Consider the following 142,896-nt stretch of genomic DNA (forward strand, 5'->3'; position numbering starts at 1 on the left):
GTAAAGATATCCATTTGGTTTTCAAACTGAGATCCAGGTCACGATGCAAGGAGGCACCCCCCCCCCCTTGTGCCTTCTCACTGACAGAGGGGAGATCTGCTCTATCCCATGTGTGTACATTTTATACACACGGACCTAAATCAGCTGGCTCCATGAGACGGATACCTTTAGCAGACGTGTAATGTTCCAGGATTCCTGGTTACTGCTGGCTACTTCCTGGTTATTCTTGAAAATGCTGATGTATGTCTGACCTCTAACAGGCCAGCTCTATGTCTGTCACCATTAGAGTTTCCCTGCTCCTTCCCACCCCACCTGACCTCAACAGCACCCCCATACCCAGTGGTCTGGCTCCAGGCCCCTCCATTCAGCTGCTGTTATAGCAGAATAACATGCACCATTCATTAAGGAGAAGGAAATTAAATGCAATGCTACAAGGCAAATCTGAAGACTGAACACTATTCGTTTTGGTACTGCAGTCCACAATGAAGTACAAACAGTACCACTTTGGCAGTGATTTTCATTAGCATGAAAACATGAACATTTCTGCATGGACAGCTGCTTGAAAGCAACCGAAAAGCACAGGTAGACTAAAAGCTAGCAAGTTTACATTTCATCAAAACGTAGTATATAGGGACAGGGCATTGGTTCTCAAACTCGGTCCTGGAGGCCCCTGAGTATGCTGGTTTTCGTTCCAACCACAATTGCAATCCCAGAATTTTAACAAGCTGTTAATTTTTCTTAACTGGCTGCATTTCATGCTTTAGAGGGATTATTTACTCTCTTAAACCGCATTATACCAGAAATAGCTGTGCGTGTCATGAAGAATAAAATTCCCATCTTCATATTGTGCTATATTGAGCTATATTGCAAACAATTACATAAAAACTGGGATTTTTTCATCAAATGAAAGAGGTCATTGATAGGTTCCTAATTTGGTAGTTGAACTCATGTTTAATTTCTTTAAAATTTCCCTAAACTTGCAGTGCAGGTTTGGCACGTCATTATTTGCTTTGTCTTTGAATTCTTCATTGTTTTCCAGATGGTTCTTTTTAGAGGTCAGGTGTCCACTTTCACCAATTAGGAGCCTCAGTCTTTAATTTTTACAACAAAGTATACCTATTTAAGCGTGCAGGTTGCAGCAATTTGCAGGTTTGTGTTGTAATTGTTCGTAATATAGCTCTGTATAGCAGAAATGCTGAGGGCAGACTCACCGATAGCCTTTGTGTAGTAGTTTAATGCTTCAGCGTAGTCCTTCTTTATGTAAAAGGCGTTCCCTTGTTCTTTGAAGCCTTCTGCTTCCCTGGGTGGACAGACGGACATAATGACACACAGACAGGCACAGACAGAAACTAAAGAGATGAGAGTTGGCATTTAGAAAGAAACAAGGTCATTGGATTTAGGGTAAATTAGCCCCAGCACTAAAGTCAGAGCAACAAAGAAGCCCACAGATGAACAAGATGTTGAAAATGATCAATAAAAAGGCCAAACATGTGAATGCAGAATCTGAAAATGAACGCAAGCAATCAGTGCCTGAAGACATTAGCAGCTGACTTTCCTGCATCATTCGAATATGACACACATTTAAGAGCACAGCATTTGGACAGCAGTGTACAGGGATGGAAACCAGAATTTGTTAATCAATGTCGTGTCCTTATTGGTGCAAGCTACTGCACAGACCTTGGACCACTGTGAAGGAGTAGCCTTCACTGCAGAGGCAGGATGTTGTTTTCTCCAGATGTTTAAATTGAAAAATGTCTGTCTAATATATAATCACCATATTCATGAACTGGTGTCTAGCAGGTAACTAACTGACTGGTTTCCATGTGTGTCTAATTGTGGGCCAATTTAAGATCAGCTGTGTGGATTAATAGGGGGTGATCTTTTGTAACCAATTTTGGGCAGTATGCTAGTAAAGCTTTTGCCAATTTTTTTCTAAAGTATCCAAATAATTTATATGTAAATGTCCTACAATGATAGAGTCTCAGTGCCTGCATTTCTGGCTTGTGTGTAAATAAAAGGTTTTATATATTTTGGAGCTCTGGTAATTTTAAAAACCTTCGGTTGTCAGAGGAATCGGTCGGCTTTATGACAACTGCTCACAGTCAAATTGTTGATGTTAGAACGGGCTTCTGCGTGGACCCTTCACTTCCTGATACGCACGTTTGGGTTTGCTGTGCTGAGGAAAGCCATAGACACAAGCCTCATCTCTTCTGCACTGGAGACACGGTCTCCGTTTCCACTTTTGGAGGCCGATCTAAAGGGAGCACACCTTTCAGCGATCACCTTTGCGAGCGGGGGAGGGGCCTGCTTTCTCTGCCCCCCCTCGTCTATACATAGAAAGCGCAGAGACAGCAGGAGCTGCCGACAGCTGGCCCCGTCCAATCAGAGCGGAGGAGGAGGGGACCGCGGTGGCTGGACGGGGCACACGCGGCCACATGGGGCCGAACAGGCACACGGAGCAGCGGCTGCCTCTCCGTCCCGCGCAGGTCCACCGGCCTCAGCCATTTTGCTAAATGTAGGTCAGCTTTTTTTTTTAGTCCTTGTTCTGCACTGATAAAAGTGCTACCCTGTACCCGATGCATGACACACATCCAGCAATTACCTTTGACCACAACAGATCCCTGAATAAAAATACAGCCTGGCATATTGTGCATTTCCATAACAGAAGCTCCCATCCAAGGTGACTTCCAAAGCTGTGACTGTTTAAGTCGAACCATTCACAGAGTACGATTACTGAAACAATTCATACCAAAAATCCATCTCACAGGTGAAGTTGCCCCAGGATTCAAATTTGCGTATCTGCACTAACTAAAGTAGAGGCATAACGATTATCCTCTTCCCAGAATCCACTACCTGGAAGATAACTGACATACAACCACCATTTACGGAGTGTGCGCAAACGAATTCCAAAACATCAAATTCCACCACTGCGGATAGACCGTGACGTCATTTCACATACGTTTAGAAAAGCAGCTGTGGCTGCGTTTGGAAGCATGAACCAAGCCACGTGTGTTACCGCTACTATATTTAGAGTACACCCGACCAAATAGAAAGCTGGTTAATTTGACACTGCAGGTCATTCTGACAGCTCCAGACCAGGACTGGCACAAATTATATAGTAAATAACTCATTTTTATTACTTTTCGAAGATACCCAATGAAAACAAGGCTGTGACTCAACCAATAAGAGTTTTATTATACACAAATACAATTTATGTAAACTTAGAAGTTACTTCCCCAATCTTCAGTGCGCATTCCGTTCTGTGGTTTTTTGAGGTGTTGGGGCATGCTGTTGGTGTGGTAGTCTTGTGTTATTTATTTCTTTAAGGGCAACTGAGTTGAGTAGTAGACACTGGTACTCTCATTTCATTTTTGCAGAAAAACATCTGCAATCTCCTAACAGACAGCTGTCTACACTTCGAAGACCAACATTTAACAGTTCAATCAAAACTGACTCATTCCGTTAGATTTTTTAATTAAAATTCATTTTAGTGGGTCTAAACGATGTTTCAGACCGAAATAAATATTACTTTCATTTTGACCGTACATGCCGCATCGCATCTAGCTTCTTGTTTTAGCTGTTAGCTTATCTCGTTCGTCAATGAAACACCACAGCCATGATCGTGTCTTTTTCAAGATAGTATATGAATCAGCTCGCTGTAGAAAAATTCACGTGTATGATCATAATGTGTTTCCAGGGTGCGATGACAGGACAGGCAATACGCTGTATTGTTCTTGACAGTAATAAACTTCCCGAACGCTTAGCTACCTATTTCTAGACTATTCCTATTCCGCTGTGAGAAGATGAATATATACCTGCAAGTAGGTTCGCTTACAATGAAAACGTCATATGAAACACGACCACAAAACACAACAAACAGAGGTAGCCAGTAGCTATACTAACGTTTAAAACTATGAACATTTAGTTATCTAAGTCAGCTAGCGTACCTTACCCAAGTCACCCAAGATTTTTCTAGCAAGCCATAGAAATTTCCTAGCGAGCTGAAAAATACACACTGACAGACTAGGCAGTTAGCTAACTTTGTTGAATAGTAGGTTGCTAGCTTGTAAATGTGATCTACCAGTAGTTATAAAGCAAATGCTAACCAATTGCATGTCGTAGATATTTTGTTAGAAATTTTCGTTAGTTAACAGCACACCACTAGCAAGCCAAGAACGAACAGAAAAATTGGGATGCATGTTAGGCTAACTTGGCTAACACTGAAGTAGCTTGCTAACAAGACTGAAAATGACAATTCATCTTCTCACAGCAACGCTGCCGCAAGCCGTAAACGCGTAGAAGCTTATGTGACAGTTAATACAATGGCAAACCCAGGACATCAGCAGTGAAAAGCCACCGAGAGGACAGCAGGCCATGTCATGTACCCACACTGTCCAGGAACGTATAGCCAGCTAGTCAGCTACCTGCGGCAACTGCCGACTGACCAAATTGGATATGCAGCGGGTGGAAGACAGGTTGCCTAATGCTAACCAACCTTACATTATGTAGTAACAATTAATTTAACATGTGAACTGCTAGCTAAGTCCCCAGTAAAGGTCACAGATCTATTGTGCTGAAGTTACCTTTCCAACTCTTCGTCACTCATTTCCAGCTCCGGTTCCATGGGTACATCACCGTCTATAGTCGCCATTTTGCTGCCGGGAGGCGGTAGGGGAAAGCGCAGAAGACGCACTGCCGCTGACTCGGTCAAGCTCCGCGTTGCTTCTGTTATTACGCATGAATCACGTTGACTATTTTTGCGCAGACCCGGCACTGAGCGAATGAATATAGGCTATGCTATGTGTACATTTTATTTTTTAAACTTTTGCAATATAATTTGACTCGGCTGTTTTGTCACCTAAACTTACGTATTTTCTCTAATTCTGTGTAAAATATGAAAATCATAATCATAAGAATTTGGGGAGACCATGGATGAACTGCCCGGAAACGTTGGATTTAGCCTACATTCTTCGCTCTGATCTCTATCTCTTTTCTCTTTTTTCAGTGACCCACTCAAAACTATCTTTCTTCTTTTTTTCCCAACAAGGCTCCAATGTACACTGGATGACACACTGTGACCCTGTTGATTTACCCAATAAGTTCATGAAAGCTGAGTTCTTAAGTTTACTGGCGTTTCTCCCATCTACACGTGCAGTGCTGCTACTGTGATTGTTTTACTTGGTCACAACATAATATTAGTGCTTGGCATTGAATTGTATCTAATTTCTTTAGCCAACTGTTAGCTACATAGCCTACTACACGCCCGTATTCAAAAACGAATCGGAAAATATAACCTAAATATATAGTAGTAACGTTGTCCTTTCTGCACACCCTTCACCTAGTAAACACCTTATCACATTTAATACCTTTTTAAATTTATTGACTATCTTCTGTATGCGTACTGCCCATATTAATCTCTCCTCAGACCATAAACCTAAAAATGTACTGTATGTATTATGTAGGAATTAAATGCTCCACAATGTAATTCCTTGAATAACAATTTCCTACTTTAACATGAATTGCTCTATGAAAAAAAAAAAAACATTTTATCCACCTCTATATTCTTCCTCAAATTCTTAATGTAACTTTATTATAATTATCTAAATAATTCTTCTTTCCACAACATGTCAGGGCTATAGGTCTGTAATTAAAGGGGAATTTCACTTTATAACACTTCTGGGCTCATTTTCACACCTACCCGAGCTTTTGTGTGCACCCCAGACAGTTTTTAGGTTGCTTGCTTCAATATTTAGATATTTGTAGATATCTGATACTCGTGTAAACACACATTCCTGCTTCTCATGACTAATATTTCAGAATTAAATTCTGAAAATGATCAGTCCTTGTCATGAGTCTAAAAGCTTTATTTAAACGTGTCACTGCCTCAGCACACTCAAAGCCCCTTCCCCCATTCTTGAATTCTTATACCAGAGGAACTGGATTTTCTATTGGAAGTTTTCATATTTGAATTTCAGGTGAGCTTCTGCTGCTGTAAGATTTAGCAAGATGTTTAATTTGAATACTTTCCATATTTTTCCTGCAGTTGTAAATTGTGAGCTAAAGTGAGTACAGATCCATGTGGTTTATTTGTGTAAAATCATCGAAACTTCTAGGGTAACTTTTGCCAGGAGCATCTTGTTAATGCTGAAATAGGGGCAAGAGAAGAAGTTCTGATAGACTAAACTTAATTGGGAATATTATGACAAACACACTTCTAGAAACATATTAGTTACGGATTACAGAGCCTCCAGGTGATTTGGTCATTTTGAAGATTTGGAGTTATTGGCTCAAAAAGTGTGGCTGTTATGACTTAGGCCAGTGGTGTCAAACTCGTTGCCATGGAGGGCCGTGTGTATGCAGGTTTTCATTCCAGCCTCAGATCTTGATCATATAATTAGTTAAATTATTTGCTGAATTAGGGATGCAGGTTTGTGCACAATGGTGACCCGACGTCTATGGTGACCCGCATTGTCTAAATAAAAATTTTCTTATATTCTGTGCTTCAATGCAGTTAAACGCATATGGCTGAATGAGTAATTGGACTCAATTAAGGCAGCATTAATTGGTTGGAATGAAAACCTGCATACACACGGCCCTCCATGGCAACGAGTTTGACACCACTGACTTAGGCAGTCAATGAACTGCATAAAGAAATGTTGTGACTGTCTAGTTTGTGCCGGCTCTCTCTCCCTGATGCAGCCCAACAGTCGGTAGTGTTTCTCAGCAGTTCCATAGAACGTGTGATGTGTAATGACTGCCATTGACCTGCAGGGGGCAGTGCCTGTTTAGCTTCTCTCTCCATAGAGTATAAAGGACCGCAAATTGCCGACTAAAGGCTTTGATTCTGGGGACCCTGTCATGGGAATTGCTTAATTCAGGGTAACCTTTAATCTGTTCTCTGTGACAATTCACCAAAGCTGCCGGCTGCTCTCCTGTGTCTCCAATCAGAGGAGGAAGAGACGTGAGACTGGAGGCAGCTGTGCTTGCTGGGAAGCAGGAACTGAAGTTGAATAAGTTCCATGGCATGGATAAAAACCTTTTATTGCTGTGTTCAATTGGACAAGGGAAAACATACGACTCATTGGAAATCAGTGATTTCTTATGCAGATACAGGCCCCCTATGTTTGTTGGTTTTCATTCCAACCACAATTGCAATTACAGAATTTTAACAAGCTGTTAATTTGTTTAAATTGTGTGCTTTTCGTGTTTGGATTGATTATTTACTCTCTTAAACCTCATTATGCTAGAAATAGCTATGCAGGCCATGAAGAATAAAATATAATGCTACAAGCGTTGAATAAGCGTTAAATTTTTTCAGAATTTTTTCTTACACTTATTAGCACAATGCACGTTTGGCATGTTATCATTTGCTTTGTCTTTGAATTTTTCATTATCTTTCCAGATGGTTAGTTTTAGTGGCCAGGTGTCCACAATGTCACCAATTAGAAGCCTATTGATTGATTCACCTCAGTCATTAATTTGATCAGTTAATAATAATGCATCTCTTTTTGTGAAATTTTTTGCATCTAGCACAATAAGCACAATATGAACATGGGAATTTTATTGTTCATGGCATGCATATCTATTTCTGACATATTGTGGCATAAGAGGCTAAATAATCCCTCTGAACACAAAAAGCACCTAATTGAGAAACAGTTTGTTATGATTTTGTGATTGTAGTTGTGGTTGTAATGAAAACCAGCATACACAAGGGGGCGCCAGGACCATGTTTGGGAACCACTGTTCTGTTTGATGAGGAAGTGTCATCTAGCAAGCTGCAGTATTGGGGAACCAGACTGGAAGATTGGCTAAAGGTGCGTCCCATTGCTTTTAACTACTCACCTCCTTTCCTCCACTCACACTACCTCTTGCCCCTTACCCAGAAGTATGTACAGGAGAGGAGGGGAGGAGGGGAGTGGAGGGAAGGAGAGAATGAGGAGACATGATGAAAATTGGGTGAAAACAGCTGATCTGGTAAATGGTAAATGGACTGCATTTATATAGCGCTTTTATCCATAGCGCTTTACAATTGATGCCTCTCATTCGCCAGAGCAGTTAGGGGTTAGGTGTCTTGCTCAAGGACACTTCGACATGCCCAGGGCGGGGTTTGAACCGGCAACCCTCCGACTGCCAGACAATCGGTCTTACCTCCTGAGCTATGTCGCCCCTGATCTGCTTCTCCGTAATCAAAGCCAATGTTGACTATTGATGAAATAGCCCCATCATAATCGCTATGTTTTTGCCGAGCCCACACACAATCTCATAGCCAATCACAGATCTTACATGCGGTCAGTCCATTTAAAGCTGAAAAATAGCATGTAACTTTCAAGTATAAGAAGTTGCATGTACAGTAGCCTGTACAAAAATGACACTGGCATTGCTGTTCAAGTCAAGACACTAGCTGATATATAATCAGCAACATTAGATCACAGTAAACATCTTACTGTATACACAAACATTTTACTGTTCCATTACCCTAATGTGCCCAGTGTTCACAGAGCACTAATTCACCTCATATCCTGTAGTTATAATGTGAAAGCCTACATTCTGTTGCCCATTCATTGCACCTCACATAAGCTAAATCAGCAATATTTCCATAGATTAGTGAAACAAATCATCACTTCATATTATCTGAGCTATGGTTATTACAGTGGGAAATAATAAACAATTAATAATTAGTATTAATTACTAACATCTTAAATCTAATTTATTGGTAATAAATACATCCTTTGGAAACTGTTAAATAAATAGATTAATTCACTCTGTTCACATACTAAAATAATGGTAGCTTCCATTCTTATTTATGTTTAGTTATGTTCATCTACAACAGGGAAGCAGGTTTTTTATTTGCTTGTATACATGTTGCTTAAATGAACAAATTTGTCTGTTGGTTTAGAGCCACAAAACTAACTGACATTTTGTTATTCGTTGTATATCTAACCTTCTGGCATGTGTGATAACCTATTGAACCACACACAAATTTGGCTAAATATCTTGCATAATTGGTGAAATTCAGGTTCTCCACCATCTCTGCTTTCTAAAGTTTGGCTGGTCTCTCAATTTTTTTGAGCTAATTAAAAATGTCTTACATTATCCGTCCTTGTTTCCTTGGTCCTCGCCTGACCTGGAAATCGATTGAGGTCAGCCATCCAGAACATTCCGACCCGTTAAATGCTCCTTGAAGGAACTAAGAGTGCGGAGCTAGGAGGCTCCCGAAGGATGCTTAAGCAAGGAAAGACAAGTGCATTCTTTGCAGAAGTTTTTGTTTTGGAATGCGTGACGTATAAATTATTGACCTGTGGATCTACCTCTCCCCATCTGCCAGGTCTGTAATTGATGTGTCTTCAAATGAATGCTTGACTGAACAAGGACGTTCCATTTGCCTAATACACTTTTACTCGATTCCTCTGTCCTCGCGTCCTTTCCTCGCTTCCTTTCTTTGCGTCCTCCAATGGGTGGAACTAAGAAGTGTGGAAGCCGCGTTGCGCGTCTCCTCCGATAAATGGGAAATAAGAGGGAGGGAGGAAGGACACAAAGATCCATTTCTGGGACACAGAGGAGACCAGGTGGTATTTCTGTGACAAACATAAACATTATTGGGAAAATGTGTAGAAGTTTAAATTCATTCATTCATCCCTATCCCTATACAGATACCCTTGTGGTAAACTAGAAAATTTCCTTATTATTATTCCTGATTTATTAATTGTGACAAGATAGATGTGTATCTATGATTTAGGGATTTCATTTAGGGTCTCGTTTCTCCAAAACACTTTCCTGTCATGAAGAAAAATACTGGGATTATAGTATCTGCCTGAGATGTCTGCTCCACAGTGAGGCAGTGATTTACCATACAATTGGATTAGGGAGTGAACCACCATACAGTTGGAATAGGGAGTGAGCTACCATACAGTTAGAAAAGGGAATGAACTACTATACAGTTGGAATAGGGAATGAACTACCATACAGTTGGAATAGTCCCCAGCTCCTTGGTTTGAAAGGTAAAGCTCCCAAACCTTGAGGCCATAGAGTCTGTGTATACTAATATATTCATTTGATTTTCATCTCATTTTAAGTAAAATGTAACCATTCAATTTTAAAAACCGTCTTTGTACTCAATGTTCTGTTAGCTGTGCCTGTATTAAAACAGCATATGGAGGGGTAATAACTAGGTTTTGTTTAGATTCCGAGAAATCACTTGTGCTATGCTAAAGCTGTCTGCTCTCCATTGACTCTGACAGAAGCCCTCTAAAAGTTTTAGGGGCACTTCAAAATTAAAGGCTGTGATTTAAAGGCTATTAACTGAGCAGTGCTTTGCATTGCATCACTTGAACAGTTTGAACACAAGGACCTGTATTCCTTAAAATACCTACAAGACCTCCCTACTTCGTGAGCTCTCAATCATGGTTGATGGCACCATAGTGACTGCCTCTCACTCTGCAAAGAGCCTGGGGGTGGTGCTGGACAACCAGTAGGACCTCAAGGAGCACATCAAGGCAACATCACAGTCCTGCAAATTCCTCCTGCACAACATCAGGAGGATTCAACCATACCTGACTATGCACTCCACCCAGCTAATACTTGTCCAGGCTATGGTGACCTCCCATCTTCACTATTGCAACTCCCTCCTTGCAAGCCTGCCAGCTTGGACAATAAAGCCACTACAAATGATTCAAAATGCTGCTGCCTGACTTGTCTTCAACCTTCCCAAGTTCTCCCACGTCACTCCTCTGCTGAGGTCGGTGCCAGGATCAGGTTCAAAGTCCGGACCCTCGCCTGCACTGCAGCCAACAGGACAGCCCCCGTCTACTTACAGGACATGATTCAATTCTATATGCTTGCACAACCACTCTGCTCTGCGGCATCCGGGTAAAGGGTTCTTGCTCGTCTCTACCACGGAGCTTCTCCACCCTAGCTCCCCCAACGAATGAACTCCCTTTCCCTCAACAAACCACTCCCTCACTTCCGTCATGGTCTGAGGACGCATCTCTACAGACTATACCAGGACTAAGTAACTATCACCAATCTGTGATCATTTTTATCACTTAAATTTCCCTCTTTCCTGTGCCACTCATGTTACATGTAATGCCATCCGGCACTTATTGTGCCTTGTATCACTGTCTAGATGTTGTAGCCTGTAATGCCTCCTAGTTTGACTTAGCATAGGTTAGGTCAGAGTAATGTTCACTGTGTGAACTGGACTTAACGTGTTCATGGCTATGAATAACTGAACAAAATGAATATTGTACCCTATCGGACCTGTGTTTCGTCATTGGAACAATGACCTTTTGATATGCGCTTATTGTACGTCGCTTTGGACAAAAGCGTCTGCCAAATAAATGTAATGTAATGTAAAATAAAGTACACTTAGTCTGAGTAGTTACACAGTGTACATTATTTACAGATTATTTACACTGTGTAGATTCTTAGTTCTGCACAGAGAGAAATACAGGACATGAAGGAGTCTCTGTGCTACCTAATGCTCTCTGAAGGAAACATTTAGTAGCTCAGAAACAGACATTTTGATCCCTTGTGTGAACTTACAAGGATTAGAATGTTATTTGTCTTTTGTGTTTATGAAGTTAGCGTTTGTGAGCATTATAATTGTGTGCTGCTTATTCTTATCACCTCAGAATAGCATTGATGAACCAACTCATGGTGCATCTGAGACTTACTTCACACAACACTTCTTAGATCACAAACTCAGCTTATTCACTGGGCTTTGAAACTATTTTACAATGAAAGATATTTAAATTATGCAAAATGTCTGCGCTCGTACACCCGAGAATTTCTCAGCGACTGAGAATTATAAAATAAACTGAAGAAAATGACCTCCATCTTTTGAATTCATTTAGGCCATGTGTGGGTACATACTGTATGCATACCAGCACAAGCACATTAAAAGGGCTTCAGGCAAACAGTGACAGTAACCTCAGAATTTGGGGTGAATGAGTGTTTTATAAGTGACCCGTTACACAGGAACACTCTACCTATGATGCTGTTCGCCCCACAGCTATTTTGTATTGTCATATATGTGTGGGGCATGTATGTTTGGTATTGTTTGTTATATCATGTGTGGGGCATGTGTAGTTTTATCTTTTGAAATACAGCAGCATTCATGTCCACTGAGACTAATTTCCTTTTGGGGAAAATAAGCTTTAGCTTGTCTCGGTTTAAACTTGGTTAAATTCCCTGGAGTCTTTCTGCAGGTTTTGCATTCTCTCTGTTTGAACAGGCTCACTGATCAAACTGGTTGCTAGCTGTACCTTATTAAGTACCATGAATATATTTATCCATAATTACTTTCTGGACAGGGCGTATAATTGCATATTTGGCAGAATAATTAATGGAGCAATGTAAATTAAGTGCTTTCAGTGTTTTAATGAGTGCCAGGGAGCTGCCTCACACCTTGGTCCAGTACTGGAAAATCCAGGTCCAGAAGGTAAAAGTCCACCCCAATATTTTGTTCCAGTCACCTGGAAGTCTCTGAGCCCCTTGTCACAGTAGGTAAAAAAACCTCTAATGCAATAGACATGTTTCTTAGGCAACAAGTAATGGGATTAGGGCCAACGGTGTGTTTTACAGTACTTTTACCTGCACTGGAGCTAGGAACAGATGACTTGTGTATTGAGCATTTCCAGTTACCATTTCCTGATAGTAAACTGGTGCAGGCTTTGTCTGACAAGGTTTAATTATGCAGGCCTTGAGCCATGTACCTCAATGGCAGCACTGAGTTTATTGTAACTTTCCTACCTATAGTGCTTGCTTGAGCTAAAAGCACTAGCAGGCAGGCACACACAGACTGTTTGACTGTATTAATTTTAGCTTCCTGCTTCACCAATGGTGTTTTGTCCTCTGATTTTCTGCTGCCCAATGATTTACTCACACTTAAAGACATTAATTAGCGGTGTGTGAATGTGCTGTATATTGCTGCTTGCACTCAGATGCTAATTCCATTTATGGAAATACCATAATCAAGATTAAGCAAGGGCCTCTCATGATGAGCTCTTGGCCTTGTGGGTGAGTCCCTTCATTACAGTGCTACAGCAGGGCTCTGTGATGCTGGTCCTGCACAGCTGTAGCATCTGCTGCTAATTCATTGCTATGCAGCATGTAATCACACAGTTAGCTGCACAATTAACTTACCTGACCTTGGGCCAGAATTGGTGGCACAGCTGGTCATAGTGTCACACAGGTAGGAAGCAGTTTAAGCCAGTAGGGTGTTCTTCAACTGATCACACAATACTGACCCCTCTGGTCAATAGGGTGCATGCAGTCTGTCTGCGCTGTCTGCATAAAAACTGCGCAGTGCTCTAGTGCAGTGACTGCGCAGCTCAGCAGTCTGTCTGTGCTATCTGCATAAAAACTGCGCAGTGCTCTAGTTCAGTGACTGCGCAGCTCAGCTGGTGAATTGCAGAATAAAAATAAATAGCTTCTGGAGGCATGAGTAATTTGCAGTGATGAGGCAGATCTGAAATTATGAATTTCCATTCCAAACCGGCAGAAAATATAATCTAGGAGATAACCTGCGTTATTAACAAAAGGACCCCTTCTTGAGCAGCCATTGCTTGTGACAGGTATGGGAGATAGCAAATTCCTCTGAAAAACTAAACAGAACGAGAACCAAAGTAACTTTTGTTGCCAAGGGAGAAGAAAACTGTGGCGATGAATGTGCATTTGAGCTGAGAGGATAAAAAATGTCCCCTTCTTTCAATCACAGATACAGGCCCATCAATCACCCTGCCCCCCTCCCAATTAATGGCAGCCGGTTGTAAGATGACTGATTGTAATTGTGGCTCTGGTTAGCAGCAGACCAAGTTTCCTGCAGGAATGGATAGAAACAGTAAGCTCCTTTTAAAAGCCATGTCGCATGTTCTCCAGTAAAAACTGATAGGTGTTCACCGATATCTTGCTTTGATATTGGATGTTCACTGTATCAACAGGGCTATCAGTCTCCAGGAGATTTCCAAAGAGAAAGTACTATGGGTTTATTTACACACACACACACACGCACACACACGCATGCACACACACACACACACACATACATACACACGCACACACAAACACACACGCACACACAGAGTCAGTGATGAACGCCAACACTGCTTCTTATCCTTCCCAACTCAATGGGTGATCATCCAATCCAGGTCCCGGACATGTAATCACAAGCACCAACAACAAATAATCCACGATTTTTGCAATGTAACAGCTAGCTTGCTATCCCTCTGAGACTGTCAGTTAGATTTTTCCACACACAAAAATGTGAGCTGGAGCTATTTTTTATTGTCTTTAACTCGAGCAGTTCACTCAACGGCTCCGTGCGGCTGGAAAGCTGTCGACCCATCACACAGAGAGACAGACGGCTGTCCTCACAGAACTGCACACAGGCACACAATGTATTCTTCAAGGAAAATGATCCCATACCATTATGAGGGTGACCGTCCAGTTCACTTCACTGAACAAGTTGATTTTACAATTAAATTGTTTTTTGATTAATCAGTGTTCCTTCTGCTCCATCTGCGAGAGAGGCACAGCTCCACAGACTCCCAATGTAAAATCAGCAATGAACACTATAACTTTTTGTGATAAGCCACACCCACAGAAAATTAATTGGATCGTCATTCAGCCATATTTTTCCATAAACACTCCAAACAGTGAGTTCCATCATGTTTTGGACAAAGACATATTTTATTTGATATGGCTCTGTACTCCAGAATTTTCGTTTGGAAATCAAACAATGCATATGTGGTTAAAGTGCAGATCCTCAGCTTTTATTAGTATTTTATCACATTTTTGTTTCACCATATAGAAATAACAGCACTTTTTATACATAGACCCCCCCCCCCTCATTTCAGGGCACCATAATGTTTGGGACAAATGGCTCCACAAGGTGTTTCTGGATAGCTGGGTGTGTTCGACTGCTTCCTTGGTGCAAGCATAAGAGTTTTCAGTGTATAGTCTTGAATCTAGGCTTTTTATTGCCTTTGAAGTCTGTTATTGGTGTTTGTAAAAATGAGGTCCAGAGTTACACCCGTGAAAGTCAAGGAAGCCATCATGAGGCTGAGAAATAAGGAAAAACAGCCAGCGACTTACCTAAATCAACCGTTTGGAACATCATTAAGCGGAAAGAGAGCACTGGTGAGCTCAGTAATCACAAAGGGCCAGGTAGGCTAAGGAATAGCTCTACAGTTTATGACTGAAGAATTGTTGATGTAAATGTCAATGCACATGTAAAGTTTTAAAACTTTATGTGAAATGGTTTAAGAATTATTTGCAGTTTTGTGATAAGCCAAGCTCAATGAAAAAACATGGGATCATCATTTTGCGAAATTTTGACATAACAACATAAAGGTATGTGAAATACCAAATTTTTGTAGGTGAAGTATTTTAGGTGTTTTCGAAAACATTCAAAATGGAAGAAAATCCAATATGGCAGAGTTTAGGGGTCCTTGAGACAAATTTGTTCCTCATGAGGAAAGAGATTTGTGCACTAAATTTGACTCCAATGGATCACACATCTCCAGTGGATCACACATCTCCAGTGGATCACACATCTCCAATGGATCACACATCTCCAGTGGATCACACATCTCCAGGGGATCACACATCTCCAGGGGATCACACATCTCCAGGGGATCACACATCTCCAGTGGATCACACATCTCCAGTGGATCACACATCTCCAATGGATCACACATCTCCAATGGATCACACATCTCCAGTGGATCACACATCTCCAGTGGATCACACATCTCCAGTGGACCATGTCCTTCCTTGATGTGGCCCTTCCCTCTCGGAGGAGCCCTTCTGTTCTGGGAATGGAGTCCTGTGCACCACTGCACCCAGATAGACACGCATCTGTCTGTGCTGAAGGCCTGGTACTGTAACTGCAGGCTGTCTGGCCAGGTGCTGTAATGGCTGGCTGTCCTCGTGAAAGGATGACAGCCGTACTGTATCTGGGCCCAACAGAGCAGAAGGTGTTTCTGTAACCAGCTGGATGTTGACCCGTGAGGCTCACTGAACGCTGGAGGATAATGGTATACACATGAATGGAGGTTTACTATAGAGCACTGGTGCAGGACTCAAAAGGCCAAAGACACTGCATGTATAAATGAAACACCCACGCACATTGCTGTCATCACATTGGTCCTTTTAAAGTGTCTATCCTTCTTTTTTCAATTAGGCGGATTTGACAACATCTATGGTGAGTGGTGGTAGTTTTCCCACTCCAAGAGTTCCATTCAAAACAAACCTATTCCTAGGAGCACATTCAGTGCTTATTTTTCTTAGAAGATAATCCAGCAGTAGCATGTTCTGGAGACTGCCTAGAGACAACCAACCATGCAATCTGACATGGTAATATTGAGCAACTTATCAAACCTAGTTTTAACGTTACCTTCTGGATTTTGGGTGCACACTCAGCATTTTGCATTCAGCATGCAAGTTCCTGTGCTTACATCATCACATCTGAATACTTGGCAAGATGGCTGCACCTGATGCCACCAGTGGAAAATGACATATAAGAGGAGTAATTACAGAATGAAAACACATTGAATCAAGCGTACAAGATGCCATTCAAAAAGGTATCAAAAGTGGCATTTCTCAACACAAAAAATTAAAATGTAAACTTTAAAAATGTAAAATGAGGAAAACAAAACAGAAAAAAGAAAGAAAAACCTTACATTTACTCTATACCGTCATATTTACTCTTACAGTACATATGTGTATGTGTGTGTTTAAGCGAACAAATGAATAAAACTAAACATAAAACAGTGGAAAATTGATTGGGATTCAAATTAATTGACCTGGCTTGATTTTTAAACACCTGCTGGGGGAAAAAAGGAGCATTGCGTGACAGTACAGTTTCTGGAGTAAGGTCTGCAATGTGACAACCTGACCTACAGGTGGCACTGTTGTTTCTTCTCAGGATAGACTGGACCTGGGCCATTGGCTTTTAAAGGAAACATCTGCAGGATTAGACACACGGCTTTTCATGTCCATTTATGGCTCCTGTCCTCCTTCTCTCCCCACTGTGAAAGGGAAACAATTGCTTTTTAACAATTAAAATTCACTCCTTGGGCTAAAGTTCAACAAGGATTATAATAATTTGCGTGTGTAGCCAGTGACACATTATGAAATGTGATTTAGGTAGGGAATCCCACACCTTTCCTGGAGCACAGAGGAATGACGGGTGGCTGACTGCAGAGTCCGGCTCCTCCTGAATGGGACAGTGCCAGCCCAGGCCCTAAGGGGGCTAACTGCTCCATTATTACACAAGCTAGCATTCTCTCTTCACTGTCCAATTTTACCGTTTTGAAAAAAATGACAAGATGGCAGTTTCCCCAGATAAAAGATTCAGTAATGGCTGATATCCATGGTGTTTGTCTAAATCACGCTCACACACACAGGCACACTACTCATGGATCCCTAATGATCCCTCCATGTTCTCTTTTCCCTGTTTCTGCCTGGTAAACTAAAAGCTCCCACTGCTATTTTTACACTGAAAGACCGAAGTGATGATGGCTGCATGTTTAAATAATAATAATTCACCATTCATGAAACCTTTCAAGTGTTGAGTCCATAATCAGCCATTGAAACATTCTGGGTTATGTTCAGCTGTCAGATACATTAGCAAAAAAAAAAAAAAAAAGAAGCAATTTCTGCATGAACAGCGTTAGAGATCTCAAAGTCTGATGACCATAGAAGCTGACAGGTGACATTTTAACTTATTTTCTTTTTTAATATTACACATATTGCTTTCATTTTCCGGAAATGAGGTAATTGAATTCAGTCCTGTTGATTAGTAGTTAGCAGACAGAACACAAGGTGCAGTCATGAATATTGCATTGAAAAATGAAAAAAGAAAGAAAATTATTATTGGAACCTGAGTTGAGAGAACTTGACAGTATGACCTTTCAGAGACTGTAATGAGCGCTTAATCAATTCCTGTGGAGATTCTGGGTGAAGATTAATTTCCGTGTAGTTCTGTTCCGAAGCTCATAATTCTCTAGCATAACACAGAAATAAATCATATTCATGTTCTCAATACTCCATGTTGAATGCAGAATTTGGAGAAGGTTTTGTGCTGCAGAATATCCAATGGTCTATCCAAAGGTCCCGTGCTCAGCTGGCAGGTCATGGCTAAGGGGCACCAGTTTACCACGTTCCCCAGCATCCCTGGAAACTGCACAGTGCCTTCTGCCAAACTCATCTGCAGACTGTATACCTCCAGATACAACATCACAGCTGTAAGGTGGCGAGAGGCACACACATTCTTTACTAAGGGGGGTTATAGACCCATCACTGTTTTTCCCCATAATGCCCACAATGCAACTCTGACCTTGAATGCAACACACGCACCAATCAGAACCAGGAGCATGACATTCACAACTGTTCGGACACACCCACGCTGAAAATGTGCTCCAGGTGTCAAGTAATGTGATCTTATTGACTGTGGAGCAATGCTAAATATACTGCTATACTTCTCAAATGTTTTCTACCGTCTCCTAATAAATATAAAAAATGTTAAATTGATCTTTCTTCTGTAATTTTGTCTTCGCAGACGATGGGGAAATGGGCACTGGTTTGAGAAGAAAGTGCACGGTGGATCCAGCTTCACACCGGGGATCCTGTGCAGTGCGGACCCATCTGACCAAGGGGCAGGTCTGCCTGCGATATTCCCCACTCCCTGGTCCCAGTGCGCTCTCTGGTGTGGGCTGGGGGGTTGGGTTAGCAGGGGGTGTGGGCTGGGGGGTTGGGTTAGTAGGGGGTGTGGGCTAGGGGGTTGGGTTAGTAGGGGGTGTGGGCTGGGGGGTTTGGTTAGTAGGAGGTTTGGGCTGGGGGGTTGAGTTAGTAGGGGGAGAGGATGAGGGGGGTGTGTGGGGCCCTCATGGGGCCTGAGGGGGGCCGGAAGGTGGCAGGGCCCAGCAGTGGGGCCTGGATAAAGGTGGCGGTGCCCGGGGGGTGACACAGGGTGAGGGGGCCGGTCGCCATGGTGCAGAGGGTGGCTGCTCTCAGCGGGCGGGGCAGGAAAGCTGACGCTAGGCACCTGCTCAGCTGCTTCTGCAGGGCCAGTCTGGCCTGAAAGAGAAGAAGGCCCACTTCCTATAGCATTCATATTCATAGGGCCATTTCCTACAGCATTCAAATTCATAGGCCTGCCTCCTATAGCATTCATATTCATAGCCTCACTTCCTGTAGCATTCAAATTCATAGGCCCGCTTCCTATAGCATTCATATTCATAGGCCCGCCTCCTATAGCATTCATATTCATAGGCCCACTTCCTATAGCATTCATATTCATAGGCCCACTTCCTATAGCATTCATATTCATAGGGCCGCCTCCTATAGCATTCATATTCATAGGCCTGCTTCCTATAGCATTCATATTCATAGACCTGCCTCCTATAGCATTCATATTCATAGGCCTGCTTCCTATAGCATTCATATTCATAGGCCCACTTCCTATAGCATTCATATTCATAGGGCCGCCTCCTATAGCATTCATATTCATAGGCCCACCTCCTGTAGCATTCATATTTACCTTATAATGACTAGGCTAACATCACAGATATGTTGTACGCATCACGCCAGTACAAGCTCCCACCCACATCCGCACATGTGTACATTAGAACATACCTCTTTATTAATAAGAATAAAAGGCCCGCTTTTCTTTAAAGAATGACCCACTCCATGCACCTGTCCCACTCTCTCTACACATGCGCTGTAACTCAGTCAATTGAACATACGCTTCTTGTTGAATTTTTTTTTAATGATTCAAAACTTTATAACGATTAGTGCCTTTAAAATTCCACAGTATTATGCTCAGTTGGGTTGCCCTATATGTAACGTAAGGAACTTTTGGCACAGTCAATGGCACGGTGTAGGGGCGCACTGGGCATGGCTCCTGAATGTTGGTATTTTTGTGGCTAGAGGCATACTGCCAATGTCTGTGGTCTATTACTGTCAACCTCATATTCATTATGTATTGTTATAGCTAATAGATGTATACTGTCGCTGTAATAATGCATTTGTTTCACAAAGTAATGTCTAAAATTGCAAACTAACCTTGTATTGTAGCAAGTGCTTAATCAGTTCACATTAACCTATACCTAATAATATTGCCTGCAACTGTTGTCCATAATTTTAAAAAGTAAATCCAACATTTTGAGGATGTGGTAGGATATTATAATGAAACAAAATCCACACATACTGAAAAAGCAGATACAAAAACTAGTTTATTTGTATATTTAAATTACCAAATAGGCAACCGCTAATAAAAGATTTCACCTAGTAAAATTGATATGCATTGCATTGATTGATGTGCAAAGCATTGCCTACCATTAATAGTTTTGTAGCCTAAAGTGAATAGTCTACATGTTTCCATGTGATGAAACGAGCAACGCTTTCATTCCTAAGTTACTTCAAACTAATAAATGATTCTTGTTTTAACATTTGTTTGCAGCTATATTTGAGAGTAAATACTCTGAAATAAGCCTCCGTTCCATATAGGTCTATGATTAGAGAGATTAATAGAGTTCACTCCCAAAAAGGTGATGCATTTCATAATCTTTGATGACAAGTAGATCAAGCAGAGAAGTGCCTATTACATTGCCCACTGGCACTGAAACATTAGATTAGATACAGTATTGTAACTGTCTCTGTCCCAGTAGTTACGTTACACCATCAATAACTAATTAGCTAACATGTACAATAAGAGTGAATGCCAGCCCAGCATGGTACAATGTGATGCCAATTCAAGCAAAATATTACAGATTGTCCAAAATAGCTAGCTAGCTAGAGCAGACGTCAATCTAATTGAGTTAGTAGTTTTGAATGATTGCATGTTTCTTGGGAAAATGTCCCCATGGGGATAATGAAGTATTCTTATGTACTGTATGTATGTATGCATGTACAGTATCTTTAAAAAATATATATATATATATATATATATATATAAAGAACTCGTATATTTTGTAAAATTAACATGGTAGTCAAGTATCATATCAAACATATCGTTTCTAGTGTGTAAGTATTTATCAGTTGCTTAAACAATCATTTAAAAAATGTCTTCTTCCACAAGGCAATTTTTGATATTTGACACTTCGATGTCGCACTTAAAGTTTGAATGATCACATTCTCTTCAGATGGTCAGATGAAAAAACACCAGACCAAGTTATTTGAAATAATTTAGGAAACATTGGGTAGCATTGCTTTGGAATAGAGCTTGTTTAATTTGTGTGAGCTAAGATACAGTAGCCAATATTGTTTCTTGTTACTTGGCCTAATTTTGAAAATAATACTTTTAACGGAAGGACTAGATTCCACAGGCTTGAATTAATAACTTAAGGACAGTGCTTTTAATGTATGAGTAACTTTAATGTATGAGTAACTTGGCATTTCTGTACATTCAAAATGTGTTTCTCTTCAGATATTTTTCTTCAGACCAAAAATGTATGAATTTCAAAAAATCTAAAATATGTGCCTGCTGTATATGTTCGTATGGCAGATTTTCTACATAGAAAGATGGGCTGCATCCTCTAAATAAAGCCTATACTCTGACGATTTGTTAAAATGAGCTCACTTTGTGGGTCTTTGTGAGGCTCCTTAAGGAAGTTATGTTGTGGAATCCTTCCCAGACAGGCTTGAAACAGCCTGGTTCCCCAGCAGCTGCGTAAACAAAGCCTCTGTGGATTCCACTGATTATGTGTCTGAACACTTTTTATGCTCTACATGATAAATAAGCCAGTAATGGTTATTTTTATACCGTCTGAAAGAGGACAATGGCCAAACCTGCCACGCTCTCCCTGTGGTTGGTGATGTTGATGACTGGTTTTTGCTTTGCGTATGAGAAGGCAGACAGAGGAGCTGCACACCTGTCCTTTTGTGACTGCTACCTCCCCCTGACACTCACCTGAGAGGAGAGACAGGTGAGGCTGCAGCTGTTGAACACCTTCTTCATGGCAGAGATAGTTCCCCCTGCGTGCCCGTTCCATCTCACACTCTGCAGAGACACAGAGACAGGGGGACACAAGAGATGGGGGGACAGAGAGACGGGGACACAGAGAAAGGGGGACACATGAGATGGGGGACAGAGAGACAGAGGGACACAGAGAAAGGGGGACACATGAGATGGGGGACAGAGAGACAGAGGGACACAGAGAAAGGGGGACACATGAGATGGGGGACAGAGAGACAGAGGGACACAGAGAAATTATACCAGCAAGCAGCTGAGCTGACTCGGGCTGTGTGTCAGTACTAAGTAACTAGACTCACCTGTATGCAACTGAGCTTGGCTGTGTATCAGTACTAAGTGACTAAACTCACTGGTAAACAGCTGTGCTGACTCTGGCTATGTGCCAGTACTAAGTGACTAGACTCACTGGTAAGTAGCTGCGCTGGCTGTGTGCCAGTAGTAAGTGAGTAGACTCATCAGTAAGCGACTGAGCTTGGCTGTGTGCCGGTACTAAGTCACTAGAGTCACTGGTAAACAGCTGTGCTGACTCTGGCTGTGTGTCAGTACTAAGTGAATAGACTCGCCGGTAAGCAGCTGAGCTTGGCTGTGTGTCAGTACTAAGTGACAAGACTCACCAGTAAGCAGCTGAGCTTGGCTGTGTGTCAGTACTAAGTGAATAGTGAATAGACTTACCGGTAAGACGGTGCTCTGCTGACTCTTGCTGTGAGGGCTGAATTTGGGCTTAGGGGGCTTGCCTGCTAGCCGGTCCTTGTGCCTCCTGCTGTTCATGTGCTGCAACAACAACAACAACAGAGAACCATCATCATCATCTTCATTATCATTGTCACATAATTATCACATCATCATATCGTCATAATTCTCATTGTCAGTGTCACACCATCATTACATTACATTACATTACAGGCATTTGGCAGACGCTCTTATCCAGAGCGACGTACAACAAAGTGTATAACCATAACCAGGAACAAGTATGACGAAACCCCTAGAGAGAAGTACCGGTCCAAGTACAGGGAAGAACCGCATAGTTCAACTTGGACCCTGGTGGTTAAACTGATTAACACTAACAACGAGAACGGCAACAACGCAATCTATGGAAAAATAAAAATAAATAAAAATACAAGTAGTCGTTAAGACTGGCGCATCAACTAAGTCACCTATTAAACAGCTGCCTAGTTACACCCCTAAGTTTAGTCATTTACAGGGGGGGAAGGGAGGGATGGGGAGAGGTGCAGCCTGAAGAGGTGGGTCTTCAGTCGTCGTTTGAAATTGTTCACAGTCTCAGCTGTTCTGACCTCCACAGGGAGGTCATTCCACCATCGTGGGGCCAGAACAGACAGGAGACGTGTTCTGGAAGTGCAGGTGCGAAGAGGGGGAGGTGCTAGGCGTCCTGAGGTAGCAGAACGGAGGGATCTGGCTGGCATGTAGGGTTTGAAAATCTTGTGAAGGTATGCTGGGGCTGATCCCTTGACTGCCTGGTATGCTAGAACCAATGTTTTGAATTTGATGCGAGCTATAACAGGCAGCCAGTGGAGGGTAGTGAGCAGGGGAGTTACGTGGGAGTGTCTGGGGAGGTTGAAGACCAGACGAGCCGCAGCATTCTGGATGAGCTGCAGGGGTCTGGTGGCAGATGCCGGTAGTCCAGCCAGAAGAGAGTTGCAGTAGTCCAGGCGGGATAGAACCATTGCTTGGACCAGGAGCTGGGTTGAGTAGGTGGTGAGAAAGGGGCGGATTCTGCGGATGTTATATAGGAAAAATCTGCATGCCCGGGTTACTGCTGCAATGTTGTTGGAGAGGGACAGCCTGTTGTCCATCATCACTCCGAGATTCTTGGCGCAGGGTGATGATGTCACTACGGTGTCCCCTAAGGAAATGGAAAAGTCGAGGAGGGGAGAGGATAGAGCAGGAATAAAGATTAGCTCCGTCTTTCCCGGGTTGAGCTTCAGGTGGTGATTGTCCATCCAGCTCTGTATGTCCCTCAGGCAAGCGGAGATGCGGGCAGGGACCTGTGTGTCCGATGGGGAGAAGGAGAGAAAGAGTTGCGTGTCGTCGGCATAGGAATGATAGGACAGGCCATGGGCAGATATTACAGGGCCAAGGGATCTGGTGTACATGGAGAAGAGAAGGGGACCAAGGACTGAGCCCTGGGGAACTCCGGTAGTGAGGGGACGGGGTGGTGATACCTTACCCGCCCAGGCAACCTGGAAGGAGCGGTCAGAGAGGTAGGACTCAATCCAGTCAAGGACTGTGCCGCGGATCCCTGATGCTGCCAGGGAGGACAGGAGGGTAGAGTGGTCCACAGTGTCAAATGCAGCGGAGAGGTCTAGAAGAATCAGGACAGAGGAGAGGGAGGCTGCTCGTGCGGCATGGAGTGACTCACTGACCGAGAGGAGTGCAGTCTCAGTCGAGTGGCCAGGCCTGAAGCCAGACTGGTGGGGATCAAGCAGGTTGTTCTCAGAGAAGAAAGCAGAGAGCTGGTTAGATGCAGCACGTTCGAGTGTTTTGGATAGGAAAGGGAGGAGAGATACCGGGCGGTAGTTCTGAATGACTGAAGGATCTAGTGTGGGTTTCTTCAGCAGCGGGGTGATGTGGGCCTTCTTGAAGGATGAGGGGAAACATCCAGAAGATAGGGATGAGTTCACGAGGGAGGCGACAAAAGGGAGGATGTCTGGTGTGATTGTTTGAAGGAGAGATGAGGGGATAGGGTCGAGGGCGCAGGTGGTAGGGCGGTGGGTGAGCAGAAGCTGGGAGACTTCAGTGTCTGAGAGGAGAGAAAATGTGGAGAAACAGGGGGCGGAGGACGCAGAGGGGGCGGAGGACGCAGAGGGGGCGGAGGACGCAGAGGGGGCAAAGGAGCTGCGGATGTCTGCAATCTTTTCGTCAAAGAATGCTGCAAAGTCATCTGCAGTGAAGGAAGACTGGGGTGGGGGAGGTGGCACGCTGAGGAGAGAAGAGAAAATAGAGAAAAGTTGACGAGGGTTAGAAATGGAGTTATGAATTTTGGTTTGGTAGAATTTTGCCTTAGCGGCAGTGACAGAAGAAGAGAACTCTTTCAGGAGAGCCTGATAGGCTGAGAGGTCAGATGGGTCCCTGGATTTGGCCCACTTCCTCTCAGCAGCGCGGAGGGTGGCCCTGGAGGTGCGCAGGATGTCAGACATCCATGGACTGGGAGGGGATGAACGTGCTGGCCTAGGGACGAAGGGGCATAGGGAGTCGAGTGCTGAGGAGAGAGATGATGTCAGGGTGGAGGATGCAGAGTTAGTGGGGAGCTTGGAAAATGATTGAAGAGTGGGGAGGGAAGCAGTCACTCTGTGAGCAAGAGAAGAGGGTGATAGGGAGCGGAGGTTACGGCTGACAGTGACAGTGGGGATGGGAGGGGGGGAGGGAGGGTGTGGAGAGAGGGGGAGGGAGAAGGAGATGAAATGATGGTCAGACGTATGCAGGGGGGTAACCGTAAGATTGGAGCTGGAGCAGGTCCTCAGGAAGATCAGGTCTAGGAGGTTGCCTGCCTTGTGGGTTGGAGGAGAGTGTTGTAGGGAGAGGTCAAAGGAGTGAAGTAGTGGTAGAAAGGCAACAGACTGGGAGGCTTCTAGGTGGATGTTAAAATCTCCAAGGAGGATCAGCGGGGTGCCGTCCTCAGGGAAGGAGCTGAGCAGGGTGTCTAGCTCATCCAGGAAGCTTCCCAGGGGCCCCGGGGGGCGATAAATAACAATAATATAAAGGTTAGCAGGGTAGGTGATAGAGACAGAATGAAATTCAAAAGTGGATATGGACAGGTCAGGGAGGGGGAGAACAGAGAATTTCCAGGTGGGGGAGATCAGTAGACCAGTACCACCACCACGGCCAGATCGCCGGGGGGTGTGGGAGAAGGAGTAGGAGGATGAGAGGGCAGCAGGAGTGGCAGAGTTGTCTGGTGTGATCCAGGTCTCTGTGAGGGCAAGGAACTGCAGGGATTGGAGGGAGGCATAGGCGGAAATGAAGTCTGCCTTGCGCGTAGCAGACTGGCAGTTCCATAGTCCCCCTGTGACCGTGAAGTTCTCACAGGGGGTCAGCGGGGGGTAGCAGAGGTTAGAGGGGTTCCGTTGTCGAGGGGGGCCACGTCGCTGGAAGCGCCTTCTGAGGGGGAGAGCACAGACTGGAATGGGGAACTGGCTCATAAACTAGGAGGGAGCGACGCAAGCGTCGCTCCGAGTGTACCTAATTAGCAGCTGAAAAGCTGAGTCGAATAACGCACTGATTACAGAGGTTAACAGTTTGTGATAGTGCAATAATCGCAATCTATCAATTCTAAGAATCAAACAACCCAAAACCAAAGACACCTAACGCAACCCGAAAACAAAGACCAGTTTCCACACAGGGAAAAGTTTAAAATCTAACGCGGTATGTAATTAGTATCATCATCCTCATAATCACATAATCATGACCACCTCATTATCCACGAAAAACCAATGAGAATACAAACCCATAAAAAATGTGTATGTATCATTACAGTAGTAATATGGTAAGATACATATGGCAATGTAGGGAATAACATAGAATTGAATTCATACTTGATATTTAATTCTGTTATTATAAAAGGCATACTGTTATGTTTATTATATGTGACTTCAATATATATTAATATATTTAAGTCACTGTCCACTCAAAGGGTGTCTTAATGTTCTGATCAAGAGTGTTAATAGGATGTTCTCTCTCTGACTTGAATTCCTCCAAGCCTTCTCCTGCAGCAGGTTATACCTCAATTATTAGTGAAAATCCTGAGGATAACAGGAGAATCAGAGACCACCCAGCAGGCCTCTGGGAAGTATGACTGACAGTCTGCGTCAAGCTGACCTTAACCTTGTCTTCTCTCTTTCCATGGGGCTCCGCCCCTTACCTCGCCCTGAGTTCAGAGAATGCTCCAGCCTGTTTCCTCGGCCTGAATCCCCAGGATCGCTCCAGTCCTGTCCTTCGCTCTATGGTCATGGACTGGTTTAGCCCTGTTCCTCCCCTGCCCATGCCTTGATGCTGTCTGGAGCTATAGATCCATCATCCGGATCCTCTAAACTGCATTATTCTGAACTACACCATTTGGTCTTCTATTATTCCAGTTAGCTTTCACCTCAGCTGTAACCTGCTTAACCCATTTTATTTGTTGTCTGCTACTTTACACCAAGCTGGCCAGTGGAGGAGGGGCTCCCCCTCTATAGCCGGGTTCCTCTTGAGATTTCTTCCCATTGGGAAGTTTTTTCTCGCTGCCGTTTGAGGGTTTTCTCCCCACTGGGATTTTTTACCTCATGTACTTGCTATTTGGGGGTTCAGGCCTGGTGTTTGCTGTGTTTGCTCTTTTTGCTATGTTTCTTACCTTGCTACTCTGTAAAGCGTCTTTTTTTAAGATAAAATAATTACCTAATGGTTTTTCCTTTTGGGCATAAACATATTTGCATATAGAATGAGACCAAGCCATCCAACTCATGGCTTATTAAGGATTTTGGTTATTATTTGTGCTACCTTAAACACTCTATAATGCCAAAGCCAAAAATCTTTTCAAACTACTGGAAAAATATATGTTTATGAAATTGGCATATTTTTATGTTTTCCTAATTGCAATGTTGTATCACAGTGTTGTGACTGTGCCATGTTTAATGCCCCTAGTGTAGTGTATTTTTCTAATGCTCGTTTTTGAATGTATGAATGCAAAAAAATAAATGCATAATACATACAAGAACATGAACAATCTGTCAACTGAATGGCTCGGTCTTTCATTGACTGTGACATATCCCAGCTTTTTGAATGTTCAACAAAACTTGCATTGGGTGAGTGAACATTCCATTTTTAATGATACAGCTTAGTTACATAAGTACTGATTATGAAGTGTAAAAATTATAATATAAGGACCCCATTATTAAAAGCTATTGAAATTGCTAAGTTTAAAGTGGATGCGCAGGGGTCCTGTTACTGCCAAACGGCTTTGGCTGAATAAATGTCGGCTTGGTTAGTACTTGAATGGGAGACCTGGGAAAACAAAGTCGCTGCTGGAAGTGGCATTAATAGGCCAGTGGGGGCGCACTACTCTCTAAAATCCAATGCAGCAGAACAATCATGGGGTCCCTGTGCTGTAGTCAAGTGTCTCAGATGAGATATTAAATCAAGGTCCTGACTCAAAGTGTTAAATAAAGGCTTCCTGATGTCCTGACAGCTTTCATCCCTTCACTGTGAAGTGCTTTGTGGCTAAGGCCTAATTCATAGTAATTCTGTGACCCAGGCATTAGCACAACAGTGGTGCAGTGTAAATAAATAATAAATGAACTGTGGGTGTGGTGTGGGTTTGGTCTCTTTAGAAACAGTGCATCAGTGCCAGAGCTAACATGTGATTTCCAATCACCTGTTAGAATGTGAGAAAGGGGGATATGTCCAATCACCTGTTAGAATGTGAGAAAGAGGGATATGTCCAATCACCTGTTAGAATGTGAGGGAAGGACACGCCCCCTCACCTGTTTGAATGTGAGAAAGGGGGATATGTCCAATCACCTGTTTGAGTGTGAGGGAAGGACACGCCCCCTCACCTGTTTGAATGTGAGAAAGGGGGATATGTCCAATCACCTGTTTGAGTGTGAGGGAAGGACACGCCCCCTCACCTGTTTGAATGTGAGAAAGAGGGATATGTCCAATCACCTGTTTGAGTGTGAGAAAACGACACACCCCTCACCTGTTGGAGCTGTGTTTCTGAGTTGACATGGATCTCACACATGGGGCAGTGGTAGGCCTTGCTGACCACGCCCACACTACCCTTGACCCTGAGCCGCTTGGTCCTGCAGGCAGAACGAGACGACCCCGCCATGCTCCTCCTCCGCGGCAACACACTCTGACCCCCCAGCATGAGCTTGTGCTTAGATCCTGGGAGGGAGACAGAGGGAGAGGGAGAGGGAGAGAAAAAGAGAGAGGGAGAGAGAGGGAGAAGGAAAGAGGAAGAGAGGGAGTGAGGGAGAAAGAGAAAGCAAGAGGAAGTGAGGGAGAGGGTTACTGAAGCTATTATCATTAGTTGCAGAGTCAGTTTAAACTGTGATGGGGCTGCATGGAGCTGCAGAGTCAGTTTAAACTGCGATGGGGCTGCATGGAGCTGCAGAGTCAGTTTAAACTGCGATGGGGCTGCATTGGGTTCCCCTGCATACCGCTGTGGTGGGCCGCAAGCTGAGACGAGGAGTTGACAGTGACTTTGCAGACAGGACAGTGGAGGTGCTGCTTGTTTATTGGGGGGTCCCCATCCCTCTCGGTCTGAAGCTGGGGCCCCTGGCACTGGGGGGACTCCTGGCAGGGGGGGGTTTCTGCAGTGCTGCTCTCCGACATGCTCTCTGACAGCCCAGAGGACGGGGACGGCTGGGGGGAGCTCAGACCAGCCAGGTCCAGGGAGGAGGCCTCTGACACGGGGGTCAGCACCACCAAGCTCCCTGGGGAGTCCTCCAGCTTTAACACACCCGGCTCTGACAAGAGACCTGCAGGGACAGAGTGCGCCATCACTCAACACAGTGCGCCATCACTCAACACAGTGCACCATCACTAAACACAGTGCACCATCACTCAGCACAGTGCGCCATCACTCAACACAGTGCGCCATCACTCAACACAATGCGCCATCACTCAGCACAGTGCACCATCACTCAACACAGTGCGCCATCACTCAACACAGTGCGCCATCACTAAACACAGTGCGTCATCACTCAACACAATGCGCCATCACTCAACACAGAGCTCCATCACTCAACACAGTGCGCCATCACTCAACACAATGCGCCATCACTCAACACAGTGCGCCATCACTCAACACAGAGCGCCATCACTCAACACAGTGCGCCATCACTCAACACAATGCGCCATCACTCAACACAGAGCACCATCACTCAACGCAGTGCGCCATCACTCAACACAGTGCGTCATCACTTAACACAGTGCACCATCACTCAGCACATTGTTCAGACACACTCACAGTGTTTCATCACTCAACACAGTATGCAATCACTCAACACAGTGTTCAGGCACACTCATACAGTGCTCCATCACTCAACACAGTGCACCATCACTCAACACAGTGCTTCATCACTCAACACAGTGTGCTATTACTCAACACAGTGTGCTATTACTCAACACAGTCCTCAGACACACTCACACAGTGCGCCATCACTCAACACAATTCTCAAACAGTCTCACACAATGCTCCTCACTCAACACAGTGTTCAGACACAATCACACAGTGTGCCATCACTCAACACAGTGCGCCATCACTAAACACAGTGCGCCATCACTCAGCACAGTGCACCATCACTCAACACAGTGCGCCATCACTCAACACAGAGCGCCATCACTCAACACAGAGTGCCATCACTCAAGACAGAGCGCCATCACTCAACACAGTGCGCCATCACTCAACACAATGCGCCATCACTCAACACAGAGCGCCATCACTCAACACAGAGCGCCATCACTCAACACAGTGCGCCATCACTCAACACAGAGCGCCATCACTCAACACAGTGCGCCATCACTCAACACAATGCGCCATCAGTCAACACAGTGCACCATCACTCAGCACATTGTTCAGACACACTCACAGTGTTTCATCACTCAACACAGTGCACCATCACTCAGCACATTGTTCAGACACACTCACAGTGTTTCATCACTCAACACAGTATGCAATCACTCAACACAGTGTTCAGGCACACTCATACAGTGCTCCATCACTCAACACAGTGCACCATCACTCAACACAGTGCTTCATCACTCAACACAGTGTGCTATTACTCAACACAGTCCTCAGACACACTCACACAGTGCGCCATCACTCAACACAGTGTTCAGCACACTCACACAGTGCGCCATCACTCAACACAATTCTCAGACAGTCTCACACAATGCTCCTCACTCAACACAGTGTTCAGACACAATCACACAGTGTGCCATCACTCAACACAGTGTTCAGCACACTCACACAGTGCGCCATCACTCAACACAGTGTTCAGCACACTCACACAGTGCGCCATCACTCAACACAATTCTCAGACAGTCTCACACAATGCTCCTCACTCAACACAGTGTTCAGACACACTCACACAGTGTGCTATCACTCAACACGGTGTTCAGAAGCACTGACACAGTGTGCCATCACTCAACACAGTGATCAGATACACTCACACAGTGCGCCATCACTCAACACAGTGCGGCATCACCCACCACAGTGCGGCATCACTCAACACAGTGTTCAGAAGCACTGACACAGTGCACCATCACTTAACACAGTGTTAAGACACACTCGCACAGTGCACCACCACTCAACACAGTGCGCCATCACTCAACATGGTGTTCAGAAGCACTGACACAGTGCGCTATCACTCAACACAATGCTCCATCACTCAACACAATGCTCCATCACTCAACACAGTGCGCTATCACTCATCACAGTGTTCAGACACTCTCACACAATGCTCCATCACTCAAGTGTTCAGACACACACAATGCTCCATCACTCAACACAGTGCGCCATCACTCAACACAGAGCGCCATCACTCAACACAGAGCGCCATCACTCAACACAGTGCGCCATCACTCAACACAGAGCGCCATCACTCAACACAGTGCGCCATCACTCAACACAATGCGCCATCAGTCAACACAGTGCACCATCACTCAGCACATTGTTCAGACACACTCACAGTGTTTCATCACTCAACACAGTGCACCATCACTCAGCACATTGTTCAGACACACTCACAGTGTTTCATCACTCAACACAGTATGCAATCACTCAACACAGTGTTCAGGCACACTCATACAGTGCTCCATCACTCAACACAGTGCACCATCACTCAACACAGTGCTTCATCACTCAACACAGTGTGCTATTACTCAACACAGTCCTCAGACACACTCACACAGTGCGCCATCACTCAACACAGTGTTCAGCACACTCACACAGTGCGCCATCACTCAACACAATTCTCAGACAGTCTCACACAATGCTCCTCACTCAACACAGTGTTCAGACACAATCACACAGTGTGCCATCACTCAACACAGTGTTCAGCACACTCACACAGTGCGCTATCACTCAACACGGTGTTCAGAAGCACTGACACAGTGTGCCATCACTCAACACAGTGTTCAGCACACTCACACAGTGCGCCATCACTCAACACAATTCTCAGACAGTCTCACACAATGCTCCTCACTCAACACAGTGTTCAGACACACTCACACAGTGTGCTATCACTCAACACGGTGTTCAGAAGCACTGACACAGTGTGCCATCACTCAACACAGTGATCAGATACACTCACACAGTGCGCCATCACTCAACACAGTGCGGCATCACCCACCACAGTGCGGCATCACTCAACACAGTGTTCAGAAGCACTGACACAGTGCACCATCACTTAACACAGTGTTAAGACACACTCGCACAGTGCACCACCACTCAACACAGTGCGCCATCACTCAACATGGTGTTCAGAAGCACTGACACAGTGCGCTATCACTCAACACAATGCTCCATCACTCAACACAATGCTCCATCACTCAACACAGTGCGCTATCACTCATCACAGTGTTCAGACACTCTCACACAATGCTCCATCACTCAAGTGTTCAGACACACACAATGCTCCATCACTCAACACAGTGTTCAGACACACTCACACAATACTCAATCGCTCAACATAGTGTTCAGAAGCACTCACACAATCCTTAATTACTCAACACAGCATTCAGTAACAGTTATATCAGTGAACCAAGACTGGAATATTTCCATGTGATTGTAAATATCTAATGCATATCAATAACTCTGATAATATGTGCATGATTAAACAAATATATTTAGAAATGGCTGTTTTTCTCAATGGTTTACACAATAAAACTGGTGCTATGACTGTAATGAGCAAAACTTTTAAGTTCACATGAAAAACAAAAAATGATATCCTTAAAACACATATGGCTTGTAAGCACATATGGCTTGTTTTCACAAAGATTTCTGCTTCATTTAACACTTTCCCAAAAACACCTCAGACAATTCTCCTCTTTAGGCACAATTTTCACAATGTAAATCTGTTGTGTTCACATGGAAAACATTGCCATTAAAAATGATAAACTGCTATTATCAATTGAACACGCCCACTCAAGGTTACAGGTTGAACACTAGTTGCTTTCATTATTCAATCAGCTGTTGGAGCTTGACCTCTCCTGTGTTGGAGAGCAATGGCTGATGCTGTTGCCAGAGGTAGAGGAGGGAGAGTGAGGGAGGAAGAGCACAATGAGGAGGAGGAAGAGGAGGAAGAACAAGGAGGACAAATATCACAGATGAGATTCGGGTGGACGGACCTTAAGGGAAGCTGGGCAGTGTTCAGTAGAATCTCAGCCACGTCACCATTGCCTCTATCACACAGACATTTAGAAATGAGAATAGGTAAGTCTGCTCAATTGATATTTACTGTAACAGATCAATACTCAGTGATTTATACTACTACGTAAAAAATTGAAGTTGTGTTTATATGTTCCCAATACTGTATTTATTAATTTGGCAGAGTTGAAAGATGACCATATGCTGGTGGTAGACAATGACTATTCACAGCAGAACAGGAAACTGCCATCTTCGAAATGGTCTGGACAAATAAAGCAATTTGAGTGTGAGGGACCCAGAGTTTCAGTATTGAGGACAATATCATGTTTCCAGGCATTGACAATGTGGGTCTGTCAACAATTGCCTACTTACTAAAAAAAACCCCATTGGGACAAAGCAGGACTTCTGGGTGCCTTCTGAGAGGAATTCAGAAAGGGTGAAAGAACTGCGCTAGCAGTATATACAGGTATGTAGGCTACTGTACTGTAATTCCCATGGTTTGAACTGTAGTTCTCACAAACAAATAATAGCAATGGTACTGTAAGAACCTGCCAGGTCACAGATCATGCAAGGCTTATTGGAACAGTAGTTTGTGCAGTTACTTGAGCGTTTGATCCACTAAAGTTATACCAACAGCAGTCTTTTTGTCATTGTTCTTCACTGTCTTGAGTGATTGAGATCTCTTTCTGAAACTGCTATTTTCTTTTTCAGAGAGTATTTGAAATGGAAGGCAGCCCTATTCCACATCAATATATTTTAATTGGTGAAGCCAGGTTCAATTTAACCAAGCAGCAGAGACGAAGGATTATTATAGGCCCAATTTGCCCGTTGTCCCTGGCCAGCGTGGGAGAAATGTAACTCTCTGTGCTGATATCAGCATCCAGGAGTCCTCCATCGCCTTGCCTATTTTTGTCCATACAGTCTTGCACATTTCCCTTTTCCAATTTCCGCAATCTTCCAATCCCACTTAATCCCAGAACCAGAGTAGCTCACACACATGGTCATATCTAATCCAGAGGACTAGATTAACCAGAGTAGCTCACACACATGGCCATATCTAATCCAGAGGACTAGATTAACCAGAGTAGCTCACGCACATGGTCATATCTAATCCCAGGACTAGATGAGCCAGAGTAGCTCACACACATGGTCATATCTAATCCAGAGGACTAGATTAACCAGAGTAGCTCACACACATGGCCATATCTAATCCAGAGGACTAGATTAACCAGAGTAGCTCACACACATGGCCATATCTAATCCAGAGGACTAGATTAACCAGAGTAGCTCACACACATGGCCATATCTAATCCAGAGGACTAGATGAACCAGAGTAGCTCACACACATGGCCATATCTAATCCAGAGGACTAGATTAACCAGAGCAGCTCACACACATGGTCATATCTAATCCAGAGGACTAGATTAACCAGAGTAGCTCACACACATGGTCATATCTAATCCAGAGGACTAGATGAACCAGAGTAGCTCACAAAGCAGCAGACATTTCGCCTGCTCACATTTTATATTGTGAACTCCCTATATGTAATTTGGAGAAAATAAATTTACAAAATCTATCTCATTGTTCCTTTTTACATTTGAGCTGGCTGGTATATTCAAACAATGAGATCCTGTCTGTAAATTGACAGTACAAAAATAAAAAAGCAAAAGCACACTGATGCATAAAGAAATTCATAATAGTGCCTTTATTTATAATTTACCAGTATGTAATTGGTATTCATAAGGTTCATTTGGTGACTTGTGTTTACAATAAGCAAAATGTCATTTTCGGGGAGTACACATGATTTTGAACACACATTTAATTTTGACAGATATTTTAAAAGTTTTGCAGAAACAGTTCTGGTTTTGTGTATATATTTTTCAGAAATTAGTTTCAGGAAATGTGTGTAAACAATCTAAAAGAAAATAAAACCATTTCATCACATTGCCTTGTAAATGTAAATACAGTATTTTTGGAATGAGATTTTATCCACGCTCATTGAGTTTTTACCTTCTCAATGAGCGTAATGTATAATCATTGATTAATTTAGTCATTTTCGACATATTACCACCTGGACTCCATATAATCATATAGTTGAAAGAGGAAGCAACAATTTCGCATTGATCTCAAACAGATCAATCCAAGAGCCTTCCAATAACCAATAAACCTTTATCAAGTTAAGTATTCTGCTTCAGATTGCATATCGAATGCCTTAAAACAGTTTATTTTTGCTTTTCGCACAACAGTCAGTTATAAAATATCTGGAGCACAGGACAACATCATTTTATAAAAGTGCGCAGCCATCCATCAACTTTGCTGTAGTTCCCAAGCACAGTAAAATTAACACACTGACAGCAATCCACAGCTGATTAATCAACGCAGCTCCCCGACACACCTTCCCAAAGGAATCCCAGCCTGAGAAGCACAACACACCTTCCCAAAGGAATTCCAGCCTGAGAAGCACTGACACACCTTCCCAAAGGAATCCCAGCCTGAGAAGCACTGACACACCTTCCCAAAGGAATCCCAGCCTGAGAAGCACTGACACACCTTCCCAAAGGAATCCCAGCCTGAGAAGCACTGACACACCTTCCCAAAGGAATCCCAGCCTGAGAAGCACTGACAAACCTTCCCAAAGGAATCCCAGCCTGAGAAGCACCGACACTCCTTCCCAAAGGAATCCCAGACTGAGAAGTATCTGGACACCCCACAAACCGTGCATTTCATTTGCTTTAAAAAAAACAAGAATGACAGGTCAACCTTTTTGTCTCAACATCTACAGAATCAGTCAACTGATTTTTCCTTAGAACAAAATCATTACATTAGATAAGTCTCCTTTATTCAAAGTGGAGGAGAATGGAGGCAGACAAGACCAAAGATTCCTGGGAATGCTGAGATGGTGGCAGACAGGACCAAATATTCCTGTTGGTTACTCTGTAAGACAGTTCTGGCCTCCAGTGAATAGACAGGTTTTAGCTCTAGTATCTCTCATGAATAGAAATATCTCAGTAATTAAATGTGATAAAGAGAACCCTTTGGATCACAATACATTTTTTTGCATAATAGAAGCTGTCATTTAAAAAAGTCCTTTCTGGTGTAGGAAGATTTTTGTCACAACAAAATTTCTATATTTATTAAGAAATAGCAGCCTTACAGGGAAAGAAATAATGATAAATTGAAGATATTCTCGATCTCAACAGTTCAAAAGAATACTCAATGACTGATTAAATTATGTTCTTATTCATTCATCTTCGCTTCCAAATGAGTCATTCAGTCCCTTCCATGAGGCTGCCGGTGAATACCTAACCTTATGTCTGTAAAAGGCTGTTTCTGCTGCAGATGTGCGAGGAGCACAGCTCCGCCACGGCATTGATATTGGGATCAATGTCTCATTTTAAGCCATTTGTTTCAGCATGAAACAGCTTTTCATCAAAGGCCTGAAGCGGTTCAATTACGCTAACGAGTTTTAGCCCCCCAGGTAACCAGGATCAATGGGACAACATCACAGAGGAGCACCAAAGGATGCTTTTTTGTTTTAATATACTAGGGGGGGGGCACTTTGGGGGAAATGTCTTTGGTGGTACAGAGATTCCCATGTATCTGAGCAGTCATGATCCCAGCCTGGTAGTAATCGGCTCACAGTGGACAGTTCTCTGAGTAACATTAACTGCCCATTAACTCCACACTGGCTGTGACAATTACACAGGTGACTCATCAACTGCCACATAATCCTATCACATCCTAACACACGCTCCATTCTTCAGCTTGCCCAGCCAGAAATAGTGCACTCTCCATAGATCACCTCAATTCTTGTACTAACCCAGCCGTATCGCCCAAGAAGATGAGGGGATTATGGGTTACTGAAAGCAGCCCGTGAAGCTGGCCCACTGATTGGCTCCTGGTGCAGGGTTAATGACATGCACAGGTAATAGGCTGCTAAGTCAGCCATTACTCTATTAGAGAGCGCCATTTTGACTTCTTGTGGATGGACCGTTCTGACGCATTTCAATTTCACACAATCTTACAATTGAGTTTATTAAGAATCGGTCCCGGTTGCAAAATTAGCTTGAATCGGTAAAATTATTCACGGCAAAAAGCCAGCCAGTGCCTATGTACTCTCGCTTTCTCCTCTCACTGTTCATTGTCATTTTCTCTCCATTTCCCTCCTTTTGTATCGTTACAGTCCCTTTCACATACTTTTGACAAAAGAATATGAAATGGGATTTTATGGAAAAAGTTATTTTTTGACTCGATAACAGGCTTGAGGGCTCCAGCGGGGTGCAGATGGCCTAATTTTCATCCTGTTCTTAACCTCTCCAGTGCTTTTGGCAGCTTGCACATTAATGCTGCATTTCAGATCTCACAGAGAAAGGGCAGAGCACAATGGATTTAATTCCCTCTGCATGCTTATCGCCATCATTTATATAACTGTTATTGTTACTTATTCCTTTATTAACCTTTTTAAAAAAAAAAAGAAAAGAAAACTGGGGAAAATGCTTTCTGCGCTGTTCTGGTCAGGATTTGAACCCTCAGTTCATGAACTCAAAGATGCAATTATAACATCCATATATCCGTACCACCTACACTGCACTTCATATAAATGAGTAAAGGAACACAAAGAAAGGGTTAGAAATCCACACTTTGCTGAATACATAAATAAAATCCATGCTGTGCTATTTAGCTTAATCATGCCTTTCTTCACCCCATATTTTCTCATTTTCCTTCATTCCTTCCTGTGAGGCAGCTAATCTGCTGTTGCTCCTGCCACTGAGACACACAAAGGGAGAGAAGAGGAGAGACGAAGAGGAGAGATGCTCCAGAGACAGATGAGGGGAGAGAAGAGGAGAGAGAAAGAGGAGAGATGCTCCAGAGACAGACGGGGAGAGTGGAGAGGAGAGATGAAGAGGAGGGACACTCCTGTGGATGTGCCCCTGAGCTCATACCCAGGAGAACACCTCCCTCATCTGCACCTGATAAGAGGATGTGGAGAGAGAGATGACCAGATGAACAATAAGACTGAGCAGACAGGGAAAGATCACAAATAATGCACAGCTGGAAAAAAAGAGTTGCCACAGGGATGAGAGGAACAGAAAGAGGCAGAAGATGAGAGGGGAAGAGGTAAGGGAGTGTGATTGGTGGGATCATGTTCAGAGTTCACTGGTTGAAGAACAGGGCAGTCAGAATGAAGAAAAGTGCCCAGGGCTGTCTGCTCCATCCCTCTATCCCTCCATCCCTCTGTGGGATTACTCACGCATTCTTTCCATCACAGCGGCGTCCATTAGAGCAGGGGGCACCTCCAAGGCGCTTGTCGTCTCCCTGTCCGTCTCCCTCTCCTTTCCTCCGCTGGCCCCGCCCCTTTCTCCCAGGTGTTGTCGCCGAGTCTTGTGCGCCTGCACGGCCTTCAGCTTGCGAGTGTGTTTGTGGCCTTGATAGTGCGCTTCTGCCTGCTTCTGCAAGAGAGCCAGAGAGAGGAGCAACCGTATGAACACAGTGTATGTGCTTACGCATCCATACTTGTGCCCTGATAGTGAGCACAGAGTACGTGCTTAAGCATCCATACTTGTGCCCTCATAGTGAGCTTCTGTAAGAGAGCCAGAGAGAGGAACAAGGGTATGATCACAGTGTACATGCTTACGCATCCATACTTGTGCCCTTATAGTGAGCACAGAGTATGTGCTTACGTATCCATACTTGTGCCCTCATAGTGAGCTTCTGTAAGAGAGCCAGAGAGAGGAACAAGGGTATGATCACAGTGTACATGCTTACGCATCCATACTTGTGCCCTTATAGTGAGCACAGAGTACGTGCTTAAGCATCCATACTTGTGCCCTTACAGTAAGCACTGAGTATGTGGTTATGCATCCATACTTGTGCCCTCATAGTGAGCACAGAGTACGTGCTTACACATCCATACTTGTGCCCTGATAATACGCTTCTGCCTGCTTCTGCAAGAAAGCCAGAGAGAGGAACAAGCATATGATCACAGTGTGCGTGCTTACGCACGCGCACACACACAAGCAAACATATGCATGCACACACACATGCGCGCACAAACGTAAACACAGGCCCGCACTCAAACACCCTGTAATACTGCAAAGCAAGGCTAAATGTCAGCATTGAGCTTTGACCAGGGTGAAATTTTCATTACTTAAAATACACATTTATTTCTGTCTTGTTTTGTCATTTATTTTAGCCTTGAGTTTAAGACAAAAGAATTCTAAAAAGGCATGCATATCAGTATTATTCACTGTTGGTAATCTGGTGAAGGGGTTTCTTGTAAAGTCTTCTAAGATGACATGTCTTTCAAAGAAAAATTGACAGCACTTAAATGTTAAATGTTATTACTTATTGTTATAGTGGTAGTAATCTAAAAAAAATAGCAAAATAGCTTGTTTCATTTTCTAGAATTATAAATTAACGAGTTTATTTAAAAAAACCTGTCATTCTCAGCCTTCTAAATTTGGATTGTAATTTAAATTCTATCAATTATTTCAACAACATCATAAACAATCACTTAAACATTAAACTATTGGAAACAGAGCCAGCAGTAAGTCAGAACGATCCATGTATACTTGCTATAAAGATACAAACCCAAACAGTTAAATATAATTGCTTTTAATATCCTGAAGATAACTAAGTAGCTGAGAGCATTAATGTTGATTTTGCCGGTATTCCTGGCATTACACACGAGCAGAGCCATCAGGAGTAATGTTTCTAAAGCTGAGCATAGTTCATGTACACTGCCTGACCAAAAAAAAAGTCGCCGCTTGGATTTTTTTGGACAGTGCCCACTGTACAACCCTCTGGAGGCAATGTTATGATCTGGAGTTGCTTCAGTTGGTCAGGTCTAGGCTCAGCAACGTTATGCGGCAATAAAATAAAGTCAGTTGAGTACCCGAATGTACTGAATGACCAGGTTATCCCATCAATGGATTTTTTCTTCCCTGACGGCAGGACGACAATGCCAAGATTCATTGGGCTCAAAATGTGAAAGAGTGGTTCTGGGAGCATGAGGAATCATTTTCACACATGAATTGGCCACCACAGAGTCCTGACCTTAACCCCATTGAAAGTTTTTGGGATGTGCTGGAGAAGACTTTACAGTGTTTCGACTCTCCGGTCGTTAATACAAGATAATGCAATTCTGGATGGAAATAAATGTTATGAGAACTTGTGACGTTGCATAAGGTTGTCGAAACAACGCCATGACGAATGTGTGCCGTAATCAAAGCTAAAGGCGGTCCAACGAAATATCAGAGTGTGCAACTTTTTTTTTTTGGCCAGGCAGTGTATGATGCTCACACGCACACACACACACGCACAGACACACACACACACGCACACTCTCCAGGATGAGCGGAGTCTGCTCGCACCTGACTGCTCTGGCACTACGATCTTTACTTCACTCTCGTGTGTTTTTCTGCACCTCTGCACCTTGAACCAATGCACTTGTTGTACGTCGCTCTGGATAAGAGCGTCTGCTAAATGCCTGTAATGTAATGTAATAATGTAATGATCATCCACCATAAACATGCTCACATCCACAATAAACATGCTTACATCCACAATAAACATGCTCACATCCACAATAAACATGCTCACCGTCACTCACATACACATATCCGCCATTATACCTACACCACAATCGCTACCAAACTTAGAATCTGACATACACTTGCACACACACAGGAATCACACACCTACACCCAACAAACATACACTCATTCAGACCCCTCCCAGCATTCTCTAATCTATCACTTCCCTCAGAGCAGTTCTGCACTGTAAACACCCCGTTAAACATGCAGTGTGAGAGCTCAAAGTGTGACAACGGCTTCCGCTGGCCGCCATCAGACACACGCTCACTACTCACAGAATGACACGCATGGGCAGGTCACATGCACACCTCCCGAGCCAGCTGAGGCCCCCAGACGCCAGCAAGAGGCTGGAGTCAACAGGAACCAAGTGGGAATCAGCTCTGGAGAGCTCCTCCATTAGAGGGGCAATAGCTGGGACTTTTACTGGCTCATGCTAGGTTGCTAGTGCAGAAGCATCACTAGCACCCTGGTTTTGGGTGGGAGCTATTTGTCCCTGCTCCCTAGAGAGGGAAATGAAAACGGCCCCTCTTAATTGCGGCTTGTTTAGCGTGACCTGCAGCGGAGCTGCCGAGCTGTCATGGCAGCAGTAGTCACAGGAGTTGCCCGGCTACGGCGAAGTCGCAGCAAACATATTTGGGTTTTCTCTGGGAGCACCATTCAGTGAAACCAATCACAGGCTCCGAAGCAGGGCTGAAGTTAGAGGAATGCTAATATGTACTCGCCAAACACAAGTGGGTACACACTGCAGACAGCCGGTGAGCTTCCCATAGCAGCATACCTGTATTTCATGTGGAGTCATGGAGCCTGGTGAGATAGCACACACTCACTATATAACACATGGAGCCTGGTGAGATAGTACACACTCACTATATAACACATGGAGCCTGGTGAGATACACACTCACTATATAACACATGGAGCCTGGTGAGATAGTACACACTCACTATATAACACATGGAGCCTGGTGAGATACACACTCACGATATAACACATGGAGCCTGGTGAGATACACACTCACTATATAACACATGGAGCCTGGTGAGATACACACTCACTATATAACACATGGAGCCTGGTGAGATACACACTCACTATATAACACATGGAGCCTGGTGAGATACACACTCACGATATAACACATGGAGCCTGGTCAGATAGTACATACTCATTATATAACACATGGAGCCTGGTCAGATACACACTCACTATATAACACATGGAGCCTGGTCAGATACACACTCACTATATAACACATGGAGCCTGGTGAGATAGTACACACTCACTATATAACACATGGAGCCTGGTGAGATAGTACATACTCATTATATAACACATGGAGCCTGGTCAGATAGTACACACTCACTATATAACACATGGAGCCTGGTGAGATACACACTCACTATATAACACATGGAGCCTGGTGAGATACACACTCACTATGTAACACATGGAGCCTGGTGAGATAGTACATACTCATTATATAACACATGGAGCCTGGTCAGATAGTACACACTCACTATATAACACATGGAGCCTGGTGAGATACACACTCACTATATAACACATGGAGCCTGGTGAGATAGTACACACTCACTATATAACACATGGAGCCAGGTCAGATAGTACACACTCACTATATAACACATGGAGCCTGGTCAGATAGTACACACTCACTATATAACACATGGAGCCTGGTGAGATACACACTCACTATGTAACACATGGAGCCTGGTCAGATAGTACATACTCATTATATAACACATGGAGCCTGGTCAGATACACACTCACTATATAACACGTGGAGCCTGGTCAGATACACACTCACTATGTAACACATGGAGCCTGGTGAGATAGTACATACTCATTATATAACACATGGAGCCTGGTCAGATACACACTCACTATATAACACGTGGAGCCTGGTCAGATACACACTCACTATATAACACATCTCCATGTGTTAACATATATATAACACAGCCTTCCAAGCACGCTGACCGGTGTGCTGTGCATGCTGAATGTATACTGTAAGCTTATTATGGAAGTAATAAAGCAATAGTTGAAATAATCAACAATGAATACTTCCTCAAAGAACTTCATCCAGAAGTGAAGGAGAGTCAAACTTTAAAAAAAAAAGTTCAACGATTAAAATACTGCTCTCATAGCAATAAAAATAATAAAGTAAGTCCAGATCAGAGACCGTGAGCAGGAGTAAAGGTGGGGAGAGGGTGTTGGTGAATCCTGATAGGCCGAGGGGGAGCAGACAGGAGTATGAATGGACGGGGGTGCTGAAAAGGGGGGGGGGGGGGGGGGGTGTGGTTTAAAAGCCCCACCGGCTGCAGTGCCGTTAGCGGGAGCCTGTGGGACAGTAACTGGGGGGATGCACGGTGGATTAGTCAGGGTCTGAAGGTTTATGCTTGTCCAGCAGCTTCTGTGTGTTTTGTGTGATCGATCGATCCAAGCCTGTTTAACAGAGACATGACAAAGTAGCTGGCTGCGGTCTACCAAGATGCTCGGATTTGGTTGTGTGTGTGTGTGTGTGTGTGGCGGGGGGAGGGGGGGGGGGACGTAGGTGGTTGATTTTATGTGTTGTACATCAGTAATTTTTACAGGTGTACACCTGAGTGCTTGATTAAACATGTTTAACAGCATATTTGTATAAGCATGAACACCAGTGTGTTTAAGCGTGTGTATCAGTGTATTTATTTCAGCATATACCTTAACATGTACACTGTTTGTTTAAGAGCAAACACTAGCATGTTTCCTTAAGTTTTTATACCAATATGTTTTAATAAGCACATACATTAGAATGTTTGTTTATGCATGAACACTAGGAACCCTGTAGGGGGTCTGGGGGATGCCCCCCTCCATGCACACTTAAAGGACACAGCTGAAGTGTGGATTCTTAAAGATGCACACTTAAAGGACACAGCTGAAGTGTGGATTCTTAAAGATGCACACTTAAAGGACACAGCTGAAGTGTGGATTCTTAAAGATGCACACTTAAAGGATACAGCTGAAGTGTGGATTCTCAAACATGCACACTTAAAGGACACAGCTGAAGTGTGGATTCTTAAAGATGCACACTTAAAGGACACAGCTGAAGTGTGGATTCTTAAAGATGCACACTTAAAGGATACAGCTGAAGTGTGGATTCTCAAACATGCACACTTAAAGGACACAGCTGAAGCCTGGATTCACACACTTGTGCCAGACTGTCTGCCCTATCTGCCCAATCCACTATAAGGGGTGGGGGGGTCACAGTTAAGGACATTTACTTTTTAAAATAGGGCTCATTTTTAGATGCTGAGAGCATAGCCATTATTCAGTGTGCTGAACCCACCTGTGATAAAAATGTCCACGCCGCATTCAAAGGATCGCCTCATTAGAATTCTGCAAATTTCGCTCATTTCCATATAAATGTAAATAAGTTATACAATAACTCAAGATGCAAGCACAGCTTAAATTAATTGAAGTCGAGCGGGAGAGATAGGAATGCCAATTGAAAATGGGTTTCTTTGCTAGACAGAAAGCATGAATGAACTGGTTCCAGTAATAATGAGTTTGCTTAGCTTCTATAGGACATTTCATTTCAAATTTTGTCTCACAAATGTGTCTTTGAGGACATTTGTTAAACTGTCCAAAATGGCAGGTTCCTGAGCACATGCAAGCATTGATTATAAAACTCTGTGACACCTAACGGCCTCTTCCAATTACAGAAAAGAAACTAGAAATGCTGAGCAAATCTGAAAAGCATTTTTTGAACACGTGCTTAGTGGGTTGGGGTAGATTTATAAAAATGCATTGAGCAGCTTTTCAACTTATCTTAACAATACTGCCTTCAGAATAAAATGTAAATAAAGCACCCTTCTCTAAATCTTGGCCAAATATCAGTGCTATTGCTAATGTGTATACTACACATGGTGGGATTAGCACAACCTGCTCACATTTATTCTGCATCTGGTAAATGAGCAATGCCACCACTTTCCAGTCGCGGCTCACGTCCGTTTCAGCAGTACTGACTGACAGGTTTATAAGGCGAGTCACAGCCAAGCTGGAGAAAATGCCAGAACTGCACTGAAATGTTTTCCCTCAAAGGGGCTGCATGTTGCGCAAACAGAGACTTCAAGCCTTGTCACTACTAGCATAAAAACACTATTATTATTGCCAAAAAGAATTCAATTCAGATTCAATTGAGAAAAAGGAAGCAGAGACCACTTAAGAGGAAGAAATGGTGGACAAGACTTTTAAAAATAATTAAGACATGTGTGATGTTGAAGGGCTGAATACACACTGCAGTTCTTTAAAAGTGGAAAGGATTTGAATTCCTTTCACATACACACACACACAGGAAGGCACAAAAATACACAAAAACAAACACCTACCCACCCACCCACCCACATACTCTCTCCAACTACAAATGGACTATGCTTTTCCTTCTATCCTCAGGATTTTCACCGATTGTCATGACTAATCTGCAGGTGCTAAAAAAAATGCTTAGAGAAATTAAAGAGAGAGAGGAAGTGAGAGTGAGTGAGTGAGAGAAGGAGTGAGAGAGAGAAAGGTTGACTAAGAGACAGGAGCAAAGACAGAAATCGGGGCGTGTGGGAGGGACTTGTGCAGATGTGCAGGATTGGCTCATGCAGGCGTGTGAGATGGACTTGTGCAGATAAGCAGTATAAACGCACAAGGTGAGCTCATGCAGGTGTGTGGGGCAGGGTGAGCTCATGCAGGTGTGCGGGAGGGATGGGCTCATGCAGGTGTGTGGGGGCAGGGTGAGCTCATGCAGGTGTGTGGGGCAGGGTGAACTCATGCAGGTGTGTGGGAGAGATGGGCTCATGCAGGTGTGTGGGGAGGCAGGCTCATGCAGGTGCGTGGGGCAGGGCGCGCTCATGCAGGTGTGTGGGGCAGGGCGAGCTCATGCAGGTGTGTGGGAGGGATGGGCTCATACAGGTGTGTGGGGCAGGGTGAGCTCATGCAGGTGTGTGGGAAGGCAGGCTGAGCTCATGCAGGAGTGTGGGGGCAGGGTGAGCTCATGCAGGTGTGTGGGAAGGCAGGCTGAGCTCATGCAGGTGTGTGGGGGCAGGGTGAGCTCATGCAGGTGTGTGGGAAGGCAGGCTGCGCTCATGCAGGTGTGTGGGGGCAGGGTGAGCTCATGCAGGTGTGTGGGGGCAGGGTGAGCTCATGCAGGTGTGTGGGAAGGCAGGCTGCGCTCATGCAGGTGTGTGGGGGCAGGGTGAGCTCATGCAGGTGTGTGGGAAGGCAGGCTGAGCTCATGCAGGTGTGTGGGGGCAGGGTGAGCTCATGCAGGTGTGTGGGGGCAGGGTGAGCTCATGCAGGTGTGTGGGGGCAGGGTGAGCTCATGCAGGTGTGTGGGGGCAGGGTGAGCTCATGCAGGTGTGTGGGGCAGGGTGAGCTCATGCAGGTGTGTGGGAGGGCGGGCTCACTCACCATAGAGTTGAACCTCAGGTGGCAGATGTTGCAGGAAATTATCTGCTTCTTCCTGAGAGGCTGGGGGACCCCAAACGTGTGGTTGATCACCGCTCTCTGGACTGGGTCCATCTATGAGAGCCAGGAAACACATTAATAAACACACAGCACGAGGTTCCAGGCTCATACACTGCCTCTCTGCAGAGAGAAGGGCACAGTGCTGTACAGGATACAGAGAGAAGAGCACAGTGCTGTACAGGATACAGAGAGAAGAGCACAGTGCTGTACAGGATACAGAGAGAAGGGGACAGTGCTGTACAGGATACAGAGAGAAGGGCACAGTGCTGTACAGGATACAGAGAGAAGGGGACAGTGCTGTACAGGATACAGAGAGAAGGGCACAGTGCTGTACAGGATACAGTGAGAAGGGGACACTGCTGTACAGGATACAGAGAGTAGGGGACAGTGCTGTACAGGATACAGAGAGAAGGGCACAGTGCTGTACAGGATACAGAGAGAAGGGGACAGTGCTGTACAGGATACAGAGAGAAGGGGGCAGTACAGGATACAGAGAGTAGGGCACAGTGCTGTACAGGATACAGAGAGAAGGGGACAGTGCTGTACAGGATACAGAGAGTAGGGCACAGTGCTGTACAGGATACAGAGAGAAGGGGACAGTGCTGTACAGGATACAGAGAGAAGGGCACAGTGCTGTACAGGATACAGAGAGAAGGGGACAGTGCTGTACAGGATACAGAGAGAAGGGGGCAGTACAGGATACAGAGAGTAGGGCACAGTGCTGTACAGGATACAGAGAGAAGGGGACAGTGCTGTACAGGATACAGAGAGAAGGGGACAGTGCTGTACAGGATACAGAGAGAAGGGGACAGTGCTGTACAGGATACAGTGAGAAGGGCACAGTGCTGTACAGGATACAGAATGAACGAGGGAGGGGGAGGGAAGGGGGGGGGGGGGCACTCTCCTGCTGGAAGTCCAGGACATTTAAAGCCTTCTAGACATTATGGCTGGCAAAAATAATAGAACTAAAAAGATAAAAATAAATATTCATAGGCTAGAACCTAAATCATGGCCCTTCACATGAAGGGTTTAGAGTATGGGCCTGGGCACTGCGGGTGGTGTTTAGGGTGGGGCCTGGGTAATGTGGGTGGGGTTTAGAGTATGGGCCTGGGTATTATGGGTGGAGTTTAGGGTAGGGATCTGGGTATTGTGGGTGGGGTTTAGAGTATGGGCCTGGGTATTGTGGGTGGGGTTTAGGGTGGGGCCTGGGCATTGTGGGTGGGGTTTACAGTGTAGGCCTGGGCATTGTGGGTGGGGTTTAGGGTGGGGCCTGGGCATTGTGGGTGGGGTTTACAGTGTGGGCCTGGGTATTGTGGGTGGGGTTTAGGGTGGGACCTGGGTAATGTGGGTGGGGTTTAGGGTATGGGCCTGGGTATTGTGGGTGGTGTTTAGAGTGTGGGCCTGGGCATTGTGGGTGGGGTTTAGGGTAGGGGCCCTACTATAAACTGGTGTGTCTCATCTTATCTTTATATTTTATTGATTTCCCGTTGTGCACAAATGTACAAGAGCAAAGAGTAAACCTGAGTTAATGTGGCTGTGAGGCACTCTGTCCTGTATGACGGCTTCTTGCCTGATGATCTGCACATTTCACACCCCAATTTTATTTCATTTCATTAATTGTGATTAAACTTAGAGAACCTGATGCGCCTGCTCAGTGAGGGGATATCAATTATCGCCTTAAAGTTAATGATTAACACCTGTGCTGCTTTTATATTCAGTCACACCCAGAAATTCCTTACACACTAAAGAAGGCATTTCTTGGAAATGTCTGTGTACTTTGTTACCCTGCTGCTATAAATGAATGTGAGTGATATTTTGGAGCCTTATTGTTGTGTGCACTATTTATTTGGACTCCTATAATCATTGGTTTTACACACCACACTGAAGTGGTTGAGCACGATGGTATCAGTTTTCTATAGACTGCTGTACGCAGATGACTACACCTATAACATGCAAGGCAACGTGGTGCAGTCTATCAGGCAGAAAACTGTCAACCCTCCCCACCCCCCACCCCCCCACCCCCCCCGACAGCCTCCTTGTGCGGCTGGGGCTCGGATTTCCCACGTTGGCCTTCTCTTCCTCTTCCTATTGGATGCTTATTCCTAAAGAAAGATCAGCTACCTATGGGAGTTGAGTGGGTCTTATCTGATGATACCCTCTTCCTCTGCCGGGTGGCAGTGAGAGACCAGATTGGGGGGGGGGGGGGGGGGGGGAGGGGGGAGGGCAAGGGGAGGAGCCAAGGAGTGGGAGGACCCAGTAAATGGGAGGAGACTGAGGGGCAGAAGAGCCACTCAGGCAGATTCACTGTCAGAGGAGATGATGCACTTAAAGGATTTTGGGAGGATTTCCTTTTCCCCACTCACTCTCGGCTAGTTAGCTCTAAACAGAGGCTTTCTAAGAGCACGTTCTGAGTGATTTCTAGAGCCAGAATGGCCAACTGAGTAGGGAACACACAGAGAGGCTTTCTAAAAGCCTGTTCTGAGTGATTTCCAGAGCCAGAATGGCCGACTGAGTAGGGAACACACAGAGGCTTTCAAAGGAAATGTACTCACTCACACAAACCCCCCAAAAATCTCCTTAAACGCTTTAGTGCATCAGCTCCGGATACGACTGTGTCCCACTTATTTCCACTTCCTGGATTTTCTTTCCCAGACCTCCTTTAAGGCAGGGGGAGAGGATCTGGAGAAGGCTAAACGCGCTTTTACTTAAAATGGAGGCAGAAGAATGCCTAAGAAAAAGCCAGTCAGAGGTAAAAACAAAACCGACAAAGGGAACCAAAAAGAGAGTGTGGGTGTAAAAGAATGAAACACAGATTGCCTTTGTCTTACTGAAAGCCAGATAATTACAACAGCTCAAGATGTACGGGCAAGATATACCACACGGGTACAGACAATCAGAAAAAGAAAGACATGGAGAATTTCTTCAGGGAAATAGTGCTTGAATCTACCACAGTTGTTTAAAACAATGTTTGCCAGGTTTCTGAGAACAGCGTGCAGCTCAAGAGGCGTATTGTTGGGGCTGTTGTCATGGACAGCTCCTGCCACAGAAAAATATACATTTAAATGGGCAGTCAGCGAATGAGAATGAAGAGGAGGCGTGTCCATGAGAGAGGCTGGCAGAGCTGGGAATATAAGGGGGGGTTAGGCTCTGTTCATGCTGATAGACGATGATCATTTAAGAATGGCACAATCATGCTGAAATCTGTGTGGGCCCCCACCTCTCTACTCTCTAACTTCGGACCTGCTGCCAGTGGCAGAACTGGTTCCTGGGTTGGTTCAAGATGTGAAACCTTTTGCTAAATTTGACTAGGGCAGCGTTTCCCAACCTTTTTCTTTCGGTGGTACACTTTCCAAATTTACATAATCTCATGGCACACCACGAGCGACGTACTGACGTTGATGTGATGTGCCAACAGTAAGCCTAAATGTTCTTTTGGGGTTTTAATTAAGCAATATGCATTTGACATTTATTTTGGCTTTTGTGAATGGGATTTGTTCTTTTAAGATCTTTTAATTAATTTGAAAATTATATATTTTTTTTTGAATTTTTTTTTCACACGGCACACCAGAGTGCCGTGACAGCACTCTGAAACCAGACGTTCAGTATAGCACTCTAAAACCAGATGTTCAGTACAGCACTCTGAAACCAGACGTTCAGTAACAGCACTCTGAAACCAGATGTTCAGTATAGCACTCTGAAACCAGACGTTCAGAAACAGCAGTCTGAAACCAGACATTCAGTACAGTATTCTGAAACCAGACGTTCAGTAACAGCACTCTGAAACCAGACGTTCAGTAACAGCACTCTGAAACCAGATGTTCAGTAACAGCACTCTGAAACCAGATGTTCAGTAACAGCACTCTGAAACCAGACGTTCAGTATAGCACTCTGAAACCAGACGTGCAGTAACATCACTCTGAAACCAGACGTTCAGTAACAGCACTCTGAAACCAGACGTTCAGTATAGCACTCTGAAACCGGACATTCAATATAGCACTCTGAAACCAGACGTTCAGTATAGCACTCTGAAACCGGGCGTTCAGTAACAGCACTCTGAAACCAGACGTTCAGTACAGCACTCTGAAACCAGACGTTCAGTACAGCACTCTGAAACCGGACGTTCAGTACAGCACTCTGAAACCGGACGTTCAGTATAGCACTCTGAAACCAGATGTTCAGTATAGCACTCTGAAACCAGACGTTCAGAAACAGCACTCTGAAACCAGACATTCAGTACAGTATTCTGAAACCAGACGTTCAGTATAGCACTCTGAAACCAGATGTTCAGTACAGCACTCTGAAACCAGACGTTCAGTATAGCACTCTGAAACCAGATGTTCAGTACAGCACTCTGAAACCAGACATTCAGTACAGCACTCTGAAACCATACATTCAGTAACAGCACTCTGCAACCAAGTGTTCAGTACAGCACTCTGAAACCAGACATTCAGTACAGTATTCTGAAACCAGACGTTCAGTATAGCAGTATAGCACTCTGAAACCAGACGTTCAGTAACAGCACTCTGAAACCAGACATTCAGTACAGTATTCTGAAACCAGACGTTCAGTATAGCAGTATAGCACTCTGAAACCAGACGTTCAGTAACAGCACTCTGAAACCAGACGTTCAGTAACAGCACTCTGAAACCAGACGTTCAGTAACAGCACTCTGAAACCAGATGTTCAGTAACAGCACTCTGAAACCAGACGTTCAGTAACAGCACTCTGAAACCAGACGTTCAGTATAGCACTCTGAAACCAGATGTTCAGTAACAGCACTCTGAAACCAGACGTTCAGTAACAGCACTCTTAAACCAGACGTTCAGTACAGTACTCTGAAACCAGACGTTCAGTAACAGCACTCTGAAACCAGACGTTCAGTACAGCACTCTGAAACCAGGCGTTCAGTAACAGCACTCTGAAACCAGACATTCAGTACAGTATTCTGAAACCAGACGTTCAGTATAGCAGTATAGCACTCTGAAACCAGACGTTCAGTAACAGCACTCTGAAACCAGATGTTCAGTAACAGCACTCTGAAACCAGACGTTCAGTAACAGCACTCTGAAACCAGACGTTCAGTATAGCACTCTGAAACCAGATGTTCAGTAACAGCACTCTGAAACCAGACGTTCAGTAACAGCACTCTTAAACCAGACGTTCAGTACAGTACTCTGAAACCAGACGTTCAGAAACAGCACTCTGAAACCAGACATTCAGTACAGTATTCTGAAACCAGACGTTCAGTATAGCACTCTGAAACCAGACGTTCAGTACAGCACTCTGAAACCAGACGTTCAGTACAGCACTCTGAAACCATACATTCAGTAACAGCACTCTGCAACCAGGTGTTCAGTACAGCACTCTGAAACCAGACGTTCAGTAACAGCACTCTGAAACCAGACATTCAGTACAGCACTCTGAAACCAGACGTTCAGTAACAGCACTCTGAAACCAGATATTCAGTACAGTATTCTGAAACCAGACGTTCAGTATAGCACTCTGAAACCAGACGTTCAGTAACAGCACTCTGAAACCAGATGTTCAGTAACAGCACTCTGAAACCAGACGTTCAGTAACAGCACTCTGAAACCAGACGTTCAGTAACAGCACTCTGAAACCAGACGTTCAGTATAGCACTCTGAAACCAGATGTTCAGTAACAGCACTCTGAAACCAGACGTTCAGTAACAGCACTCTTAAACCAGACGTTCAGTACAGTACTCTGCAACCAGACGTTCAGTAACAGCACTCTGAAACCAGACGTTCAGTACAGCACTCTGAAACCAGACGTTCAGTAACAGCACTCTGAAACCAGACATTCAGTACAGTATTCTGAAACCAGACGTTCAGTATAGCAGTATAGCACTCTGAAATCAGACGTTCAGTAACAGCACTCTGAAACCAGATGTTCAGTAACAGCACTCTGAAACCAGACGTTCAGTAACAGCACTCTGAAACCAGACGTTCAGTATAGCACTCTGAAACCAGATGTTCAGTAACAGCACTCTGAAACCAGACGTTCAGTACAGTACTCTGAAACCAGACGTTCAGTAACAGCACTCTGAAACCAGACGTTCAGTACAGCACTCTGAAACCAGACGTTCAGTACAGCACTCTGAAACCGGACGTTCAGTATAGCACTCTGAAACCAGACGTTCAGAAACAGCAGTCTGAAACCAGATGTTCAGTAACAGCAGTCTGAAACCAGATGTTCAGTAACAGCACTCTGAAACCAGACGTTCAGTAACAGCACTCTGAAACCAGATGTTCAGTAACAGCACTCTGAAACCAGATGTTCAGTAACAGCACTCTGAAACCAGATGTTCAGTAACAGCACTCTGAAACAAGATGTTCAGTGAGAGCAGTCTGAAACCAGACGTTCAGTAACAGCACTGTTTCAGTGTATGAAACCACTGCTATAGGTTTCCCATCTTGAATGGAGCCCTGAATCTGATCATTGTGGGCGGGTCCTGTGGTGGCCAGAAAGGGCGGAACTCACCGTGTTGAAATTTGGGAAGAGGCTGAGTGGGGAGGAGGCGCTGAGGTGAAAGGGAAGGAAGTGCTTGATGTCCAGCTGGGGTTGGAGAGGGGGGCGTCCCGGGACAGGCAGAGGCGGCAGGAGGGGGCTGCTCTGGGTGGGGCTGCCTTCGCAGGAGAAAAAACACAACATTTCCGTTAGGATGCAGAGACGACGCAAGAGGCACACTTTAAATGACCCAAAATTGGTTTGCAGAAGGATAAGCAGTCTCAAAACTTGTAGCACATTTTTTTTATTTTACTCATGTTATTTTTTATGTTATGAATGTCAGTGAAGTGGGTTTATAGAGCGTATATGCATCACATACAGCCGCCATTACTGCCCGCACGTGCTGGGAGGCTGGGAGAACATGTCATGGCTCATTGGCATTCTCTGTGTACATCTGGCATGTTCATACCGCACCACCACCCTGCTGCATCAGCTGCTTACTGCAGGGGTGTCCAGTCATATCTGCAAAGGGCTAGAGTGGGAGCAGCTTTCAGCCCAGAGCTAAAACAAGGATGCACATGCAGACCCCCTCACATACACAGAGGCACACACACACACACAGGCGCACACACACACACACACACACACACACACACACAGGCGCACACACACACACACACAAGCACACACACACCATACAAGCATCCACATCCATACACAGACACACACACACACACTAACACACACACCATACAGGCATCCACATCCATACACAGACACACACACACACACTAACACAGCGTTTCCCAACCTTTTTCCTTCCGCGGCACACTTATCAAATTTACAGAATCTCATGGCACACCACGCCGACAGAAAAAACCCGCGAGCGACGTACTGACGTTGATGTGACGTGCCAACAGTAAGCCTAAATGTTCTTTTGCCGTTTTAATTAAGTGATATGACATTTTAATGACATTTATTTAGGCTTTTGTGAATGGGATTTGTTCATTTAAGTTTTTTAAATTCATTTGACCATTAACATTTTTTTAAAGGATTTTTCACACGGCACACCAGAGTGCCGCAGCACACCGGTTGGGAAACGCTGCACTAACACACACACACACCATACAGGCATCCACATCCATACACAGACACACACACACACCATACAGGCATCCACATCCATACACAGACACACACACACACACCATACAGGCCTCCACATCCACACACAGACACACAGAAACACACACAGAGGCATCCACATCCATACACAGACACACACACACACCATACAGGCATCCACATCCATACACAGACACACACACACACACAGAGGCATCCACATCCATACACAGACACACACGCACACGCACACACACACACACACCATACAGTCATCCACATCCATACACAGACACACACACACACCATACAGCCATCCACATCCATACACAGACACACACACACACCATACAGGCATCCACATCCATACACAGACACACACACACACCATACAGGCATCCACATCCATACACAGACACACATACACACCATACAGGCATCCACATCCATACACAGACACACACACACACACACACACAGACACACACACAAGCACACACACACCATACAAGCACCCACATCCATACACAGACACAGACACACACACCATACAGGCATCCACATCCATACACAGACACACACACACACACACACCATACAGGCATCCACATCCATACACAGACACACACACACACACCATACAGGCATACACATCCATACACAGACACACAGAAACACACACAGAGGCATCCACATCCATACACAGACACACACAAACACACACAGAGGCATCCACATCCATACACAGACACACACACACACCATACAGGCATCCACATCCATACACAGACACACACACACCATACAGGCATCCACATCCATATACAGACACACACACACACACCATACAGGCATCCACATCCATATACAGACACACACACACACACACACGCGCACAGAGGCATCCACATCCATACACAGACACCCACACTCACATCATACAGGCATCCACATCCATATACAGACACACACGCACACCATACAGGCATCCACATCCATATACAGACACACACACACACACACACACAGAGGCATCCACATCCATACACAGACACACACGCACACACACCATACAGGCATCCACATTCATACACAGACACACACAAACACACAAGCAGAGGCATGCACACACACAGGCACTCACATGCACACACACACACACAGCCCAGAGCTAAAACAAGGATGCACATGCAGACCCCCTCACACACACACACACCATACAGGCATCCACATCCATACACAGACAAACACGCACACCATACAGGCATCCACATCCATACACACACACATACACACACAAGCACACACACACCATACAAGCACCCACATCCATACACAGACACACACACACACACACCATACAGGCATCCACATCCATACACAGACACACACACACACCATACAAGCATCCACATCCATACACAGACACACACACACACACACACCATACAGGCATCCACATCCATACACAGACACACACACACCATACAGGCATCCACATCCATACACAGACACACACACACACCATACAGGCATCCACATCCATATACAGACACACACACACACACACAGAGGCATCCACATTCATACACAGACACATACACACACCATACAGGCATCCACATCCATACACAGACACACACACACCATACAGGCATCCACATCCATACACAGACACACACACACACCACACAGGCATCCACATCCATACACAGACACACACACACACACACCATACAGGCATACACATCCATAGACAGACACACACAAACACACACAGAAGCATCCACATCCATACACAGACACACATACACACCATACAGGCATCCACATCCATACACAGACACACACACACACACACACACAGACACACACACAAGCACACACACACCATACAAGCACCCACATCCATACACAGACACAGACACACACACCATACAGGCATCCACATCCATACACAGACACACACACACACACACACCATACAGGCATCCACATCCATACAAAGACACACACACACACACCATACAGGCATACACATCCATACACAGACACACAGAAACACACACAGAGGCATCCACATCCATACACAGACACACACAGAGGCATCCACATCCATACACAGACACACACACACACCATACAGGCATCCACATCCATACACAGACACACACACACCATACAGGCATCCACATCCATATACAGACACACACACACACACCATACAGGCATCCACATCCATATACAGACACACACACACACCATACAGGCATCCACATCCATACACAGACACACACACACACACCATACAGGCCTCCACATCCACACACAGACACACAGAAACACACACAGAGGCATCCACATCCATACACAGACACACACACACACCATACAGGCATCCACATCCATACACAGACACACACACACACACAGAGGCATCCACATCCATACACAGACACACACGCACACGCACACACACACACACACCATACAGTCATCCACATCCATACACAGACACACACACACACCATACAGCCATCCACATCCATACACAGACACACACACACACCATACAGGCATCCACATCCATACACAGACACACACGCACACACACACACCATACAGGCATCCACATCCATACACAGACACACATACACACCATACAGGCATCCACATCCATACACAGACACACACACACACACACACACACAGACACACACACAAGCACACACACACCATACAAGCACCCACATCCATACACAGACACAGACACACACACCATACAGGCATCCACATCCATACACAGACACACACACACACACACACCATACAGGCATCCACATCCATACACAGACACACACACACACACCATACAGGCATACACATCCATACACAGACACACAGAAACACACACAGAGGCATCCACATCCATACACAGACACACACAAACACACACAGAGGCATCCACATCCATACACAGACACACACACACACCATACAGGCATCCACATCCATACACAGACACACACACACCATACAGGCATCCACATCCATATACAGACACACACACACACACCATACAGGCATCCACATCCATATACAGACACACACACACACACACGCACAGAGGCATCCACATCCATACACAGACACCCACACTCACACCATACAGGCATCCACATCCATATACAGACACACACGCACACCATACAGGCATCCACATCCATATACAGACACACACACACACACACACACAGAGGCATCCACATCCATACACAGACACACACGCACACACACCATACAGGCATCCACATTCATACACAGACACACACAAACACACAAGCAGAGGCATGCACACACACAGGCACTCACATGCACACACACACACACAGCCCAGAGCTAAAACAAGGATGCACATGCAGACCCCCTCACACACACACACACCATACAGGCATCCACATCCATACACAGACAAACACGCACACCATACAGGCATCCACATCCATACACACACACATACACACACAAGCACACACACACCATACAAGCACCCACATCCATACACAGACACACACACACACACACCATACAGGCATCCACATCCATACACAGACACACACACACACCATACAAGCATCCACATCCATACACAGACACACACACACACACACACCATACAGGCATCCACATCCATACACAGACACACACACACCATACAGGCATCCACATCCATACACAGACACACACACACACCATACAGGCATCCACATCCATATACAGACACACACACACACACACACACACACAGAGGCATCCACATTCATACACAGACACATACACACACCATACAGGCATCCACATCCATACACAGACACACACACACCATACAGGCATCCACATCCATACACAGACACACACACACACCACACAGGCATCCACATCCATACACAGACACACACACACACACACCATACAGGCATACACATCCATACACAGACACACACAAACACACACAGAAGCATCCACATCCATACACAGACACACACAAACACACACAGAGGCATCCACATCCATACACAGACACACACACACACCATACAGGCATCCACATCCATACACAGACACACACACACCATACAGGCATCCACATCCATATACAGACACACACACACACCATACAGGCATCCACATCCATATACAGACACACACACAGACACACACACGCACAGAGGCATCCACATCCATACACAGACACCCACACTCACACCATACAGGCATCCACATCCATATACAGACACACACGCACACCATACAGGCATCCACATCCATATACAGACACACACACATCACACACACAGAGGCATCCACATCCATACACAGACACACGCACACACACCATACAGGCATCCACATCCATACACAGACACACACGCACACACAGAGGCATCCACATCCATACACAGACACACACGCACACACCATACAGGCATCCACATCCATACACAGACACACACAAACACACAAGCAGAGCCATGCACACACACAGGCACTCACATGCACACACACACACACAGCCCAGAGCTAAAACAAGGATGCACATGCAGACCCCCTCACACACACACACACCATACAGGCATCCACATCCATACACAGACACACACGCACACCATACAGGCATCCACATCCATACACACACACATACACACACAAGCACACACACACCATACAAGCACCCACATCCATACACAGACACACACACACACACACACACACCATACAGGCATCCACATCCATACACAGACACACACACACACACCATACAGGCATCCACATCCATACATAGACACACACACACACACACACCATACAGGCATCCACATCCATACACAGACACACACACACCATACAGGCATCCACATCCATACACAGACACACACACACACCATACAGGCATCCACATCCATACACAGACACACACACACACCATACAGGCATCCACATCCATATACAGACACACACACACACACACACAGAGGCATCCACATTCATACACAGACACCATACAGGCATCCACATCCATACACAGACACACACACACCATACAGGCATCCACATCCATACACAGACACACACACACACCACACAGGCATCTACATCCGTACACAGACACACACGCACACACACAGAGGCATCCACATTCATACACAGACACACACGCACACACAGAGGCATCCACATCCATACACAGACACACACGCACACACACACACACCGTACATGCATCCACATCCATACACAGACACACACGCACACACAGAGGCATCCACATCCATACACAGACACACACACACACACACCATACATGCATCCATATCCATACACAGACACACACGCACACACAGAGGCATGCACACACACAGGCACTCACATGCACACACACACACACACACACAGGTATGTGCATGCACACACAGACACACATGCGCACACACACAGACATGCATATCCACACACATGTACACACACAGACACACATGCACACACACACAGACATGCATATCCACACACACGTACACGCGCAGATGCACACACACACAGACATGCATATCCACACACACGTACACACACACATGCACACACACACAGACATGCACATCCACACACACATGCACACACACACAGACATGCATATCCACACACACGTACACGCGCAGACACACATGCACACACACACACAAACACACGCAGATGCATACACACCTCAGCAGTCATTTAATTACTGAATTATAGCCCAAAGGGAACGGTGGTATCAGATTTCAGATGGACTGGGGGTGTAGAGATTTCCAATTTTTCGCATGGGTAAGTTTAAGCACTCTCCCGGGGCTCAGCTAGCTGTGGAGGATCAACAGATCAATCACGGGCGTCAACGCGGGGTCACATGACTCACAAAGAGAGCAGACCCCAGGAGCAGGAACAAATGGACCCACTGAGCACCAACAGTGGGCTGAATGCATCAATCCCAAAGGAACACAGGCCGCGTAGAGCTAGCGTTAACACACAACACACAACACATACACTGCACACAGAGCTAACGCTAACACACAACACATACACTGCACACAACACACAGAGCCAGCGTTAACACACAACACACACCCTACACACAACACACAGAGCTAGCATTAACACACAACACACACCCAACACCCAACACACAGAGCCAGCGTTAACACACAACACACGCCCTACACACAACACACAGAGCCAGCGTTAACACACAACACACAATACATACACTGCACGCAACACACAGAGCTAACGTTAACACACAACACACAACACATACACTGCACACAGAGCTAACGCTAACACACAACACACAGAGCCAGCGTTAACACACAACACATACACTGCACACAACACACAGAGCTAGCATTAACACACAACACACACCCTACACACAACACACAGAGCCAGCGATAACACAGAACACACACCCTACACACAACACACAGAGCCAGGGTTAACACACAACACACACCCTACACACAACACACACCCAACACACAGAGCCAGCGTTAACACACAACACACACCCTACACACAAAGCTAGCATTAACACACAACACACAGAGCCAGCGATAACAAACAACACACACCCTACACACAACACACAGAGATAGTGTTAACACACAACACACAGAGCCAGCGTTAACACACAACACACACCCTACACACAACACACAGAGCTAGCGTTAACACACAACACACACACTACACACAACACACAGAGCCAGCGATAACACACAACACACACCCTACACACAACACACACCCTACACACAACACATACACTACACACAACACACAGAGCCAGTGATAACACACAACACACACACTACACACACCCTACACAACACACAGAGCCAGCATTAACACACAACACATACACACATACACACAATACACAATACACATGCACATTCCACATATGAGGTGTGGTAACACAGCACACGCAGGACCGGCAGCCTGCAGGCATGTGTGGTTACTGAGCGTTTGCGACTCATCTCAATTTATACGTGTCATCAGGTACGCCACAGGGTGGCTGGGGCACCAGAGGACTGTTTGGGGTGCAAGTGCCACTCTCTAGTGCACTCTATCGAGCAGCCTGTCTGTCACTGCTCACAGACTGAGCAGCAGGCCACTATGTTACTGCGGGCAACAGCCTATTTCAGTCAGTCACACCAATTACAGTCATCAGCCAGAGAGGAACAACCCAAAGATGCCACAATACAGTTACATTACATTACATTACATTACAGGCATTTGGCAGACGCTCTTATCCAGAGCGACGTACAACAAAGTGTATAACCATAACCAGGAACAAGTATGACGAAAACCCTGTGTGACAGTTCCTGTGTGGGCCCACAAAACAGGCTGAAGATGAGAAAATTCAGACTGACTTACTCTGATAAAGCAGTGAATCAGAGACTGACTGACTCTGATAAAGCAGTGAATCAGAGACTGACTGACTCTGATAAAGCAGAGAATCAGAAACTGACTCTGATAAAGCAGTGAATCACAGACTGGCTGACTCTGATAAAGCAGTGAATCAGACACTGACTGACTCTGATAAAGCAGTGAATCAAATGGTAAATGGACTGCATTTATATAGCGCTTTTATCCAAAGCGCTTTATAATTGATGCCTCTCATTCACCAGAGCAGTTAGGGGTTAGGTGTCTTGCTCAGGGACACTTCGACACGCCCAGGGCGGGGATCGAACCGGCAACCCTCCGACTGCCAGACAACTGCTCTTACCTCCTGAGCTATGTCGCCCAGAATCAGAGACTGAATGACTGAATCAGAGATTCTGATGATGGTCTCTGTCTCTGAGAGTTAGTTTTCTGTCTGCACTGACTCTGTTCATTCTGTCACAGAGAGAGGAAGCGTACTGATGCACACAGAGCATATCCACTCACCCAAATGCAGCTTTGATATGCTGCTGATGTGAGACTAAAGGCACTGAGAGACGCTGTTATCTCCCGCTCTTCTGCTGCAGCTCTGTCATCTGGTTGATAAGTGCAAACACACTCAGAGCATGAAAGCCACAGGAAAGCCACTTGGCCTTCTCTATGGGAGAAGAGAATGACACCGTGTACGCACAGATTTCTGCTTCAGGAGTACAAGGGAGAAACACTTATTGAACTGTGGGGCTGAACTGTGTGCTGTATCTCTCCATCACACAGTCAGTAAAGACACAGTCTCTATAGTCACAGTCAGCACTGTCACAGTCTCTATAGTTACAGTCAGTAAAGACACAGTCTCTATAGTCACAGTCAGCACTGTCACAGTCTCTATAGTTACAGTCAGCACTGTCACAGTCTCTATAGTCACAGTCTCTATAGTCACAGTTAGTACAGTCACAGTCTCTATAGTCACAGTCTGTCCTGTCACAGTCTCTATAGTCACAGTCAGCACTGTCACAGTCTCTATAGTCACAGTCAGCACTGTCACAGTCTCTATAGTCACAGTCAGTACAGTCACAGTCTCTATAGTCACAGTCAGTACAGTCGCAGCCTCTATAGTCACAGTCAGCACAGCCACAGTGTTATTACTGACACATTCACCCAGTCCACACAGCCACAGTGTTATCACTGGCACAGTCACACAGTCAGCACAGCCGCAGTGCTATCACTGACACATTCACCCAGTGCACACAGCCGCAGTGCTATCACTGACACATTCACCCAGTCCACACAGCCACAGTGTTATCACTGACACATTCACCCAGTGCACACAGCCACAGTGGAATCACTGACACATTCACCCAGTCAGCACAGCCACAGTGCTATCACTGACACAGTCACACAGCCTGCACAGCCACAGTGCTATCACTGACACATTCACCCAGTCCACACAGCCACAGTGGAATCACTGACACATTCACCCAGTCCACACAGCAGCAGTAAGCTGGAATGTTCAGGATTCAGTCCACTGCATACAGGTCACATTTCTTAAAGATCTCTTTTTTTCCTTACAGGAAGGCCTGTGAATACATGATATAATTAATGCCAATAATCACCAAGGAGCAGCAGGGAGATGATTTTAAATGAAATCTTTGTCTGTCATTTCATCTTTGTCTTAAACGCTGTTCAGATTGTTCAGATGGCCACCAACACTATAATGGACCTATTTATGATAAATGATTTACATCGTAACTGTAGTCTTAAATCAGATAATTCACCCTGTGTGAGTATGTGACTGCGTGGGCAAAAACAGTTTCAAATACATGGTGCCAGAAACTGTTGAAAACATCTGCCGATATATTGCGCGTGAGCTAACCACAGTCTGTTAGACCTGCGCTGGTGACCCTCATGCCACCAGGCAGCTGTGAAAAAACCAAATGGACCATTTTTCTGTGAGCGTCGCTTTCTGTTTACCTCTCTGTTTACCACTTACGCTGCCCACAGAGCCATGGAGGCCATGGGGTGCCCACTCCCACATGCAGCACATGGCTCGTTTATGAGGCCTGGTCTGAACCACTGGCTTTCCGCTGCAGGTTTATGAAAACTGCTCAGGTGAGAAATGATTGGATACAACATGTGCATTTGAGTTTGAGATGAGGGGGCAGAGAAACTGCAGGTGGCGTTTTGTCCTTTGCAGAATCATAGGAAACAACCCACACATTATTTTAAGAGGCTCATGACAATGAAAAGACGTTCTAATTAAATTATTTAAAAAAAAACTAATTTATTAAATGAGTAACTCTCCTGGTTCTGATTTGTGAAATACTCACCGTTAATGCTGAAAGCTTGGTTTTGGTCACACTTTATGTTAAAATCTGCACAGTGTAGCACAGGTAGAAACCAAACTGTGCACAAACAGACTGTTGCTGTTTCAGTTTGACCTTCTACCAGCAGAAAAAAAAGTAAAAATGTTAATTTCTTAAAGATTTTATTCCATAAAAATGACCAGGACAAGTTGAACTCCACCTATGTTTGTTGCCAATATAGCCAAATGTTTTTATCCACAACAGCTTGAAGACACAAAGGTTTGTATTTGGATTCCGTGACTCATGCAGTTTTATGAACAGTTCCATTTACTTTCAGTTAGCTATTTGATTAACAAGGGACCTGTACCTGGATTCTGTAAGTGAGATTGTTGATTTGGAAATGCACAATATTATACACATACAGTATGAACAGACATCCAAACACCACATACATGTTTTGGTTATTTATATTTATTTCCTGTTGCTGTGGGTCAGTTACCATATTTTTAAAAACTATTTTTCACCTTTATTTCGCTAAATCTACATGTTGAGATTTCAGAGTCATTCCTGCAGTCCCATTACTACAGTATTATAGAGAAACTAATTTTAAATCATATATCATTATTCTAGCACTTGCTGGTCCAAGTTTGTTGATTTATGCCTTTCTGTGCTTTAATGAGATATGTAACTGCACTCTCATCACTAACACTCGACATTTCTTAACATGATTTCTCCGGCTCCTGCTCCATTGTAAGGTAATCCTGTCACATGTTCGACAAACTGCTGTCAACACGTGTTGCCACTGATGCTGCCAAAAACAACCTGGCACCAGGCGGATCTGGGAGCTGTGATTAGCACAACATGCCGAATTTCACCCTCTGCTGTGCTGCTTCTGATCAGTCCTGCATATCATGTGCCAATCTGATAAGCTATTAAACCACTTCAGAACAACACCAGTCATTGGTGAATGCCCTGCCAGCCAGAAAGAGCCCTTTAATTCCCCAGGTTGCCTGTTCCCTGAGTGGACCAGCTGGACCTCAAGGAGCACATCAAGGCAACATCACGGTCCTGCAGATTCCTCCTGCACAACATCAGAAGGATTCGACCATACCTGACTACGCACTCCACCCAGCTGCTTGTCCAGGCTATGGTGACCTCCCGCCTTGATTAATGCAACTCTCTCCTTGCAAGCCTGCTAAATTGTGCCATACAGCCACTATAGATAATTTAGAATGCTGCTGCCTGACTTTTCTTCAACTTTCCTAAGTTATCTCATGTCACTCCTCTGCTGAGGCCACTCCACTGGCTACCGGTTGCTGCCAGGTTCAGGTTCAAAGTCCTGACCCTTGTCTACACTGCAGCCAACAGGACAGCCCCCGCCTACTTACAGGACACGATTCAATCCTACACGCCAGCTCGACCACTCTGCTCTGCTGCAGCAGGGCGACTCGCACCCCCTGCCATCCGGGTGACTGGTTCTTGCTCATCTCTACCACAGAGCTTCTCCACCCTAGCTCCCCAGTGGTGGAACAAACTCTCCGTTCCTCTACGAACCACTCAGTCATTGCCCAGCTTCCACCATGGTCTGAAGACGCATCTCTTCAGAATGTACCTGGACTCACTACTCTGCAGGTCACTCCCAATCTAGGATCGCTCTTATCATTTGTGTCCTTCTAGTTCCTGTAGCACTTCCATGTTACACATGTAACTTCATCCAGCTCTTATATTGCACTACATCTATCTTGATCTTGTAGGTTGCTGTCTTGCCTCCTAGTTTGACTTAACATTTCTCTCTGACCTACCTTATGCTTACTGTGTGAACTGGACTGGACTTAATGTGTTCATGACTATGAATAACTGTTACATAATTACATACCAATTTGCCCTTTTTGATAAAAATGCCATTTTTTCTTATGCATGTTTATAAGGTAAAACAGGTATCATGTATATCAACTGCAAGGGTTAGACTTGAATTCCAAGGAAGAGATGCACATTTTGATTGATATTTGTTCATGACAGTATGCTAAAGAATCCTTTGTGTGTACTTATATGATTACAAATTGGAATACTATTTGAACTCATTGAATGTGCTGAAGGCCACTGCAGATATACACCTGGGGAAGCCAGACATTAAATGATAAAATGTTGAAAGATGCAGAACATGACAGAAGCTTGCCTCAGGGCCGAAGAGCTTGCCATGTATAAGCACATTTCCCAACTATTAATGCATTGAAGCAAGACTGATGGGCTGCCTCAGGCACAGATGTGAAGCCTAAGTCAAGTGGAGGAATGCTGGGTTTCACCATTGCACAGTAGCTGCTGAAAAACACCTGAGGTTTCCTCCAAAAGGAGTAACATCAATTCAAACATCCATTCACCATGTCCAAAAGAGCAATTCATCAAGGCTTCACTGAATCCATAGCCTGGAGCCTTGACATCCCAGCCAACATGGCTAAACATTCAATATAACTGGCTGCACCCAATGCAATGAGAAGACCCATTCATCAAGGCAATCCACCAACGTGCAAGCATGAAAAGAAGAAACCAGGACAGATCTAATGATTTTAAGCATTATTTCACTCAATACACTGTACATTTGTCAAAAACACAAAAGTGCATAGCACATAGCAAGCCTCTCTAAGCTAAGATCTAGAATCATGCAAAGTAAATGTTTGTTTATTTTATTCCTTTTTTTCAAATAATAAAAAATCGGACATTTTGGCTCCATCATTGGCTGAACGCCTCAGGATATTGGACATTTTGGCTCCATCATTGGTTGAACGCCTCAGGATATAGGACATTTTGGCTCCATCATTGGTTGAACGCCTCAGGATATTGGACATTTTGGCTCCATCATTGGTTGAACGCCTCAGGATATTGGACATTTTGGCTCCATCATTGGTTGAATGCCTCAGGATATCGGACATTTTGGCTCCATCATTGGTTGAACGCCTCAGGATATTGGACATTTTGGCTCCATCATTGGCTGAACGCCTCAGGATATCGGACATTTTGGCTCCATCATTGGCTGAACACCTCAGGATATCGGAGACCTGGCTCTGCCGGGCTGTATATCAGCTGACCTCGGTTCAGAGGAAGGCTCGTCTCCGTGCTGAAGGAGACATGGATCTAAACCTCCAGGATACACAACCAGGCCTCCTTTCTTTCCGTACGCTCTCTGGCTGTGTGCCATCTGACCATCTGGCTTTCAGTAGTTATTCAGATATTTGGAATGAAGGGTTTCATTGCATTGCAGCTTTGAGCTGCTATAAGGAGTTAGGTGGATACTGATGACTGGCACTGACATTGGAGACATTTCAGCCCAGTGTTTCCCCCAATGCCAGCTGAAACACAGAGACCAAAAACTAAGAGCAACTCCTGCCTGTCACCAGGAGACTTTCAAAGGCAAACTCTCGCTGGGAACCTTCTGTGAGTGCGGCTGCAGGCGACGGGCTCTCACACCCCAGGTGGGCCCGTAAGCAGGAGCCTGCCTTTCAGCCAGGAGGCTCTGAGAGGCTGCCTCTCATCAAAGCACATGCTCCCCTCAGGAACACTACCCCTACCAGGCTACTGCACTCAAAACCAACATCTCCCTCTCTGTTCTTACCATGAAAAATCATCAGCATCTCCCTCTCTGCCCCGACCATGAAAACTCATCAGCATCCCCCTCTCTGCTCTTACCATGAAAACTCATCAGCATCTCCCTCTCTGCTCTTACCATGAAAACTCATCAGCATCTACCTCTCTGCTCCGACCATGAAAACTCATCAGCATCTCCCTCTCTGTTCTTACCATGAAAACTCATCAGCATCTCCCTCTGCTCTTACCATGAAAACTCATCAGCATCCCCCTCTCTGTTCTTACAGTGAAAACTCATCAGCATCTCCCTCTCTGCTCTTACCATGAAAACTCATCAGCATCTCCCTCTCTGCTCTGACCATGAAAAGACTAATTTAATTAGATAGCTGCTGTTCTGAATGTCAGCTTTGTTAAACTGTGCTTTGGAATTCATCCTGAATCTTCCAAGTATAATGTACATGTTTATTCATTTTGGAATAATTATTGTATCGAACAAAATGTTATGCAAATAAATATACAGTAAGAGGGCGTAAAGATTTCATTTTCAGCCAGATCTGATTTAATGAAATATGGATGGCATGATATATTCCCCGTCAAAGGGACACTATTTCAAATTGATAACTTGATACATGTATGAAAAATGACAGCAGGATGTATCTGAGTGCAGTTAATATAGAGCCCATCCCCTCTCTCTACTGCTGAGGATGATTCCAGAACATAAGAGGCATTATACTTATAATGCCAGTGAGGGAAATACTGCAGGTTATACTACAGAGTTAGCTACATACAGCATGTTCCAGTTAAAAGCATACTATAATACTATTAGCTGTGCTTGTAGGACATATCACAGCTGGGCAGAACACAAATATACATATTACCAGTATGCTTCCAAGCTCTCCATCTGAAAACAGCTGAAGCCTGGCAATCCTTCAGTCCCACCCAAAATCACAGGCAAACGAATGCATGCAATACATTTGCCACATTGGAAAAATATATAATATAATAAGCCTTAATGTTTTATTTGTGTATAATGTGGGTAACAAAATGCTGCGAAGTACTCATGACTAAAAGTTAGGTTGAACAGTGGAGGAGTTATTTTTATGGACTCCAGGCTGTAATCATTTCAGATATGCTCAATGAATCAGATTAGCGTGGCAATAATTGCTCTCGAGCAACAAGATTAATCTGCATCTGTGTGACTTCATTTAATGCTTTTATTGTAATTCATTATGGCCGGCAGCCTGATTTATTGAACTAATTTATTCACCTCAAATAACATACACAGCTAAACAAAGGTGAGCGATTATACTAATGATGGAAGCCAAAAAGCAAATTGAAATGGCTCTTTAAATACAAAAAAAAAAAATAGACGATAAGAAAAATATAAAACACACAACCATCTGAGATGTGTGAAGTATGTAATCTCTTACACAAACACATTCATACCCAAATACACGCCCACACAGACTGACACACACATACACAAGCCCATATAGACACATTCATACCCAAATACACGCCCACACAGACTGACACACACATACACAAGCCCACAGAGACACATTCATACCCATACATACGCCCATACAGATACAGACAGACACACACATACGCAACGTACGCACACACACGCATGCATGTACACACACAAGCCCACACAGACAGACACACACATACACATGCATACACACACACAAGCTCAGAACAGACAAATTCATTCACATACACATGCCTCACACAAACACTCACACACACGCATGCGCACACACACAAGCTCACAGACACATTCATACCCACACGCAAGCCCACACAAACAGACACACACATACACAAGCCCACATAGACACATTCATACCCACACACAAGCCCACACAAACAGACACACACATACACAAGCCCACAGAGACACATTCATACCCACACACAAGCCCACACAGACAGACACACACATACACAAGCCCACAGAGACACATTCATACCCACACACAAGCCCACACAGACAGACACACACATACACAAGCCCACAGAGACACATTCATACCCACACACAAGCCCACACAGACAGACACACACATACACAAGCCCACAGAGACACATTCATACCCACACACAAGCCCACACAGACAGACACACACATACACAAGCCCACAGAGACACATTCATACCCACACACAAGCCCACACAGACAGACACACACATACACAAGCCCACATACACACATTCATACCCACACACAAGCCCACACAAACAGACACACACATACACAAGCCCACAGAGACACATTCATACCCACACACAAGCCCACACAGACAGACACACACATACACAAGCCCACATAGACACATTCATACCCACACACAAGCCCACATAGACACATTCATACCCACACACAAGCCCACACAAACAGACACACACATACACAAGCCCACATACACACATTCATACCCACACACAAGCCCACACAGACAGACACACACATACACAAGCCCACATAGACACATTCATACCCACACACAAGCCCACATAGACACATTCATACCCACACACAAGCCCACACAAACAGACACACACATACACAAGCCCACATACACACATTCATACCCACACACAAGCCCACACAGACAGACACACACATACACAAGCCCACATAGACACATTCATACCCATGCACAAGCCCACACAGACAGACACACACATACATATGCATGCACGCACACGATCACACCCACGAACACACCCACACACGCACATACACACAGAATTATTGTCGTATTTCTAAGCGAGACACCAATTGTTTGCACAACAGAGGAGCTGAGCAAATAAAACTGCAGAGGTGGACTGGCTGCCCACAGCACAAGCTGCTGCAGCTGCACCAGGACCTGCAAGAAGTAAAAGACAGCGGTGATCTCAATTCAAAAACAACATGGTGGCAACTGGAATAAGCCTGTCAAGATGTTTTGTGCTTTTCTTTAAAAAACCCCAAAAGGGATCGAGTTTTTCGCCTCATCGTGTCTAATCAGAAAGACTTGAAGGCGAAGAGAGGGAGACAGTTTGCCCCATGAAGCCCTCTGCACAGGCCTACCATGGCCAAGCAGTACATTTATTACAAATTACGACTATGATGAGAAAATGAACTCATAATAATAGAAAATTAACAAATATCACAAACAAGATTATTCCTTTCCTGTTGACCTGTCCATTGTTTTTATTCAAAAAGAAACATCTTAGAAATATCCATAAAACTGACAACCAGTTCACAGCCATGACTTCAGACGCAGCCGGGCTAGGGTTAGGGTTAGGGTTAGGGTTAGGGTTAGGATCAGGAGGTGTGGCTGTGCACATCCTCAGGAGCAGACTCCGCGAAGCACCGGGTGATTCCTATTGGATGAGGCCTGCAGCCACACGTGAGTTTCCTGACAATACAGAACCCTCACTTTGGCATGAGCTGGGCCAACACACTGCGTTCCTGCCCGCGAATGTCTGCCGCTTATTGGAGCCTGGGCTTTCTAATCATCGCTCTGGAGATGGGAACTGGAAAAAGGAAGCTGGCCAAAGGGGAAAGCAGTGAGCTTAAGACATTTCGAGGGTCATGAAGGAAAGGCAAACCAATGTTCCAAATCTCCGGGGTTTCTCTGCGAATATTCACGTCGATTTTAGAGAGCGAGAGAGCATCTTGTCGTCTGAGCAATGCGATCAGCTGTCTCACGATGGCGCACGGTTTTGATCAGTGTCATTTTCACACATTAACGAGCATGCCGCTTTGCATGCAGGCTAATTACGGATGAATTTTATGGTTTAAAGGCCTCATTGAGTGGAACCTAATTAAACTTCACATTCCAGCTGCTTTCCAAATGCCCCCCCCCCCCCCTCTTTGTTGTCATGACAACTGAAGTCCAGCTCAATCATCTCATGCTCTGGCAGAGGTCCCAGGTTCGGAGGAATCAGGTTTCTGTTATTGTGGAACCTGGTCAAAGGGGCGTGTTTACAAGGTGTATGGATCATTCTGCCAATAAGTAGCAATCCTTAATTTTTCACATTAAAAATTCTATACTTTTTTGATATTGATTTAATACCTTTTCACGCTGGCATATTTTTAGCAATAAATGATCATTTTGACACAAGTCAGATTCAGCGGTAAGCGACGTAGCCCAACATCTTCCCAAAGGGCAAGCTCCCGGCCACAGAGTGCGACAGAGGGCGGCAAGCTCCCGGCCACAGAGTGCGACAGAGGGCGGCAAGCTCCCGGCCACAGAGTACGACAGAGGGCGGCAAGCTCCCGGCCACAGAGTGCGACAGAGGGCGGCAAGCTCCCGGCCACAGAGTGCGACAGAGGGCGGCAAGCTCCCGGCCACAGAGTGCGACAGAGGGCGGCAAGCTCCCGGCCACAGAGTGCGACAGAGGGCGGCAAGCTCCCGGCCACAGAGTGCGACAGAGGGCGGCAAGCTCCCGGCCACAGAGTGCGACAGAGGGCGGCAAGCTCCCGGCCACAGAGTGCGACAGAGGGCGGCAAGCTCCCGGCCACAGAGTGCGATAGAGGGCGACATAGTCTACACGGGCCTCATGACAGGGATATCTGTGCATGATACAATTTATATAAATGAGGATAAAACAACATCAAACGCATATCTTGCTGATTACAAAAGGGTATGTGGTAAATAATTAGGCATAAAGCTCTTGCAAATGACACTGGTGAACAAGCATTCATAACAACGTGTTAATAAACATTATTTAATTATCTATCAAACTTTAGGAACCAGTTTTTTTTTATTAGTGGGATACTCTAGAGGAGTTTTTTCTATCACCATGGACAGCATTTCCGTAGTTACAGATTTACCAATTCATGGCAAAGACAATAATGTTTTATCTGTTTTGCAAGGAAAATAATTTACACCAAATTTGACAGTAGTCCAACATGATGCATGGAAGTGAGAAGTGCCTTTTGGACGTGCAGGTGGATTTGAGCAGTATGGCTGCACTCACCTCTGGTAATAGAGGGTAATGCTGAAAGTATACCAGGAAAAATTCAGAGGTTGGATGCTAAATGAAGTCCATTAACTGCGAAGCCCGCACTGTGGCAGTGGCAAGCAGTATTTGGATGAGCAATATAAAAGGTTTTTAAGCATTGTCCAAGCAGAAATCTGCACTGCTCAACACTTCTTTTTTCTAAAAAAAAAAAAAAAAAAAAAAAAAAAAAAAATTAGGGTGTACAATTCACACTTATACCTAAGCAAAGTTATACCTATTGTAGCTCTCTTGCAGGAATGTTGTAAAGCACTTGTCTCTGAGTTTTGTAATGCACTTGTTGTAAGTCGCTCTGGATAAGAGCGTCTGCTAAGAACCTATAATGTAATGTAATGTAATGTAAACTTCTAAGGAACCAAATAACAGAGCAATGCTCAGAACAACTAAAAAGATGGGACAGTTGGTATTTTACTGGAGAAATCTCACAAAATACTGCCATTGCTGGCATAGCTCAAGAAGTTGTCCTGCGATAAGGGCATATGGACACAGCTTATGTTGATTTGCTAGCGTGGCAAAAGCCTTGTTGGTCCACTGGTTTCAGAGTAGGGATATCAGAATTGAATGTAAAATCAATGTGAACAGCTAAAGTGAATACCAAACCTGGCTCAGCAGACACACTGCTCAGTCAAAGCAATAAACAGACAATGCTTCAGAACATTGCAAGCAGTTGCCAAGAAACCGATAATATATTACAACCCCAATGCACTTCATGGAACTGCTTTTCTTTCAACCACCAAACAAATCACTTCATTAGAATGAATCAATTCATTAGCAAGTCTGCACACATGACCTGCCAAAACTGCCTGTGGACTGGCCGTTCTAGTATTTTACAAGAACTGCTCTTCTGAATTCATAAATTACAAATGATGTGCCCAAGAAAACTCATGGCCCCTGCAGGGGACAAAAATGAATGGCCAGGTCTTAGGAGGCTGTAAACAAAAGTATGCCCAGAAATTACAGCCAATACTGTTAAACCATTGATCATAACTCAATCATCAAGTTTAAACTATACATTCAATTTCAGTTCATCCTTTTTAATATTTTTAATGAGCCTATTCCTGCTGCAATCAACATCAAAATTATGAATAGCTTTCTATGTATCATGTTTTACACATGAAATTGAACTGTTTATGTGTATAGGCTACTTCATGTTATGTTTAAATAACAATTATATAGCACAGCACCACAAAAATATGCCACTGCCCAAGGTGGTGGTAGTAACCATAGTGACATAACAGTATGGGACTCAACAACTGATAATTGACTTATCAGCCTGGATGACTGGGGAGGTGCAATGTGATAACTTTCACAAGCGATCAAAGAGGGTTTGATTGACCTCATGCAAACAGACTTGCAGGGGACAATCGGCTTTGGAAAAAATGGCAAGTCTGCTCATGCCATCTCTGATGGTGTCCCCCAGGGTTCAGTGATTGATCTTCTATCTCTATGGCAAGTCTCTAGGTTCAATCATCTTCCCCCACGGTCTATAGTCACCACTGCTACAGTGAAGACACACAGTGTTTACTTCCTCCACTGGCTGCTGATATTGGCTTGTATCAAACACAACCATGGTGTTAGCCATTCGGGCAGTTACAAAACACACTAAAACTGGTTCTTTTAGCAAAAACTCCCAAATGATTACTTCAGCTCTCAGAGGACCAATACATCTCTTAAGACTAAAAACACCTTTCACAAATTGTCAAACTTTTTCTGAAAATCTCTACAAACAAATGGTCTCATGAATCACTGGTTACACACTGTGCTCATGCAACAAACACTAGCAGTCAAAACATTTAACTCAAGTCATCACAACCTAAACTGAGGTAGCACACCTTTCTCTAGGTGCAAACTCTTGGCAGCAAAATTGTAAACACACCAGTTACAATCTCAGGATCAATAAATAGGGCCACAGATTGCTCTAAAATGGATCCTCAAAATGGACGACAAAGGATGACAGGAAGACAAAGAGGAAGAGGCAGGAGACAATTTGTCCCAGACGAAATATGTGCCACCTTGATTGACCATGTGCTGGTGCATGGTATGACGATGAGGGAAGCTGGACAGAGAGCTCATCCGAACAGTTTCACAGTGGCATCCATTGTTCGTACTTTCAGACAAGAAAACAGGTACTGTAATTTACTGTACCGTTACATTGTATCTGCTGTACTACTGTGAGAGGATATACTGTCTATGTAAATGTTGAAGTGTATTTACAGACTATATGTTCTTTAGATTATATTGTACAAATGGATGACTCAGTAATCATCAGTAATTGTTTGCTCACATTGTGTTTTTGCAGAACTGAGAGGCGGCCACCGGCTGGAGGCAGGCAACAGAAATTGTCAGATGACCAAGAGATGGCAGTAGTGAACATGGTCATTGCAAACAATACCATTCACCTGCATGAAATTCAGACGAGGATCATTCAAGATCAGGGCGTTTTTGGAGGGATTGACCGTATTGCCATATCAACCATACAGCGCATACTTCACTGCAATAGGCTGAGGATGAAGCAAGTTTACAGAGTACCTTTTGAAAGAAATGCAATCAGGGTGAAGAACCAACGGTTTCAATATGTTCAGGTAAGCCCAAAATTATACACTATTTTTAGGTACATGTACAGTACTGTATTTGTAGAGTGCACTATGATGGTCTACCTCTCCAGTACAACAGTGCTGTATAGTAATGTAATGTGTGTACTGTAGTGCCTTACTGTAAATTACTGTATGCAAGGCATATCTTTCATTGTGGTAAAGTGTGTGTACACTGCATACTCTAGTACATACCTTACTGTATTTACAATACATATACAATGTTTTTTTGTGGAGAATTTTTGAGCTTGATGCTCTGGCCGAACCCCATGAATACGTCCTTGTTGATGAGGCCGGGTTTAACCTGACAAAAAGGCGGAGAAGAGGAAGAAATATCATTGGCCAGCGCGCCATTGTTGAGGTGCCAGGACAACGAGGAAGCAACATGACCCTATGTGCCACCATCAGCCAGCGGGGCGTCCTCCACCGCCATGCTACCCTGGGGCCTTATAACACAGCACACCTCCTTGCATTCCTAAATAACATGGAAAACAACATACATCAACAGGAAGGGGAGCCAGGGTGGCCAGAGCAGTCCCACTATGTTGTCATTTGGGACAACGTCAGTTTTCATCATGCTGCTCTGGTTATTTCTGCCTACATATTCACCATTCCTGAACCCTATTGAGGACTTTTTCTCTGTGTGGTGGTGGAGGGTATACGATCGCAACCCCTACGATCGTGCTGGAAAATCTCATGCAGGCCATGGAGGAGGCCTGTGGAAATGTTGTGCTCGAATCCATCCAAGGGTGGATCAGGCATACCAGGGCATATTTCCCACACTGCCTTGCAAGAGCTAACATCATATGTGATGTGGATGAAATTTTGTGGCCTGACCAAGCCCAGAGACGAGACAGCGATTAAGCTGACGATGCTGAGTAGCGTGTAAACTATTCTATACATTGCAGCTTTTTTATTGTGCTGCACATACTTTTTTGAGTTCCTTTTTTGAATGCTGCTCTCTTTTGAAATTACTACATTTTTTGTTCCTTCAACTGTGTTGTTTACAGTAATTTTCACTTTTCAGTACTGCAAATAAAATATTGGGAAAGTTGCAACTCCTGACTCACTGCTATAAAAGGTTTTTGCAGTATGCTTTGAATTTAACTCACTGTGTTACAGGTAATCTACATTGTCTGTGATTTTGATGGCTTGAATGTGCAATATGAAGTCAAAGTTTAATTTTGATGGAAGTGTATATGTTTTTGAGAAGAGAATTTGAGTTTGGCATGGATGTTTGAGGTTTGTACTGATGTGTAGTTTTGGGATTGTGTTAATAGTTTTGAGAAAAAGGGGAATTGTTTCATAAAATGTGTCTTAGCAATCAAAAAAAAAAAAAAACTATAAAAGGGACTGCTCCGTTATATCTTCAATAAGAACATCAGACCCTATACCAGAACTCTGTTCTGCTACTTTTGCTACCTGGTTTGATCAGAAAATAATAATTGTGATTTTAAAAGTGTGTGGTCTGCGAATGGCATGACTGCAAAAAACGAGGCTGTGGTCTGTGAGGTGCCAGGTATTTCTGTGTTAAAGCCTTCCAGCAAATGCATTTGTAATTCGGTGAGAGCAGTGGGTAATTGCAGGCCACTTAATTGCATTTAGAAAAAGTGGGCTTCAATTTTCTGCTGTCAGAGTTGCAGAGAGAGTGGATGAGTGGGTAGGGAGACAGAGCAAGCAAAGAGGCTGCCCTTTATTATTATTATTATTATTCTTATAAGCCAAAAATAGTATTCAGACACTCTCTTTTGAGAAGAGACTTGCTTCTCTAGCCTACATTCCCCAGTTTCATAGACAGCAGTACTGCAAAGTAGGAAATTACAAAAAACAGTTTTCTTTAACGTTTCCCTGTTACTCTGGTTCATGTTCCCATTCCAGATTGCAGGGCTGTATCTGGTTAATGTTCCCATTCCGGTTTGCACGGCTGTATCTGGTTCACGTTCCCATTCTGGTTTGCAGGGCTGTGTCTGTTAAACCCATTCCGGTTTGCAGGGCTGTGTCTGGTTAAAGTTTCCATTCCAGATTGCAGGGCTGCCTGGTTAACCCATTCCGGATTTCAGGTCTGTATCTGGTTTATGTTCCCACTCCAGATTTCAGGGCTGTGTGGACAGGCTCCTTCCTCTATATGTCCCCCAGTCAATGCCAATAGCAGGCTGAGGGGCCTCATGTGCAATCCTTTTTATTTTAGAGCCTGTTCACAAGCCAGGCTGGCTAGCCTCTTCTCACAGAGGGAGTTGGAGTGCTATTTGTGTTGAAACACATTGAAATAGACTACAGAATGACAATATTGCTTAGTGAAAGTAGGTTATCATTTTGACTTTTGGTTACACAGATCTGGGCAATCACACACATTGTTTTTAGATGGTTTTTATCCTCTTCATAAATCTTTAATATTGATTAACCTCTTAGCCCTAGTGATCGGCACGCCGGCGTGCAGAGATTATTAAATTCAGACATTCGGTGCTACTGCAGCCAAAGTAAGAGTTAAAAACAGAAACGCATTGTTTTAGTTTCATTAGTAGACGATACACGACAACTATGCCGAATACGGAGTTTCGCAGCCCCACCATTGTCGCTCTGGTCGTTCATTTAACACGCACCCCCTCCCTGCAGTCTCATCTACAAAACACCCCCCACCCTTGACATAATGGACAATACTGTCTATCTTGGCATTCATAAAAATATTCTTTCACCACTAAAAAATCGTATTCCGTCATAGCAACAAGATAAACCCGACAATGGCCCTAAGATATGCCTGTACAGCAGTGAAAGCGCTGCTCACTGAATAACGAAATAAACGAGAAAAAGTTTTTAAAAATGATACCATATCATTCTACAGTCAATATCTGGGACTAAATATTGAATGAATATACAACCTTACCATTGGTTTTATGCATAGAGATGTCCCTTTTGAGACTGAGGGGTCATATAATGTCTTGGACAATCCGTTTGGGAAATATACCCGCATGTGTGATGCCTGGGTACCTTCCAAAATAGCTGTGCGTAATACCACCCCTGTAGTTTACGGCGTCGTCGCCCTTTTTAGTACAGTCTGGCTTGACTGACAATTCATTTATTCAGTAGGTGAGAGTATAAGCTTTCTAACGATGTATAACATGTCTAATTTTGCTTTCGGAATAGCGTTTTATAGGTCAGCGTAACCGGAAATTTTCTTATCATCGCATTCAATTACGCAATCACCTGGTAGCAGTACAACAAAGACGCTGCTAACGATACGCTGCTAATTTTTCGAAACTTCTTGGAAAATACTATTATTATTGAGGACTTATGGCCATAGCTAAGCCATATGTTTGCTGTAGACCTAGCTGACATAGTTTTCTGGTGTAAGACAGGAGCGGATAGAACTATATCATTGATTTCCTGTCTCTGTCTCCATCTACTGAAAACAGATACGATTTTATCATTGCTATGTAAGTATTACTGCTCAAAATACTTCGGTTATATGCGTTATTTTTTAAATTGAGTGTCTTTATATAATACCACTAACCTATTTAATGTGGATATTTCACACTGTAATGTAAGCGTTAGATGGAAGTGTAATAGTTTTTGTGAAGCATGCAACAGTGATGACGTGAGAGTTGGAGCATTGCCAAAACGTGGTGGACGGTTGAAAATTGTTTTCATGTCGTCGTCCCATCCCCATACAAGAAAACATACGAGAATACAAAGTATAGAAATACATACAAGAGTTAATTACACATTTAGGTACTGTACCGCATTGTGTGACAATATTTTTGCATTATTTTTTAACCTGATAGCAATGTTCCATCTTAAAACTTCATAAGGGGCTCGTTTATATGCTTTATAATGGACCGAAAGCATTCTATTTAATTTTGGAGATTTTGGATATGTTTCTGGACCCCTAGATATTTTAGACCACTGTACTGAATGAAAGCTTGTAATTCCGACTTGAAAATGATGCAATAGTGATTTTCTTGAGTCAAAACAGTTGATTTGTAGTGAAATACGTGAATATGTTGTGATTCACAGTAATGCATAATTTAGACATTTTGGATAGATTTGGAGACGCTGGGTGCACTTTTTAGTTTTTGCTGCATACATCTATAGTAGTTCTACATATCCACCCTTAGATTTTATGAACTTGTGGTCAAGAAGTTTTTGATCCAGCACATGTACAGTTTAACCTGCTGTATATATGCAGTCTCTCAGTATTTCATTGCAAACTAAAAAAGAGCAAATTCATTTTTTATTTTTTTGTCTAGACAATTGCATTTGTGGCACTTTATTTCTTCCAAAATTATGAATATAAACTAATCTGCATTAGTATTGTAAATTGTACAAATGTCTTGCTTCATTTAAGCCATTTTTCAAGTCTCTGTGATATTCACATCTGGAGTTATAAAGCTTTAAATAGGGTACCCCCTAAATGGGCAAGGATTGGCAAGATTTGACATGTGTGCTAAGGGGTTAAGTTTGATCAACTGTGCTATGACAAAATATGACAACAAGCTTAATGGATCATACCAGTTCAGACATTTCAGAATTTTCTGTGCAATTACACCCTCTTGCCTTGACAGCAGACTAAGAAAGCTTTGAAGATCCAAAGATAAAACAGTAATTACCAAACAGCTGGCACAGAGGGGTGGGGTGAGTGGGTTCACTGTCCCATCGAAACACAGCCCATTAAATCAGACTGTATAATCTCTTAACTTCTGTCTGTTATCTTACACCTTCAATCTCTGTCTTTTCAATTTACAGTCAATTTACAGACCATTTTTAACAGAAATGACTTTTATAAACGGATACACAATAAATGTTTTGAGTGGTGGTATAGAGAAGATAAAGAATTCCTGTACAGAGGGCCAGTGTAATAAACTTCAGGTACGAGGAGAGATCCAAGGTGCTTTGTACTGTCAGTGAAAAGCCCCTCCCATGGAGCATGTTTCTACACGCGGTGCACTACCGTAACGCTTCTGTCTGAAGCTCAGGCTGTTATAACCGTACAAATACAGCCACAGCACCCCCTCTCAGGGGTGTGCTGTCTGGACTGCCCCCTCTCAGGGGTGTGCTGTCTGGACTGCCCCCCTCTCAGGGGTGTGCTGTCTGGACTGCCCCCCTCTCAGGGGTGTGCTGTCTGGACTGCCCCCTCTCAGGGCTGTGCTGTCTGGACTGCCCCTCTCTCAGGGGTGTGCTGTCTGGACTGCCCCTCTCTCAGGGGTGTGCTGTCTGGACTGCCCCTCTCTCAGGGGTGTGCTGTCTGGACTGCCCCCCTCTCAGGGGTGTGCTGTCTGGACTGCCCCCCTCTCAGGGGTGTGCTGTCTGGAATGCCCCCCTCTCAGGGGTGTGCTGTCTGGACTGACCCCCTCTCAGGGGTGTGCTGCCTGGACTGCCTCCCTCTCAGGGGTGTGCTGTCTGGACTGCCTCCCTCTCAGGGGTGTGCTGTCTGGACTGCCTCCCTCTCAGGGGTGTGCTGTCTGGACTGACCCCGTCTCAGGGGTGTGCTGCCTGGACTGCCCCCCTCTCAGGGGTGTGCTGTCTGGACTGCCCCCTCTCAGGGGTGTGCTGTCTGGACTGCCCCTCTCTCAGGGGTGTGCTGTCTGGACTGCCCCCGTCTCAGGGGTGTGCTGTCTGGACTGACCCCCTCTCAGGGGTGTGCTGTCTGGACTGCCCCTGTCTCAGGGGTGTGATGTCTGGACTGCCCCCCTCTCAGGGGTGTGATGTCTGGACTGCCCCCCTCTCAGGGGTGTGCTGTCTGGACTGACCCTCTCTCAGGGGTGTGCTGTCTGGACTGACCCTCTCTCAGGGGTGTGCTGTCTGGACTGACCCCCTCTCAGGGGTGTGCTGTCTGGACTGCCCCCCTCTCAGGGGTGTGCTGGAGGCTCGGAGACAACCCATTTTAATTTTCTGTCCCAAGAGAAGGGAGAACAGCAGGACATTAGGCCACTTTACAGATGAGTAGTATAGCAGAGCAAAGGGAAAATACTAAAGCAGGGATCTCAAACTGAAATCCTGTGTAGTGGGGGAGACACTGTGTAGCTGTGTAGCCAGCTCAGCCAGTTGCTCCAGTGTGAGTTCAGAGGAGCAGGGACTTGTGGGAGGTAGAGGGAATCCTTTCAGTCCTGGAGATGAGGACTCTGAGTCAGTCAAACAGGAGGACAGGTGGGTGGCTCAGTGTGGAGTGATGGGATACCATGACTTGCTGTCCCTGAGAAAGCAGGGAAACGTGATGGACAAGGGCCTCTTTTCCCTGGAAGAATCAGCGCAGCAGGAGGCAGAGAGGTGGAGGGAGTGAGGGGCAGCAGGAGGCAGAGAGGGGGAGGGAGAGAGGGGCAGCAGGAGGCAGAGAGGGGGAGAGAGAGAGGGGCAGCAGGAGGCAGAGAGGGGGAGGGAGAGAGGGGCAGCAGGAGGCAGAGAGGGGGAGGGAGAGAGGGGCAGCAGGAGGCAGAGAGGGGGAGGGAGAGAGGGGCAGCAGGAGGCAGAGAGGGGGAGGGAGAGAGGGGCAGCAGGAGGCAGAGTGGGGCAGCAGGAGGCAGAGAGGGGCAGCAGGAGGCAGAGAGGGGGAGGGAGAGAGGGGCAGCAGGAGGCAGAGGGGAGCAGCAGGAGGCAGAGAGGGGGAGGGAAAGAGGGGCAGCAGGAGGCAGAGAGGGGCAGCAGGAGGCAGAGAGGGGGAGGGAGAGAGGGGCAGCAGGAGGCAGAGAGGGGGAGGGAAAGAGGGGCAGCAGGAGGCAGAGAGGGGGAGGGAGTGAGGGGCAGCAGGAGGCAGAGAGGGGGAGGGAGAGAGGGGCAGCAGGAGGCAGAGGGGGGCAGCAGGAGGCAGAGAGGGGGGAGGGAGAGAGGGGCAGCAGGAGGCAGAGTGGGGCAGCAGGAGGCAGAGAGGGGCAGCAGGAGGCAGAGAGGGGGAGGGAGAGAGGGGCAGCAGGAGGCAGAGGGGAGCAGCAGGAGGCAGAGAGGGGGAGGGAGAGGGGGCAGCAGGAGGGAGAGAGGGGGAGGGAAAGAGGGGCAGCAGGAGGCAGAGAGGGGGAGGGAGAGGGGGTAGCAGGAGGGAGAGAGGGGGAGGGAGAGAGGGGCAGCAGGAGGCAGAGAGGGGGAGGGAGAGAGGGGCAGCAGGAGGCAGAGAGGAGGAGGCAGTGAGGGGGAGCAGGTGGCAGTGAGGGGCAGACAGAGAGGTGGAGGCAGATGTGGCAGCAGGGAGTCCCTGTTTTCTCTGAGAGAGAGCATGGTGTTGAAGGCTGTGAACGTGCAGCAACAGCTGGAGATGACAGCGAGAGAAAGCGATTTGTTAAAGCGTGATTAAAAAAGAGCCACAGCTCTTTGCTAGGGCACTGGGTTACACAGAGCAGGGGAATCAATTACCAGAGGCCTCAGGTTGCCTTGGAGAGAGGGAGACAGTCAGGGGGTAGGATGATCTCACTGTGAGCTTGATCAAATAGTGCAGAAATGAGGGTTTTCTTTCAAAAGCCCAAAAAACTTGCTGAAACTGGGGCCCTCCAGGACTGGAGTTAAACCTGCGGACACTGCGGCCCTCCAGGACTGGAGTTAAACCAGCAGACGCTGCGGCCCTCCAGGACTGGAGTTAAACCAGCAGACGCTGCGGCCCTCCAGGACTGGAGTTAAACCTGCAGATGCTGTGGCCCTCCAGGACTAGAGTTAAACTTGCAGGCACTGTGGCCCTCCAGGACTGGAGTTAAACTTTCAGACAGTGTGGCCCTCTAGGACTGGACAAATAATTTTCATTTAGAATAGTTTATGCAAATGAGTTGGACACACCTACTCACCCACCCCCAGAACACATTTTTCAGAATTGCACAGAGAGGTTGAAGCAATTAAAGAGCGCAGATACTCTTTAATGAAAGATATTTTCCAATATGACACGTGACATATTTGATTTGGACTGCACTGCATTTCTGTATATGCCTTCAATACGTGACACACATCCACTGCAGCAGGTGTAATATGGCAGAGAGTATTCCATAGATGCACTAGTACTGTATGCGCGATTCCTTCATAGACCTAAGTCTGGAATTCAAACCTTTTTGAAAAAGTGAGCTTATTCAACAGGGAAGGAAGAGGGGAGCATTGAGACAGCAGGGGGGTAGGAAGCATGAGGAGCTAAACCCAAACTCTTCAGTGTGGGCTGGGGTTGGGGGTGGGGGTTCAGGGTGGAGGGGTGGGGCAGGGGGGGCTGAGGGAGAAACACAAATTTCAGAGGAGAGCCTTAAATCTTAAAGAAGCCATAATACACCCTGCCTCTCCCGAGGGCTAGCAATGCTGCTGATGTCATCGCCCTGAGCGGATCATCATCAGGCCTGATAGAATACTCCAGGAAACAGGTGTGATCAAACCACTCCTCCTTCTCCTCTCCTCTCCTCCCCTCTCCTTTCCTCTCCCCTGCCCCCAGACGTCTGATCAAACCACTCTTTCTTCTGCTCTTTCTAGCGCAGACATCCCTATATTTTAGTAGTCACAAACACACTGGGAGGTTGACAGTGCAGTATGAGCAAATCCATGGCAGGATAAGCGTCCCTCTGCTTCAGATGGGGTAGTTAGAGTGGGCCCTGGGCAACAGACTGGGGAGGCAAGGTGTGGGCCAGCGATACACTCAGATGCACCACATATGGACTGTGTAAACGATGGAGCCCTGAGACAGAGTTAACCCAGTGCAGACACCTAACATCAAGCTCTGTCATTTTACAGCCTACAGCCTTGTGTGTGCCTGCTTGTGTATGTGTGTGTGTGTGTGTGTGTGTATGAGTGTGTCTGTGTATATGTGTGTGTGTGTGTGTGTGTGTGTGTGTGTGTGTGTGCGTGCGTGTGTGTGTGTCTGTGTGTGTGCGTGCGTGTGTGTCTGTGTGTGTGAGTGTGTGTGTCTGTGTGTGTGTGCACGTGTGTGAGAGTGTGTGTGTGTGTGCACATGTGTGTGAGTGTGTGTGTGTCTATGTGTGTGTGTGTGTGAGTGTGTCGAGGTCTGCGTGTGTGTCTGTGTCGAGGTGTGTGTGTGTGTGTGTGTGAGTGTGTCTGTGTCGAGGTCTGCGTGTGTGTCTGTGTCGAGGTGTGTGTGTGTGTGTGTGTGTGTGTGTGTGAGTGTGTCTATGTGAGTCTGTGTGTGCGTGTGTGTGTCTGTGTCGAGGTCTGTGTGTGTGGGTGAATGCATCCACAGTGAAAAGTCCATAGCACTTCAGATTACCTGCTGGCTTTGCTTAAGCAGAGACAAAAGCATATTTACACCCACAGAGGCTCATTGATGCAGCCGTACAGACTGCAGCATGTGGCCCAGAGCAGGAGAACAGGCCTGAAACAGGGAGCAGGAGAACAGGCCTGGAACAGGGAACAGGAGAACAGGACTGGAACAGGGGAGTGGTGGAACAGGGCTGAAATGGGGGAGTGGGGGAACAAGGTTGCTCAGAGAGACAGATCGGCTCAGAGCCAAGGGGCTGTGGGGGGGGGGGGGGTTAAACTGCAGCTTGCCCCCCCTGACTGTTTGCCAGTGATGAAATGAGGTTTGCTCCAGAGACCAGGACAGCTGTTACTTCAGGCTCTTCTGCCTGTCTCGTAGCCAGTGAGAGTCTGAGAGCAAAGGCACGCAAAGAAACCCTGCCTAATAACAACTGAATTTGTCTGGACGGGATTTGCATGTTCAAATGCACTTCTTAATATGTCCTGGATGCTGTGGCCTGTATTTTGTCTAATCTGTAACTGCAAAAAAAAAAAAAAAAAACTTTTGAGTGTCATTGGGATATAACTGTATTTGGGATTGGAGTTATATAAGTGTGTTTTGAATCTGACAATACCGTATAAGGTTTATTTTTGGCTGGACCGCAACAGCGGGGCCAGCCCTACAAACGTGAATGTCTGTGAGTGACTGACTGGCTGACTGACTGACTGAGTGATGAAGTTACACCATCGGTCGGCCGAGTTATGAAGTTACACCATTGGTCGGCCGGATCACGTGTGTTAGGTCCAGCCATATACTAGGTTTTAACCTGGTCTTGTTTCCCATTGTATTGCTGAAGTCAGAATCACAGTATTTAAGAAGTAACCGAAGGTTAGAGCAATTGTTGGGATCCCTTGTCTAAAATGGTGGGGGGGGGGGGAGTGCAGTTCATTTACTGTGGCCCAAAGTAATGTCAAATCCAACACATTAAAATGAGAGAGATGCATTATTCTGAAGCTGCAGAGGCATTTTAAGGCAGAGTAGTCCTCTCTACTGTTCCAGTTTGTAAGAATCATGGAATATGGCCCGCAGAGATTGCTTAATTTGGCCTATTTTCAGGCAACATTGTATGGATCCTTATTTTTGAAGGCAATCCCAGAAGTATTTAGCAAAAACATAAATCTAACTTCCATTACAATAAACGTGGATGAGCAAAGAGAAAAAAAGGAGTTTTTGTTTTAATATAGGTTTTTGAAGTCATGACCAAGAAAATGTAAGCGCAACTATTCCACAGCTTTGGTTTTGTTCCTTCTGAATTAGCAAAACAGTGGCTAGGTTAACATGGGTTAACATTTTACTTCGTGATTAAAATGGGCCTTCTGTACCTTCTTAGGAGATCACTCCTGAGACTAACATTGAGATTAACACTGAGGCTAACACTGAGACTAACACTTAGATTAACACTGAGACAAAAACTGAGACTAACACTTAGATTAACACTGAGACAAACACTGAGACTAACACTTAGATTAACACTGGGACAAACACTGAGATTAACACTGAGACTAACACTTAGATTAACACTGAGACAAAAACTGAGACTAACACTTAGATTAACACTGAGACAAACACTGAGACTAACACTTAGATTAACACTGGGACAAACACTGAGATTAACACTGAGACTTACACTGAGACTAACACTGAGACTAACACTTAGATTAATACTGAGACTAACACTGAGACAAACACTTAGATTAACACTGAGATTAACACTGAGACAAACACTTTGATTAACACTGAGACTAACACTTAGATTAACACTGAGACTAACGCTTAGATTAACACTGAGACTAACACTGAGATTAACACTTAGACTAACACTTACGCCGGGCACCCACCGCACGCGTCGCGTAAGCAGCACGGCGAAGCAGCACGACGCGGCGCGTAGCGTGTCTCCACTGGTTCCGTTTGTGTCGTGCAAAGGCTTGCTTAAAGATCTATATTCCTAGTAGCTCTCGCAGTCTGCAGTGGGATTACATGGTGTATGTCACGTTTGTTCACGACTGTTGATTATGGGTTAAGTGAATACTTTGGTGAGAGACCTTTTTCAGTTTGTTAATTTGGTAATATTTCGTTAACTCGTAAATACGTGAGAAAGTAAACGCTTTCAAGAATTACCATAAACTTAAATCGCAACGTAGCCTGCATAACAATCAATCTCAAACTGTATTAATTTATTTGCTTGGTTAAAAAGCGTGCCAATTTCATGAAGAATATGTAATGATCATAATAATAATAATAATAATAAATAATCCGTAATCAACCATTGGGAATTCCCGTGTTGTCTTGTCATTCACGTCAAAACATTTATAGGATCAGATTTAGTAAAATCAGCTAATCATGAAAAAGACAGTAACAGTTTAATCTTGAAGGGATATTGTGGCGCCCCGATCCCTTATCGGTGCTCCCCACGAGACCACCAGGACGGCCGAGCCCATCGACACCGGCGGCCGCTGGGAAAAGTGGTGAGTGGGCGGTACCTAGCAAACCCCTGTCTAGAGACGTTCAGGACCCTGGACAGCCCCCGGCAGACCAACTGAGGCGACAACCGGCAGCACCATGGACAGGGCTGCAGCAGAGGGAAGGTAGGTGGAATTTTCCACTCTGCCACACACCTGAAGCTGCTTGCGGGATTGGCTGCCGGCGCCCACCTGAAGCTGCTTGTACTAACGAGCAGGCAGGCTTATATAGAGCAGCACAACTCAAGGAAGGAGAGAGTTGCTGGGGCTTCCGTCGTAGCCACGCCGGACGACTCTACACCGGGAAGAGACTGGAAGCGGCCGTGGGCCAACTCGCTGGAAACGGAGGATCACCAGCCGGCAGCCGGAGCAAGGAACCGGAACCGGACCCGGATCGGGCTGACCACGCCCTGTCCCCCCTTAACCTACTTCTTTTTTCGTTTCTCTCCAGAAGAGGCTGTGAAGACCTGGAGCGGAGCACTGATACCCCGACCGGGAAGACTTTTTAGTTGTTTTTGGCTCCCCCTACCTCTACCCCCACTCATTACCATTATTAAAGACCTTTTTGTTAAACACTACCTCTGCCTCACCGTGCTGGTTTTTCCGTCACTCAACCCCCCGTTGGCTGAGAGAGTTCACACATGGTGGAGAATGCGGGCATGCTAACTCCACGCTACGGGGTGACGGAACCAGACAGAAACCAGCTCTAAAAAAAAAAAAAAAAAAAAAAAAAAAAAAAATTTTTTTGTAAAATGGAGGAGGCCATTAAGGCTGTGCTGCAGACGCAGAAGACGCTGGAGGCAGCCATGGCGGCCCTGGTCACCCGCCCGTCAGAGAACAAACTGACGCCGCGGGATGTACTGACAAAAATGACTCCTGAGGATGACGTAGAAGCCTACCTCGAGTTGTTTGAACGTACCGCCCACCGAGAAGGCTGGGCCCGGGGAGACTGGGGGGGCATCTTGGCGCCGTTTCTGATCGGGGAGGCCCAGAAAGCCTGCCGGGACCTGACCGATGCAGAGGCCGCCAACTACAACCACCTCAAAGCAGCCATTCTGGCGCAGTATGGCTATAGCTTGCCGGCTAAAGCCCAGCGGTTCCACCAGTGGGCCTATAGCCCCAGCCAGCCAGCAAGAGCCCAAGTGACAGCCCTGAGCCGCATCACCCGGAGCTGGCTGGTGGAAGGAGATGGTCCCGCCCTATTGGATCGAGTGGTGCTGGACCGGTGCATCCGGGCCCTGCCCCCGGATGCGAAGAGGTATGTTGCCCAACAGGGCCCCCGAACACTAGAACTATTAATTGCCCTGTTGGAGAATCACCAGGTCACGCAGGAGATGCTGCGGACCAGCCGACCCGACACGGTAAGAGGGACAGCCGGGGGATACAGGCTGGAGAAAGGCCCCGCCCGGAGAATGGCTGAACCCCTGGAGCCGCGACCGCTTGGGCGCCCTACAGCGCCCCCAAGGGGACCCCCGGAAAGACGCAGGTGCTATACCTGTGGAAGAGAAGGTCACCTTGCCCGGGATTGCCCCGACCGGGATGAGCCCATGCCCACCGCAGATACGTCAGAGCCCCCGGTGTTCCCGTGCCGATACATCACCACCTGCTGGGCACATGAGGGAGCCAGAGCCCCAACATTTCCGGTAACCATCGGCGGACGGGATACCGAGGCCCTACTTGACTCGGGCAGCATGGTGACCCTCATCCGGCCGGAGTTTGCTGGGGACTCCCGAGGTAAGGCAATTGCCGTGGCCTGTATTCACGGGGACACTAAGCAGTATTTCACGGCTGACATTATGATGACCACCCCCCGAGGCTCGGTGGCCGTCCGGGCAGGAGTCGTGGAGAACCTGCCCGTCCCTGTACTGGTGGGCCGGGACTGTGCTGTATTTGGTAGGTACTGGAAGGAGTCTCCAGCGAACCTCGAACCAGAGGGCAGGCGCAGACCCCAGAAGAGGCGACCCCAGCACACCGAAGGGGGTACTCAACCGGCCTGGGCTGGCCTCTCGGGGGACAACCAGGCAGGACCGACGGATGCTGCGGGTGAGGGGAGGCCGCAAACCGGCCGTACTAAGGAGACCACCGCCACCGCATCAGAGGCCGTAGCCGAGAACCCCGTCGGCCTGGAGGAGGTAGGCTCGGATGAGACCTTCACTGAGTTTGCACCACAGCCAGGGAGCCAGACCGGGGAGCAGGGTCGCTTTGGAACCGCGCAGCTGCAGGATCCCAACCTGACACAGGCCTGGAGGGACGTCCAGAAGATCGATGGGCAGTTACTACCGGGGGTAAGTGAAACAACCTACCCATATTTTATGAGTGAGCAGGGGTTGTTATATAGAGTATCCCAGGTCAAGGAAGAGATGGTTAACCAGCTGTTAGTCCCCAAGACTTACATTTCAAAGGTCCTGTACCTCGCCCACACCCACCTCCTGGGGGCCCACTTGGGAGCGGAGAAGACATATGAGCGCATAATCGCACGGTTCTACTGGCCCGGAGTGAAGAGGGCCGTCGAGGAGTACTGTCGCCACTGTGCTGAGTGCCAGCTCCACAGCCCCAAGGTGAAGTATAAAAACCCCCTGATCCCTCTACCCATCATAGAGGTCCCCTTCCACCGCATCGCCATGGACATCGTGGGCCCCCTTCCAAGGTCCAGCCGGGGGCACAAATATATCCTGGTCATCATGGACTACGCTACCCGGTTCCCAGAAGCCATTCCGTTGCGGACGGCCACTGGGAAAGCTATAGCCCGAGAACTGTTCCTGCTGTTCAGCCGGGTGGGTATCGCGTCGGAGATACTCACCGACCAGGGGTCCTGCTTCATGTCCACCGTAATGAAGGCGATGTGCCACCTGCTGAAGGTGAAGCAGGTGAGGACTTCCGTCTATCACCCGCAGACCGACGGGTTGGTAGAGCGGTTTAACCATACCTTGAAACAGATGATGAGAAAAATGATCGAAATAGATGGTAAAGACTGGGACCAACTGTTACCATACCTCATGTTTGCCATTCGTGAAGTACCTCAGGCATCTACAGGGTTTTCACCATTTGAGCTGCTGTATGGGCGGCGACCCCGAGGATTGTTGGACCTGGCCAAGGAAACATGGGAGCGCCAACCTTCGCGACATAGCACGGTCATCGAGCACGTGGAGCAGATGCACCGACGGATGGCCCAGATCTGGCCCATGGTCCGGGAAAACATGCAGCAGGCACAGCAGGCCCAGGCCCGGGTATACAATCGCGGAGCTCAGGTGAGAGAATTCCAGCCGGGCGATAAAGTGATGGTCTTAGTCCCCACCCACGAGTGTAAATTTTTGGCTAAATGGCACGGGCCATACGAAGTGGTTGAGAGAACCGGGCCTGTCAACTATAAAGTCAGCCAACCGGGACGCCGCCGTCACACCCAAATATACCACATAAACTTGTTAAAACGTTGGTATGAAACTGAACAACCGCCGGCACAGGCCCTCTCTGCTCACGTCTCCCCGCAGGGCACCCCTGAGGTAACGATGGGAAAGCAGCTGACGGGCCACCAGATCCAAGATCTCCGAGAACTTCTGGAACGGAATCGGGATGTGTTCTCGAAGCTCCCAGGCCGGACCTCCATCATAGCCCACCACATCACCACAGAACCCGGAAAGAAGGTTAGGCTGAGGCCGTACCGGATCCCTGAGGCCCAGCGTGATACCATCCGGGAAGAGGTCAGGCAAATGTTAGAGATGGGGATCATTGAAGAGTCCCGCAGCTCGTGGAGCAGCCCAATAGTCATTGTCCCCAAACCCGACGGGAGCCTGCGGTTTTGCAATGACTTCAGGAAGCTAAATGAGATCTCACGTTTTGACGCTTACCCCATGCCCAGGGTCGATGAGCTGATCGAGAGGCTGGGACCAGCTCGATTCCTCAGCACGTTGGATCTCACCCGTGGGTATTGGCAAGTTCCCCTTTCCCCCCAGGCCAAGGAGAAGACGGCCTTTGTGACGCCGGATGGTCTCTTCCAGTACCGGGTCCTACCGTTTGGGATCCACGGAGCCCCGGCAACCTTCCAGCGGCTCATGGATCAGATCCTCCGGCCTCATCAGGAGTATGCGGCGGCGTACCTGGACGACATCGTGGTCCACAGTGCAGATTGGAGAACCCACTTGGGCAGGCTAGAGGCGGTGCTGGGGGCCCTCCGGGAGGCCGGCCTGACGGCCAACGCAACCAAATGCCGCCTGGGATTGGAGGAGGCGGATTACTTGGGATACACCGTCGGAAGAGGGTGTGTGAAACCCCAATCCACCAAGGTGGAAGCCATCGCGACGTGGCCCAAGCCCCAGACGCAAAAGCAGGTGAGAACCTTCCTGGGCTTAGTTGGGTATTACCGTCAATTCATTCCAAATTTTGCCGCCATAGCAGCCCCCCTGCATGACTTGACTTCCAAGAGTCGAAGCAACCGAGTCGGCTGGACGGAGGAAGCTGACGGTGCCTTCGAAACCCTGCGACAAGCCCTCTGCAGCGAACCGGTTCTGGTGACTCCGGTCTTCGATCAGACCTTCGTACTTCAAACGGACGCTTCCATTGTGGGGATAGGAGCCGTTCTCTCACAGATCCGGGAGGGGGCCGAGCATCCGGTAACGTACATCAGCCGTAAGCTCTTAAAACATGAGCGTAACTATGCCACAGTTGAAAAAGAATGTTTAGCTGTCAAATGGGCGATGGACAAGTTGCGGTACTACTTACTGGGTAGGGAGTTTGTACTGATCACTGACCATGCCCCACTCAAATGGATGGCAGTGAATAAAGATAGTAACGCCCGTGTTACTAGGTGGTTTCTGGGGCTACAGTCTTTCCGCTTCAGGGTGGAACATCGAGCCGGGAAGCTCCACGGGAATGCTGATGCCCTGTCCAGACGGGAGGAATGCCTATGGACGGGCGCTCCAGGGAACGGCATGGAGCTGAGGGAAGGGGTATGTGGCGCCCCGATCCCTTATCGGTGCTCCCCACGAGACCACCAGGACGGCCGAGCCCATCGACACCGGCGGCCGCTGGGAAAAGTGGTGAGTGGGCGGTACCTAGCAAACCCCTGTCTAGAGACGTTCAGGACCCTGGACAGCCCCCGGCAGACCAACTGAGGCGACAACCGGCAGCACCATGGACAGGGCTGCAGCAGAGGGAAGGTAGGTGGAATTTTCCACTCTGCCACACACCTGAAGCTGCTTGCGGGATTGGCTGCCGGCGCCCACCTGAAGCTGCTTGTACTAACGAGCAGGCAGGCTTATATAGAGCAGCACAACTCAAGGAAGGAGAGAGTTGCTGGGGCTTCCGTCGTAGCCACGCCGGACGACTCTACACCGGGAAGAGACTGGAAGCGGCCGTGGGCCAACTCGCTGGAAACGGAGGATCACCAGCCGGCAGCCGGAGCAAGGAACCGGAACCGGACCCGGATCGGGCTGACCACGCCCTGTCCCCCCTTAACCTACTTCTTTTTTTCGTTTCTCTCCAGAAGAGGCTGTGAAGACCTGGAGCGGAGCACTGATACCCCGACCGGGAAGACTTTTTAGTTGTTTTTGGCTCCCCCTACCTCTACCCCCACTCATTACCATTATTAAAGACCTTTTTGTTAAACACTACCTCTGCCTCACCGTGCTGGTTTTTCCGTCACTCAACCCCCCGTTGGCTGAGAGAGTTCACAATATGAACACCACAACGCCATGAACACCGGAAGCTTTGAAGTACAAGTGCAATAAAGGCTTGCTTACAACTTCATTTATAAAATAGGTGCATTTTCATCGGCAAGACCACTAAATAATCTGATTTTTTTAAAGCTCTGTGGATTATCTGATTTTTATTAACAAGCCCTTTTTGAAAGCACGGCGAACGAAGACATCGGAGAAGTCAAATAGGCTGAGCAATGGTTGGTTAAAAACTACCTTCCAACACTCGAGCTAACAAACTGCTGCTCGGTGCATTCACTTCTACGTCATTCAATAGGCTACGTCTTTGTGGTGTATTTTCAAATTTACCCCACTCCCTCCGCAAAATAAGACAGCAAAACTAAGTTTGCCTTTTCCCCAGGTTCCAGTTATTTATTTATTTATTTATTTTTACAAAACGAAAAGGCTTGTATTTTTTTAGCTGCTTATAAAATATCTGGGAGGTAACTAGGGACACACCCCCAGTAATATAAGGATGAAATATAAATCAGAGCATGTATACCTAGCATTTTAGAGCATATTTCTGTGTATAAACAGGCCATCGTGACGCGCGACAAGCCGAAAAAATAGAACAGAAGCGAAAAACTACGCTTCAGTTCGCTTGTGTCGCGCGAGCTTCGCAGCCGGTACACGACGCGTTCGCATCTGGTGGAGACGACGTCGCCCGCTGCCGTTGTAATAACAGTACTTCAACTACGCTTCAGTTAAGCGTGTAATACGCTCGTAGTGCGCTCGCGGTCGATACGCGTGCGGTGGGTGCCCGGCTTTAGATTAACGCTGAGACTAACACTGAGATTTATACTGAAACTAACACTTAGATTAATACTGAGACAAACACTGAGACTAACACTAAGACAAACACTGAGACAAACACAGATTAATACTGAGACTAACACTGAGACAAACACTTAGATTAACACTGAGATTAACACTGAGACAAACACTTTGATTAACACTGAGACTAACACTTAGATTAACACTGAGACTAACACTTAGATTAACACTGAGAGTAACACTGAGACAAACACTGAGACAAACACAGATTAATACTGAGACTAACACTGAGACAAACACTTAGATTAACACTGAGACTAACACTTAGATTAACACTGAGACTAACACTGAGACAAACACTGAGATTAACACTGAGACTAACATTGAGATTAACACTGAGACTAACACTGAGACTAACGCTTAGATTAACATTGAGACTAACACTGAGACAAACACTGAGATTAACACTGAGGCTAACACTTAGATCAACACTGAGACTAACACTAAGACAAACACTAAGACAAACACTGAGACTAATACTGAGATTAACACTGAGACTAACACTGAGACTAACACTTAGAATAACACTGAGACTAACATAGAGATTAACACTGAGACTAACACTTAGATTAACACTGAGACTAACACTTAGATTAACACTGAGACTAACACTGAGACTAACACTGAGACTAACACTGAGACAAACACTTAGATTAACACTGAGACTAACACTGAAATTAATACTGAGACGGACACTGAGACCAACACTGAGATTAACACTGAGACAAACACTGAAATTAATACTGAGGCTAACACTGATATTAAAACTGAGACAAACACTGAGATTAACACTGAGACTAACACTGAGATTAACACTGAGACTAACACTGAAATTAATACTGAGACGGACACTGAGACCAACACTGAGATTAACACTGAGACAAACACTGAAATGAATACTGAGGCTAACACTGATATTAAAACTGAGACAAACACTGAGATTAACACTGAGACTAACACTGAGATTAACACTGAGACTAACACTTACATTAACACTGAGACTAATACTGAGATTAATACTGAGACTATCACTGAGACCAACACTGATGTTCAGCACTTCTCTGGATGAGAGCATCTGCTAAGTGACTAATGTAATTTAGTGACTAGATAGTTACTTTACTAGCAAACCAACTGAGAAAACAGTAGCGACGAACTCTTAAGTGCTGCACTGCTCTCTAGTCCTTTCATCTGCCTGTCTCAGGAAAGACATGGACAAAAAATATATATTACTGACAGTAGTGTAGTTAACACAGTTAATCATTCTCCGTTATTTAGGCTATTGTGTGCTGCTCCATATTTATAGACCACATTATCACCTGGCACTTGGATATTTGCATCTGTTCAGTGTCTGTGTCTCAGCTTTACTGCACCCTCACCGGGCCCATATGATAAAACACCAAAGAATGTCTTGGGATACACAGTGAGAGGCCTATTGGAAAATGAAATCAAGCAAAATAAAACAAAAACCACTATAATAGTAAAAAGCACAACATAAATGTACCATTCATTGTTTCCAAGACATGGGCATGATGTGAGGACGGAAGGCTTGAATATTACAAACCCTTACCCTACATCTCCACAGTCAGTCTCATACACTGTGAGGAGGGAAGTGTAGAATACTACATCTCCACAGTCAGTCTCATACACTGTGAGGAGGGAAGTGTAGAATACTACATCTCCACAGTCAGTCTCATACACTGTGAGGAGGGAAGTGTAGAATACCACATTTCCACAGTCTCATACACTGCCTGACCTTCTTTTCCATCAACAAAATCCACACTCCACTAAATCTTAATGAATTTCAGACGCATAAATGTGCGCACACACACACACACACGCACATGCATATGCTCGCTCTCTCTCACACATGCTCACACACACACTCAACAGTTGGGAAGGGGAGCTGGTACACAGACACGAGCAAACACATCCACACACACATGCAAACATGCACACACACAAGCAAACACATGCACGCACACTTATCCACACACACGTGCACAAACACATCCACACACACGTGCAAACATGCACACACACAAGCAAAAACATGCACACACACTCTGAGCACACTTATCCACACACACACACGCACAAACTCATGCACACACACACGCACAAACTCATGCACACAAACTCTGAGCACACTCATGATCGGATATCTGATAGACCATGCTCAGCCTGTTCACAGGAGAGCTAGAATAAGGTCTGTTTTCTCTTAGGTGAATTAGCTGAACTCTCCGACAACATGCACTCCAATCAGATACGACTTCAGGTTTCATGCCTTGCAATTGGCCTCTGCAGTCTCCACATGACTAATACAAATATGCCAAGTTCACAGCCAGATGGCTGTTTGCATTCATTTATTTGCTGTGTCGCTAGGCTGGACTGACCCTGCCTGCCCTCAGTCAGTCGGACTGTGAGTGTGTCCTTCAGCTCAGCCTGTCCTGACTGTTTTAATCACGGCTGTAGGAGAGGGGAGAGGAGCACTCCTGAGACCATATGCAGAGGAACAGCATATAAACTCTCTAGCAGGTCACAAACACATGACACCTGTGTACATCTAGAGAACCTGGTGCCATTGCCTGATTCTTTTTTTATTTTTGCGGTGAGCTGCACTGTCATGTGTCCAGCCCCACCCTGCCAGGCCCCGCCCTTCCAGTAGTCCAACATGGTTCCTTTCTTCTCTTTAAGAGTTGTCTAGACTCCCTCAAACTGACAGTGGGCTCCAACATGAACACGGCTGCAGTTGCAGTTGCAGTTGGGCATTTCAAATTAGGGTGGAAACTGGACATGCTCAGCTCCAAGGTGGGAGCCAAATTATTATTATTTTTAAAAAGGGCTCCCTGTATGTCGTATACCAGATGGATCGATCCAGGAGCTGAATGACCCTTTCCATTGGCAAGGACAAGTGTGTTTTGTACTTGGTACTAGCTGTTCACTGGGTTTTGGATATGCTGCCTTCAATCACCCCTCATCAAAGTGAACATGCAGCCAGTGCCCACCATGGCTTTCAATGGGAGGTTTCATACCTCTTCTGGAGCACACCACAGCCATTGAACTACATGTGATTTGGCCTCAGTAGTGTTTCTGTTCTGTCCAGTCGGAATCAATCAATGTACTCTAGCTCTTGCATGGTACTAATGGTTTTAATGCTAGCCCTGAGGGCACTGGTGATGCTTTGCTATTCTTCAGTATCACCTGGACCAATTTCTTCTCTGTGATCCCAGTTCCAGCATGAGCACAGTGCATGGTAATTGTAAGCAAAGTCCTCTGATGCTTTCGATGGACCCAAGAATTCTCTCCAGCGGTTGTTCAGCTTCTGCTTCGTAATCTTCAGCCAGAAAGGCATGTTTGAATGTTGTCTTGAATTCGGCCCATGAAGCAACTTTAGCATGTGTGGCTGCCCACCAGTCTTTCGCTCGCTCTCTTGCAGTGTGCTCGGCCAGGATTTTGGCATTTCTAGTGGGACACACGGCCCACATTTTCACTGAGCCACGGCACAGTCCACATTTTCACTGGGCCACTGCACAGCCCACATTTTCACTGACCCACTGTACAGCCCACATTTTCACTGAGCCACTGCACAGCTCACATTTTCACTGACCCACTGTACAGCCCACATTTTCTCTGAGTCACTGCAAACAGCCAACAGTTGAGGTGGAATGATGACCAGCTTGTCTGTGAGCCATGCAAGCTGCAGTCATTTGTACATGAGAACACTGATGGACTCCCAAAGCAGAACAGCCCCTTCCACTTAGACTCCTTCTCTGTCTGGTCCTCTCTCAGCTGAGACACACACAGTTCCACTGAGACTGTCCTTCTCTGTCTGGTCCTCTCTCAGCTGAGACACACACAGGTCTCATTTCACTCCTCCACAGCTGGTTCTTGTCCCGCAGTCAGCCGTCTGAATCCTATCAGCCCTCTGAGTCCTCTGCTCTAACAGCAGCCGTTTTGTTGTGAACGATGGTGATCCGTTTTTCTGCAGATGACAACAAAATTTCGCCCATCGCCTCTCTTACAGCCCTGAAGGCCTGCTTGAACGCAATTGACTCCTTTCTTTTCCTCTTTCCTCTTCATGGCGGAGATAGCGGACTAAGAGGAAGAGACACTTCACTCTATCCTCCTGCCATCCTGGACTCTAATTAACTGCCTTCCCCCCACCCCCCGCCTTGCCCATGGCTCACTGACACCCTCACCCCCCTACCCCTGGAACAGAAAACCGCATAGTCCATTTCATACCAGAAGGTATGGCACAGGTAGGCTGGTCACTTAAATCCTATTTGTTGAAGGCCAGATTAGCTGTTGACTGAAGGAAACAATAAAAACTTGCAGATGCCCACTCTTATATTGCTGTGAGGACTGTAGGATGAACACTTTGAATGCATGTGCACACAGCATGGCCTCCAGGTGAATAAGAGGTATCTCAGTAAGCACTGTTTCCAAATTATGTAGTAAAAATGGAGAAAATGAAATATAACAGAGATGAAGTGTTCATTTTAATCCTGATGCCTACTTTACAGTTCATTAACAATAAAATGATAGTGTGGAAATGCCTCAGGTCTACTCCGGCACACAAACTCTCTTACACACACGCACGCACGCACGCACGCACACACACGTCATACAGTCTACTTCCATCATCATCTCCCTACACATATAAGCGTATGTCCATGTAAAGCTGTGAGAGGGCACTATGACACAACTGCAGAATCATGTAAATGCTGATAGAATTCATTTGCAAAAATCAACGACGTGTGCACTGAAGCCATTTGAAAACACACTCATTTTTGCATCTAAACTAAACACAGATTGATCATCTGCATGAACTACATATATAGGCCTAGAAAGCCATTACCACATAACCATAACATTTAATAGAATTGAAGTACCTTGCTCATCGGTATAACAACAGCACTCCAGAACGGAATCAAACCTGCAACCTTTGTGCTCCCCAACCATTACAGTACACTGCTGCCATTCTGCTCATAGGAGATGAACACCAGTTTATGAATTGATCCAATAAGCATAATTATAGATATTTTAAACAATCGCAAGCCCCAGGCAATTGACTGTGTTGTATAATAAACACACCTCTGTCTGGGAAGGGAACTTTTTGTGTTCAAACACTGGACTGGCTGATCTCTATCAACACTAGAATATGTTCCTACTTGAAACGTACTGTAAGTATACAGTCAAATTGATTCCAAAATTTTGCACAACTGCAGCAAATGCAGAGTTCAAATTCAAAAAAAATTCAGAGTTGGTTGCTATAGCGCTGTATCCAATGGTAAGTAGACCCTGACAAGAACTGCATTCAGAATCCGGCCAGCAGCCTGAGCCACTCTATTTTAATCTACAACAGGGAATTTATTAATGCAAGTGTAAAAAATAACAACTTATACAAATAAAAAAATTGCAGTATAACTGGTGAACTTTCAATATCAGATGACAACCTGGAGCCAGATGCCCCTTGGCAGGGCTTTTGATCCCAATAGTGGGACAAGATGCCCCTTTATATTATTTTTTGGGGTGCTATAACAACAGAATCTGTTTTGATGCCCTTCTACTGCATTGTGAACAAACTTCTGCTCTTCCGCTAATTATTTAATTAGCTCAATCATATCTTGCTTTGACTTTTTTATAAGAACCAGCTACAGCTGCAGACTGTAAGTGTATCATCCAGATTTTACTGTGCTCAAGTACAGAAGTGAACCAGTGTAGTCTGTAGAGCTGTCAGAAAACTGAGACTAAGGTAATTGGTCGGTACTTCAACAACAATAAAGTTTTCCGTTACACAAAAGGTTGCAACTGTGCGTTATTAAGCATAAAATTGGAGAAGCCGTGCAGTCTGAAAATGCTGGTGTCTATCGTAACATTAGATTCAGTTTTGAGTCGCGCGGTGTCTGTAACAATTCGCAAAACTTACCCTAACATTCAGCTGGGAAACAGGTGGATTGATGTAGATTGCATCAACTTATCCAAAATACAGAATGCACACAAAGTAGACTTATAGAATCTCTTTCCATCCAAAACAACAGCAGCTTTGTTAAACGAGGGGCTGATTTGAAGCTCCTCGCTGTTCGGTTGCAACTATGCGCATATAAACAAAACAAGCGCAGCAATTTTGGCAACGAAATAATAAATATAGTAAATACAGTGAATATATACGACCACAAAGCAAGTGATATCCCTTAACAAATCAGACGCAGAAAATAGTTCCGGAATGACTGGTCCCGTCCGGAGAAGAAAGCAAGGGAGAGCGGACAGTAGGCCTACTTTTCCATGAAGAGCATAGCATATTCATTTTTTGATACCAATGTACCATCACGCAATTTTTTTCAGAATAGGTGCGAGTGATGCGAGCACCCATCACATCTGTAGGTTATGTCCTAAGTGGATTTCCAGTGCGAGTATTTTGTTCACTGTCGGTGTGGGGAGAGACAAACAGAGACTAATAATCAATTTGTTTAATTTCGCACACAGGTTCTTCCTTTGAATGCAAACGGTCGACAACACAGGGGAGTGTGCGAGCTGGTTCTGAAAGTTTCTAGCTATAGCCAACGCGGTGCTTATTGCTTCCGCAAACTACAGAAACGTATTACTTAATATTTCACTTTCCTTTTTGGTTTATAGCCTATTCAGTGATTGAATTATGGCGTTAACCGCCGCCGACAAACACACATTGGTCTCTTGGAATTAATCAAAACCACATCATAAGTTATCCGCCCATTTCCTTCTGCGTAAAAAAAAATGTTATTTGACCCTGATAAACACGAACTAAAAGCAAAATAAGTAGACCGAAACCTCCACTTAGCAGTAACCTAATAACATGTTACGCTTAAAACAGGTTGCAGGCAATAGACAGTCTGAAATGCAATTCCAATTGTAATTTATTCGCATCACAAAACTCTAACTTCTGTCAATGTCATAGTTTTTTAGAGAGGAGGGCACAAATAAAATGTATGAGGGCACAATGGGATGTAGTTCGCCGGAGAACGGCAGCGATCATATTGAAGGGTAACAGGGGTTATTCCCATAAGGTCTTGAGATAATATGCAGCTCTCGGCGGGCCATTAGGGATTCGACAAAACTGGCGAAAAATACGGCAGGTTGAGGAGGCGACGTGATTGTTCTGGGTGGAAGCCGATAAATACAAATGGAATTTGCCAGCCATAGAAAAACGCTCATTTCGTGTGAGCGGCGAGCGTACCACCCAACACTTTTCACCTCGTACTCGTACCCGACCCTGTAAATTCCAGCAGAACAAAGCTCACACACCCACAACGCAAAATACACCCGACGGCTGAGCCAACATCACATAAAAATTGGTTGTTGTGAGAACTATAGCTATAAATCCGCTTTCTTATTCAATGTTTTTCTTAGGTTAAACACACCTGCGAATTCGAAAGTGCAATCACTCCCGCACACGTGCAGCTCACAAGTGCACCTTTTCCTATGCATTGATATCTCAATTTCTGGCTTTATTTTAGTATAACAGCTTGCATCTCTGACTGACTTCATAAACAAGAAAGAATTTCTTATCTAATTTAAAACTGAATTCGATAAGAACATTTTCCAGTAGATTTTGTGTTTGCACAGTATGTGCTACTGAAAGGGTAAACGGCATCAGCAGCGCTAATGAAACAGCCGCGTGCTGCTTCGGCGCCCACAGATACAATCTGCACAAAGTCCATCCGACTTACCAAGCAGCATCATTGGTCTGAAGGACGCCAGAATTCTTCAAACTCTCAGTCACTATAAAATTGGACCAAATATTGCATAAAAAATAAAAAGGAAGAAAAACCCAGACGAGACAAACGTGTTCCAGCGGCTGAACAGAAGGGGATTCTGTCTATCTCCTCTCCTGCTGTTTCCCGCACTGCTGCTCTTTTTGCATTGAGAGACAAACGCTTCCAAATCCCGCCTGCTAAAACTCAGAAGGCTGCTACTCATGCACCTCAATTAAAGACTTAAGTTCCACTGATCTGTGTGCCATGAGGGAGGTTAGCTAAGTGAGAGAGAAATAGATGGAGTGCCTGCATACTCTCTCTCTTCCTCTCTCTCACTCTCTGACAGAAGGGAAAATGCTGAAATGAATAAAAGTTTTTTTGGTTCTTTGATTGCACTGCCAAAGTCTGCCATCCGAGTCTGTGGCAGGACTTGGAGGAGGAGGAGGAGGAAGGGGAGAAATGACAGTGTTGAAAGGAAGGCGCGGTGGTGGCATCTCTGTTAAAAAATAAAATCAGAGAATTTACAGAAATGATGTCTGTTGGGAGTCATAGGAGTATGTCAGTGGGTCATTGATTGGAAATCTGTCACATTGCTGGTGTGGTTCAGGTTTTACTGATGATTTCTCACTTTGGGTCTGTGATATTAACACTTTGAGCCGATGATATTAACACTGGGTCTGTGATATTAACACTTGAGCCTGTAATATTAACACTTTGAGCCTGTAATATTAACACTTTGGGTCTGTAATATTAACACATTGAGTCTGTAATATTAACACTTTGAGCTTGTGATATTAACACATTGAGTCTGTAATATTAACACTGGGTCTGTGATATTAACACTTGAGCCTGTAATATTAACATTTTGGGTCTGTAATATTAACACTTTGAGCCGGTGATATTAACACTTTGAGCCTGTAACATTAACACTTTGAGCCTGTAATATTAACACTTTGGGTCTGTAATATTAACACTTTGAGCCGGTGATATTAATATTAACACTTTGAGGCGGTGATATTAACACTTTGAGCCTGTAATATTAACACTTTGAGCCGGTGATATTAACACTTTGAGCCTGTAATATTAACACTTTGGGTCTGTAATATTAACACTTTGAGCCTGTAATATTAACCACATACCCCCCCCCCCCCCCCCAACACTAACCCCCCCCCCACTGTGCCATGGTGACAGCACCAGTACTGTGGAGGGGGGCATGTCATGAGCACAGCCTGCTCAGACAAGCGCAGGTCTGACTCAGGATTCAATTTAGGGGGGGAGGGGTGGGAATCATTCTGTGCCGCTCCCACCAGGGGGCAACCTAGACAACCGCTACCCTGCCTATGTCAGTGACCGGCACTGCTCAACCCTGATCCAGGGAACAGTGTCTGCTGTGTCTCTGACCCTGATCCAGGGAACAGTGTCTGCTGTGTCTCTGATCCTGATACAGGGAACAGTGTCTGCTGTGTCTCTGACCCTGATCCAGGGAACAGTGTCTGCTGTGTCTCTGACCCTGATCCAGGGAACAGCGTCTGCTGTGTCTCTGATCCTGATCCAGCGAACAGTGTCTGCTGTGTCTCTGATCCTGATCCAGGGAACAGTGTCTGCTGTGTCTCTGATCCTGATCCAGGGAACAGTGTCTGCTGTGTCTCTGATCCTGATCCAGGGAACAGTGTCTGCTGTGTCTCTGAAGGACAAGCTGCTGAGTGAGAAGACCTGAAGAATACTCAAGGCTGGAATTTAAAATACCGCCATCTAAGCACCATTTGCCTTTTTCCAGTCACACAGACACACACACACACATTTTTTAAAATCAAACTCTGTATCCTCAAATTAACCAGTAAGAGAGAGGTACTCTTTTTGGTTTACCACCTTATTAACCCTCATCAGAGGCCTGCCACCGACTTCACTCACTGACTGCAGCCCTTAACCAATCACTTTCATTCCTGGCCAATCACCCCTCTCCCCTCACTGCCCCTAACAAATCACACACCAGCCCCAGTAGTGCTAACCCCTCCCCCCTCATCGCCCCTAACCAATCACACAACAGCCCCAGTAGCGCTCCCCCCTCCCCCCTCACTGCCCCCAGTAGGGGTCATAGGCAGAGGCGCTATAGGGTGGCGTAGACCATACTGCCTGTGCTCCATGTTCAGTGAGCGTGTGCTCGTCACTATCCTTTCCCTCGGTTGCATTTCTTTTGGTTCTTGTATCTGTTTTTGAATTTGCATCATTTCTGCATTCAGAGCACATTTCCTTTAAAAGATAACACCGGTAATTTTCATTTTTTCAGTATTGTCAACATATCCAAAAATGTTTTTGTTCAACTCCCAGTATCCTATTTCGCGTTCAGCCAGGAAAGACGTTCATTTCAGCTGTGTGCTGAAGTCGTTAAATACAGCTCAGAAAAACATGTTTTCATTTTCAGAAAATGCAACCTGTTATCACGAAAAACATGACCAGTTTTGTTTTTACCAATTTACTTTAAAACAGCGCAAATTGTTAATTTCAATAGGGACTATTTTCAGAATATTGGCATCGCACCAAACCACTTTCCACATATTGAAAGCAATCCTTTCATTTCATAAAGTTGTTTCCATAAAAAATACAAAGGCCAGGTTTTTTTTGTAATGGTTAATAATGCCGACCAAAGCAACATTATGTGTCATGGTTCTGTGTTTTCCTGTCTGTGTTTCCCTTGTTGGGCCGCCAGATGGCAGCACTTCTGTTTTGTGTCCTGTTCCCCCCTGTTAATTGTATTATTGTTGTCTCGTTATTCTATCATTGTTCCCACCTGTGTCTTGTTATCCCCTCCTTTTCTGGTTTGATTGTTTTTTGTGTTCTGTTCTGTGTTTTTTTGTTCTTAAGAATGTTTTGAGTTTGTTGTTTTGCCCTTTGTGGCCTTACCTGTTCCCTGTTTGTTTGCCTTTTTTGTTGTTGTAGTAAAGTCCTTGTTCGTATCTATCCTTTTGAGTTTCGTGTTTTTTTTCCCCCCTCTGCTTTTGGGTCCGTACCCCCCACGAGTCCTGACAGTATGTCTCTTTGACTTTTTAAATACTTTTTTGGACAACAATGGAGTTCTATGACTTCCGGTATATCGGCATTGGCTAGATTAAATATTATTGTCCGCAGGGTAAATTAATTGAGAGATGGACAGAAACATTATTGGTTTTGGTCTTTTCATATGTTGACAATACTGAAAAAATGAAAATTACCAGTGTTATCTTTAATGTTTGCTTTCAAAGCCCAGTTGTCCCTGTGGGCCACCGTAGACATGGACACAAATGAAGAAAGTTAACCAACTCTGCATCGACATGAAGTGGTCAAAGCCGTTCACATTCCAGACCTCCCCAAAGTGATAGTTCTACAATGCAGCGCTTGAAAATGAATGAGAATGAATGGGAGCAGCTACCCACATAGATGCAATTACAAGGAGCGGACTAATGAAATTCAGTCATGTCATACCAACGTGAAATATCACTTTTATGTGACTTTTTGAATTGAATTATCCATTTCATTTTTTCACATTTGTAATGATATATTTTTCATATTTCATACATGAAACTTGCACCTTCTGAAAGCTTTTTTTTCTTTTGATATATCTGTTAATATTGTAGCAGAACCAGGGGTGTGGGGTTTCCATGTCACAAGTAGAATAACTAAAACACACAAAGTATAATTAAACAAGAAAAGTTTATTGGGGGAAACTCACAAAGGTCCAATTCCACAATCCGTATCCGTGTTCCGTGTCCATAATCCAAAGTCCAAATCCAAACCCGGGTTCTCAAACAAAACGAGTCGATACACAAGCGGGTAGTCAGGCAGTCCAGGTCACAACAGTAATTCAATCAGATATCCACAATGCGCGCTCTCTCTACCTCATCCCCTCATCCCCTCATCCCCTCATCCCCTCATCCCCTCATCCCCTCATCCCCTCATCCCCTCATCCCCTCATCCCCTCATCCCCTCACCAAACGTATTTCCCTCACGGTACTTTGCGATTACCTCATGTTTTGGCTCTCGTTTTATCCCCGAGCCTTGATTGCGTAATGACCGACCGGTGCGTCTGATTATTGCCGGACCTCCTTCTGTGGTTCGGGGGTGGGGCCAACGCACTGCCAGGTACCTGTCCTCCACTACCAATCCTCGCACCTCTCCCTGCCGTCTGTGTGTTTGCATTTATGTGAGTCCATTTGTGTGTGTTTGCATTTATGTGAGTGCATTTGTGTGTGTTTGCATTTGTGAGTGCATTTGTGTGTTCTGTGCGTGCATGTGTGTGTGTTTGCATCTATGCGTGTGCTACCTGTGCATGCACAGTATTTGGAAGTAGGTGTATATATGAGGTGTATATATATATAGAACAGTGCTTCTGCCCGGCGTCCTGCTCTGGCACACCCTTCCATGATTAACAGTGCAGAAGCAATCAGGCAGCACCCGCATCACACTGTGATTACATTACTGATTACCGATAGCATCTCAGCAACTAAATAAATAATATGCATTTGATTAAAGGTGTAATGACAGGGCAAAGTGACAGCATTCAAGCTGAGTGGAGCTGTATTTGCTTATTCCTCACCTTTGTTGCTCAGTCCTGTACTTACAAACACACAAACAGACCATCGTTTGGGCTGTGGCTCAACCCTCTACTCGTCCAGATGTACATTTTAGGCACTTTTGTGGCCCTACAATAATATTCATAATCATAACTGTAATAGCTCTGACAGTGCAAACGCACTGTCCCGAGGGGGGGCGGGGGCTTGAATTTGATAAAAATGTGTATATTTTTTATCACTGTTAGTAAAATATATTCCGTACAGTAACTGGGTGGTAAAACAGTTTTTCTAGGCTGGTGCCCCTTTCTCACTTTGAGCACCTGCCTCTCTAAAGGCCTCTGCAAGGCTCTGCACTACTGAGATGATTATCTTTTAATAACATTTAGTTCTTTCACTAAAGGGTGTTAAAATGGACAATGCTGGGGAATAAATACCTTAAAGTTATATTAACAGATTTAGATAAGGTTTTAAGAACTAGACATTCTAATTATATGCCAAGTAAAAGCTCAGGAAACACATTTAAAGGACGGCATGATAAACAGACACTTTGTGCTTCACCAGGACCTGGTCAACACCAGCACCTGAACCCTCCTTCATCTCAAACTAATGGTTGCTATTGAGGTTAAAAATGCTTTGATTGGTAAATTAAAACTCAGCCTTGACACTATCTGGCTGAAGGAGCGGTTCCACCTCACGTCCCTGCCTGGCCTTGTGAGCTCTCTAGACGGGAAGTTTCAAACATAACGAACCAGCAGATAAGCCAAGTATGAGAAAACTGCTTATTTCCCCTCCAGTTGTTTAATGTCCACCACCACCATTGTGTGTGGGTGTGTGTACCTGCGTGTGTGTGCATGTATGGTTGTGTGTACCTGCGTGTGCGTGTGTGTGCGTGCGTGTGTGTGCATGTATGGGTGTGTGCATGTGTGGGTGTGCGGGTGTGTGCGTGCATGTGTGTGCATGTGTGTGTGTGTGCATGTATGGGTGTGTGCATGCGTGTGTGTACATGTGTGGGTGTGTGTGTGCGCGCATGTGTGTGTGTGAACATGTGTTTTATTTACTTATTATTTACTTATTTATTATTATTTTCTGAATTCTTGTGAAGTACAATTTTATTTGAATAAAGACACCCCAAATCATTTGAGAGAAATATATTTTACACAACAAAAATAAAATAGATTTGCACTTTAATAGGCATTTTAATCATTACTAAATAAATAAATAAATAAATACATTCCATGAATATAGACAGAAGCTAAGACCAGAACCGTAAAGAGAATAATCATATTTTGCTGGCTTGCTTTTCATAATTAACCATGCAAGTTCTATCTCTGTCTCATACAATAGGGACAATCCTGATATGAAATCAGGCAAAAACCCTGCTTATCCGAGCTCACTGTTTTCACAGCGCCTGTGTCTGACCAGGTCAGAACAGAGAGGAGAGGTCTAAGCTGAGAGGACTGGAATGTGATGGGCAAAAGGTTTGCACTCTTTGAAAAGACTGCTGAAAAAACGAGTGACAGTGCTTGTTTATGCAATGAATTCTTCAAATGCTGTGCATTTGAAGATGTAGTTTTACAAGAGTAATGTTTGTCTTCATGTACAGTGCCAAGCTGGCACCATAAGCGGAGCGGGAGGGTGCAGCAGCACCCCACCCCAGGCCCGGTAAGGGGGCCCCTAAATCCCGAGCTTGCATTGACACATAGACTTTCATAGTGATGCTATTATTATCCTGTAAACTTAACATGTTCTTAAGCCTATAACAGGGAATGTTTTCTAGCCAGCTAGGAAACAGCCAGGCTATATCCAGGTAAAACCTGAGCTAAACTGGAGCTAAATTGAGCTGACCTGGTGTTTATGTCCAGGTGCTTATTCCAAGTTTTTGGTGCAGAGACTACATTTATCCAGTCTGTTGACCATCGTTATGGCGCCTGACCTCATCTTCCCTGTTTCTGTTTCCCTGGGGCTCCTGCCCCTCCCTCACCTGCAATTTTCTAAAATAACTGGATCAGATTTATAACGTTAAAATGTCCCAAACCTGTACCTTAGAATGTGTAAATAATTGTTTTCATAAAATAAAGTTAATAAAATGTATTTTTTCTAAAATGCACTATATTTTTTTCTAAAGAAAATCAAATTTTGAAAAATATGAAATTTTAAACTGGCAGAAATATGAAAATGCACATCACTCCAAATATAAGCATTTGCAAAACCACTGCAGTAATAAATCTTGTATGCATGTAATCTTGTAAATGATGTATTACTGACACAGCGGCTGACAGGCTTGTGCAGATCCCACATTGCTGCTTCCCTCGGACAGAACGTCATTTTGCAGGCACCTGTATCAGCGGCTGCATGGTGCCCAGGTGCCCAGGTATGTAACGAGCTGCAGTGAATTACCTGTGATGGACATGTGACTGCTGACCCCTCCACTATGTCATGGATGAGGATATACACATGTATACATGCATTTAAAATACACGTGTTTGCTATTTCTGTTTCCATCCATCCAGTCATCCATTATCTATACCTGCATATTCCTGGCCAGGGTTGCCAAAAGGTTCTGGAGCCAATCCTAGCATGCATTGGGCAAGAGGCAGGAATACACCCGGGATAGTTTACCAGTGCATTGCACGGCACACACACCATTCACTCACACACTCATACCAATGGGCAACTTACAAGCTGGAGTACCTGGAGGAAATCCACATGGACGCGGGAATAACACACAAACACGGCTAACTCCACACAGAAAGGCCCCAGTCTTCTTGCAGTGAGGCAGCAGTGCTACCCACTGCACCACCCGGCCGCCATATTTCTGTTTACATGTATTAATTTCATATGTGACACATGCTGCTTGCCTGTTATGTATGGTTTACACTTCTGCGCAAAGCAACCTACAACCCCACCATTTTGGTTGTATTTTACAGATACAGACAGATTTGGGAGCTAATTTGGGTCTTGTAAGGAGATTCATTGAAGTGCACTTTTTGCCCATCTTTGAGGGGTAGGTCCTGGCTGGGATAATCGCAGAGGAAGGAGGAGGGTGTAAGGTTACTCAGGCCAGGAAGGCAGGGCAGTCGAGGTGGGGGCAGTCTCAGGGTGGGGCAAACTTGAGGGCAGACCTGGTGTCTCTCTGTGCTGCCGATGGACTGGGACTCATATAACGTCAGGGCTCCATGTTCCCTACGTGGGACCAAGGGGCTGGTCCTATCCAGGCTGCTGGCATGGGTTTGCATGCTGTTAAAATGGGCTCAGCTATGATTCCTGATCCGCATGGACCCAAATCTAATAACCTGGGACCTTCTGAGCCTGCCCTAATCCCATAATCAAACAAAACAACCACAGGCGTTTGACCGAACAATGTCTGTACAAAATGGGGGTCCCTGAGGCCTTGAGGACCATAGTGAACCAAGTTAGCCATAATACTGCGGCTAGCGCTCTGCAATGTGCTTCATATGATTGCTTTCTTTCACCTCTCTGTCTGTCTCTGTGCATCTCTATGTTTGTGTGTCTCTGTGTGTCTGTGTGTGTCTCTGTGTTTGTGTGTCTCTGTGAGTCCCTGTGTGTCTCTGTCTTTTTGTGTCTTTGTGCATTTCTGTGTGTCTGTCTGTGTCTCAGTGTGTTTCTGTGTGTATGTGTGTCTCTGTGCGTCTGTGTGTCTCTCTGTGTGTCTCTGTGTCTGTGTGTCTTTGTGTGTGTCTCTGTGTGTCTGTGCGTATCTGTGTGTCTCTTTGTGTCTCTCTGTGTGTCTCTGTGTCTGTGTGTCTCTGTGTGTCTCTCTGTGTGTTTCAGTGTGTCTGTGTGTATCTGTGTCTCTGTGTGTGTCGGTGTGTCTCTGTGTGTGTGTCTCTGTGTGTCTGTGTGTATCTGTGTGTCTCTCTGTGTGTGTCAGTGTGTGTGTGTGTCTCTGTGTGTGTGTGTGTGTGTGTGTCAGTGTGTGTGTGTGTGTGTGCCTGTGTGTCTCTGTGTCTGTGTGTGTGTGTCTGTGTGTGTGTGTGTGTCTGTGTCTCTGTGTGTGTGTCAGTGTGTGTGTGTGTGTGTGTGTGTGATGTGGAGATGTGAGTATGGGGCTGCTGTGAAGCTGCTGCCTGTCAGGTGTGTGTTGGCATTAATAGGTATTAACAGGCAGCCTGCAGAGCCGTTTATCACTCACAGAGAGATGGCCTCGCGCACTTTATGTGGAGGGCAAATTTTCCTCTTTTCAAATCTTTCTCAGCCGGATTACATTCCCATTAAAGCCCTTTCCCCTTAATGCACACCTCATTAGCAGGAATAGGGGATAGACTCCCCAGTAGTGAAGCTGTCTGGGATATGCAGCTATACGTGGTCCTTATATGAAACCAAAAACTTGGGAACTTAACATGCCGATCAAACCCAGTTCACGGAGTACTTTCATTTCACATATAAATGCATTGCTGTTGGTGAGTGTGTGCATACATGTGTGCATGTGTGTGACTGTGAATGCGAGTGTGTAAGTGTATGTAAGTTGCAGATTTTCAGTTGTTCCATATGTGCAGCAATGGCACATGCTCATGTCTGAACAAATGAGCAGATGGAAATGAACACTGGGGCTGGTAAGCTTCTTGGTTGGCTGGTTTATTCTTCAGAGCAGAGAATTGTGTAAAACAGCCACTTTGGGACACTTAACCTCCCTGACTTTTGATTGGCCAAATTAAGCTATAAAATCAGAGGGTCATGGGAACCTCACCTTTGTGAGCTCAAACATTGAGGGGTGAGATCTTGACATCCACCGAATCTTATGTATTTAACAGGATTATGACCAATCACATGACAGAGAGGGAGTGGAGAGTTTCCTGTGTCTTTATTCTGTATTTGTAGCAGACAGGCATGTGTGCACAGACACACATACACGCACACGCACACGCACACGCACACGTACACACACACACACACACACACACACACACACACAAACGCACACGCACACACACACGTACACACACAGACACACACACACACACACAAACGCACACACACATGCAGGCACTCACACACACATACACCCTAGCCCCACCCTCACCATCACATCCATAGTGCTGAGGCAGAACTTTCCCTCTGACAGCACCCTGAAGCCTAAGAGTCAGACCATAAGCAGAGCTCAAGGTGGGACCTGATGAGGTGTTGCGCCCAGTGTGGGATGGGGGCCGATCTGCTGGAAACACTCCCTGTTCTCTATTAACAGCAGACGACTGGAAAAATCTGCATCCAACAAACACGCATCATTTACAAATCACACTTGCCTGCTATTTTTGTGCCTGATATCACAGATACATTTTTATAAAACTGTACATAATCACTGTATATTTATTCATCCACTGACAAATAAAATTAATGAGGAACCAAGGTCACAGCTGAAAGGCCCAATGGTGTCTGAGAAAGGGAGACTGCAGCTCTTTTCCCAAAAGCACAGAGACCCTGCACGCTGGTGTGGAGGGCCACTTCACTCCTGAAACAAGGGGCTGAAATGATGCAGATGGGAGGGGGCGGGGCCTCTGTTGGCCTCCAGCCAATCAAGCATGATGAGGAACGACTGCTGCAAATTCCTTGAAGGGCATGACTAAGCTTTCAAAAGACAGGAATCCCTTGTCCTCTACTTCCTATAGACTCACACTCTCCATCTTTATTCCATTTGTTTAATTTTATTTATGGACTCAAAAAAATATGCCATAATTAAGCATCACGTAAAACTCATGGACAACTGCCACCATCCAGTGAAAGCAAATCTGGTCCAGTGATCACGTTTGTCATCAATCACATCTTAGTTTACACTTACATTGTATACATTGAGTGGATGCTCTTAGCCAGAGTGAGGTACACAGCTTACAAACTTACACAGCATTCAATCCATTTATACAGCTGGTTATTTCCGAAAGCAATTCAGTTTAAGTATCTTACCCAAGGGCAAGACAGCAGTACCCTACTGGGGAATCAAACTCTTATGTACTGTGCAAGGAACAGGAAGTCAAGACAGCCCAAACGACCTTGTTTTACATACACGTATCTGGAAATACTGAAGAGGCACATGACAGGCCAAATCACTGAAAACGGTACCCCGCAATGCACTGCTTTCATTTGCCATAAAGAACAGCATAGGGCCTCAACAGCTAGAATGGAATGTTGTAGAAAATTCCTCAGAGTGATTGTGGATGGCCTACATTTTTCAGGCAAAATGATTTGCGACCTCTCTCCCCTTCCTGTGCACCGGCAAACACCTCTCCCGGAAATTGGCTTAACACCACACTCTTAAGGAAATATGCATTTCAAATCCACTTATCCAATCCGGAAAATGTGTTTTCAATGGCATTCACAATGAGTGAAAATGCACAGAATTTCATTCAACTGCCAGGACCTGCTGTGCTTACGTCTAGGTCGCTGGTTATATGCATAATATGCATGCATCACTGCATCTGTAATAGGCCACGCCCCCACAACGAGGGGAAACAATCTGTTGGGCTCAATTTAGATAGCATTTGCAGTCAGTGGATTATCGAGATTATGAAAATGACAAAAACATTGTTGTATGGTGGGCTGTACAAATAGCAATGAACAATTTCAAGTTTTATGTCCTCCCTGCAAAAAGACTGAGCCAATGAGGAGAAATCATGGACTCATTAGACATGAGGGGAAACCAGAAAACTCTGGGATCCTGAATCAAGCCACGCCACATCTACATTTGTAGTAAATTAGCCATTTTGTCTCTAGTAGGTACTAATAACTTTCATTCGCTGTAGCTAAGAGGCTATGTCAGAAACGGTAATGTGCATGTTTGTTTAATTTGTTTTTTAAGATGTGATGTGACTTATAACTGCATAGCTAGCAATGTCACGTATCACATCACATCCTAAAGAAACAATGTTAGCTAGCTAGGGATCTTCTGGAACAATGCTGAAGATCTACTCACATCAACCCAGCTTCAGTTGACCGATTCTCGTGGTGGAATATTGATCTACCCCTCCTGCAGCATTGCAGGCGCTGGTACAGTGCATACAGGGCACACATATTTAAATTTTTCTGTTCACATCCTGCAGCTCCATCTACAGATATGTGTGAATTATAGTAGATCAATAAACCAAATGACAGTTCCCAACAGTAGTTCAATCTTGGGCTAAATCTTATTCACCCTTGAATTAATATACTGTACACTGCGCACACATTTTTTTTAGGAAATAGGGCTGTCACTTCTTGGCTCCCAAACAGCATTGCATCTTGTCATATTAATAGAAAACTGCACATTTTGCACTTACAAATGCAAAGACTGCAATGACTGCAAATGTAAATTATGTAAATAAACCTTTTTTATTTTTTAAACCTGGATCTGGCTGTTAACCCCATCACACACATACCAAATCTGCCCAATCCTTGCCCAGTTAGGGGGTACCCTATTTAAAGCTTTATAACTCCAGATGTGAGCATCACAGAGACTTGAAAAATGGCTTAAATGAAGTAGGACATTTGTACCATTTGATTTGATTACATTCATAATTTAAGAAGAAATAAAGTGCCACAAATGCATTTGTCTAGGCAAAAAATCAGAGATCCCATATATAAAACAGGTTTAACTATACATGTCCCAGAGCTATATGCTCAGCCTATCATATGCTATCCCAAAAGTAAAATTAGACATCGTTAGAAAGCTTATTCTGTCACCTATTGGGTAAATTGATTGTCAATCAAGGCAGATTGTACTACAAAGGGTGGCAACACCGTGAACAACATTTGTGGTATTACGCACAGCTAGTTTTGTAAGGTACCTAGGCATCACAAATTAGCGTATATTTCACAAACGAATTGTCCAAGACAATATATGACCATGCAGTCTCGAAAGGGACATCTCTATGTGTAAAACCAATGATAAGGTTGTATATTTATTCCATATTTAATTCCAGATATTGACAGTAGGATGACATGCCATCATTTTAGAAAAAATCCTCTTTTTTATTTCAGTGTTCAGTGAGCAGCTTTTTTCACAGCTGCACTGGCATACCTTCAGCTATTGTTAGCTTTATCTTGTTTCTACAATGAAATACAAATTTTTAGTGGTGAAATAATTTTTTTCATGAATGCCCAGGTATACACTATTGTCCAGTGTGGAGTGGGTGGGGGTGTAGTTGCAAATGAGACGGCAGGGAGGGGGTGCTTGGTAAATGAACGACCAGCGCGGTGGTGCTTAGAAACTTCATCTTCGGCATAGTTGTCCTGAATCGTCTACTAATAAAGCAAGAACACAGTGTTTGTGTCTTCAACTCATAGTTTGGTTGCAGGAGCACTGAATGTCTGAGCTGAGAAATCTCAGGATGCCGGCATCATGGCTACTAGGGGATTGCACCAGAAAGTTAAATAAAAGGAGTTCCCAGCATACAATCGCACAAAGTGAGCAAGCTTCTCTGTAAAACAACTAGCCATTACTAAAGTTACGCTCTGAAGAAGGCTTTCATAGCTGCAGGGCTCTGGAACATTCCAGATAACTGCAGCTGGAACAGCACAGTCAGACTCAGCACTGCACAGTAAGACTAAGTACTGCACAGTCAGACTCAGTACTGCACAGTCAGACTCAATACAGCACAGTCAGACTCAGTACAGCGCAGTCAGACTCAGTACAGCACAGTCAGACTCAGTACTGCACAGTCAGACTTGGTATAGCACAGTCAGACTCAGCATTGCACAGTAAGACTAAGTACAGCACAGTCAGACTCAGCACAGCGCAGTCAGATTCAGTACAGCACTGGGGGGGCAAAGCTGGGGATGGTCATGTGGGGGGAGGCGAAGCTGGGAATGGTCATGCGTGGGGGGGCTCTCTCTGCAGCTCTGCCTGTGCACGGACAGTATTCACCACCCCAGTGACCGCTGGGCCTGAGTGCTCACACCACGCTGAACGGACCATCAGATGCCTGGAGCCTGAACATGAGCGACCAGAGGGAGTGTGGAAGTTTGACGTGAACACACCTGCCATACAGGTGTGAAGATTCTACCACAGCACACCTAGCACCTCCTGGCACCTCCTGGCACCTGGGGACCCTTTGTGGGATCATATGGCCCTGTTTATCACTGGGGGTGATTCCACTAATGTGTAGCCCCCCCCCCCCCCCCCGGGTGATGCGTGACAATCATTCTGGGGGGGATTTATTGAGCCAATTAAACTGGGCAGACTGAGATGGACTGATTGAGAGAATGAGGGAAAGAATTTGTGCCCGTTAATGATAGGTGCCATGGGAGGAATGAAAACAGCGACCCAGAAATGTGTCTCCTACAGCCCAGTGTCCCCATCAGTGAAGGGAGGCAGTGGTAAAATACTGTCCCTTACTCTGCCAGGCCTGGTGATCTCTGTCCCAGGTGCTAGTCAAGCCCCGCCCTCGTTCCTGTCAGCCATTGGACAGGAGCAGGGTACATTCGGCGTGTGGTAGACATTCCTAACCAGGTTGAGCAACTAAGAACACAGTTTATACTTCTGTACAAGCAATCCATCTGTCCCACTACACAGGGCTTATCCAGCTTTCTGGCACAACTTAGGATGAGTACATTACTTAAGGGTTTAACAGTAGTGTCCCGCTTGGGAATCAGAACTGCAACCTCTAAGTAAGGACAACATTTCTGTAAGCACTGTTGCTGCGCAGCACAGCGTCTGCTCAGGTGTCTTACCTGCGCTCTCTCCAGGTGGGCCGCTGCTGGCCTGCTTCAGCCTCTTGCGGTGAGCCTTTCCCTTGCGGTGGATCTGTGCCTGGGCCGCGGAGTTGAGCTGGAGGTTGCAGAGCTCGCACAGCGTACCTGTCGCCTGCTCCCTCCCTCTCTTACCCCTGCGCTCCGGGGCGGCCAAATGGACCTCTGCCACTTCGCCGCCAGGCTCGCTGTCCACCGACTGGCCACTCTCCAGCAGGTGGGCAGGGCTAAGCAGTCTCTTCATCCCTAGCGAAACAGGAAGAGGGGTCAAGGGTGACCAATCAGGGAGCCAGGCTGCACTCCCCAGACCACGCCACCTCGGCTGGGTAGGTTCATGCTGCAGGTCATGGATGGACAGGGATGGGCAAAATCTAAAATCTATAACCTGTTGTTTGCTGAACAGGTTATTCTACAGGGTTGGAGTCCTGATCTATGTGGTCACTTCTGGCACTACGATCTTTACTTCACTCTAGTGTGTTTCTTTTGCACCTCTGCACCTTGAACTAATGCACTTGTTGTACGTCGCTCTGGATAAGAGCGTCTGCTAAATGCCTGTAATGTAATGTAATGTAATGTAAAGAATTTTTGAAATTATAAAATACAAAATGCCTCAGATAAATGAATCTATAAACCTCAGCCAAAAAGGTGCAGGTTGCTTTGCAGATAGCACAGAGGTATATACCATACAAAAAGGCAAGCAATCCATATTGCATATGTAATAGATACATAACACATAATGCATACATACATCTATCCATTCCATCCATTCTCTAAACCGCTTAATCCAGTCAGGGTCAAATATGCATTTGTTTTGGATTCAAATACTTTTCTGTGCTCTATTGATCTTGCCTGGTGTAATTGAGCCTGCCAATATGACCAGAGGGTGGGGTTTGCACTTTTTGAGTGTATTTCATTGGTTACAATACACCAGACAAGGTCAGTAAAGCGTAGAAAAGTATTTGACCCAGGTCTGCTCAAGAACATGTATGTGAAATACTGACATGCTACCCATGCCTGCTGTGGAGGGGATCAACAGCTCCCTGAGTGTAGCCAGTTCATTTCCATACTGTGCAGTGATGCCCACATTAAACATGACCGTGATTCATGTGGTCTTATTAAAATGTGTGGTGTTCGATCCTCGAGTTCCCGTGGTAATCTCAGTCCCAGCGACGACCTGAGTCATATAGTGGAGGACGGAGGGACATTCCAGCCAGCGTGTGAAAATGACAGAGCTGCTGTCTGCAGTCCCTCAGCTGACCACAGGGGGAAGATAACGTTCCACTTTCTGAGGAGCTACTTAGACCAGTTAACATCGCCCGCACAGAGGTTTTAGGTGGGGTATAGGGAGCGGGGACGGGGGAACGGGGGGGATCAGGGGGGACAGGGGAGCACAGGGGGGACAAATTCCCTCAAATATTGGAAATTGTTAAACTTGCCCCCCTCCCCCCAATAACTCTACAGAAAAAAAGTTCATTTACTTAAATTTGGAAAGGCATGCTGTGGGAGCGCATTCTGCCATTTCACCTGATACAGCAAGTATGATTCCTTTTAATGGAGCCCAATCTTTAAAATATCACAACATTCAAATCATGGAGTAGGTACCTACAAACCAGGAGGCTCAGCAGGTTGCAATCAGATGCTCGAATGGCTACAGTATCAGTCTTTAAATATCACCACATTCACTGCGAGATTTTGCGAAGGAGTATGCAGTCATATGGGAGGAAGGTAACATGAATACTATGCTATTACTATTATCATATAAAATAAGTTGCTTGCATTGTTCAAATTGTATTACATAGTTATCATAAAGGTACATGTATTGTTCAATAAGTATTGATTGAACATGCATTAATCTACATTATTTTTTGGTACCTTATTTGTATTAAAGAAAATAACTTTTTTGGTTCCATCATGAATCTAGCTATCGAAAGATTTTTCTGACGCTGGAATGCGTTGTAATGTTTGCTGAAAGCTTCGGAGCCAGGTTAGAAGGCGGGCGGCCCTAGTGACTGATTTAGCAGTCTTGATTTTATTCATTTCCGGTATACCTTCGTCCAAAAACATGGCAACAAAAGCAGTCAACTGATCCAGTCCAACGTTCAGCCCAACATAATGTTGCACTGAACAGCATTTTGATGATGGGGTGGAGTTTTTTGTGACCAAATATTTTTCTTTATTTATTATTTGAGTGGAAGTTGGGTAGGAAAAAGGAGAAAGGGGAATTAAAAGAGTTTGTTGTGTATGTGTTATGTTTTTGGAATGCTCTTATATGCCTGCACAGGATTTCCTCTTGAAGTCAAACTATCTATCTTATCTTTTTGTCTTTCTCTGTTAGATTCTCACATAAGGTAAAATAAATATATTGATTTGATAGTTTCCATATGTGTCAGTAGAGGGTTTGGATGGGTAGAGAGGTGGAGGGGAGGTGGTGTTGAGGTGTAGAGTAGCTCTTCTTCACCCTTGTTCAGTCGGCATGCCTCATCTACACCCCACACTCTGCCAGACACATTTATTATGTGTGCATTTAATTAGGTAGCTAAAAATAGAATGTTTATGATGTATTCAATTCAGGCATTTAAATATTAGAGGGTTACATATGGTTTAATTAAGTTGATTAAACATGATGCTTTCATTCTTGTGCCCTCCTGAGGGAGCCTGTTACTGACTAGGAGATATCCTGCATACATACAGAATAAAGAAAAAACAAATCCAGCTCTTGTAGATGATAATATATGAGACTATCATGTCTGCATCTTTAATACCCATAGCTGGCTCAGGTGGAGCCAATGAACTTTTCCACTAACTATAATATTTGATTAACACATCTTAGCATAAAGCTCATCCAGTACGTGACAGGTTCTGCTTTTCCTGTTACTGCAGATGAGTTCCTACAGTTCATATCCCTCTCAGAGATAAGAATTAAGAATTTGTTCTTAATGACTTGCCTGGTGAAATAAAGGTGAAATAAAAAAATCAAAAATAAAGATGACGGCAGAGACAGGTTCTGCTGTCTGCTAGCTTCTGTATGTCATGTCATATTATGGCAAAGACGTAAAGCGCAAAAGAGGCCCTGGAGAAAGTTGTGGATGACAAATTCTGTTAAAACAAATTACATGAAATACATCCACATAATTCTACATACACAATTGTAAATCACTTACAATTTCTGATGTACTCTATGTTGCTCCATACAATAGTCCACATATAGGTAAATATGAGGATTTAAAATGAAATCTTGCATGAAAGTACTCCTTTATATTACAACCAAACCCTCCTTCACATTTTCTTCCCCCTGAAATTATTTAAATACCTCATTAACAGATTTACAACACCGAGAATTTCAGCTCAGTGTTTATTGTTGGGTTCCCTGAACTATTTGTGCATAAACATATAAATATGTATTAGAAAGTCAGATCGATGAAAGCTCAAATCAGAGCAGAGTCTGTGAGCAATCGTTCAGGTCTTGTATTTTTAAAACGTCTTGGAGACCGGCCTCTTTTCACACTACTTTCTTTTTGAGGTGAACTGTAAAGCACTTAACCTTTCAGAGCACAAACCAGCACAAGCCAACGACACATTAGTCTGGGAGCCCCTTACAGGGTTCATACACTTTTTCACCAATGATTTTCAATGACTTTTCCATGACTTCTCCACAACCTTTAACTGAATTTCCATGACCAAAACAAATGACTTTATCTCAGCGGGACGATTTCAAATTATTTATTGTAACAGCTCCAACTACCCTGTACCCTCCAACAGACCCTGAATGGTCTTGATATGTGGGTAGAGGAGCACAAAATGAAACTCAACCAAAAGAAATGTAAAGTTTTACATGTCACCCACATGAGGCATCCACCCGCCCTGCCGACTCTCTCCATTGACCAGAACATCCTGGAAGACACTGTCAAGGTCCTGGGGGTCACCATCCAGAGTAATTTGCGTTGGGACAGTCAGGTGGACCACATGCTGACCTCAGCGAACAGGAAGCTTTTTGCTCTGCGTTGCCTGAAGAAATTTGGTGTCCGAGCCCCAGAACTGGTTTCCATCTACACTGCGCTGGAGTATGCAGTCCCCGTCTGGCACAGTTCCCTGACTACAGACCAAGCTAAAAGGCTGGAAAGCACGCAAAAACGGGCTTGTAAAATCATACTTGGCCAGAGGTACTCAGGGTACCCAGAGGCTCTCTGCACTCTCGGATTGTGCACTCTATCAGAGAGACGCACTCAACTGTGTCTTGGCTTTGCCAGAAAGCTGCTAAAGTCCAACTTCAGTGACTGGCTACCCCCCCTCAGGGAGGAGCTCACAGGTCGTCAGACAAGGAACTCAAACAAACTGGCCATCCCAAGATGTCGAACTGAGAGATACAGGAGATCACCAATCCCCTATATGTGCAGACTCCTAAATGACAGCGGATTTTAAATTTAAATTTGGGATATGAGATTAGATCTCAGCTTAGATAATTGCAATATTTAAAATTTTTTGTCTACTTAGTATTGATGTTTTATTGTAACAGCAAAATAATTCAGTGTTTTTAATGACAACTGTCTTTATGAACCTGTAATAATTCTGAAAGGTCAATAAATAAATAAATAACACTAAGTAAAATTAGGTCTGCATCTGAAACATATGGTGCCTCTCTAAAACAAATAAACACCAGACAGACACACTTAGATGTGTGTGACACTTTCGCTGCACTCCACTGTCACGCGACACAGAGAGCTAACGCGTTAACTAATGTTACCTGAAGACAAAAGTTTATGTTCAATTTATTAGCGTTATCGAAAGCTGAAAAGTTGAAGCGGACGTTTTGTGTAGCGACCCGGTTGGAACAGCTAATTTCTCCAATGCAGTTTACTGGCGGTTGATTTAATTAGCAGTATTAATGTGACGAGAAGCGCTTTGTCGTTTGAATGCATAACACGCAATTCCTTGAAGAGTCAACACATTTTATGCCTGACAGTTTAACTGTTACTTGTAAACCGTACTGTTATATTGTCGTTTTTTATCAATAAAAAATCTATTGCATATATTGTTGGTGCTCCTTACATTTCGGTGGGTGTTCCTAAGTTTTTGAAGTTGGGAGCACCAGTGCTACCAAGTAAAAAAGTTAATTTCGAGCCCTGATATATTATTGAAGCTGCACTTCCCTGGCATATTGTCGGCACAGTAGGGCCTACGTTTACTAACTGCTACATCAGCAGAGGCGTGCCTGTAAACAGACTGAGCCGGACCGAATTAACTTCTCACACCACCAAAATACCCCGAAGGTTACGTGCCAATTTACGTTTTATTACTATACATACTATGTTTATGATTGGATTAATTAGTAATTATATTTGATGCAACTTTAGCTATATTTCCATTACTTTTCCAAAAATATTATTTTCCATAACTTTTCCAGGGCCTGGAAATTGCATTTTAAATTTCTATGACTTTTCCAGGTTTTTCATGACCGTACGAACCCTGCCCTTAGTGGCCAACCTGACACCTGGAAAAAAAACACACTTGAGCACACAAAACTCAGACACATATTAAAGGGGGTAATGCAGTTGTTTACTATTTTTGGAGCGGTAAGAGTGGAAACATCCAATAATACTACATGCTAGCTGTTAAAAACATACATAAGAACATACTTGGACAATGAGACTGCAGTCCAGACATGCAGTGCCATGGAAACAGAGCATAAATGGCGTTGGTTACAGAAGCATGTGGCAGCAGACATTTGGCCCTCAGCTGTTGGGAGTCTGAGCGTGCTTCTGGCGGCACTCCCCGCCTCTCACTCTCAGGGGGAGAGAGACTGACTGATGGGCGTTGGGCAGCTGTGCCAGCCTTGCCAGCCCCACTCTGCCAGTGTCACTCCTGGAGGACAAGTGCATTCGCTGGGTTTTGGGCCAACCAAATATTCCTGTTTTATTTTTATAAACGAATGTACACACCAGTGCTGGTTCAGTCCTAGATCAGACCACACATGATTTCAGCAAAGATAAATATGCAGTGTTATTTGTGACTATCAAAAATGTTAGACAAATCTTTGAACTAATAAAGTAATGGAGCGCATAATTTAGCATAAAATCCCAAAATGGATCCGCTTTGTGTGTATCCCTGGATTTGTTGTCTGATTCAGGTGCCCCCTGAATTTCAGGAGGTGGTACTGTTTAATACACACACACACACCTACACACACACACACCCACACACACGCACATACACACACACATACACACATACACACACACGCACACACACATACACACACAAACACACGCACACACACACACACACACGCACATACACACACACACATAAGCACACACATACACACACACACACACACACGCACATACATACACACACATACGCACCCACAAGCACACACCCCCACAAGCCTACAGACCCACGAACACACAGACCCACAAGCCTACAGACCCACAAGCACAGACCCACAAGTCTACAGACCCACAAACACAGACGCACAAGCACAGACTAACAAGCATACAGACACACAAGCATACAGGTGACTGCAGATCCTCAAACACACACCTATTTCAGTGCCACACTTGTTTCTCACTGTCAAGTCTTTATTTTTTACAATTGGATGCAACATTTCTCAATTTAGTTTCGTTTTTCAAAACTCTTTACACAGTTCTCTGCACCAACGTGCAATTTGGCACGTCAGTTAATTTCATGCCCAAAATGCACCTAAACTACCAAAACACAAGCTTACATATCTCAAATGATTCTAAGAAAACATTAGCGCTAGTTTTCTCTCAACATGAACACTTTGTTTCTCATAACACTGTGACCTAAAAAACACTAACAGGTAGCATTTCAGTTGATGCATCATTTTATGCTAATCTTTGAGATAGTAAATCATTTTGTGCTCTCTAGTTTCATGCATTGAACATTTTTTCTTTTTTCTTATTGTTAATAGCATAATAAATATGTAGATTATGTCTAATCAAATGGCCTTGCAGTCTGCATACATTACCAGTATTAACAGATGCCACTGTTGAGAAGTCCAGACATAACTGCACTCCCAGGCTAGCCTCCCTCATCGAGAAGCCATGATTTACCACATGATCACTTATAGAGGCCCTAAACTCACCTGAGACTACAGCTCTTAACACATGATCACTTATAGAGGCCCTAAACTCATCTGAGGCTACAGCTCTTAGCACATGATCACTTATAGTGGCCCTAAACTCATCTGAGACTACAGCTCTTAACACATGATCACTTATAGAGGCCCTAAACTCATCTGAGACTACAGCTCTTAACACAATGTCACTTATAGTGGCCCTAAACACATCTGAGAATACAATTTTTACCACATGATTACTTATAGAAGATTTAAACTCACCTGGGAATAATGCTCATGCTCTTCCTGTCTGTAGGCTTCTGCCACTCAGGCAGATACCATTCCCTCTCTTCCACACCCTCTTTTTCTCCCCCTCCCTCTCCCCCTCTCTCTGTCCCTCTCCCACTCCCTCTCTCCCTCCCTCTCCCCCTCCCTCTCCAGGCCACACTTCTTTCTCTGTCAGCCACTTCTGTCGCTCTCAGTGGTTCCATCTTTACATGACAAACAATTCCAAACATGTCCCCTTTAAATGTATAGATGGTAATAAAAAAACACCATCTATGATGGGAATCACATGTGGTTCAACAGTTTCTCACCATTTGCCTCCATAAACATCATATCATATTTCTTAGGATTTTGAAAATATTTAATTATGCTATTTGTGCTGTCCACTTGAATTTTATGTTAGGGTTTGAAATTAAATTTAAGTTTTGAAAAGAGTAGTGAAAAGTGTGCATTGAATGCAATGTCAAAGCAATGAAAAATCATTCTCCAGTTAGCACACTGCTGTTGTTTTGAAAAAAAGTTTTGAAGAAAGTGAACACAATTCTTGTAACCAATTGTTAAAAAAACTATTAAAAAAAAACTGTCACATGCCCTGCTAAACCCAGACCATTGTTTACATGAAAATCTCAGTCTCCAAACAGGGACAGAGCAATCTGGCATCCTGGAGAGAGGAGGTTGCCTAAAGGTGTGTTGCTCTCCACAGTTAGGGGCCGAGCCCGGGAGCACACACTGAGATGGTCCACAGTTAGGGGCCGAGACCGGGAGCACACACTGAGATGGTGGTGGAGTTTGTGTTTGTCCCAGCTGTAAACCTGCTGCTGAGAAGCGGGCCAGCTATGAGCGGTGAACAAAAGGCTGCCCCTCAGTTTCGCTTTCTTTTGTCTGTATTATTTTAGTCTGTTGTTTTAGTTAATTGTTTTCGCCCAGAACCCGTGAGGGGGAAGAGTGAAAACATTTTATGTGATTTTGGGTTTGTGTGTGTGCGCTCTCTCTCTCTCATGCAGCAACCGACGGTGCACTCCTGGAACTGCCGCATCTCCGTCCCTCCCTGTCACACCGGCGTACGACAACAGCATATAAAAATATACGCACTTACCTCACTTCCAACAATTTTAAGTGTGCTGCGAACAGTGTACTGTAAATACTTATTTTCATTTAGACACCACCATGCACCAAGTACAGTTATTTTATTTGAAATTGTTTCAATGTTAAATTGTGTTTTTTTCCCCCAAAAGAGAGCCTACAAAAACATTTGAGTTGTTAGAGTTGAATTCAGGAAGATGTGGGCAAACCGTGGACAGTAGATAGATAGCATGGCTGCCTCTGCTTGCGGTCAGAATGGCTAGATGGGGAGTCTGAGACCATGAAGCACAGCTCAGCCTGCTCAAGCTTAGCGTGTCATAAGAACACTCCTTAACTTAACTGGCTGCACCACCTTTAGCAGCAATAACTGCAACCAAATAGCTCATCTAATTTGATATGAGTCTTTCACATTGTTATGGAGGAATTTTAGCCCACTCTTTTTTGCAGAACTGCTTTAATTCAGACAAAAAGTTTTTTGAGCATGAACTGCTCGTTTCAGGTCCTGCCTGGGTTCAAGTCAGGACTTTGATTTAGCTACTCCAAAAGTTTAATTTAATTTCTTTTCAACCATTCAGATGTAGACTTTCTTTTGTGTTTTGGATCATTGTCTTGTTGCATAACCCAATTACGCTTCAGTTTCAGCTCACGGTCAGATGACCGGTCATTCTCCTTAAGAATTTTCTGGTATAGAGCATAATTTGTGGTTCCTTCGTTAATGCCAAGTTGTCCAGGTCCCGAGGCAGCAAAGCACACCCACAACATCACACTGCCACCACCATGTCTGACTGTTGGTACGATGTATTGTGAAATACTATACACAATGGGACTCATGTCATCCAAAAAGTTCAACTTTTGACTCATCTGACAATAGAACATTAGGCCAAAAGGCTTGTGGATTATCCAGGTGTTTTTTCAGTCTTGCCCCTCTCCCATGAATCCCATTCTTTTCTTGAACACTGACCTTTACTGAGGTTAGAGAGGCCTGCAGTACTTGAATCTTTGGGGATCTTTTGGGACTTCCTGGACCTCTTTCCAGGAAGTTCACTGTGCTGGCAGGCCAGCCACTCCAGGGATGATTCACCACTGTTCCAACTCTTCTCCATTTGGAGATAATGGCTCTCACTGTGGTTCGGTGGGGTCCCAGAGAATTAGAAATGGCTTTGTAACCCTTTCCAGACTGATAAAATTCAAAAACTTTTTCTCATCTTTTCTGGAATTTCCTTTGATTGTGGCATCGTGTGCTTGTAGAAACTTTGTGCTGACTACTTCACTCTGATGGTTCAATATGAGTCAGGTCTACACTACCGGTCAGAAGTTTTAGAACACCCCCGTTTTTCCAGTTTTTATTGAAAGTTACGCAGTTGTCTCAATGTACTCTGAAATTAAAGCAGAACAAATAAACAATTGGAGATAAAAAAAGAAATCATGGAATTATTCTGTTAAACACAATTTATTCTAATTTTTTGACTCATCAAAGTAGCCACCTTTTGCACATATAACAGCTGAACACACTCATGGCGTTCGTTCTACAATAGAAATCAAATATTGTTCAGAAAGATCTTCCCAACACTGTTGCAGAAGTTCCCACAAATATGTTGCACTTGTAGGTTGCTTTGCTATCACCCTTCTGTCCAGTTCAACCCAAACTAGCTTAATAGGGTTTAAGTCCGGAGACTGTTCTGGCTATTCCATTATTTGAAGACTACCGTCTTGTTCTTTTCTTCTGTGGTAGTTCTGACATAGCCTGGAGGTATGTTCTGGGTCATTATTTTGCTGTAGGATGAACCACAGATCAACTAGGCGTTGACTAGAGGGTATTGCATGGCACTGCAAAATGCTGTGGTAGCCCATTTGGTTCAGGGTGCCAGTAACTCTGTGCAAGTCACCAACTCTGGATCCAGCAAAAGAGCCCCAGACCATCACGCTTCCTCCTCCATGTTTGACAGTTGGTGTCACACACTGAAGAACCATCCTTTCACCTACTCAATGGCATACAAAAACCCTGCGTGATGAAACGAAGATTTTGATTCATTGGTCCAAAAGACCTTCTTCCAATCTTCAGTAGTCCACTGCTGATGCTTCATGGCCCAGGCAAGCCTCTTTTTCTTATTTAGCCATTTTAGCAATGGCTTTCGTACTGCCACTCAACCTGTCAAACCTGCAGCTTGAAGTCTTCTCTTCACAGTTGAAACTGAGTCTTGCTTAGTTCGACCACTGTTAAGCTGTGCTTGAAGATGTTGTCCTGTGAGCCGCCAATCACACAAGCTGTTGACTCTCAGAAACTTGTCTTCTGATTCTGTTGTGGCTTTGGGTCTGCCGGACCTCTTCCTGTCAGAGTTACCTCCAGTTTCCAAGTGCCTTTCGATGGTGTAGGAAACTACTCACTGACACCATGGCTTGCTTTGCAATTTCTCAAAAGGAAAGACCTACACTTTTAAGGGTAATAATGATCTGTCTGTCTTTCTTTGTTAATTGCCTTTTTCTCGCCATTATGATAGCAATACACTACTTCATGCAGTGCAATATTGTCCAAATAATGCTTTGGAGGGTGTAGTAATACAGTCTGTTCCAACACTGATTTTATACAGCCAGAGGGTTTGTAAGTAATCAACAAAAGTTGGGACACCTGTAGGCATCAACTTTCAAGGCTTAATTTACTTCCATTGCTGCATGAAAACTGTATGTTGTTAACCCATTACTTGTTCCCTAAAGAAGGCCTTTATTATAACTCTGATATTTACATTATTTTTCAGTTTTTGGTAACCTAAACTTTTTTCCCACGGCGTGCAGGAACTGCCTTCGTGGGCTACGCATGGCAAATTGTGGTCACTCACTCACTCATGGATGACCTGAATTGTGGTCACTCACTCACTCATGGACGACCTGAATTTTGGTCACTCACTCACTCATGGACGACCTGAATTGTGGTCACTCACTCATTCACTCACTCATGGACGACCTGAATCGTGGACACTCACTCACTCATTCACGGACAACCTGAATTGTGGTCACTCATTCACTCACTCACGGACGACCTGAATTGTGGTAACTCACTTACTCACTCACTCATGGACGACCTGAATTGTGGTCACTCACTCACTCACTCATGGAGGACCTGAATTGTGGTCACTCACTCACTCACTCATGGACGACCTGAATTGTGGTCACTCACTCACTCACTCATGGATGACCTGAATTGTGGTAACTCACTCACTCACTCACTCATGGACGACCTGAATTGTGGTCACTCACTCACTCACTCACTCACAGACAACCTTTCAGGGACGTATTGTGGGACGCATGCGCAGGTGGTGCCAGCTAAAATGTGTCTGCGGAAGTGAGTTGCGCCGTGGGTCTGGATGGTTCTGTGCTTGTTTTTAAACCTCTGGCAGTTTACCGCTCACCTTTGTACCATTTCAAGTCATTCACTGGACTTGAACTGCTTAAATTTCAATAGAACTGAAAAAATGGAGGTGTTTTAAAACTTTTGACTGGTAGTGTAGATTCCACAGGGCTGGCTGAAATCAAGCCTGGATGTGGTCAATTAAGTGAATCTAATTATGAATTCAATTTGATTAACTGGTTGATTGAGTATCTAAGGGCACAATTACTTTTTGACATGGGTGACATTTGGTGAACTTTTTCATTAAATAAATGAAATCAAAAATGTGTTGCCCTTTGTCTAATATTTTGTCTAAAGATCTAAAACCATTCAGGGTAACAGATATGCAATAATAGAGGAAATCAAGAAGGAGGCAAATATTTTTTCACAGCACTGTATATAGAAATTATGATTTTCAGTCAAGGATTTTAATGAAATGTCACAAATTGTATTCGAACTTAAAGATAAAAGGAACATAATCTTTGAAAGGCATTCTCTGCGCATACTGATCAACTCTATCCCCAATAGTTTTGTGTTCTGTGTCTTTTCAAGTAATAAAGAGATAAAACTTTCAAAGGAGAGAAAACTCATCTATACATTTAGAAGATCTTTGATATGTCTAATTGCCCCTAGGATTTATGTTTGTGGAGGGAGAAGAAGACAGAATGAGGAGACAATATTCCTATGGTCACACAGAAAATTTTCCAGATCAAATTATGTTGTCTGTTTCTCAAAGGGGGTAATATAAAAATTAGATATCCAATGGTATTTACCAACAAACAGGACCTGAACTTAACTAAACTGAGATGCACAAGAACGGAGGTCCCTTGTTTGGTGACAGAAAGGATGAGGTACAGTATCCTAGCCTTCACCTTCTCAATTTAGTCCTTCCAGCTGTTACAGACCCAGTGCTCTATTCTTATCATTTCTTCCACTATAAGTCATGATGTAGCCATCTGGAGTGGAAACCGGAAGGGGCATTGACGAGTTCTGATTTTACAGGGCTGGATTTTTGGAAAAGTTAAACATAGTCTTCTGTGTAGTGGAGCCTGACCTCAGCAATGTGGCTCCATTACGATGTGCTCATTCATGACGACAAGCACTCATTCCATCTGGCCTCCCCTGGGAGCAGGAGGAGCAAAGCACTCCGTCTGTTGGAGGTGTCCCCACAGACCAGGTGTCAGGGTAACAGCGACAGTCTGTGGGTCACAGAGATTGGAGATGAACACAGGTGTCCACAGCTATTTTGGTGTGTGGGGTGTTGCTGGGGGGATTTTGGTCAGAAGCATTTGAGTGGCTGCTGTTCTCTGAAAGAAAAGTACACGAGTGGTGAGCGAGAGGGGGAACAGACATACTTCCCCTGTACCCCTTCGGTTTCCAACACATCCCCAGCTTGAGTGGGACAACACAGTGGGGAGAGAGTGAGATGCACAAACTCACACATCTGATCAGACACAGGAACACTTCTGTAATCTATATCAAATTTGATTCATAAATCTGAGTCCCAAAGCCGATAGGATTGTTGCCACTATGGGCAAAAGGAAGCTCAGGTCTTTGTCCCGGGGACAGAGGGAATAACTGAGCCTGCCTGGAAAGACTGACCCATCACAGATGCAGGCCAGCTCACTGGGTGAGCTCTGCCACAGCCAGGGTGAGAGACAGAGAGGAGCCATGTTTCAGCTAAGAGAACCCAGTGAACATTTCTGTGGTGTGAGGTCAATGAAATGCCATCAAGGTGTTTAGACGAAAGCCTGGCTACATCTGGTTGAAAATTGAATGTTATCTAGCTGTTGCCAGACTATATTCAGGTTAATCCTGAGCTATATTGGGGTAAATCTAGTCAAAACATCAGTCAACCGAGATTTACACCCCTCTAAATGTGTAGATTCCAGCTTTTGCTCACTGGGAAGGGTCACCTCCATGCAAGAGAGATGAGTGCTCCACAGCCAAATATTAAGGCCTTGTCATCAGCCACCCCCCACCCCCACCACAGGGTGAGTCAGATTGAACTCATAGCCCATGAAGAGTGAGAGAGAGGCTGGTGTCTGTGAAGGCTCTGCATAGCATTATTCCTATTGTATTTTATTTTTATTTATTCACACAACAAAAAAACAATAAAGACAATACAAAGCAAAAAGACGTGTCTGAGAGGTTTGAACACCAAGCAGGCTTATAAAAACACCTCACTGAAAAATAAAGTTATGTTCGCAATGGAAACAAAAAAGAAAAAATAAGTTTTGTGCATGTGAGCAGTGTTCGAATTACAGGAGGAATTGGGGGGGGTCTGACCCCCATTAAGACTTGGACCCCCCCAAAAGAGGTAAAAACAGGTCGGGGGTGTCAATATTTATACATCCTTCTTACCTGTACTTGTAAATATTACAATGCATTTCCCATCACTACGGTTGGTCCCTAGTGACACCACTGATGGAAAATATATTGTAATATTTACGATTACAGATAAGGATATATAAATGTTTAAAAGTGCTCATCATTTTTATTCTTACCCATGTATAGAATAATGATCGGTAATGCCAGAACCTGAATTAGTGAATTTACTTTTTTGTGGGTTAAAATCAAATTGGTATCATCAGCAAGCATCACTGGAAGCAAGGTAGAAGACGCAGCAGCAAGATCATGAATATAAATAAGTATGAGAGCCGAGAGCCATCTGCTCCATGTCCAATGTCCACGATCCAGTCCGTGTCTGAGAAGAGTCAAGCACCCCTTGCCAGAAGGTCCTCCCTGCCCACGTCAGAGCCTTGTCATCAGGACAGATATTTGAGAAAATAAGATGTGTGCATCGCTCTCTCCCCACTGCACTGTCCCATTCCTGCTGAAGATGTGGACATCAGAGGGGTCCAGAAGGGGTACAGCAGGTCCTCGTTCCCAAACCTGAGCACCTTTCCATTAGAGAATCAGGACCTTGTCCTCAGAACCCTCACCTCTCGCCACTAGCTGCCATTTGGAGGGCTTAGCCACTCCCAGTTCACCTCTGCTGTCTCTGCTAGACCGGTGGCTCAGGGAAAAGCAAAGAATATGTTAGGAGCCGGGCTCGGACTGGACCCAAATGCAGGACTCAGAGACAGCAGTAGATGGAATTCAAAAAGGGGTTTGAGTACAGACAGAGGGCGGTAGGGACCAGGGCAGACTTGGGACAGGGACCGTGAGGGTAGGTGCAGAGGTCTGGGATCCGGCTTGGCGTGGCACTGAACAGGCTGTGGTAGGAACCCAGGCAGGCTTGGAGCAGGGGCTGTGAGGGTTTGTGAGGAGATCCGGGATCCGACTTGGCACTGAACGGAATACCTCCGGTGTCGGTGGCTGAGCTGGGCTGGAGACTGGGAGGCCGGCGAAGGACGGGCTGGATCGGGAGGTTGGAGCTGGGGAGGTAACTGGGGAGAACAGGGGAAACACGGAACAAGACGCAACGCAGACGACACGTAGGTACGACAGACAGGGGAACACTGAACAAGGTGCATGAACAAACAATCAGTGGCCAAGAGAACAGTGCAAGGTGAGGAAACCGAGGAAGGTGCAGAGAAAACGGGGTATAGAAAAATAGTGCTAGGCTTCAAACGCAATTGCAAGGTGTGACGCTGGGCAACAAATCAACGATCTGGCAAAGACAGAAACAAAAAGTGTGGCTTTAAAGTCTGGTGCTAATTGGAATTAATCAGGGAGGGTGTGAGGAATGCGACCTGAACGAGTGTGAAAATGGCTGAGGGCTGGAAGTCGTTAAGGAGTGCATGGGGAAAGATCACGCCCACCCTGTGGGGAAAAGCAAAGACATGGTGAGGAACAAAGCACAAGGAACAGAAATAACCGGAACACAAGGAAAACCATATGACAACCGAAACACGGGGGCATGACAGAATAGTCATGTGACTGCAGGCTACTGCACCTCCAGCTAAACTAACCGCTGCTTGAATGACACAAAAACAAGATAATGACTACAGCAATTAAATGACCACAAAGGCAATATTGTTGTGGGTCTGTCAGGGAAAAAATGTTTACACAATGTGGAAACTCAATGTAAAGGCACACAATATATGAGTAGCTATTCTAAAAGCCTGACAGGATCTCAGAGTGCAGTGTAGGGATGACTGTTATGCTGTTACAGTGTAGTGCAGGCCTTTTGTCATGTTCCGGTGTTCCTGTCTGCGTTTTCCCTGTTGGGCCGCCAGATGGCGGCGCTTCTGTTTTGTGTCCTGTTCCCCCCTGTTAATTGTATTATTGTTTGTCTCGTTATTCCATCATTGTTCCCACCTGTGTCTTGTTATCCCCTTCTTCTTGTTTGATTGTTTTTTGAGTTCACCTGTGTCTTGTCATCCCCTCCTTTTTTGGTTTGATTGTTTTTTGAGTTCACCTGTGTCTTGTTACCCCTTGTCTATTTAAGTTCTTGTCATGGTCCTGTTTTCCTGTCTGTGTTTCCCTTGTTGGGCCGCCAGATGGCGGCACTTCTGTTTTGTGTCCTGCTCCCCCCCTGTTAATTGTATGATTGTTTTCAATGATCTCGTTATCCCATCATTGTTCCCACCTGTCTTGTTATCCCCTCCTTCTGGTTTGATTGTTTTTTGAGTTCACCTGTGTCTTGTTACCCCCTGTCTATTTAAGTTCTTTGTCCCCTTGACTCGGGTGCTGGTTCCTTGTGTTTGTTCCCAACTTTTGTTTGTTTCAGACCGAATGTACCTGCCTGTGTTTTGTTCCTGACTTGTGTTTTGTTCCTGACTTGTGTTTTGTTCCTGACTTGTGTTTTGTTCCTGACTTGTGTTTTTTGATTTGCCCTTGTGTTCTGCCTGCCTGCGTTCTGCCCTGCCCGTGTTTGAGTTCCTCTTGTTTTCTGTTTTATTTAGATATTTTTTGAGTTCGTGTTTTTTCCCTTTGTGGCCTTGTCTGTTCCCTGCTTGTTTGCCTGTCTATAGTAAAGTCTTTGCTATTTTCCCCTTTTTGAGTTTTGTGTTTTTTTTTTTTTTTTTTTCCACTCTGCGCCTGGGTCCTAGCACCCGTACGGTTACACCTTTACAGTGTAGTGTAGGACTGACTGTTAGGCTGTTACTTAGAGGTACAGAGCAGGTGGCCTTAAAGAGGTACAGAGCAGGTACAGGCTCTGTTCTGTACCGACACAGTCAGACTCTGCTCTCTACTGACATGGTCAGGCCTGTTCTGTACTGACAGTCAGACTCTGCTCTCTAATGACACATTCAGGGTTATCAGGCCCAGAAACAGTTCAGCTGTTTCAGCCACACAAGGCAGCTTTAAAGCACTTTCAGAAAGTGACCTGCACTGTTTGGGATTCGTCTATCTGCTCCCTTCTCAAACCATCTACCAATCAGGTTTCACCACAGTGCTTTGCAGGAGGGGTGGGTTCACAGGACAGCTGAAGTGTGTTTGTCTGGGCACAGCATGGAGAGGGACGGGCAAAAATATACTGAAATATAACTTCTTTAAAAAAAAAAAAAAAAGAAGCAAAATAAATGTATTAATTTATTAAAATGATAAGGTGGCATTGTATGCAGGTGACTGTGGAGGTGGAACATTGGTATAAACCATAATACAAAGAAAGTGGTTTGTTGTGGAGCCTAAATAGTGTACTTTAGACAAAATGTATGTTATTTGATTATCTGTAAGGTGTAATGTAACACAAAATCTACAGATATTTTTCATCAGACAGTCCGCACCTGACTCAGTACTCACCTGAAGAAGAGAGAGTATATCCGCACACTCTCTCTTCTATACTAACTATTTTTTTATCCTGCACCTGTTGGAATATTTCGGATGTGCGTGCATTCCCCCGGACTGCATCAGTACTCACCTGACTCAGTACCTACCTGGCTGAGTACTCACCTGACTCAGTACATACCTGGCTGAGTACTCACCTGACTCAGTACTGCATATGTTGATCACACTTCTTCCAATGACCTCTTGAACAAAAAATAACTTATAAAAGTCATTTTATTTTTTTCAAAATAAAAGTTTTGTGAGGCAGTAACACCAATGACATGACATGGGGTGACCACTATTAGCCCAAACCCAGTTTTTATTACATGACTGAGTGAGTAAACTGCTTTAGTGTCAATATTTATTTCCCCAAAACCTTCAGCACACATGCCATGTTAGATGCACATAAAATTGCAGGGAAATCTCTTGTTTGAAGAAGATATACTTTATTGAACGCCGTGGGGTAATTTGTCCTCTGCATTTTGACCCATCCTAGTTACTTAGGAGCAGTAGGCAGCCACAGTGCAGCGCCCGAGGACCAACTCCAGTTCTGAGGCCAGTGCCTTGGTCAAGGGCAACTGCAGGAGTGCACCTAACATGCATGTCAGTGAGTGTGGGAGGAAACCGGAGTACCCGGAGTAAACCCACGCAAACACGGAGAGAACATGCAAACTCCGCACAGAAAGGCCCCAAGCCGAGATTCGAACTCACAACCTTCTTGCTGTGAGGCGACAGTGCTAACCACTATGCCACATATGATGGGAACCTGCCATGAAGAGGAAACATGCAAGTGTATTCATCGTTTCAAACTCCTCCCCTTTAAAAATATTCTCAAAATGTTATTTAATTATTTTTAGAAAAAAAAATCCACTCTTTCTTTGTGTTGTTCAATGTTGATATCAGTTTTGCACTTACAGTACTCCCTTATGTAATGGCACATGCCCCTATCTAGTCATTGTTATAAAATTTGGATTGATCCTTAGTTTTGAAAAACTACAGGTGTTTTGGTAGTGACTGCATCATTACAGTAGTGACAACAGTTTTTTGAGTGTAGCATGGTATATACACTGTCCTTATTTTTGTTTTATCATAATCGGTGTGATGTAAGTATGATACAAGAAAACAATTTCACAAGCATGAAAAGGCATATCCATCTATCCATTATGCTGAGCAAGGTCGTGGGGGGTGCTGGAGCCTATCCCAGCATGCATCGGGCGAGAGGCAGAATACTTCCTGGAAGGCTGCCAGTCTATCGCAGGGTGCACACACCGTTCACTCACACACTCATACCTATGGGCAATTTAGGGTCTCCAATTCCCCAACCTGCACATCTTTGGACTGTGGGAGGAAACCAGAGTTTCCAGAGGAAACAGACATGAGAACATACAAACTCCACACAGAAAGGCCCAGGCTGAAATTCGTACCCACGACCCAATTGCTGTGACAGTATGATGATTGCAGACAGACGGTGGTCAGCCAGTCACTGATGGAAGATGATGATCAGCATACTCAGAGTTCACACCCAGGTAATGCTCCGGCCACCTCCTCCTGCCCTCCTACCCTCCTCCCCTTCTGCCCCCTGCCCTCCTCCCCTTCTACCCCCTGCCCTCAATTCTCTGCGTGTGACCACTTCTAATGAAAGACTAGACTGTACTCTCACCTTATGCTGCTGTGTGAATACCAATTATCCACTTGAAGGAGAGGCATTTGTATGTAAAGTCCCAGTGCTCTAAAAGCTTTTGGTTTTTTTTCCTGAGCATTTTCAAATGGAAAATAAACATTTGTATGTCTTTTTACCTGGAGACTAAATTGGCCTCTTTAAAAAATGCCATGGATATATCCCCATCAGAAATTATGCCTGTGATTTGAACACAAACAAATAATGTAAAGTTGATAAAGTTGATATGTGTGGGCATAAACAAATATGCCCACACATATCAACAGAAAGCAATGATTGGGAAATATGAAATCAAATTATTTTGAAGCTTTCGTAATCAAATTATTATTTATAGATCAACATATATGAGGCTAAAGAAAGTATGATGTCGCATTTACCTGATTTTATATCATTCCACTTTGTAATTAATTATAACAGAATGGCCAATGGTATCAAAGGCTGTAAAGAAATGAAAGGACCACAGTACAGAACATTTACCAGAGTCAGCATTTAGTGATAGATCATTTATTACCTTGAGATGGGCTGCCTCTGTGCTATGATGTGCCTGAAGAAGTAATTATGATTTTCAAAAGAGATCATTGCTTTTCATTATGGATAAAAATTGCTTAGAGACTACTTTTTCAAAAACTTTTTTAGAAAAGACAGTTTTGAAAATGGGTCTGTAGTACAGAACCAGTTGTATCTAGATTTGAAATTTGAAGGACGGGCTCAGTTGCTGCCCATTTAAAGTAATCAACAACATACAATCTGACAAGCAAGCTGTGAACAATACTGACTAATGGATGGCTGATTACCACAATGACATCTTAAAGGAGTTTAGTAGGGACGATTTCTAGATGACTAGAAGAGAATTTCATTCAAGACACAATTTCCAATATATTTCCTTGCTGAAACGGGCTCAAAACTCTTCAACACATCAATATACAGACATGGAATAGTGAAGACATTCTTTAATAATAATGCATTAGCACAGAACACAGTCGAATGATTCATAAATTTATATATTTTTTTATTTTTATTTTTTACAAAAAGATATTTACATATATTCCTCCATTGGCCATTATAACAGGAAGTAGTCACCTTCTATGGTGTCATATGAGGTTATAGAAATTCTTGGGGGAACTCTTGCATTATTACACAATATTACGCTGGGGTGCCTGTCCAAAAAGGGCCATTTTTGTTTAATCGACAGGCCACAGTTCCAATTGTAGTTCAGATGTAGTTTGGTGAATTCATGACTCCTTTTTCAGTTGATTGTTTTTAAAAGAGGCTTCGTCCTTGCATCCTTGCCACGAAGGCCATTGTCATGTAGGCATTGTCGAATGATAGCTTTGGAAGTCTTGTAACCCCAAGATTCCGAGTTGTTTTGGAAATCTTGAACTGTGCTCCTTGGATTTATTTTTACCACTTGAACCATTGCTCTCAGAACATGTGGGGACAAGATAGATTTGCGTCCTCTACCTGGCAAGTTAGTCACTGTTCCAGTGGTCTTAAATGACCTAATATTTGACACAACAGAGGAAAGTGGTATCTTCTTTTTATGGATTTTTTGTAGCCATTTCCTAATCTGTAGAGAATGCTCAAAGCTCAATGGCCATGAAATTATACACCGGCATCAAAAAATAATATTGCCTTAAATTATTTTTTTTATTGGTCATTGGTTCATGGTGCAAGGCTATAAGCCATATGTGACGGGTGCTGGAGAAAAGGTCCGCAAGTCGCAAATCTTGAAATCGCGCTAGGAGGCAAAAAAGGTTAAAAAATTTTTTTTACTGTTTTCCTTTTTTTCATATTACGAAAGTTAAAGTGTTGAAGAAGAATAGAATAAACAACGTTTTTAGGGTCACTAAATACTTATAATTTGTCAGCAAAGTCGGCTTGTTTTAGTGATTCTTACATTCGGGTTTTGAAGGCGTGATGGGGGTGCAGTTGAATTAGCATGTTTGATTTCGTTGGCTATTGTCACTTTGTTTCGGTCAAGCCACCGCCCATAAATAAAGCCGTGTGGTAGTAGCCTATGTTTGTTTACTGTGTGAGGTTGCTAAAATGGCGGACGCTCAATCAGTAGGTGAGAGTATAAGCTTTCTAACGATGTATAACATGTCTAATTTTGCTTTTGAAATAGCGTTTTATAGGTTAGCGTAACCGAACATTTTCTTACCATGGCATTCGCTCTATGTGGTAGCATTAAAAGACGTTGCACCTAACGAAACGTTGTCAACTTTTTTTTGCGCAATTTCTTGGGAAATACCATTATTATCGAGGACTTCTGGGCATAGCTAAGCCATACGTTTGCTGATAGACCTATCTACATCGTTTTCTGGAGCAAAACAGAAGCGGATATAACTGTCATTGATTTACTGTCTCTGTCTCCATCTACTGAACATTGATAAGATTTCATCATTGCTATGTAAGTATTACTGCTCAAAATATTTCGGTTATTACGTTATTTTAGAAATTGAGTGTCTTTAAATAGGTTAGTGGTATTATGTAATGTGGATATTTCACACTGTAATGTAAGCGTTAGTTAGTAGTGTAATGGTTTTTGTGACGCATACAACAGTGATGAGGAGAGTGTTGAAACATTGCCAAAACGTGGTGGGCGGCTGAAAAATGTTTTTATATCGTCCCATTCCCATACAAGAAAACATAGGAGTGTACAGAGTATAGAAATAGGTTACATACAAGAGTTAATCATTACACATTTAGGTACTGTGCAGCATTGTGTGACTATATGTTTGCATTATGTTTAAATTATATCTATGTTTCATCTTAAACCTTCATAAGGGGCTCATATGCTTTACAATGGACAAAAAGCATTATATTCCTTTTTGGAGAGATTTTGGATTTGTTTCTAGACCCTTAGCTATTTTAGACCAGTGTTAATAATTTAGACATTGTGGGTAGATTTGGAGATGCTGGGTACACTGCTTAGTTTTTGCTTCATAGATCTTTAGTAGTTCTACATATCCACCCTTAGATTTTATGAACTTGTGGTCAAGAAGTTTTTGATCCAGGACATGTATACTTTAACCCGCAATCTCCCAGTATTTCATTGCGAACTAAAAAAGGAGCAAATTCATTTTAGATTATTTGCCTTGACCATTGCATTTGTGGCACTTTATTTCTTACAAAATTATGAATATAAAGTAATCTAAGCTAGTATTATAAATGGTACAAATGTATTGCTTCATTTAAGACATTTTTCTAGTCTCTGTGGTATTCACATCTGGAGTTATAAAGCTTTAAATAGGGTAACCCCTAAATGGGCAAGGATTTACAGGTACTCTAGTGGGGGAGTGGTTGGGGTGGAGTTAACTAGCTATTGTTCCCACCCATTATCTCCCTGTGAGAAGTGTGAAAAGTTCAAGATCTTTCAAGGGGATTTTCTCTGCTACTTGATTTTAGGAGTACCAACATTCAAATAAGCATATCTTCTTCAACTATTTTCAGATTTCAATGTATGACACATCATTTGGAAGCTTATAATCTGCACTTTCGTAATCTGTAAAAAACTGAAAAATGACCTTGCCCTACTTGCGGACCAAAACAGCAGCACCTGTCACATATGCTGTAAAGCTTAGTCTTCGCAATTTGATGCAAATAACCCCACTAGAGATTAAAAAAAATAACAATGCAGTCCCCTTCCCCAAAGGAGGGCTGAAATTGACACCTCAGGTTGATAATTATGGTATTTTATAATCCAATAACAGTCTGCAGGAAGTCAAACAAGTGCTAATACCACTGTGATGGTATTGACATTACCAAAATCCCCTGAGCTAAAAGCAATCAATCCGCTCTTTGTACATTGGCTAGTAATGTCAACGCATTATTTCCACTGAGCTGATTGTGTTTTTAGGAGCACTTGAAAACAAGTATTTCTATGTGAATGTAATATGTTATATGTCTATGTAAATAGGATTTTAAATGCTACTAGTGTCATATTTTCTTTAAAAAAGCAACCTTGTCCCTTACAATCAGTAAAAAAAATGATCTCAATCAGACATTCCAGTGCTGAGCAAGTTACTAAAAACCTCTCTATGATCTACTTATCGTCGCTTTTGCCCCTTATTGGAAAACCCGTTTACATTACAATAACCTTACTGTCTTATATTTTCCTAGCTCATTTACATAGCTTTCAAATGTAGTTTATGGCTACGGCTAGTTAAAATTGTGGCTTGGCTATTGTGCTGCGTACCGAGTTATTTTCATTTTTCGTTTTTGCATAGTGCATGAGTGGAAGCTTAGCGAATGCTTTATTGATTGCTTATTGGAGCTTTGTTTGTTTTATTGGCAGATGCTTGCATAAAGGACACAGTGATAGAGATAAAGGGCACTATTTTGTAAATTGTTTATGATTTTATTTTATGTTTTTGAAAGTAGTTTTAATTTCCTCCTTGTGGCTGCAACCCTGTTGTGATCAGGGGGCTTGTGTACCTCTTTGATGGTATGAGCTACACCAGTCGGAGGAAACTCCTGCCTGGTTTTTACAACTCGTCTAAGGTGAGAGGTCATCAGTCCAATCAACTGTTATTGTAGAGAGCACTGCCTGCTGACATGCGTATACCTGTGTGTGTGTGTGCGTGTGTGTCCGTGTGTGTGCGTGTGTGTGTGTGTGTGTGTGCGTGTGTGTCCGTGTGTGTGCGTGTGTGTGCGTGTGTGTGTGTGTGTGTGTGTGTGTGCGTGTGTGTGTGTGTGTGCGTGTGTGTGTGTGTGTGTGTGTGTGTGTGTCTGTGTAGGTGTTTGTGTATATGTGTGTGTAGGTGTTTGTGTATGTGTGTGCATGTGTGGGTGTGTGTGTATGTGAGGCTGTAGGTAAAAGACATGTGTTTGTGTACCCTGCTAGGTCTGTACTGTACAGTCTGGCAAACCTCCCCAGCCAGGGGGAGTATCAGGGGCCTCATTAGAATTATTATTCTACAAGTATATGTATGCGCAAAAGGAGAAAATTGCAAAAATCCCTTTGCTCACCTACACACAATTTCCTTACAATCAACTGGAAATTTTGTGTGCAGTCATAAGCCTATATTCCACCTCGTTAACTCCCACAGTTAACCATAAATGGCTAATGGAACATCCAACGTGAATATGCAATTCACATAAATCAGCCTGTCATTCCCATTCATCGTCAGAAAAGTCAGACCGCAAAACAAAGAAGAGGAATTCACGGACTGGGAAATGGAGACACTCATTATGCAGGTAGAGGCGAGACGGGCGAAATTGTCTGGAGGAAATAGCTCTGGCATGACCAATAAAAGAAAATGAGGAGTGGCAACATATTACAGCAGCTGAACCATTTCAGAAACGAAGAAAGTAGCTACACCATAGCCAGGAATTAATAATAATTGTTACTAATATCTGAGTCACAACTTTTATCAGCCCACGATGAGACATTATTCAAAATACGATAATACTTTATTGCCAGATTACAATTGATTTTCAATTTCAAAAGTGGCACAGTTTCACATAGTTAGAAAACATGAAAGACAGATACACACAAAACATTCAGATATTACATCCACATAAATATCTCCTCAATTAAACCCCTTGCCATCACATTACAATCTCATTGTTGGACCTTGCATTCGGGATTCAAATTAATTCTGGGATAAAATTATATGTGTCTGTACAGGGGGACTCTGTCGCCCCCCAGGGGGCATTAGCTGAAACTCTGAATGCAACACATGAGTGTCACCAGCAGTATTATCGTTTTATGGACAGTCTGGATGCTTAAATATGGACTTTCAGACTAACACCAAAAAGACAGAAACTACTTAGGCCTGGATGTTCCCCTGACATGAGATATGATGATTAGAAGGTGGTGCTCTGAGTGAAATGGCTCTGTAGGACACGTATCTGCATTTCTCTACTTTGCCATCAGTGTCGCCCTACACAGCCCTACACAACCCTACGCACAGCTCTACACAGCCCTACACACAGCCCTACACACAGCCCTACACAACCCTACACAGCCCTACACAACCCTACGCACAGCTCTACACAGCCCTACACACAGCCCTACACACAGCCCTACACACAGCTCTACACAGCCCTACACAACCCTACACACAGCTCTACACACAGCTCTACACAGCTCTACACACAGCCCTACACAGCTCTACACAGCCCTACACACAGCCCAACACAACCCTACACACAGCCCTACACAGCCCTACACAACCCTACACACAGCCCTACACAGCCCTACACAACCCTACACACAGCCCTACACAGCCCTACACAACCCTACACACAGCCCTACACAGCCCTACACACAGCCCTACACAGCCCTACACACGGTCATACACACAGCCCTACACAACCCTACACAGCCCTACACACAGCTCTACACAGCTCTACACAGCCCTACACACAGCTCTACACAGCTCTACACACAGCTCTACACACAGCTCTACACAGCCCTACACAGCCCTACACACAGCCCAACACACAGCCCTACAAAACCCTACACACAGCCCAACACACAGCCCAACACACAGCCCAACACACAGCCCAACACACAGCCCAACACACAGCCCTACACACAGCTCTACACAGCCCTACACAGCCCTACACACAGCTCTACACAGCTCTACACACAGCTCTACACACAGCCCAACACAGCCCTACACCGCCCTACACAGCCCTACACAGCTCTACACAGCTCTACACACAGCCCAACACAGCCCTACACCGCCCTACACAGCCCTACACACAGCTCTACACAGCCCTACACAGCCCTACACAGCTCTACACAGCCCTACACACAGCCCTATACAGCTCTACACACAGCCCTACACACAGCCCTACACAGCCCTACACAGTCCTACACACAGCCCTACACACAGCTCTACACAGCCCTACACACAGCCCAACACACAGCTCTACACAACCCTACACACAGCTCTACACAACCCTACACAGCCCTACACACAGCCCAACACACAGCTCTACACAACTCTACACACAGCCCCACACAGCTCTACACAGCCCTACACAGCCCTACACACAGCCCAACACACAGCTCTACACAACCCTACACACAGCTCTACACACAGCTCCACACAGCCCAACACAACCCTACGCACAGCCCTACACACAGCCCAACACACAGCCCAACACACAGCCCTACACACAGCCCTACACAGCCCTACACACAGCCCTACACACAGCCCTACACACAGCCCTACACAGCTCTACACACAGCCCTACACAGCTCTACACAGCCCTACACAGCCCTACACACAGCCCTACACACAGCCCAACACACAGCCCTACACAGCCCAACACACAGCTCTACACAACCCTACACACAGCTCTACACAGCCCTACACAGCCCTACACACAGCTCTACACAACCCTACACACAGCCCTACACAGCCCTACACACAGCCCAACACACAGCCCTACACAGCCCAACACACAGCCCTACACAACCCTACACATCCCTACACACAGCCATACACAGCCCTACACACAGCCCTACACAGCTCTACACAGCCCTACACACAGCTCCACACAGCCCTACACACAGCCCAACACACAGCCCTACACACAGCTCTACACACAGCCCTACACACAGCTCCACACAGCCCTACACAGCCCTACACACAGCCCAACACACAGCCCTACACACAGCTCTACACACAGCTCTACACACAGCCCTACACACAGCTCCACACAGCCCTACACATCCCTACACACAGCCATACACACAGCCCTACACATCCCTACACACAGCTCTACACACAGCCCTACACACAGCCCTACACACAGCTCCACACAGCCCTACACACAGCTCCACACAGCCCTACACATCCCTACACACAGCCATACACACAGCCCTACACATCCCTACACACAGCTCTACACACAGCCCTACACACAGCTCTACACACAGCCCTACACACAGCCCTACACAGCTCTACACAGCCCTACACACAGCCCTACACAGCTCTACACAGTCCTACACAGCCCTGCACACAGTCCTACACACAGCCCAACACACAACCCTACACAGCCCTATACAAAATAATTGGTTATTGCATTTTCTTTAATTCTACAGTTGTATAATATTATAGGATTTAAATTACAATAATATTTTTTATCATTTATATTATTTTTTAATTATTATTTTCATTATTTTACAAAGCATGAAGGTGCCAGGTTCCACCTCAGATGGTGGTTGCCTCAGTGGGAGCTCATCTGTAAATAAATGATAAAAATCAAACCATTGTAGTGACTTTTTAAATTTGGGGGTTTCAATTGTGTTATGTTTGGTCTATACTGCAAAAGCAAATGTTTAAATTTTGAATACAAACTAAGCACATAGGTAACACTTTTTAAACACACGGACATGTTGAAGAAGAGAGCACTTATTCAGGCATCAGTAGGGGGGTGCGGGGGGTGCGAACGGCATCGGGTGACACCATCAGAGGGGGGTGACACCAAAATGACTGGCAATAAATTTTTTTGTGCAGTGTTTTGTGCACGGGTTGAAACAACCAGTTTCACTGATGCAGTTTACTGCCGGTTGATT

At 44.8% G+C, this 142,896-nt stretch overlaps 2 protein-coding genes across 2 annotated transcripts in view; both read right to left on the bottom strand.

Annotated features, from left to right (window-relative positions):
- Nucleotides 1-4,737, bottom strand: part of LOC118217311 (dnaJ homolog subfamily C member 7-like) — a 34,153-nt gene extending 29,416 nt beyond the window's left edge. Inside the window, exons 1-2 of the mRNA XM_035399210.1 lie at nucleotides 4,584-4,737; nucleotides 1,212-1,300 (exon numbers count right to left, since the gene is read on the bottom strand). Coding sequence (XP_035255101.1) covers nucleotides 1,212-1,300; nucleotides 4,584-4,651 — 157 coding nt within the window. The 5' untranslated portion in view covers nucleotides 4,652-4,737. The remainder of the gene's footprint in view (nucleotides 1-1,211; nucleotides 1,301-4,583) is intronic.
- Nucleotides 4,738-18,848: 14,111 nt separating this feature from the next.
- On the bottom strand, nucleotides 18,849-101,202 carry LOC118216012 (zinc finger protein 385C-like). Its single transcript, XM_035397009.1, has 9 exons — nucleotides 100,885-101,202; nucleotides 52,943-53,088; nucleotides 46,385-46,495; nucleotides 38,590-38,788; nucleotides 29,125-29,445; nucleotides 28,662-28,849; nucleotides 22,649-22,747; nucleotides 21,914-22,003; nucleotides 18,849-19,080 (listed from the first exon to the last, which is right to left on the bottom strand). Exons 1-9 carry the CDS (start codon nucleotides 100,895-100,897, stop codon nucleotides 18,850-18,852), a joined length of 1,398 nt encoding a protein of 465 aa, XP_035252900.1. The 5' UTR covers nucleotides 100,898-101,202; the 3' UTR covers nucleotide 18,849.
- Nucleotides 101,203-142,896: the final 41,694 nt, after the last annotated feature.

This window comes from Anguilla anguilla, chromosome 17 (assembly GCF_013347855.1).
Source record: "Anguilla anguilla isolate fAngAng1 chromosome 17, fAngAng1.pri, whole genome shotgun sequence".
NCBI classification, from domain to species: Eukaryota; Metazoa; Chordata; class Actinopteri; order Anguilliformes; family Anguillidae; genus Anguilla; species Anguilla anguilla.

Coding starts and splice junctions, on each gene's coding strand:
- LOC118216012 (XM_035397009.1), bottom strand. Junction 46,496..52,942: donor TCTTCCCAAATTTCAACACG/GTGAGTTCCGCC, acceptor TGGCTCTCATAG/ATGGACCCAGTCCAGAGAGC. Junction 22,748..28,661: donor CAGAAACACAGCTCCAACAG/GTGAGGGGTGTG, acceptor TTGTTGTTGCAG/CACATGAACAGCAGGAGGCA.